The 110247-nt window shown below is 39.3% G+C and overlaps 4 protein-coding genes across 5 annotated transcripts; 3 read left to right on the top strand and 1 right to left on the bottom strand.

Annotated features, from left to right (window-relative positions):
* Positions 1 to 2520: 2520 nt before the first annotated feature.
* On the bottom strand, positions 2521 to 6138 carry tmed3 (transmembrane p24 trafficking protein 3). The gene is made up of 3 exons (XM_047363508.1): positions 5890 to 6138; positions 5022 to 5267; positions 2521 to 3415 (listed from the first exon to the last, which is right to left on the bottom strand). The coding sequence occupies exons 1-3, from the start codon at positions 6031 to 6033 to the stop codon at positions 3182 to 3184; spliced, it is 624 nt and encodes a 207-aa protein (XP_047219464.1). The 5' UTR covers positions 6034 to 6138; the 3' UTR covers positions 2521 to 3181.
* A 2022-nt stretch (positions 6139 to 8160) lies between these two features.
* Positions 8161 to 26822, top strand: si:ch211-107o10.3 (uncharacterized protein LOC407663 homolog). Of its 2 annotated transcripts, XM_047362908.1 has the most exons (8): positions 8161 to 8428; positions 8808 to 8948; positions 13569 to 13760; positions 13878 to 14039; positions 14125 to 14241; positions 14350 to 14554; positions 14749 to 14889; positions 25451 to 26822. In XM_047362908.1, the coding sequence occupies exons 1-7, from the start codon at positions 8353 to 8355 to the stop codon at positions 14843 to 14845; spliced, it is 990 nt and encodes a 329-aa protein (XP_047218864.1). In that variant the 5' UTR covers positions 8161 to 8352; the 3' UTR covers positions 14846 to 14889; positions 25451 to 26822. The 2 variants fall into 2 exon arrangements, with proteins under 2 accessions (XP_047218864.1, XP_047218863.1); XM_047362907.1 differs by lacking the exon at positions 25451 to 26822 and having other exon boundaries at positions 14749 to 17386.
* Positions 26823 to 40732: 13910 nt separating this feature from the next.
* On the top strand, positions 40733 to 91182 carry LOC124867205 (ras-specific guanine nucleotide-releasing factor 1-like). Its single transcript, XM_047363521.1, has 27 exons — positions 40733 to 42753; positions 49864 to 49970; positions 58794 to 58941; positions 59680 to 59772; positions 60126 to 60379; positions 60480 to 60559; positions 60808 to 61001; positions 61501 to 61610; positions 62848 to 62966; positions 63197 to 63357; positions 63599 to 63662; positions 64946 to 65088; positions 65411 to 65493; positions 67627 to 67875; positions 69537 to 69910; positions 70225 to 70341; positions 72149 to 72319; positions 86275 to 86381; positions 86478 to 86590; positions 86920 to 86980; positions 87071 to 87177; positions 87321 to 87405; positions 88541 to 88738; positions 89086 to 89165; positions 89253 to 89370; positions 89553 to 89621; positions 90160 to 91182. Exons 1-27 carry the CDS (start codon positions 42478 to 42480, stop codon positions 90250 to 90252), a joined length of 3774 nt encoding a protein of 1257 aa, XP_047219477.1. The 5' UTR covers positions 40733 to 42477; the 3' UTR covers positions 90253 to 91182.
* Positions 91183 to 93885: 2703 nt separating this feature from the next.
* Positions 93886 to 105540, top strand: wdr76 (WD repeat domain 76). Its single transcript, XM_047362884.1, has 15 exons — positions 93886 to 94061; positions 94145 to 94267; positions 94338 to 94418; positions 94526 to 94618; positions 98645 to 98700; positions 98970 to 99090; positions 99186 to 99287; positions 99524 to 99561; positions 99705 to 99858; positions 102910 to 103068; positions 103459 to 103574; positions 103706 to 103804; positions 103902 to 104054; positions 104469 to 104522; positions 104626 to 105540. The coding sequence occupies exons 1-15, from the start codon at positions 94023 to 94025 to the stop codon at positions 104876 to 104878; spliced, it is 1641 nt and encodes a 546-aa protein (XP_047218840.1). The 5' UTR covers positions 93886 to 94022; the 3' UTR covers positions 104879 to 105540.
* Positions 105541 to 110247: the final 4707 nt, after the last annotated feature.

Here is a 110247-nt window from a genome sequence, read left to right as displayed (position 1 = left end):
CTTTAGTGGTAAAGAAAGAACAACATGCTAGTAGTCCTTCCACAGCAACAGTCCTTAGGGTTGCTGTATTTTTGCTGAAGAATAAGGCTAGATCACACCCTTCAGCTTTACTGATTACTGATTTTATGATGGAACCATTATGGACAACTAATATCCACAGGTCTAAGTATGAACTGGTTACCAGTATCAAGGTATACAGACGTTTGAAAGAGCTAACGTTATAAAATCCATTCATTCATCATACTGTTAATAGGATTTAAAGTATTTTTAATGGGATCCCAGAGACGTTGCCAGAGTGACCAATGTTTTCTCTGGCTGTATGGAGCATATAGTAATACAGCACTCCCCCTTCCCCACTTGTTGCTGCACACTTGTAGACAGCCTTGCTAGGTTGCACGGTCAAGCTGTTTATTTGAATGTCTGACAGTGCAGCCTAGCAAGGTTGTCTACTATACATGTTTTGAGCTGGTTAGGTGGCTGTAGGAAAGCCGCCACATTTTTACCTCATTTATTAAAAACAAATTCAGCTGGTGGAGTAAAACATGAACAGTCCAAGCCCATATACAGGTCCTTCTCAAAAAATTAGCATATTGTAATAAAGTTCATTATTTTCTATAATGTAATGATGAAAATTTAACATTCATATATTTTAGATTCATTGCACACTAACTGAAATATTTCAGGTCTTTTATTGTCTTAATACGGATGATTGTGGCATACAGCTCATGAAAACCCAAAATTCCTATCTCACAAAATTAGCATATTTCATCCGACCAATAAAAGAAAAGTGTTTTTAATACAAAAAACGTCAACCTTCAAATAATCATGTACAGTTATGCACTCAATACTTGGTCGGGAATCCTTTTGCAGAAATGACTGCTTCAATGAGGCGTGGCATGGAGGCAATCAGCCTGTGGCACTGCTGAGGTCTTATGGAGGCCCAGGATGCTTCGATAGCGGGCCTTTAGCTCATCCAGAGTGTTGGGTCTTGAGTCTCTCAACGTTCTCTTCACAAGTATCCCACAGATTCTCTATGGGGTTCAGGTCAGGAGAGTTGGCAGGCCAATTGAGCACAGTGATACCATGGTCAGTAAACCATTTACCAGTGGTTTTGGCACTGTGAGCAGGTGCCAGGTCGTGCTGAAAAATGAAATCTTCATCTCCATAAAGCTTTTCAGCAGATGGAAGCATGAAGTGCTCCAAAATCTCCTGCTGCATTGACCCTGCCCTTGATAAAACACAGTGGACCAACACTGACACGGCACCCCAGACCATCACTGACTGTGGGTACTTGACACTGGACTTCTGGCATTTTGGCATTTCCTTCTCCCCAGTCTTCCTCCAGACTCTGGCACCTTGATTTCCGAATGACATGCAGAATTTGCTTTCATCTGAAAAAAGTACTTTGGACCACTGAGCAACAGTCCAGTGCTGCTTCTCTGTAGCCCAGGACTGGGGAATGCGGCACCTGTAGCCCATTTCCTGCACACGCCTGTGCACGGTGGCTCTGGATGTTTCTACTCCAGACTCAGTCCCTGCTTCCGCAGGTCCCCCAAGGTCTGGAATCGGCCCTTCTCCACAATCTTCCTCAGGGTCCGGTCACCTCTTCTCGTTGTGCAGCGTTTTCTGCCACACTTTTTCCTTCCCACAGACTTCCCACTGAGGTGCCTTGATACAGCACTCTTGGAACAGCCTATTCATTCAGAAATTTCTTTCTGTGTCTTACCCTCTTGCTTGAGGGTGTTAATAGTGACCTTCTGGACAGCAGTCAGGTCAGCAGTCTTACCCATGATTGGGTTTTTGAGTGATGAACCAGGCTGGGAGTTTTAAAGGCCTCAGGAATCTTTTGCAGGTGTTTAGAGTTAACTCGTTGATTCAGATGATTAGGTTCATAGCTCGTTTAGAGACCCTTTTAATGATATGCTAATTTTGTGAGATAGGAATTTTGGGTTTTCATGAGCTGTATGCCAAAATCATCCGTATTAAGACAATAAAAGACCTGAAATATTTCAGTTAGTGTGCAATGAATCTAAAATATATGATGTTAAATTTTCATCATGACATTATGGAAAATAATGAACTTTATCACAATATGCTAATTTTTTGAGAAGGACCTGTAGTTTAATCAATAAAAAACTTCAAATGAAATGTTTTGATACATATCATGGTTTAAGTCAAGGTAAAAACAGAAAAATGTTTTACCAAAAAGAGTCTTAAACTTGTTAACTTCAAAAATTACCTTTTCTATTTCAGAAATTTTAATCAGAGGAAACTGCAAGCCTTCCGTTGTACCAGAATGTGTAAAGATGGGCCTATTTATTTAAATGTGTATTTCAGATACACATTTCACAGACATACAAACAAAATCTTTAATGAAACCATTTCATAAAAAAGGAAGGCACAGATTTAAAGTAGACATCTACAGACATCAGTAGACTGGAGACATAACAATCCTTACGTGATGTGGAATAACAATATTAATCAGTATGAAAGCACTATGAAGTTAAACAAATGCAAAAATTGAAAAGGCTCCATCTGACAGTTTTATTAAGCAGTTTTTGCAGCCGGATTCTGATCTCAAGACAAGTTTGTATTTCCAGCTCATTTTATTGACAAATTACAGACAACAAATCATCATGATTGGTCACTTTCTTAGCTCTTTGTATAACACACAAATATAAAAAAAGTACAAATCAAACAGTTAAAACAAGACAGATATTTAAATAAAATTAACAAGCATTACTACAAAAAAAAAAAAAGAACAATACGTCTAAAAAACAATGTGACATCTAAATGTTAACAATAAATTAGGATAATAGAGTAAAACAATCTAAACTGACATTCATAATCTTTCTTTGGCTTTCATCCATGTTACACATTTGTTAACAACATCTGGCTGTGAAAATGAAACTTTAACAATAATAATCATGTTTTACTTCTATTAAATCATGACATTAAGACAAATATATTTAAAGAAAAACTACTTTGGGAATTCTTTTAAGTTCCACTTGACAAAAAGTTAGTCAAGTTTAAAGGTTGCTATCTGAACAATCAGAAAGAGAAGAATCTATTAAATCCAGCTAACAGGAAAAAACCATAAACAACATACAGTATGTGCTTATGGTCAAATGTGAGCTTGCACTTTGAACACCCTCATGCTTCTGCAAGATCAAGATGAGTACTAAGTGGTGGCCACCACAGAGCCCTTCTTCTCATTGAAGAAGCTCTTTAGAAGCATCACTTGGCCAAAACCGATGACAAATAATAGAACGGTTTCTCCAACTGACCAGTACGTCACCCGTTCAAGGAGGTGCTCTGCTTTTGTGCGGTCGTGGGCTTCCCTTAGCCTGTACCACGTCTGCGACTCAGCCACCACCTTCAAAACCTCATGAATGGCAACACAGGAAGACTCCAACTGTAAGCAGGACATGAAAATAAAGATCAGAAAAAAAGAAATATATTTAATATTAGCAAGTAACCAGACGTTTGCAATGTCAAAGCAAATTTTTAAGTCTAAATCTCTTTTGCTAAACAAATTGCATTGCAAGAAAAACACTGGACAAGACTGGACCCTAACTGAACGGAAGGACAGCAATTCTTACTCTTAAAAATATTTTGAGAATCAGAAATGGCACCTAATCATTTTCAAATTTGATATAGGATATCGTCTTCACAAATAGACAACCTTCAAATGTGGTACAAAAGGAATTCTTATATGTTATACTGTGTTCTTTCGTGCACTTATACTGTTAAATCATGGGGATAAAATCTTCAGGAAACCTGCAATGATTTAAAACCCAAACTTGTGTAAAATTATTGAGTTTCTACTAAAATGTTTGAGTGTTTTGAGGGGTAAGGATAGCAAGCTATACAAAAAATTTGTAACCACTTTAATAGTACAGTTCAATCATATAAACAATAGAAGACTGTTAAAATACTACTTTTAGAAATCCTCTGACTCCACCTAGTGGACTTCATCGACACTGTTCCACTACTGAACCCCATCTAATAACATTGTAACACTGCTGCTGCAGTTGATTTTAGTGCTTTGCACATCATTCATAGTATTTAACATACCCTTCAGCAGATTGCATTATATGAGAACTGCAAACTTCAAATGACTGTATTGGGGTTTCATTTGATAGCCAAAAAAATTGTGCATTAATGCTAAAGAAAAGGATACGTAGGTTTCCCTTTAAAAAAAAAAGAAAAACAACAAAAATTTAAAGTGTGGCTTACACGTGTCTGCAAACCCCTTTTTTTCTAAAACCCCTAAATAAATTCCAATGCAAACCATTGCCTTTATAAGTCTCCTAATCAGTAAATATAGAACACAAGTGTTTAATACAGCAGATATGAAGAAGCTCTAGTCAGATAAGACCAAAATGAAACTTTTTGACTAAACAAAACACTGTCTGGAGGAGAAGTAACACTGCATATCTCCCTAAACGTACCATCCCTGCACTTATTCCTAGTGGTGGCAGCATCATGCTTGGGGGATGCTTTCTCCAACATTTTAAAACTGGTAAGCTGAGCTTGAGCTATTTTGTAAAGAAGACTGGGCAGGACTGCAAAGCTGTTAGAGCAATACACAAAACACTTGCTGTTTTAATTGCAGCAAAAGGTGTTTCTAAAAGGTACTGACTTAGGGGGTCTCAATACAAATGCATGACACTTTTTTTCAAAGTTTTATTTGTGAAAATATTTTAAAACCATGCATCCTTTTCCATCAACTTTAAAATGATGTGATATTATGGTTAGTCAAGCACCTACAATTCCTCTAAAATACACCAAGATTTGTGGGTGTAATGTGACAAAATGTGGAAAGGTTTGAGTGGTAAAAATACTTTATGCAAGGCACTGTTAATTCAATAATGTTCATTCATTTCGTGTGTCTTTAGTTCTCTAATATTACGGTGCCTCACTTTTTTTTAGCCCCAGTTACCTCTGACCCAGCCCTATTAAAAGGTAAAGATTAGTCTTCTGCAGATAGTTTCTGAGCATCAAGTTCCCAGACATACCTGAGTCAGTGATGTACTCCTGCTCATGTTCTCTAGGAGAGGTTGCTCCTCTCCATGCCGGAAGTCCATGTACACAATTTTATGTGTGAAAGTGGAAAACTCATTGCTGAAGCAGACCTTGTAGACTCCCTTCATGGCTGTGGTGTGAGAGAAGCTGTCATACTGCTTCTTCCTTTCATTGTACAGGACGTTGTTTTGGGGATCGGTGACAAAGCAGTCCACGTCATAGTTGCCCCCTGAAATAACCTGAAAATAAATACATTAACATTGTTTACGAAACCTATCAATGATAAGATATGTACAACACTGTCAGAACCAGTTTACTAGGACACATAAACCAGAATAGATCTTCGTTGCCCCATTAAACATTTTTCCCTTCAAATTCCATTAAAAAAGTTGCAGCTGTTGAGTGCCAAAGTAGTGGTGTCCAACCATGGTCCTACAGGGCTGGAGTCTGCAATGTTTTAATTGTATCCCTGCTCCAAAACAGCTGATCCAAATGGCTGAATTATCTCAGCATGTCTTCAAGTTCTGAAGTAGCCTGCTGAAGCAGCTCCTCAGGACTTACTTTGGACACTACGGGCCTAAAGATTGACTTGAAAGGTTCAAAAAGCTCAAAATATATGTCCAAACTTGGAAGATGTACGTTTTATCCTTCTGCAACAGTGGCGTTTCATGTTAGCAACGCCCCATAATGTAACATCTGTCTGCAATACTAAACTATGTTTTATATATATATATATATATATATATATATATATAGTTATGTTGTATACTTTTTATTTATTTTTCTACATATAACGAACAAAACAAATAAATAACCGGTTAAACTTTTTTAAAGAGACTAGACGCTCTGGAGGTAACTTACTTGGAAGTCTAGGTCAAACTTCACATCTTTGTCTAATTCCTCGTAGAAGCACTGCTTATCGTTGTCAGGAAGTTCAAACGTGAGTTCCGTCCCAAACACCACAAATGCATGCAGCAGAAAACACATAAATCCCAGCCGGATCATGGTGAAAAGGAAAATTAAATTAAATTAAAGCGGTGGACTGCGGAAACAAAGCACTGTTTGCAGATGATAATGACAGCTTAGAAGCTCTGACGTGGCGCCACCTCGAAGAACTTCCGGAACAGGTTTGTTTAATTTTTTGTTTAAAGAAATACATTTTGTTAAGTAATCCTTAATAAAACCTTATTGTGGTATATTATGCTAGAATAAACCTTTGGAGAGACAAATTAAATAATGTCTTTAAGACAAACTCCTAAAAAAGTTTGACTGCACTTTGGCGGCCCAGGTTTCAAAATAAGAGCTAGAATACTTAAATCGATCTAACCGAGAAATACTGAAGTAAGACGAGTCCTTAACGAGCACTAAATTCAAGCTTAAAACGGCGTGTGTTTGATATTTTAATCAAAAACCAGTAATAAACAACAACTAAATGAAAAATAGAATACAAAAAACAAAACTGGTTATTTGAGTTTAATTTTAAAGAGCAAAATATTAAATGAAAATGTAAAGCAGTCTATTCTTGTATCATGCCGACAACGCGTTAGCAGCTTTTTCAGTTTAGTTTGATTTTGTTTTTATATTTAAAAACTTAAAATGACTGGCAAAGAGAAACACAAAACTGGCCCTTATTTTCATTTTCTGATGCACTGTACTCGTCTGCTCGCCTCCCCACGACGTTATTGGCCATAAAAAATCGGGGTGGGTTTAAAAAAACAACAACAACAACAATGCTTTATGGCCATGGACCCATCTGCTTCTACATTTTCATCTTTAACCAAGTCAGGACATGTTGGTACTGCCTCCCCCTCCCACCTGCCTGTCTCTAGAAGAGACTGCTGGAGAGACTGCACCGGAACAAGGCTGCAGGTCCAGATGGTGTCAGCCACAGAGTCCGGAAGGCCTGTGCAGAGCAGCTCTGTGGGGTTCTGGAGCACCTCTTTAACTTTAACCAAACCCAGAAGGATCCGGTTTTGTGGACACCCTGCCTTGTAACTGTACCATCAGTCCTCAATGACTACAGACCTGTTGCTATCACATCCCACATTATGGGATACTGGAGTGGATAGACCCGTGTTGGCCCACCTGGGTAAGCAAACAAGCCCATATCAGGACCCCTGCAGTTTACTCATTTGCCGTGGAGTTAAGGCTGAAGATGCCATACACCTGCTTCAACAAATCCACTGTTATCTGGACAATGCAGGCAGCACTGGGAGAGTCAAACTGCTTCACTTGTCACATCAACACTTTTCTTTGAGTTTGGTCTAATCTGTAGATAACAGCTGTGAATATATCAGCTCTGGTTTCTCAGTCCCACTTCTCATGTCAGCTCATGGTCAACTATTGCAACTTTTACACTACTCATGCAAACTAAAAGATTACACGATTCTCATGGCACAAGATGGCCTCCCAGTCACAATATATGCTGGTCGCAGAATTAGGTGCCTGCTAGAATGGTAACAAAATGCTTCATTTTTTGGTTCTCTGAGGCGGAAATTTTCTATTTTTAGTGTCGCAAAAACCATAATCAACAACAAAAACAACAAACTCACTGACATGTACCCCGACAGTTTTTGGCCACTAAAACAAAAAATGGGTCGCAATTGAATTTCACAATAAGTATTTATATATATATATATTTTGCAATTTATATTATGTTATATTTTACACATATATAATAAAAAATGTTTAATCTCTAGTTTCTTATGAGAAAATCCAGCTATCAGAATATGCACGGATTGACAGCATTTTTAGTTTCTCTATGCGGGGACTTTCTTTGTATTATTGTATTTGAAAAATAATAAAATAAATATTTTTTTTCTCAGCCGTTTTTGATCACAAATATAAAACTGGCTGTATTTAATATAATAACGTATCTTATAACTAATAATATAATATGGTTAGAATATGGTTTCTGATGAGAACATCTAATCAACAAAACATGCACCAGTCCTTATAAGTAAAGGAAAAAAAGTTAAAACAATCAAAAAAAAAAATACCTGCAATGTAAATACAGTTTCAAGTGTATAAACGCGGTCATATTTCTGTTTGAGCTGAAACTGGAGTCTTATTCTGAAAAGTTCATCCAGTTTTACTTGCGCTACGATTACGTCAGAAATTGTTACGTAATACCCTAGATATCTGTGAAGTAAGGACACAGGATAAAGGCGGTGAAAACGTTACTTTTTAGGTGTTTTAACATAATGGTTTTATAAGTGAAAGAAAATCAGCAACGGCAGACATAGCAAACGGAAAATTTGATTTAAGTTCAAGTTTGCACTTGTAGTTTTCCAAGAATTTTTGTTTTCTCGAAGTTCTTGAAATATGCAAAACTACGCAGACGTTTTGAAGGACTTTGTAGAGAGGCATGCCACTGGCCTTACAGTCGCTGCTGTTACAGGTAAATCTATTTGATAATTACAATATTGCGTTGTTTAGGACGTCTTTTAAGCATTGGCATTTTCGGGAACATTTTAAAAACAGAAAGAGCAGCAGTGGGGAATGCAGACTAGGAGGTCTAATGTCAAAGTAAAAAAGTAAATTGTACTTTGAACCCACAATAACTCATGCACCTCTATTCTATCATGGCAGATTATCATGAGAATCTTATTATAGTTGTTATCAAAAAAGTGAAATATCTACTAGAATCAGTGCAGTCGAGTATATAGTTGTGGTCAATAAAGAATAATATAACATGGTCTAATTAAAATATAATAAGCCACATGGAACACCTTCTAAGATTATCATTGCTTTTGTTAACATTTCTTTCCCTCTGTCAGGAATAGGGATTCTAGGTTTGCGAAGATGGATGGCAGGAGGAGTGTGTCGGAGCAAGGCCAGGCTGGATGGCAAAACAGTCCTAATTACAGGAGCTAACACTGGCATTGGAAAGGAGACGGCCATGGATATGGCTCAGAGAGGTTAGACCTTCTTCCTGTGCAGAGGCGACACTGTTTTGGGTTTATTTATTTTAGTTAACCACACACACTAAAAAAATAATTTGAAAAATATATTATTTTTGCCAGGCTTTACATAGATAGTTAATATCTTACCTGCAATAGATAACTCTCTTGGCCTTGATTGAGCATAAATTCAGATTAGTGATACGCTCCTTTCTTTCTACTAGTGTACATTTTTCAAGCATGTGCAAAGTGACTGCTGACTGATCTAGTCAAGGTTGTTGCTTGATTTTCTCACATTGTCATTGGTGGATATTACCACAGTCTTGTTTGGTCCATTTAGATTGTTAATTTAAATTGTAGGCTCCTAAGTGTTGAGGTTAAAACCCAGCACTGAGTAAAAAAGACTAAAAAAAGCAATATACATAGGTTATGAAGTTAATATTGATTATATTAAAAGTAGTAGTTTGTTTAGGTCACTTTTGCAGGTCCAAAACCTGGTTGGATTGAATTGAATTTGTAAAGTGCCTTGAGACGACATTTGTTATGAATTGGCGCTATATAAATAAAACTCAATTAAATCAATTAGCTCGGCCCAGACTGAAGATAACAGCAAGTCCAAGAGGGGCAAGGACCAAAGCAGACTTTTGCCATCTTTTAACAACTCCAATCTGAAAAACATCATAGTAAATTATTTAAATGCTATTTTATGAATCTTTAAACCATAGTCACATCACTATTGCATAGTTATTGGCACAGAGGGCCTGTTTTCACAGGAAATGAAGGTTAGATGCGGTCCACCATCATTGAGCTTCCTGTAAAACACATACCAAGAAAATAGCATCTAACAGTCAGAGTTGCTTTCTGATATGAGTAAAGTTGCATAAAATGAAAATATGTTTACATTGTCATACTTTTCTGTTAAATAGAAAAAATGGCACTGCCTCCTTCCTCCATCTACCATGTAATTGATCATTAGCTTCTCTGTAAATGACCATCCAATGCTAATGTAAGGATGGTTTAAAGCAGGGATCTCCAACTCCAGTCCTAGAGAGCCACTGTTCTGCAACTTTGAAATGCATCCCTGCTTCAATTCAATTCATTCAAATTCAAAGATACTTTATTGATCCCCGAGGGGGAAATTAGAATTCCAGTACAACCCATCCAAACATACATCATGACACAAGACAAGGGAGACGGGTCACCGAGGCTTTGCTGCCCACTCACAGGCGCTGCCCTTGCTAGATGAGAAAAGAGGCCACATTAGGTAAGTAGAGGGGAAAAAAAATCATATTTCACACTTTATCCTTAGCAGGATACAGTTTGAGATTGCAAAAATCCTCAGCACAAAGAAGCAACAAATTTACAAAACAACATCATGCCAGGAACGGTGAAGGTGGTGTGAGGGGTGCATATGTTTATCTTGAGCATGTGTGTGTGTGTAAGTGAGTGTGTGCAAGTAAGTCCATGAAGCACTGTCACAGAGGCCATTGTCCTTGATGGTTCGTTGGAATGTTCATCAACCGGCCACAAAGTTCTGAGCAGGTTCACAGGTGTCCTCAGGGAAGGGAGGGGGCAGAGGGAGCAGAGCGTCATGTTTACATAACTTCCAGGAGAGGTTGAAGATAACCAGCCATCAAGGCCGTGCAGGGGAGCCAGGTTCAGAAAAACAATAATTATTTGGGTTAGGCTGACTCTTAATTTTCCGTCAGCCTTGAGAGTCTCGCTGGTGCTTCTCAAAGGCGAATCCAAACAGCCAAATTCCTGGTCTTTCTGCCAGATCCGAGCGAACAACTTTCTCCAAGATTTATCCCATTTCACCCCTGAGTCCAGGAACCGCAACCTGCCTGCGATCCTGTGTAAGGATCACATCCAGTCTGCGATTCAGCTCTCGTAACATCTCAGTCTGAGTGTTGATCGCTCTGAAGATCCCATCACACATGCCAGGCAGCCTCACAATTGGCAGAACAGCTGCTGACATTCTCCGAATTTCTCGATATGCCAGGTAACCGCTGACTCCAAAAAGCAGAAATCCTGATATCAAACATCCAATTATATACACATCTTCCACATCCTCGACTGACATTATCGACAAACACACAATCCTCCACTTCTGCCAGGAATCCATCGTGTATCCAGAGAAAAATGTCCCGTCCGGGCAAGTGGGCTCTCCTTCACCCTGTCTTCTCCTCGAGAAAATTTGATCAATTGCATTGAGAGACCAGCTGACCAAATCCATATTTTGGAAGAATTTGGAAGATGTGCAAAAAGAGGCTCCAAAAAAAAGACAAGACACAGAGCTGAAGCAGGGCAGATATGGGAGGGGTGCGGGAGACAGAGAAAAAGCGTCCACCTCCACCGAGAGCAGGAAAAAGCACCTAAATTAAATGCCTGAATTACCTCCTCAGCATTTCATGAAGGTCTGCAGAGGCCTGGTTATGAGTCATTTACTTGATTCAGTTTCTCAGTTTCAAGAGAGTGTAAGCAAGATGGGTTTATTGCAACTGGGATTATTTCTTAACATAAAAGTCTGTACATCTTTTAAGTGAGGAAAAAGTGTATTAGCCTTTGTTAAGCCAATTGATCAGTAGTGCACAGCAACAAGTGGGGAAGGGGCAGCCCAGCATTACTTTAGGCTCCATTCACACAAAAACCCTGGTCAGTCTTACAATTTCTCTGGCATCTCAATGAAGAGACTTTAAACCACTAACCCATACCTGAAATGTAACAAGTGTAGATTAATGACTAATAATTTCTACAACAATAGTGGCAGTGCAAGTGAATAGAAATATACAGGGGTTGGACAATGAAACTGAAACACCTGGTTTTAGACCACAATAATTTATTAGTATGGTGTAGGGCCTCCTTTTGCAGTTAATACAGCATCAATTCGTCTTGGGAATGACATATACAAGTCCTGCACAGTGGTCAGAGGGATTTTAAGCCATTCTTCTTGCAGGATAGTGGCCAGGTCACTACGTGATACTGGTGGAGGAAAACGTTTCCTGACTCGCTCCTCCAAAACACCCCAAAGTGGCTCAATAATATTTAGATCTGGTGACTGTGCAGGCCATGGGAGATGTTCAACTTCACTTTCATGTTCATCAAACCAATCTTTCACCAGTCTTGCTGTGTGTATTGGTGCTTTGTCATCCTGATACACGGCACCGCCTTCAGGATACAATGTTTGAACCATTGGATGCACATGGTCCTCAAGAATGGTTCGGTAGTCCTTGGCAGTGACGCGCCCATCTAGCACAAGTATTGGGCCAAGGGAATGCCATGATATGGCAGCCCATACCCTCACTGATCCACCCCCATGCTTCACTCTGGGCATGCAACAGTCTGGGTGGTACGCTTCTTTGGGGTTTCTCCACACCGTAACTGTCGAGGACGGACCAAAGTGCAGACAAGAGCTCGTAGCCGCATCATAGTTTATTTCTTAAAGGGTCAAAAACGTAACTAAACACTGCAGGTACCTTGGCAAAATGTAGCATAAGAACAAAGCGAAGCATAAACAAAGCATAGACGTGGTAGGGAACGGGGTAGTAACAGAAGGAACCAGCTAGGAACTAAGCACACAGAACAACTAATATATACAGAGCACATAGAAGGGAACAAAATGCAGGTAATCAAAGAAACAGGGAACAGGTGAAACAAATACAAAGGCTGAAGAAGAGTGAAAGGACTAAACAAACAACAGAAAACACAAACTAAGCAAGAGAATAAATCAGAGGAGGAAATAAAGAACTAGAATAACTATGAACTAAAGTAAACAAAGAAACTAGAGGAGAACATAGAAACAATAACCTAAGAAATAAACAAAGAGCCATAAGGAGAATCTAAATTACAAAATAAACCATCACAAGAACCCACAAAGTCCAAAATGTCACTCCATGACAATAACTCTCCCGGATGTGGGGAAAACAGTAAAGGTGGACTCATCAGAGAACAATACATGTTTCACATTGTCCACAGCCCAAGATTTGTGCTCCTTGCACCATTGAAACCGACGTTTGGCATTGGCATGAGTGACCAAAGGTTTGGCTATAGCAGCCCGGCCGTGTATATTGACCCTGTGGAGCTCCCGACGGACAGTTCTGGTGGAAACACGAGAGTTGAGGTGCACATTTAATTCTGCCGTGATTTGGGCAGCCGTGGTTTTATGTTTTTTGGATACAATCCGGGTTAGCACCCGAACATCCCTTTCAGACAGCTTCTTCTTGCATCCACAGTTAATCCTGTTGGATGTGGTTCGTCCTTCTTGGTGGTATGCTGACATTACCCTGGAGACCGTGGCTCTTGATACATCACAAAGACTTGCTGTCTTGGTCACAGATGCGCCAGCAAGACGTGCACCAACAATTTGTCCTCTTTTGAACTCTGGTATGTCACCCATAATGTTGTGTGCATTTCAATATTTTGAGCAAAACTGTGCTCTTACCCTGCTAATTGAACCTTCACACTCTGCTCTTACTGGTGCAATGTGCAATCAATGAAGACTGGCTACCAGGCTGGTCCAATTTAGCCATGAAACCTCCCACACTAAAATGACAGGTGTTTCAGTTTCATTGTCCAACCCCTGTAGATGTATGTTGTTGTAAAATACATTTTCTAATGTTTTTATGTGTTTTTGCCAAGGTGCCAGGGTGATCATGGCCTGCAGAGACATTCCCAAAGCCTACAGTGCAGCAGATGAGATTCGTCAAAAGACTGGGAACAATAACATTTTGGTAAAGAGACTGGACCTCGCTTCGCTGAAGTCTGTCAGGGACCTGACCAAGTATGTCCAGGAGAATGAGAAACGCCTGGACATCCTTATTAACAATGCAGGTGTGTGGCACTTCTTCTAGGTTTGTTTTCCCTTTGTATACAGACTCTTTAGAAAGCAGAAAAAACTGTTTTACAGGTATTTTTGTTAATATTACTGATACGTTTGTCATTATCAAGGTATCATGATGTGTCCTAAGTGGGTGACTGAAGATGGCTTTGAAATGCAGTTTGGTGTCAACCACTTGGGGCATTTTCTCCTCACAAACTCTCTTCTCGACATGCTGAAAAAGTCAGCTCCAAGTCGTGTTGTTGTTGTTGCAAGCGTTGCACACGTGACAGGTAAAATGTCTGTACTATGTACATTTGGAAAACTATTTTGTGCATATATTATTGTTAATATACCCTAAAAACTGGTGTCTTGCAGGTCGCATACACTTTGATGACATTAACCTAGATAAAAACTATGATAATTTGGTAAGCTATAGGCAAAGCAAGCTGGCAAACATTCTGTTCACCAGGGAACTGGCTGCAAGATTACAAGGTACACATACATCCCTGTTTCATGTAGCACTGCGAAAACACATTAAACATCTCTGTTTTGTTCCACATGCTGTAACTAACATTTTATATGATGGGTCCTTCTTTTCAGGCACCGGTGTGACAGTGTACAGCCTTCACCCTGGATTCATTCGCACAGAGTTAGTTCGCCATTTATTCCCCCACTGGGCTTGGTGGAAGAAGATGATAGCCTCAGTCTTGATGATGATTGTCAAAAGTCCCTGGGAAGGAGCCCAAACCAGCATCTACTGCGCAGTGGAGGAGAGTCTGACAAACGAGACCGGCCTCTACTACAGGCAAGTGGATTTAAAAATGGATTGCGATAACAGCAAGTTCCAAATATGCTGCATTTTTTTTGAAAACAGTTGTTTCTCCTTTAACACTTTTTGTTTCTGTCATTTTGCACCTTAAAAAGATCAACAACGTGCAATAAAATTCTGCTGACATGTTCTAAGATTTCTTTTCTACCTTTATTTGTTCCTCTGTACAGTGACTGTGCTCGCAAAAAGCCTGCAGCTGAAGCTCTGGATGATGCTGCTGCCAAGAGGTTGTGGGACCTTAGTGCCTCCATGGTTGGTCTTGCCTAACATGGCCTCTATGCTTCTATAACCACTTCCTTCCAGTGGTGTTGGTATCCTCGTTTACATGAGTGAACAAAGGGCTTTAATTCATTATAATGTTTTAATCACTGAAGGGTATTTTATTAATTAATATTTTTCACATGCTTATATACTGAAGCACTTTGATGCTTTTAGCACAATTATTTGCACTATTTACTTTTATCCCAATGTAGTCACACTTGTTATAAAGAAGTGCTAAGCTTTTTTTTATATAACACTTTGTACACTTCATGATTGTTTTCTTTAATTGTACCAGGGGTGTAAGAGTACATGTATTTGTCCCAAACTGTCACAATCTGATGTATGCACTCAGAAAAAAAACAAAAAACTTCAGTTACAGGCCATCACAGCTCTTGTACACAAGAGGAAGGACATGTAGGTTTCTATTGTTTAAAACTGCTGCAGAAAATGAGTGAATGGAAATGTTAGTTAAGAAGTTCAAACCAAAGCAATACAAGAAGGACTGGTAATGATGCCGGGCACACTGTAACGTTTGTAAAATCTAGGAAACTAAGTCCTTTGAAAAAGCTATACAACAATAGGTTCAAGCTTTATCTGCTTTCTGCTTGCGATTTTTACAAAGCCCTGGTTTGCATTTATGAGTTAAGTTGTTATTACTTCAAAATCTCAGGGATACTTAGGTTGTTCTCCTAAGTGTTCAGAACTTAAAGTTACAAAGTTAGTTTTACATTTGTGTGTGTGAACAAACGTATGACAAAAACAACTTCACTTGGGAGGATCTGGCACCACAAAATGTATGGTTGCCCTCCTTTTCAAGACAAAATCTGTATTGTTTGTTTCTTTAAATGACAACAAGCAACCTTAAATCTAATATGTTACCAAGAAGCAAAATTATTCTAATTAGTTTAGCATAACTGTCTAAGTAGACAAATTTTACTGTTGAAAATAGAAAATAAGACTCCCACTGACATTTCTGTCCATTTAAACAGGAGGCATTTTCTACTTCAAAACAAAGCCATAAATATTTCTCAACACTATAAAACACTGATTCTCAAACTATGTCATATAAATCTGGCACTCTGTTACAGAGACGTAATAGAATGTTGCTTTAAGGTTCTAAAGATAAGCTCCCTATACTAAAGGTAGACATTTAAAAAACATACTTTTTTATTGTACTTTTATTTAGGGCACCGAAACTAACTGATGTAATTTTGTGCTTTAGATTACACGTGCCTGTATCAAGCATCCCAGCAATTTAGGCTCCTCAAAAGGCTATAATCTACAAATTAGAAAACTGAAGAGTATAAAAAAGCAGCAAACCAAAAATCAACCAGTTAACCACACATTTGAGATGGACAGTGTCATGACCTACTGCTAAGGAGCATTTTTTAGGCTCTAAATTTAAATTGCAAGTTGCCCCCAAGAAACTTGACAAGTGGCACTTGGCATTGAGACTTTGCCACATCAGGTATACAGTGAAGACCTAACATTTTGTTTATCTGGGTTGAAGTTCTTCAGTTCTGTATTATTTATATAAAATAAAGTCAAATTAACTAATCTAATAATCTAATCTAATAATCTCAGTAAACATTTAGTCTGAGTTTTTTCACAGCTTTGAAATTAGGAATGAGTGATAAGATTGAAAAATTTTAACCCACTATTTTAGGGGATTTATTGTGAGGACTCTACAAAGCATTAGAAAACCAACCCCAAACTGAATCATTGGAAAGTTAGACTTGCACAAATAGTGTTCTAGCAAATAGACCACACATGCTATCAAAAAGGCCTTCTTACCCCACTAATTGCATTAAAAATGCACAATATTTGCACATTTTGAAACATAAACATATGATTTAGCGATGCTTCCAAAAGAAAACTGGCATTTTGCATAAAGAAAAGTTACCTTAAAACCAAGGCACCTGTAGCACTGTGATTTATGCGTACCATTACACCCCTAATTATGACTTGGATGTTCTGAATAATTACCATTTGGTTGATTGTCAATAATTTCATAAAGTAATTGTTTAAAATTGTTTTAAAAATTTAAATGCAGGGCAAAAACATATTCATATCTTTTAAAGGAAAACACAAGAGACAATTATGGCTTTAAAACCTTTATTAATGGTATTTAACAATGACAAACATGCATTAAAGACACTTTCTTTTGTTTTCATGTTCAGTTCTGTGTCAGCTTAATAAGTAAAAAAGTAAAAGTGAAGCAAGAGATTTCGTGTAAAGGAAATGGCTCTTGACCTGTACCGACAGCACTTTGAGGATTGTTGCACTTTGGAGGAGATGAGATCCTGGGAATGTAAACGCCTCCGGGGCTCAGAGTAGATAGGAAGAACAAACGCAACCAAGAGGATTAAACAGCTCACCCTCGCATGACATAATGTTGGTGATGCTATGACAAGGCTGTTCTTTTTTCTTTAATATGAAAATTACCTGTGTGATGATGCCAACTGAGCTCACAAGGTGCTAAGTGTATAATATTAAGACACTAGTAGATAGTATATATTCTCACCAATAAAGTCCAAAGAAAATTTGCATTATTGTGTAAGTTTATACATAACAAGACCAAAGGCAGAAACATTCATTTGATTTGAGCTATTATGTTTAAAATGTTGTTTTCAAGCTGAATCCTAAATTACATCATATAGTCAGTTATTTAAAAGAACAAAGATGTGTTAGGTTCAAATGTTGAATAGAAAATGAAATAAATATTTGGAAGAATTTTTAATCAGAGAACCGTCACACTTCATTTTAAAAGTAAAGATTTTTCTGACTCAAATCACAATATTTAGATTGAGCATAATTGCATATTTGAAAGTTTAAAAATGAAAATTTACAGCAAGACTATTTCACATACATTTTTATCTTTATTTATGTATTTGTATTAAATTTCACATATCAGCTTGTTAGTGTGAATGCAACAACACAGTGAAATTACTCACCTCATCATGCATTCCACTTACTGCTTATGTCATCCACAGCAAAGAGTTAGTAGGTTATGTCGGCCATATTGCATCATGTCAAGCTGTTAGATTTCTGGTTTGCAAATTTTATGTTAGAAAAACCTAATCTACCTGCTCAGGCTTACTCAAACTAACACAAGATCATTTTGAAAGTTTACCAAAAACTAATTGAGACATAAAGTGTTTCAGTGTCTACACAATGACCTAACGTTAAAAATTAGGTCAGTGAATTAGATTTTTTTTTACCTATTACCTAGCAGTTTAAAATGTTAGTATTATACAGGTCTTGAAAACGTTCTACCTATTAAAAAGCCCACAAATGGCTCCACAACCTAAGACAGCTCTCCAGAACCGAACTGAAGGGAATGTCAGGCACATGCCCTTATCAGTTCTCCGTCCAACGAATACAGAATCTATAGCTGGGCTGGAAAAGTGATAAGGAGATGTGAGTGACCACAGCACAACAGCAGCATCTGTTTACTCTCTGTCATTGTGGCACGCCTGCCACAATGGGCCTCCTGTCTTTAGGACAAAATGAGTTAAAATTGAGAGTTTTCAAGAGTGCAACCAGAGATTTTTCAAAATCCACCTTCTCTGTCCTCCGAGCCCCAGCCTCAAAAGGGGAATTTCTTCAGAGTAGATGAGAGATGGTGTGTTGCGTCCACAATTTAGCCAATGGAGACAGAAACCGTATCTACAGTCCCTCAGAACCTTGCATGAAAAATGACTGACTTAGTGCTAACCAGTCAAAGTTGGGTCCAACAGCAGCAGACCTTCTCTGTTTGCCTGCTGACAAACCTTGGAGACACACCCCATTGATGAGTTTTATTTCACCGAAACCCCGCCTGCCTCACAGACATCTCTCTGCTGTCATTGGTTCCTAGTCAGAACTCACCATACCTGCCCTCTGGCATTTGAGCACTCAAGCCAAAATGTTCTCACAGCTGTCATTCATTGGGCAGAGCTGCCAGTGGGACGCAGCAGACCAAGTTTAGTGGGTGTGTTTCCCACAGGTGTGGCTGAGAAGCACATTCCTGTATGAACATACCTGTCCACTGGTGTTCAAGCTGCTCCTAAAAAGTAAGGCTCACTGCTAACCATCTGCTCTCCTCTATCCCTCCTCCTGGGGTCTGCACAGAGGGAGGAGGAAATTACTCCCATTTCAACTGCAAAAATAAGTACTTTCTCCCCATGCTGTTTGGCCTTTAGTTCCCTCTCAGTACCTTTTTATTGTCACGCAATACAAGCATGTTGGTTGTTGGCAAGAAAAAAAGAAACCATACAAGAGCTGCTGTCTCATGGTAAAAACAAAGTTTTCCTTGTGCCTAGAAAGTTGCTTAGGAGTTGATAAGAACTTTGATTCCCTTTTACAGGTGTAGCAATATGGTGAGTACAGGGAGCTTAAGGGTTGACTGTTGAATCTGAGCATACACCCTGACATGTGACATGTGGCATCAGTTAGCACAGGTGCAGGCAGTGGCATGTACCCCCCCCCCCCCACCCCCGCATGCTTTCCTGTCTTGGGAGCTCATAAAGCCTTACAGAGAATGTGTATGAAGTGGAGATCTGTGTTGTCTGTCCCTTTGGTATGCAGGCATCTTCCCTAATTTGGCTGACTTTTATTCTCCCTTACTCGCTCCACCTTATCACTCCTCCATGTCTGAGTTTGTCTCTTTTTATTACCGAGTACAGATGTGAACAGTGTATGCCTCAGGCAGGTGTGGGAATGCAGGTCTGCTGCCTTCGTTGAATCTAAAAAGGAACAGAGAGTATAAACCCAATGCCGTGACTACCTCTGAACGAGTCTGTGCCTGTGCTGAGCTGAGTCAGATCAACCACAGTAACGAAGGTGCTCTCGGTCCACAGCCATTTACTCAGGACAGCTGTAGCTTTCATTATTTCTTATAAGTCACACATGAAAAGTACTTTCCAGGCTGTAAATGAGTATTTGATCCCTTACAACTTTTTTCCTTTTTTTTTGTCACACTCAGTTTTTGAAGTTCCCCTCTGATTGACTGAGCATGCTTTCCTGACTTCTCTTTTCGTGAAAATGCATTGGTGCATTAAGCTGCGATCTGACTCCGTAAGAATTAACCAGTATACCCATCAAGAGAGTATTGGTCACTGTGTCATATTCCGATGCAATATATACAGGTCCTTCTCAAAATATTAGCATATTGTGATAAAGTTCATTATTTTCCATAATGTCATGATGAAAATTTAACATTCATATATTTTAGATTCATTGCACACTAACTGAAATATTTCAGGTCTTTTATTGTCTTAATACGGATGATTTTGGCATACAGCTCATGAAAACCCAAAATTCCTATCCCACAAAATTAGCATATTTCATCCGACCAATAAAAGAAAAGTGTTTTTAATACAAAAAAAGTCAACCTTCAAATAATCATGTACAGTTATGCACTCAATACTTGGTCGGGAATCCTTTTGCAGAAATGACTGCTTCAATGCGGCGTGGCATGGAGGCAATCAGCCTGTGGCACTGCTGAGGTCTTATGGAGGCCCAGGATGCTTCGATAGCGGCCTTTAGCTCATCCAGAGTGTTGGGTCTTGAGTCTCTCAACGTTCTCTTCACAATATCCCACAGATTCTCTATGGGGTTCAGGTCAGGAGAGTTGGCAGGCCAATTGAGCACAGTGATACCATGGTCAGTAAACCATTTACCAGTGGTTTTGGCACTGTGAGCAGGTGCCAGGTCGTGCTGAAAAATGAAATCTTCATCTCCATAAAGCTTTTCAGCAGATGGAAGCATGAAGTGCTCCAAAATCTCCTGATAGCTAGCTGCATTGACCCTGCCCTTGATAAAACACAGTGGACCAACACCAGCAGCTGACACGGCACCCCAGACCATCACTGACTGTGGGTACTTGACACTGGACTTCTGGCATTTTGGCATTTCCTTCTCCCCAGTCTTCCTCCAGACTCTGGCACCTTGATTTCCGAATGACATGCAGAATTTGCTTTCATCCGAAAAAAGTACTTTGGACCACTGAGGAACAGTCCAGTGCTGCTTCTCTGTAGCCCAGGTCAGGCGCTTCTGCTGCTGTTTCTGGTTCAAAAGTGGCTTGACCTGGGGAATGCGGCACCTGTAGCCCATTTCCTGCACACGCCTGTGCACGGTGGCTCTGGATGTTTCTACTCCAGACTCAGTCCACTGCTTCCGCAGGTCCCCCAATGTCTGGAATCGGCCCTTCTCCACAATCTTCTTCAGGGTCTGGTCACCTCTTCTCGTTGTGCAGGGTTTTCTGCCACACTTTTTCCTTCCCACAGACTTCCCACTGAGGTGCCTTGATACAGCACTCTGGGAACAGCCTATTTGTTCAGAAATTTCTTTCTGTGTCTTACCCTCTTGCTTGAGGGTGTCAATAGTGGCCTTCTGGACAGCAGTCAGGTCGGCAGTCTTACCCATGATTGGGGTTTTGAGTGATGAACCAGGCTGGGAGTTTTAAAGGCCTCAGGAATCTTTTGCAGGTGTTTAGAGTTAACTCGTTGATTCAGATGATTAGGTTCATAGCTCGTTTAGAGACCCTTTTAATGATATGCTAATTTTGTGAGATTGGAATTTTGGGTTTTCATGAGCTGTATGCCAAAATCATCCGTATTAAGACAATAAAAGACCTGAAATATTTCAGTTAGTGTGCAATGAATCTAAAATATATTAATGTTAAATTTTCATCATGACATTATGAAAAATAATGAACTTCATCACAATATGCTAATATTTTGAGAAGGACCTGTATATTGCATACTTTGCTGCATTCATCAAATTTTCTGTGAGGTCTTTGCAAAATTTTTGTTTTGTTTTTTCCACACACCTTAGTGGACTGCGCCATTGAGCAACTTTCTGTAATAGGATCACCCAGTTCCGATTTCAAAAATGAGGAACCAGAAGACAACCAGCAACCTGGCCCTGATCGGAGACCTGCCAGTCTGCTGGGAAAGATGCAGTAGGAGCAGAAAAGCCTAATGTCCCTCAGGCAGACCGAGAGACAGTAGTGAACACAAATGTACAAGGGTTGGACAATGAAACTGAAACACCTGTCATTTTAGTGTGGGAGGTTTCATGGCTAAATTGGACCAGCCTGGTAGCCAGTCTTCATTGATTGCACATTGCACCAGTAAGAGCACAGTGTGAAGGTTCAATTAGCAGGGTAAGAGCACAGTTTTGCTCAAAATAATGAAATGCACACAACATTATGGGTGACATACCAGAGTTCAAAAGAGGACAAATTGTTGGTGCACGTCTTGCTGGCGCATCTGTGACCAAGACAGCAAGTCTTTGTGATGTATCAAGAGTCACGGTATCCAGGGTAATGTCAGCATACCACCAAGAAGGACGAACCACATCCAACAAGATTAACTGTGGACGCAAGAGGAAGCTGTCTGAAAGGGATGTTCGGGTGCTAACCCGGATTGTATCCAAAAAACATAAAACCACGGCTGCCCAAATCACGGCAGAATTAAATGTGCACCTCAACTCTCCTGTTTCCAACAGAACTGTCCATCGGGAGAGTGAAGCATGGGGGTGGATCAGTGATGGTTTGGGCTGCCATATCATGACATTCCCTTGGCCCAATACTTGTGCTAGATGGGCGCGTCACTGCCAAGGACTACCGAACCATTCTTGAGGACCATGTGCATCCAATGGTTCAAACATTGTATCCTGAAGGCGGTGTCGTGTATCAGGATGACAATGCACCAATACATACAGCAAGACTGGTGAAAGATTGGTTTGATGAACATGAAAGTGAAGTTGAACATCTCCCATGGCCTGCACAGTCACCAGATCTAAATATTATTGAGCCACTTTGGGGTGTTTTGGAGGAGCGAGTCAGGAAACGTTTTCCTCCACCAGTATCATGTAGTGACCTGGCCACTATCCTGCAAGAAGAATGGCTTAAAATCCCTCTGACCACTGTGCAGGACTTGTATATGTCATTCCCAAGACGAATTGACGCTGTATTGGCCGCAAAAGAAGGTCCTACACCATACTAATAAATTATTGTGGTCTAAAACCAGGTGTTTCAGTTTCATTGTCCAACCCCTGTAGTTTGGTTTTGAGAAAATCAACAGACTTGTCTGACCCTGTAAGGTGATTCACAGATGCTGAGCTCATCTTTCCTTTTATTTCCCCCAGTTCTACTCTATGTTGCCCTCTGCTAGACTGGCAAGCTGTGCAGGATGTAACTGCGATTTCACCCAAAGTCACTGGCAATATCCTCCAGCTCCACCTCAACCCTGCAAAGATAAGCAAATACTGACGATTAATGAATAAATGAATGGCCCTTTAGTAATCTTTGAGTAAGCCTGAGCATTTTCCTATCCTGAAAACTTTATATAGAAAAATCATTTAAGTTAGGAATTCAACCCAAGAACTGATTGTGAAATCATGAGGCTGATTGATTTTGGTAGTTTGCGAGACTGATTAATTTCTAACTTTGTTATTTTCTAGTTTAGCTTCCTCACTCTTTGTTCTGTAGAAATTAAATTAGTTGAAATCACATTAATTGTGCTGAACAAATGAAACCAAACACATCACTATTGTCAGCATATAGGGGATATTGGCAGTAGAAAATTAAAGTTTGCTGATATGCAAAATAAATAATAATGGACTCAGAACTGGTCTGTGGGGAACACCTTTGGTTACATTAAGATAACTGTTTTGATGTGCTCCGTTTTCTTGGTAAGTTGTTATTTAAACTGCAGAGCAGCACATTCTTAAGGCCTGATATTGATAAGTGTCTGCTTTTTTTTTCACACAATCTGTGCCAAAAGCCATTTAAAGGTTATTCAAAAGGGTTGAGCCATGCCGCCTGTTATCTAGAGCCTGAATAAAATTCTTTATTACTGTTAAGGTTGATGTAGTTGTACTGTGCCCTGTCCTAAAAGCAATACGACATTTCAATGATAAGTTGCGAAAGGTCTAATACTCATTTGTGGGCTTATTCTATTACAAAAACCCTTATAGCAAAGGCAAGCCTTTACAATTTGAGCCTGTAGTCAAGTCTGCAGGGTCATCTGGTTAAATAAAGGCAGAACAAAAGATTTACATACACAAGTATTTCTCAATATCTAGAGAAAAGTTTAAAAGATGTTAGAGGTGAGCCTTAAACTAGGCTTTCAACTGGCTCCAAGTTTTCTGGGCAAGCAAATTTTGTTGTGTATTTTTAAAATAATTAAAACTGAAGCAGCATGTCACAGAAAAATCATCAAGAATTAGTCTTTATCATATTTAATAAAGAAATGTGTAAACATGAAGCAATACAATTATCTTTAAAGCAACTAAACATCTGAGACACTAAGAAATGTCATTTGTTTTTACAATGCAAAAGATAAAGGTTCTGTTACTATGTATGCTTCATATATTTGTTGCATCATTGCCTAAATAGTTGATTTATTTTTTAGGCTACAGCCCAGAACCAATCAAATGTAAGCCATGAAGTGTTATATTTTGAAAACAAAGTTCAGCAATCAGGCCCTCAGAGCTGGACGTTAGAGCTAAATTATGTCATGTAACTTTAAGCTTCTGACAAGATCATCAACATGTTTTTCATTTCATATTTGATATATTGTCTTTTTGTATCAGTTTATTATAGGAAAGACTTTCAAATAATTGTTTTGTTTTGACTTTTATTTGGAGCTTATTTTTTACTGTACTATATCCTTCCTATTTATTTATTTTATTTTATTTATTTAGAATCAGGTTTGACTGAGTTTAATTATAACCTAAATTATTTTAGGTCACATAATTTGTAATTACAATCCATTAACAGAGCCCACTCCCAAAAACCTGTTTGCAAAAAATATTTATTTATTCATTTATTTCTGGACCCCCACAATCAAACAATCAAAGCACATTGGATCTGTTTTGATTATTATTTTGGTAACTAAACTTTTTCAGTAGTTGTAACTTAATGAAATTGCCTCAGATGTGTGACTATGGTGGATCTGGTTATATTCCTCGAATAATTTCCAATTAGTTGGGAAACAAAATGGGCCTGATAAAATCAGCATCAGGAGTGTCTACAGGAAATTTAAGGCCAGGGTTGGGCAGAGATTTAACGGAAGACCCTGAGGATATAGTCTGCCAGGGACAATAACACCACTGTTGAGTGAGCATGTACACAACAGAGGAGGTGTTAAGTCAGCTGTCTGCCTGGTTTAGCACACGCTGCGGTGCCCTGGACACTTTGACACGCAGCTCCCATGATTGTCCACATTCATAGACGTAAAGAGGCGTTCTTACATTTTTGTAATACAGCTTGAAAACTACAAAGTGAAAGGCTTAACTTATCATATTAAAAGTAAGACAGACTAAAGACAGAAAGCCTAAAACACAAAAGAGTTCAAAATGGGCAAAAATCAAAGGTAAATATTATTTAATTGACTTTTTTGGAACTTAACTTCCCTGCTATTTGAAATCTAAGTGTTTAGTCATAAAACTGAATATGTAAATTATTTTATAGTGGGCTAGGTAATCAAAGTGTTAATACAGTGTAGAATATTTAAAATGTTATGGGGGGGTTTGTGCTTATAAAATTAAACCATTTCAATTTTAATTTGTTACCCCAGCTGGTTTTTCAAATGTATAAAACCTTAAGTATTTCTTCAGCAGTATTCTTCCACTAAGTGAAGTGAATCCCTTTTTCTGCATGGCTTGACACTCTGCCGTTGATACTTTGTGACGTCTTATCATACAATAGGGTGTGGAGAGCCTGAATCCATCTCTGCTGGCATTGTTGTCAATTATTTAGTTGAGTTCCTCTCATCAGTGTGAAAGTCTGGAGCAAAGCAAACAGCCATCGGCTCCTCTTTTTCTAGATCCGGGATTACGTGGGAACATCGGACACTAGAGCTACTCATGTGGACCAGAGGAGATCTGCTAAAACATCTTCCTTTACTAGGATTAGTACGGACTAATCGGACACATTCCTCGCCCCTCTGCTCCGAGGTTCCCACTAGTCAGCACCACGTTGTGCATTCTTCACCTATGTATGAATAACTCATAAATGTAAAATATATTATTCAAAAAATACTATATATATATATATATATATATATAGGGCCAAAATATTTTGGCCCTTGAGACAAAGTAAAACATTGCTTGTATGTTGAGATACATTATCCAGAAAAATGTGAAAGAATAGCAAAAGTCAATATTTTACGAAAGGATTGACAGCACCAGCGACTTTTTATCCCTAATATAATTTTCCTCCATGCTAATGTTTTGTCAATATCAGAGCGAAAAATGTTATACATGGTTCACATGCAATGTTTGTTGTAGCCTGGCAGTGAGGGAGAACATAACCCCCGAAGCTTCAAATCTTCCCCTGGATGGTCTCCAGTGGAATGTCTTCACATACTTCCTTCAGCTGTGTGGAAGTTTTTCTCTTCTGTGAATATTGCTGTGGCACACTGTCTTGATCCTGGAATTTCATTTGCTATCAAACTGTTCTGTAAACCTTGTGTGGGAAGGGATGGCTCAAGTTAATTTATTTAATTGCTGCTGCTTCTTGGAGGAGCACATTGTGCAACCTGATGAATCAGGCCTGGTTTAGTGTCAACACAACTTGTCATACCAAGAATACATAGACTTCCAGTTATTTACACTGTGCATTGTGCATACTGGTTCTCAATTGTGCATAACTTTGGTATGGGAACTCTAAACGTCTGCTGTGAGAATTATATTTCAGGTACTGTTTTTACAACTAAGTTACATTAGGAGCTGAAGTGAAGCACAGCATTTCACATTTTACTACTAATTTGGATTTAAACAAAATTATCTGCCTATAGTACTTTGCAAAAGTAATCATGCCTCTTGAACTTTTGCACAATTTGTCACAGACTTTTACAGACATGAACTTCATGTATTTTATAAATAATTTATACAATAGGCCAGGTATGCATCACAGTAAAGTCAAATTTGACGATACATGGTTTTTACATCTGTTACAAATAAAGATCAAGGTATTGCGTGCATATCAGCCCTCCAGCAGTCTCTAACAGTTTTTCTTTCAGTATTGCCTTTTACTTGACTCTGTTCATCTTGCTATAAACCCTGTTAGCTTCCCTGTTGCTGCAGAAGAAAAAGCATCCCCACAGCATGAGGCTGCCACCACCATGTGTCATCACTGGGATCACTCAGGGTCATGTGCATTGCTAGTTGTACTCTCATTTTACTCTCATCTGACCCAAGCACATTCTGTGTACCTTACATGGCTTGTGCTAATCTTTAAATTGGACATTGTTGTTTTTTCAGCAATATCTTTCTTTTTTTTTGTTGTTGCTACTCTTCCATAGCTGTGGAGCTGTGCAGTTCCTACAGTTACAAAAGCCCTCCTGGCTGCTTCTCTGATTTGTGCTGTCCTTGCTCAGCCTGTCAGTTTAGACAGATGGCCATGTGATGGTAGGTTGGCTGTTATGCCACAATTTTAGAATTTTCAGATCATGGATCGAGCAATGTTCTGTAAGATGTTCAAAGCATAGGATATTGCTTTATAACCTAACCCAGCTTTAAAGTTCTCCAAAATTTCATCAGAGATAAAGTTGTGAAGATGTTTTTCTGGTGGCCACCGTGGTCTTCGTGATGCTATTTGTTCGCTAATGTTTTTAGTACCACATAATCATTTTCTACAGTGTGTTTTCAGTGTTTGCACTGCTGACAAAACAACAATTATTACTAGGAATCAAAAAAGGTTCAGGCATCTAAAATCATCATCGACATGTTAGTACATGTCAGTGTCTGAGAATGTAAACTGCCAGACACATGCAGAAAATAAACATTGATTTTTCATGTACCTGTGCATAAGAAGATTCTTGACATTGATCTCTACTGTTTTCTGCAACAAACAGACAGTGCTTAAAGGCAAATGTACAAGTTCTCCAGCATACAGATACAGAACCCTGACATTTATATGCAAGCAGTTGGCATGATGTTTGTTTTGCCATTTTGATCTTGCTGAAACTTAAAGGCAAACATTTCACATAGTTGAAGTGTGTGTTGAAAGACTTTGACCAAATTGCACTTTTTGAAAGGTGAACCTGAAGTTCACACTACATTCTATGACACTCCCGAAAGCTTGCAATATGTCAAAGGTAGTACAGTATAAACAGTTTCCGTACCTAAGCGACTTTTATGATTTAATTGTATGCAACTTATTTTGTTTTGTATACTGTACACCTGTGTGCCTCTTGGTCAGGTCTTCCTTGAAAAATACATTTTATCTCAAGGAACTTTCTGGTAAAATAAAGGTTAAACTATAGCTTAAACAGCTGATAATTTACATGTAAACTGAAAACATTGACCTTTTTGTCACACTTTTAACACTAAGCTAATATCATATCATATGGTATGATGATCAGGAAAATATCTCATAGTAAAATTAACAAAGATAACTTTAAAATTCTAGAAAATTAAAGTTTGCTGATATGCAAAATAAATAATAATGGACTCAAAACTGGTCCGTGGGGAACACCTTTGGTTACATTAAGATAACTGTTTTGATGTGCTCAGTTTACTTGGTAAGTTGTTATTTAAACTGCAGAGCAGCACATTCTTAAGGCCTGATATTGATAAGTGTCTGCTTTTTTTTTCACACAATCTGTGCCAAAAGCCATTTAAAGGTTATTCAAAAGGGTTGAGCCCTTTAAAGATAACTTTAAAAATAGAAATGTTAAAGTAACCATGTTGTTTCATCTATATAAGAACATCAGATATAGTTGTTTTTCTGTGAGGTATTCTCTATACACTGTAGTTTTAGAAGTGTTCATTTAGTGGTGAAACATTGGTGCATAACAGAATAATGAAGGAGGAAGAAGAAACTCAAACCTCTAAATCATAAAAACATGTCTTAAATCATACCAATAAAACTTCAAACCACATAAGAAATATAGCCATAAAGTAAAAAATAAACAAGAATCAAAAAGGTTCTTTTCTTGCGTTAAGTCTGTTATAAGAACACCATGGAAGTTCAAACTTTCTAAAACAGATGTTGTCATGTTACAACCAAAAACTTCCATGTATGATATTCAGAGTTTAAATGATATACCAAAACAAAGTAGTATGTAATTTTAAGGTGGAAAGAAAGGATGCATGGTTTTCTATTTCTTGTTTTGTTCACAAAGAAAGATCTGAACTATTTTACTCTGATACTCCTACATAAACTCCAGTGCAACCAATTACCTTCAGAGGTTACCTAATTAGTAAAATACAGTTATAATACAGTTCCACTGTGTGTTATTTAACCTAATTATTAATAAAGATGGAATTAAAGAGATAACAGTGGGATTTTGAAAGATGTTTCTATATCAAGGTATTTTGCATTGAGGTTTAGATACTACTGTGTGACTCTGATGAAAGAATCCAGTGACGGACACAGTCGGAAAACACCTGAACCCCCATAAATGGAAGTCAAAGGCTCACAATCAGCAGAGGGCCGGAAAAAGTGAAAATATCGGCTTCTTCCACCACCTTCTTTCACATTCAGAAAAACTCAAAGGGGATCATTTTCAAGAAATGAGAAAAGCTATAAAAAACTATTTACCATCATAACTACCATAATTGCCCTGCGATGGACTGGCGACCTGTCCAGGGTGTACCCCGCCTCTCGCCCATAGACTGCTGGAGATAGGCACCCCGCGACCCACTATGGAATAAGCGGTAGAAAATGACTGACTGACTGACTGACTACCATAATTCTGGTATAAATGGTGAAAAATAACTAGTTTTAATTGAATATCAAGTACAGTTGTCTTCTGGACAGCTGGCCAGTACCTACATATAAACTGCTGGCTTTCAACGACATGAAGGACAACATAAAATAAAAAAAACTGTCAGACTAGACCTGAGCTGCAATTAAACAAGCAGCAACACAAATAAACAGCTTTTTTACCTGATCTGAGATGATACCCTGGAGGATTAGTGAGGATATGTAAATGTTTCATATGAGACTAGGTTAAATAAAACATAATCGTTTAAAGCCAATTGAAAGTTTCATTTTTTCTTTTTTGTGATTCATTGATAATATCCATGGATCTCAGAAGCACAAATTAATTCACGCTTTAAGCATACTTGACTACTTGTGGAATATGTGGCTGCCATAATTAAAAATTAAACTTGCAGCCACTTAACACGTAATGTTTGTGACAGGGTAAGACACCAGAGGCCAGTCTTTAATGTTATTTACATACTGAACACTTACATAACTGTCTAGACTAGATGAGTTGGCTGAATAAACTGTCTGCTGCATTGAAACAGAAGAAGAGAAAGAACTATCACCTACAGTCCCTTGAAAAAAAAAATAACACCCCTTTATTTTTCACACTTTGTCACGAACTTCATTGCATGTTTAGAGAATTTTGAAAATAAAAATGTGGCATGCATAAGCATTTAGTCACTTTGATGCTGCTAGAGCAACTAACATCAGAGGCCACCTAATTGGTAAAAACAGTTCACCTGTGTGTAAATTAACCTCAGTATAAATCCAGCTGTTCACTGAGGGCCTCAGATGTTTATTTGAGAACATTAGTGAACAAACATAATCATGGTGACCAAGGAGCACACAGACAGATCTGGGATAAAGTTATGGAGAAAGCAAAGTTAGGTCATAAATAAGTGCTACAAACTATTCTGTTTATTCCTTCATCTGAAAAAACAAATAGCATGGCACAACTGCATACCTACCAAAATATGGCCAACCACCTAAACTGACATGCCAAGCAAGGAAAGCAACCAGGAGGCCCATGGTAACTCTGGAGGAGTTTAAAAAATCCACAGCTCAGGCAGCAAATTTGTTGACATGACAACTATTAGTTATGCACTCTACAAATCTGTTCTTTTTGGAAAAGCAGGCGAATGAAAGACATTTTGGAAAGCCATTAAAAGAACCGCGTGCAGTTTGCAACAAGGCATGTAGTGGAAACCCCCAAAACATGTGCAAGAGTTTTTGTTATACAAGTAAAACATTATGTGTGGAGGACACCAAACATGCAAAACACCATCTCCATGGTAACACATGGTGAAGCCTGTGACGCCTATGTTCCACAGAGACAAAGAAACTGGGAAGATGGGTACTACAGGGAAATACTGGCTAATAACCTTGTAGAGGCTGCAAAAGGGGGTGAATGTTCACTTTCTAGCTGGGCAACAACCTTAAACACACCACCAGAAGAATAGGCACATTATTTTAGTTTCTAGATGTACTGAGCTGGTAGAGACATCCAAGAGACATGCAGCTGTAACTGCACTGAGAGGCAGTTCTACAAAGTACTGCCTCAGGGTGGCTGAATACAAGTGCCTGCCACACTTGTCAGATTATATTTGTCAAAAAAAGGTAAAAAAAAAAACATGCCATTTCTCGTCCAATTTATAATGATTCAGCACTTTGTATTGGTCTATCCTGATGAATGTTTGTGGTTGTAATGTGACAAAACAATGAAAAAGATGAAAGGTTATGAATACCTTTGCATAGTATGTACAAAAAAATGGTTTTAACCGTTTAGTATATTGTTTCAAACTTTAGGGGAAGATGCACAAAAGTTAAGGATTGGAAATGATGCTTCTACCGAATACTTGATTCAGCTATCCCTCTATCTTTAAAAGCAATGAACTGCAGCATACATTATTTTTGTTTATTGTAAAATGTAGTATGAAAGCTTGTCAACTTTCCCACAGTCTTAACAGACTGGAAGCAACACTGCAAAGCCTTCAGAGCTGTTGTTGATGTTGCTGTGCTGCACCCCTGTTGCTCACTGGGGGGTGAAATGTGATCATGGAGAGCTGCCAGCACACACCAGGAACTGCAATCTCGCTGATGTCACTGTAAAGATTTGAACGCCAGAGGGCGCAATTTGCATTCAGTTGGGTTATAATGTGGCGGGCCTGGCACAAACCTATGGGCAATAAACCATAGAAACACTAAATATATATAGTAAGTATAGTAAACTTTTTTTTAAAGTTGAAGTGTTGTTTCATTCTCAGAAAATGTGTAGACTTCTTTTAAATTGTGTAAACAAATTTGTCGTGTAGCTTATTTCCCAGGAGGAAAAACTTCAGCCACTTAATGTAAACACAGTCATGGTCACCATGCAACAAAGAGAAAATATTCAAAAACAGAAATGATGTGTCCAAACTCACAGTCGGAGCAAAAAGGCAAGTTTACAATTAAACCAAACAAGCCAAAAGGGCTATAAAACAGCTGGTTGTAAGTTTAGCACAGACCCAAACCCAGTTTAACTGCACATTGTATTTGTTGCAAATGCTTGTAAACGACTGACTGATCTGCTGTGGCCGAAATGGTTTTACTATAGAAAAAAACACAAATGCCGTGAATTACAGTGCCATGTTTGATTCTACCTATAGTCAATAATGTGTGCGATAATTAAAGGTTGTCTTATTTAAATTTCTACTTAGCATGGTAAAAGTTAAATTAAAAAAACTTAACGTGTCATATATACTTTTCTACTCTTCAGTCTGCCTTTTTATTCTTTTTTTGTTTTTTCAAACAAAACGTTATGTGTACTCACATTATTTTTGGAGCCCAAATAAAATTTCAACGTTTCACTTTTTTTTATTCCTGATTTTTCTTTTTTTTTTTTTTTAGATATGCTTAGGTCAATTTTTTACTCTTCAACTGGCAAATTTTCCTTCATTTAACGACATGATATAATACTGTAATATAAGAAAGTATAAGTTTGGAGAAAAACGCAACTTATGCGCCATCTGTGCATATGACATGAACCATACAAGACACAAGATCATCTAATAAGGAATCTGTACAGTTAAGAAAAAAAATATTTAGACCCCTGGCAGATTTAAGTTTAAAGGAATCTTTTAATTTGACCAATATGCGTCTTCTGACTTCACGTTGTATAAATGTTTTGGATTGGCCTGACCAGAGTCCTGACTTGAAACCTATAGAGAATCTGTAGAAGGAGCTGAAGATTTGGGTGATGGTAAGGAGGCCCACCAAACATCAAGGGCATGGAGCTCATCACTAACAATGAATGGTCAAAATACCAGTGGAAACTGCTGTTTAGCAATTATGAGCAGGATTTAAATGCTGTAATCCTAATAAATAGTGTTCAATTGATTATTGAGAAGGGTATACATATACTATATGACATTTTAAATTAAAATGTAAACAAATCAGAAATTATTTTGTTTAAATAGATGCTTTTTTTTTTTACGGAAACAGACCTCTTGGTTGAATGAAAATACATCTAAATCTGCCAGGGGTATGAATAATTTTGGGCTTAACTGTATCTATACATTGATGGGAAAAATCTGGACACCCCATTAAGTATTCAATTCTTTAATAAGAAATGCTCATGTATTATTGCTTAATGTTTTTTATTCATCTCTGGAAAAGAAAGTTATTTAATTACAGGACAAAGTAAACACACCATACCCCCTTATATCCCCTTATAACTAGCGTTCCCCTCTTAGAATGACATAAATTGACATAATATGGTTCTCTCAACTAACTTCCAGTCTCTAACTTTGGTGTGAAGAACGTTTGTCTCTGTTAGGAATTTTTTCTGCAATGCTGTATTTGTTTTTTGCCGAATGTGTCCTCTGTTCCGGTGTCCAAATAATTAAAATTTAGACTCAAAAACAATTATTCCAGAAATCCTGGACTTTATATGTTCTCTCTGGCAAATGAGAAAACTTAGAGAGCTAAAGTCTTCTTGCACACATCTAGTCAAAGTTAAACTTGTGTCTTCTTTTTCTATTTATACAGGTATGCACTTTCATATCAGCAGTAGCAAGAGTCTTCTGTAGATCCTGAGATAACATTTTAGGGTCTTTGGAAGGTTATTTTAACATCTTTCAGTCTGCTTTTAAGGTAAACTTATTGGATTCCCAGACCTGGGCATGTTGGCAGTTGTTTTGAATGTCCTCCAGTTGTAGATTGTTTTCTGTATAGTGTGAATGGCTGGTTTAATTAATTTTGAGATCTCTAAGTCTCTTACCAGACTCATGAGCTGTTATAATCTTGTTTCTGAAGGCCTCACCCAGCTCTTTGGCTCTTACCCTGGCATTCAATTACACTTCAACACCCAGGACATCACTAAACTAACTGTCTGAGGTTTAAACAGTGCAAACCTCCTTCAAAATGCTTAGTAATGATGTGATGTGGCATTTTAGCCATGATGGGAACAAATATTGGGGTGTCCTAATTTATATATTTATTCATCACCTGAAACTTTCATGTTTCAGCTAGGAACGACTCAAACCCAGCAAAACTTAATCAGGCGTGCCTACTAAAAGTAGACATTTATATCGTAAATGACCTATCCTAAAGAACAAATTACAACAGTTAATGTTCAGCTAATCCTGCATATTCACCCGTTCAGGTAAATAAGACAGTTCATGTCTTCTTGCTTACTGCACTGACTGCTGTCTTTGCTTCAGTTTTAAAACTTAGGGTTGTTTAATTCCTTGCTGTGACGTACTCTCAGCTTGGCATAATCGCAAAGGCAAACTGCTCAGATCCACTGGGACTCAACATGAAGTGCCTCAGCTAGGGGAACTAAGGGGTGTTTGCCACTTTATATTGGAGTAAATATATTATGAATGTTTAGCTTAGAGATAAACACTTCATAAAAAATAGGTCTACAATCACTCTTGTGATTGAATTATGAAAAAGTACACTGACAATATAAAAATGCTGATAACAATTTTACAGATTTCTGGCAAACAGGTCTCATCAAATGACCTATGAAGCCAATGGTTTGTGCATTATCTACACATTTTGCCTGGAAAATATGAAGGTAAGACCCTCTTTCTGCCGTGTCTTTGAATATTACACTGTTGTAGTGGACCATACTAGCCTCCGGTTGACCCTGTGGTCTGACTTTCACAAGCTTTAGAGCATAAATTATACTTTTAATTGTGTTGACATGTGAACCAACAAGACAGCATAAGAATGAAGGGTCTAGATAAATTTTCCACATATATTAATATGATCCAAAACATGAATATCCACAGATGCTTCCTCACTGAATGCATTATAATAATGAACACATGTCTTCATGAGTCAGCCTCCCTCATCTACAGCCGGGACTGTGCGTGTGCATGTATTAAAGCAATACTGGACAGGGTATCTAAGTGCAAATGGAAGAATGTGGGCTTGTTTAGCACATTCATTCTACATGCATTTGTCCGCAGATCCACATATTAAACCAACATGTTGCCTCTGTTGTGTCTCTGGTGATGTGCTGCTCGCTGACCCCTGCAAACATTTGAGGATGAGGCAGCGAGCCTGTCAAGGACTAAGAGCTCCCCTGTCTGATTATGATGCGATGTCGTTCATTAATATGCCTCACCTTCAGAACTGCAGTATGGCATTTGCATGGCATTAGCATATATCTGTGGAGCAACCACTTTTTGCTGCAGTGTGGTGGGAATCGCCCCTGTTAGAAACCAGGTGCTTCTCTGGTGGGGTTTTGGGTGCAGGGAGAAGCTTAGGGTTTGAGACAGAGGATGGGGAGTCCTTAGCTCAAATAGTCACTTCTTTAGCTGCATTATTGTAGTTAAATGTTTTCAATATTAAGAAAATGAGCCTCACATTATATAGCTCCACCTCAGTTTTTTCACTTTGATGTTTTTGTGTTTTTTTTTTTTAATAATGTCAGTATTTCATTGGTTTGGATGCAGCTTCCATTGACAAATGCTAATTCCGCTGAGTGCTAAATAAATAGTGCAGGATTATGTATAGGTCGATACTCACACAGAACCACCTTTTGCTGCAGTTACATCAGCATGACTGACTGTGTCTAGCAACTTTGCACATCTAGACACAAAAATGTTGTGGTATGTATGTTGCTCATACCAACCAAGCAACCAACAAGAGCATGTTGGTATGCAAGACCCTATCTTTGCACAACTATTATCATTTAACAGAAAAGCAGTAGATGTAAAACGCAAACATAAAAAAAATGAAAGTAAATGTAAAACATTTTGAACTTGAGTTCAGGATATGTCTTAGTCTTATTCCTTATTGTGTGCTTGGCACATATTATATGCTATGCCCAGTTAATGTCTTTGTTGCCAGTCTGGAGGATGGGTTTCTCTCCTGGGGAAAACTTGTGAAGGAAAGGGAGGTAATTTTCTTTGTCCACTGTGTGTCCAGTCAGTTGATTTTTAAGTTTTCTTTAAAAAAGGAACTGCGTCACTTCTATCTGTTCCCAGGAAAATGCAATCCAAAGTCATGCCACTTGTTAGAAGGAAACAGAGAGATTGCTGCCCCTCCAGGCAAGCCTTTGTTAGTGATGACTCTTTAAAAAACTGAAGGCTTGCATTGGCTTCTTAAAAAGGTAGGATGAAACCTGATCCAAGGATGCAGCATTGTTCCTAAATAAAGTAAGGGTTTGTTAATAGAGATTGTTGGAATCTTTAAATCTTTGAAACTTCTTTAACAGCTTAACCCTGATTTAAACTTCTCCACAACGTTATTCCTGACCTGTCTGGTGTTCCTTTTTTCCTTGTTCACTAATATTATTTAACATATGAGGCCTTCACAGAACAACTATACACTGTATCTACTGAGATTAAATTTCACATTAAATCACTCCTGATGATCCTCTCTGCAAATCCAGTTGTTCACTGCAGTTTGGACCTGTCCTGTCTTGTGGATGTGCTAAACCACACAGTGATGGCTGAGCACAAAACAAACTGAATGATGGTTATGTAGAAGATGACCACCAGTTTCTATGAAAGGTTGTACTTCTTGAGTTGCCGTTGGAAGAACAGTTTCTGCTGGGCCTTCTTCCGGACAGTGTCTGTGTGTGAGGTCTCGTGAAAGGGTTGAGGATGGCGAGGGGAGGAAATTTAGGGGTTGTTCTCCAGAAGTCCACTGTTATCTACACTATCTTTAACAGGTTTAGTTCCAGGTGGTTCTGAGCACACCAGTAGACCAGCCGATCCACCTCCTGTCTGCATGCAGACTCATCACTGTCCTGGATCAGACCAATAACACTTGTGTCATCTGCACCACTTCAGCGGTGTCATCTGTGGTGCTGCAGTGCAGTTGTTTGTGTATAGAGAGAAGAGAAGTGGGGAGACAACACGCCCCTGGGGGGCACCACTGCTGATGGGTCATGAGCAGGTGAAGATGCTTCCCAGCCTCACCTGCTGCTGCCGGTCAGTCGGGAAGTTGGTGATGCCCTGACAGGTGGAGGTAGCCACTGTGAGCTCGGTGAGCTTTTGGTGGAGGATGTGTAAGTTGTTGGTGTCAAAGGCTGAGCTGAATATCTACAAACATGATCCTGGAGTATGCCCTGAGACTGGAGCTGTGTGAGGTTGCACTGGAAACACAAATCAATGTGACACTTATTTGTAAAAACTTTGTTGAAAACAACGTATCACTCTCCTTACACTTCACAGTTATGTTCTACCTCTATTCAATTTAATTCAATTCAATTCAAAAATACTTTATTCATCCCAAAGGAAAATTAACATCCCAAAACGACATATGAAGCTTGTGGCTGTATAGTAGAAATGTAAAAACGTTTATGGGGTATAAATACTTTTACAAGGCAATGTATTTCCCTCTTAGTCAAAGCTGTGCTTTTGTTTACAATTTCTATTGGAATGGAGCTGGCAAATATACAAACTTTCCAAAAGATTGTCTTCAGTATTAAATCTGAAAATCTCTACCAAATTGTTACTATGTAATAAATCCCACTCCGTGCTAATAAAACAAACCTACTATATGAATTGCTTATAATGTTCTCTGTGGATATGGCAAAAAGCCTAGTTTTTATCCTTTTACCCAACACAATGTTTCCCAAAACAGGACAGTTGAACTTCTTAACAATGTTAAATGTTACAGATTAACAACAACTGCTGTTGAAGATTATCATATCAATGACTGGTTGATGTATTTTGGCTGTACGGTCTAAGGTTGCATTATTTACTCTGTGTCTAAAATCCATGTTTTTTTCTGTAATGGTGCTGTGAAGCAGGAGGAAGCTGCAGCCAGGTGGTGACTCTGCATGCAGTACCTAGCACTCAGTGTGAGCGTGTAGAGCTGCAGCCAAAGTCCAGAGCTCCCGACAAGAATCAGCTTGCCATCAGGGAGGGCAAGGAGCGAAACAAAATATAAATCACAGGATGTACAGTGTATCAGATCTCACACAGTGAAAAATATTCCGCTTTGTTTTTTTTTTTGTTGTTTTTATTGTTTTTCACACCATATAGACATACTCTACACATAGCCGATACTTCTCACTGTCTGAGATTAAATCCGACTAAAGTTTCCGTCAGGATTACAAAATTATTTCCATTTGCTAGATACCAGAATAATGAAAGGGTTTTTTATTGCCTTCCTCAAAGTCAGAAATTTACCTACATGAAGGTTAGAATGCTTTTAAAGAACTTGGGAAAGCCCAGATGAGGATATTATGGCTTTATAGTCTTCTGGTAGGTTCATTTACAACATGCAAGTTAAATTTAGGCATACTTTGTATGTATTTTTAGTCAACACCTCAAACAGGCACCCTTGCATGAAATCATTGGAAAATCTAAAGAAATCAACAAAGATAACAGAAAGCTAAATGTGGAACATTGGAAATCATAAACAATTTCTAGATGTTTCCAGAAATTGGGTACACCTTCCAGATACCTGAAGGTACCATGTTCATATGCAATTATAAACAGTGGGTGAATGTCCAGTTACTTTAGAAGAAAAACAAAGACTTTGTGAAGACAATTGCACAAGCTGATAACAGTGTGTCATTAATCACAGTAAAACAGTTCTTTATCACGATGGACTGAAAGTCCACTTAGAGAGGAAGAAGCCATCACTCCAAAAGCAACATAAAAATTTTGCAAATGCACACAGGGAGAAATACCTTTACTTTCAAAGTTGTGACTTGTGGTCTGGTAAAATTAAAATGTAAGACTTTATTTCGCCATAATGACCATTGACGCATATGGAGAAAAAAGGGGGGAAGTTTCAAGGAAGCCTGAGGACGCCATCATGTTTTGTAAGTGTTTTGCTTCAGGAGGGACTGGTGCACTTCACAAAATAGATGTCATCATGAGAATGAACAATATTATGCAGAAATATTGAAGAAAAGTCTCAGGACATTAGCCAGAAAGTCAAAGCTTAGCCACAAATAATGACTTAAAGCAATAAAAGGAAATTCTCAAAAAATATCTGCCTCTTTATTATGGCAGTTAGGAAATAGAAATCCATACATTGTCTATACCCACTTTTCCATGCAGGGTCTCAGGGGAGCTGGTGCCTATCTCCAGCGCTTATTGGGCAAGACCAAAGTTCACCCTGGACAGGTCGTCAGGCCATCATAGGCGCAAATAGAAATTACTTTTGTAATCCTACTGATCTTGTTTTATAACTTTCTGATCAGGACTGATTTGATAACAAATTGTCATTGGTTTTAAACCAGGTATTGATTTTCGGCACCCAGATTTGCTGGTCTCAACATATGGATGCTGTAAATGCTATAAACAATAGTTTGTGTTTGCCCACTATTAGATAAGTTGGACTCAGTTACTAAATTGTTCATGAAAAGCTATGGTATCGTCAGCTAAAATATCATTTAAAAGTATACTCTGCAACAGAAACTAAGTATTCTTGCAGTAACAATGACAACGTCCATCTTCATATGTTTTTTTAATCTTTTTGATTGCCAAAGACTCCCCAGTCCAACTTATACCTGATCCAAAAATTTGATTTGCACTGATTAGCACGTCTGTGGCATTTGCAGGGGTTCAGCATCTTGCACAAAGACATTTCATCACATGACGTAAAAAGACCTCCTGATCAGCAGATGGCTGGTCAGATTTGTGCCCAGAGATATGGCTGCAACTGTAGCTGAATGGGGACCCAGACTGCTGGCTTTAGTATGTGCAAGGCCTTTTACACCTTTTAACACCTGTGGGGGGATTCTTAAAATGTTCAGCATCCAAGTGGCTAAAAAGATCATCACCCAGCCTTATAAGCAATTTGATTATCGGCATTCTCCGTTAAATAAATTTTTATCCCTTCTTTGCTGATGAAAAACTCTGGGTCGACATGCTAAAGCAACCCAGAAACCCAAAAAGGTCACCTCGAAATCCTGTTGCACAATACGCCCAAACCCCCCCCCCCCCCCCCCCCCCACCCCTTTCCTTCTGTAGAGCTATTCTCTGATTGGCCACAGTTTCATGGGTTTGAATCCACTTTGTGACCTTTCCCAAAATGTCATCTCTGCGCGTTTCAATCTTGTTCTGCATCATTTTCCATTTTTACATTGTCTATAATAGGTGACCATAAAAATAATCTTTACTATCAGTGCCGGTCATGGAAGAGAATCACCGCCTCATTACCGCTCTTGTCGGAGGGACTGATTATCGGATGAATGGCAAGGAGCTCTGCAACGTAGCTGAGCCTGGGGCATCATGGCAGACTCAGTGCTTTTAATGCCTCTGTGGGCCTAAACTGCAGCCTCAACCTCTTCTTCACATCCCTTGCACTCTTTGCTGCACCTGATACCAAAAGGAAGAAAAACGAGACACTTAAAAGTGGAGGGTCTTCTCTTCTTTTAAATGAAAAGAGCAGCAACGAATGTAGTCGAACCTCACTCAATTATACCCTGTTACCTCCCTGGATCCTTTTAATGATCCCACACAGACACAGCGCTGTGATCCCACCGTGAAACACCCTGTGATGAAACAAACCATTGTGTGTGTCCTCGCCCCAATATGCTAATCCAGGATTAATTATGGACCAACCCTAATGAGTGTCTCTCTGGCCCTCTTAGATATGTAAATGTACCAGCAGTGGACAACGCTGAGAGGCTTTTGTTAACTCTCTGTGCTGTATAAAAAGGGGACGAACAGGACAAGGACAAAGGTTCAGCAATAATAGATTATTTCAAAATATATCAGTGTGGTTCAATACAGTTTATTTTTGTTGCAAGAAATGCCATTAGATTTCATTTTTTAAATCATAAAGTAATCCATTCATGTACAAGAAATTAAACCGAATTCTCTTAAATTCTCTGCAGTTAAATTCAAATAATGAACTTTAATTTTAATACGGTAAGATGTGGCATCTATTTTAAAAAGGTTTAAAAAAGTTGCCTCGGGAATCTAAGTTATTACATTATATCTATTAGCTGTAGTCACATAAGATACTGATCATTCCTGTGAATGATTTTGATGTGATGCTAAGAAATCAGCACAAGCTCATACTAAATATGACTTAAAAGGCTGATGGAAATGTTAGAAAGAGGTCCAGAGATTTTGATTTTGGTTTCATTTGGATGGGTGTTTTTCTTAGTATTAATGTCTCCTGTCTTCCTTCCTTTGTCACTACCCTGCCTTTTCAGTGCCTCATTAAAAATAATCACACCTCTTGAACGTTTCACATTTGTTATGTACAAAAACAAACTTAAGTTTATTTTATTGGTATTTTATGTGATTGACCAATGCAAAGTTGTGCACCTTTGTGAGGTGGGAGTGTAATGATACATGTAATGATTCATATTTTTTTACATTTAAAAATATCAAAAGTGTGACATGCAATTCCACACAGCCCCACCTTTTGGTTAACTTAAAGCTGCAGGCCTTTTATAATATGTCTATAATATAATGTGTTTTTGAACAATCGCTTTCTTCTTACCACTTTAATAAAGGCCAGATTTATGGATTGCACGACTCTAGTTGTCTGTTGATAGATTCTCCCACCTAAGATGTGGATCTCTGGTGCTCTCCTATAGTTGCCAAGGAAGGCAATTGACTGCACTGTACTTTATTTTGAAGTATTAGAATAAATGAGGATGAACACACACACACACACACACACACACACACACACACACACACACACATAACTATTTTCAGATTTGAATTTGTAAAAACAAAAATAAAATCCCTAACTTGACCCACAACGATCTTCATGTCACCTTCATTATGTTTGACTTTTTTTTCATCAGTTGATTACATAAACTCCGCCTAAATGTATGTGGCTGTAATGTGATAAAATTCAAGCGAGAAGGATACTCATGCAAGGCACTATTTGAATTTTGTATACAACCAAAAGAAAAGCTTGATTAAGTATGATTAAGTTGCATGGCAGATTGTCACATCAGTTATTGTCCTCTGATTTGTATCTTATATTGTTGCTTTTTTTTTTTTTCTCTAAAAGCTTATCAGTCTTGAATAATCAAAGGAAGAAAAGTACACAGGGGATGCGTCTCTGTGCGTCTAGTTTCTGTCCAAGGTGCTGAAATCTGCTGCTCCGGGCACAGATCACATGACTGCGCTTCCTTCTGCCTTCTGAGGGCAGGATGCTCGCTGAGTGTGTGCGCGCGCGCTCTCATGCACGCGGGCGGCTCTGTGCCTCATCATGAGCGGTCGGCAGGGCTGATCTGACACGGCGTCGGGTCCTCCGTACTATGCCCGCAGCGTGGTGAGCTTCGAGTGGTCTGGATGCGCCTCTGTGACTGCGCGCATATCAGTTTCTTTCTTGTTCTCCCCCCAGCAACAAAGTCTTTGGAAAAGGGGCGATGAGAGGAACTCAGGAGTGGGCTGAAGGTGCTCACCAAGTCTGACTGTGCTGTGGAGGTGCAGAGCCAGAAGAAAAAATGTAAGAATCCGCAGGCGAGCCTCTCGGATTCCCAGCCACAATGCAGAAAGGGATGAGACTCAACGACGGCCACATCACCTATCTGGCCCTTTTGGCGAAGAAGGACGGGACGAGGCGAGGCTTCTTGAGTAAGAAAAACTCAGACAACACAAAATGGCACTCGAAGTGGTTCGCCCTGTTGCAGAATATGATGTTTTATTTCGAGAATGAGTCCAGCTCACGCCCCTCCGGACTGTACCTGTTGGAGGGATGTGTCTGTGACCGGGCTCCGTCACCGAAACCGTCTCTGTCAGCGAAGGAATGCTTAGAGAAGCAGGTATGAGGCTGATCCAAGGAATGTGAGTTTGGATGCATTTGTTTTGCTACCCTTAAACTTTTCCAGATAACTGCAGCAGTTCCACCGACCAAACCGCCAGCACTGTTGTTGTATTTATTATTAAACATACAGTGTCACGCAAGCAAATGCAATTTTGGCTCACTTGACGTGGGTTTACGTAATTGCGTCATTCAGACATATAGTTTGCCAATTTTGCACTAAAACAATCTGTTCAAGCAGTTTGTTTAAACTCAGCAGCAGTGACGCAAACCTCCACGTTACATATTTTTCAGTTCCAAAGTTATCTCTTGCATAACGTTTTCGACGCATAAGTATTCCGAAACCCACAAATGTTCGGGGAAAGCGGCTCTTATTTGAGAAGAAAACTTCAGCTGCGTCCAAACTTTGCAGGTCTTGCATAGGAGAGCTGCTCACTGTGCTTTGACGTATTGATTTAATTCCTTGTCTTGATATTAATAGCACCCTTCCTTGGCAACTGTGTCTCCCCACTTTATAGAGGCGGTCCTTTTGATAGCTCGCTCATTATAATGATGCTCTAAAGACAGCAGTGAACGATATGTCGCATTAGGTTCCCTGTTTGCGTCTCAGTACATTCACGATTTATTTGACTTGTTTTTGTGCGGGTTTTTGAAAATCAGTTTACAAATACGTTTTTGTTTCATTCAATGAAATCTGTTTGTTGATGGCATTCAAGTAAAGAAGTGGCAAAGTGAGCCATGCAGTCACCTTCTAAAATCTACTTTGCCAGGTGGAGTCTCTTTAGCTTTCACGCAACACAGGAGATAGACCTCAAAATGTATTTTTTTCTCTTTCTTTTTATCTTGTTTGAAGGAAAAAGTGACGCGTCTTCTACATTCCAGCAATATCTGCAGTTTTTTGCTGTCATGTTGTATGTGCGTGCTTAATTTAAGTATTTTAATCACTGTCAGTCTTTATTTATAAAAGCATTATTTTACATTAAAATGAGGGCAGCACAAAGTGCTTTACATGAGGTATAAAAAAAATGCAAAGAAAAACAAATGTAAAAAAACAACTAGCTAAACGAGGCTGAATGTGGGGAAAACAGAAATTTACAGAAATGTGTGATTAACAGAGGGAATGTTGGTTTGAAAGACTATAGCAAACACATTGGTGATTATGTTCAGAGCTGGATTGAGAAAGGCCCATGGGTTATAGTTTAGGTGCCCTACCCACTCTAGTTTTACATCTGCTTCAGAGTTTTCAGCCTTTGTCCACTGAAAGTAGACTTTCTCTGCATTTATTCACTCTAAAAACATCCTTAATCATTATTTTGTTTTTATCAATATATATATATATATAAAAAAACAAACAAAAAAAACAAACAAACAGATTGACACAAACTTTTTCAGTAACTTTACCTGTTATGATCTTTCGATATTTGAGTTTGGGGTTTCTTTTTATGTCTCAGTTGTCTTTATTTTTGTTAATTCCTTTTTATACATATTTATTTGTTTATTGTTGTGTTCTCTGTACTTTTAGATTTTCTCTCTTGGACTTTCCTAGAATTTTACTCATCTCTTTTTTGCTATGTGTTAGTCATTCTCCCTCTCCCTCATCTCCCTACCTTAACTCTCCTCAGCTGTTTCTCATTCTCACACCTCATACCTTCTTGTCATGCCTTTCTCCTCACTTCCTCCTATATATAAGTTTTATGGTTTTCGTTTCTCTTTGCTAGAGTATTAAATTCTCCTCACCAGTTTTCCATCTTTTCCTGTTACATCTCCTGCAACCTCCTCCTTTTTGGAGAAAGCAGTGGCAGCAACATAGTCTATGTGTGACGGTCTGAGGTAGTTTCGGACCAAAATGCACACAGGGACTAGTGCTCGGCATATTGCAAAGTAGATCAGCTTTAATAAGGCTTGTAGTCAGCACTTACAAGTTGGCTTGGAGAAAAAACTCCATAGGCACAAATGCAGGAGAACACGAGGAGCTCGAGGAGAGACAGGACATTACACAAGGAACTAGCGGGGGATGATGAGCACAACCATGTATATAAGGGAGAGCAGTAGATTGGACCAATGAGAGGAAGCTAAGGTAATCAGAGAAGTGGGAACAGGTGTGGGAACTGGCTGTGGGGACTGAGGGAATGAATAGTTACTATGGTGACCGGACTGGGAGACACAGGGACACTAGAGAAATTAAACTATAAAATAAACTAAAGGGAAACTAGATCTAAAGATAAACAAACACTAACTCACAAGGAGGAGCAGGGAAAAGAAACCTAAACATAAGCTAAACATAACTAGTAACTCTAGAAATAACTAAATCTAAGGACATGTAAACAAGCACAAGAATTTAAGCAAATATTAACTAAACCAAGTAAACTACTAATCAAAGGAACAGGGAAAACCTTTAACAGCAAAGTAAACAAAAACAAAGAACAAAATCGCAGATCCTGACACTATGTGTATATTTTGATCATTTCCTTGTTGTTATGCTCCCACTTAGTTAATGTCTCTGTGTTCATTATTGTTAGTAGGTCTTTTCCTTATTAATTTATTATATTGTGTTTTGCTTTCTAGTTTATTCTAGTGTTCTTTGTGTAATTAGTTTATTCCTGTTAGATTTCTGTTAGATACTTCCCTGGGGTTTCTTGTGTTTCTGTTCAGCTCTATTCTGGTTAATTAGTCTCACTCCTTCAGCTGCTCCGCCTTCACTCTGCTTCAGCTGCTCCTCATTCCATCTGATTAGCTCTTCTTGTTCATTGGTCACCTTCCATCCCTGCCTCAGTATACGAGTTCACTGGTTCTCATTGTTCTCTGCTGGTTTCTTCCTTTGCTTCTATTCATTGCCATGTTCTTAATCACTCTGTTTTACTGCTGTTCCATGCCTGGGTCTATTTCATGTGCAATATTCTAATTGCTGACACATTTCTGTGCTTCTCCATTGATATTTTGAAGGATACATCTTTTGTGAAAAGCTCCAAGACTGTGAAGTTGGAAGGTCCATCTGTTTATATGTGAAAAGGATAAAACAAATAAAATTTGCTGCACACTGTTTAGCCTCAATGTGTCAGAGAAAATTCAGTTTTCTGTTTAACCGTTTCTCATATCTCTTTGGACCCCTCTCATAATGTAACTGGTCAACTTTGAGTCATCCCTCAATAACAACTTCCACATCAAAAAGTGTTGTTCTCAGCACAACCTGGCAGTATGGTGCATCACTTAAAACTGTGCACATATATTTATATTATATTGTAGATATGTTTATACTGTTTAATTTGTACTGTATTGCACCGACTACGCCAAAACAAATTTCTTGTATGTCCAAAAACATACTTGGCAATAAAGCTTTTCTGATTCTGATTCTGATTGTCTGACTGAAAAAAACGAAGACTTTTGAACTTCTGACCAGTAGGTCAGAAGCTGGAGAAGCTGAAAATCGCCCTGCTACTGTCAACAGATGATTTCTTGGGTGATCTCTGTTCTTTACACAAACAGTTGTGGAAATTCTGATCATTCATTTTAAATACTCCCCTTTGATGTCATTTTGAACACTAGGCTTAAACTACTGCATGTTTTTTATTTGAGAATATATTTTTACCACCATGTAAGTTCAAATCACATCCAGCCTTTATGCACAAAGGTTTAACCGGGAGCTGATGAGTGAAATAACACACTTTATACATAAAAGAACTACATGTAAAAAAGCAAAACAAACAAAAAAAATCCATAGAAACACTTTACTGTGTTTCCTTAATCTTAAATGTGTCGTATATGTTTTGTATATGGAAGCATCTTTATTATGTTTCACATATGCATGCCATCATTTGCCATCCAACAGAAATAATTAGTATTTTGTCTGAACTGTTATTCAGTTAGTTGTTATTTTGACTTTTCAGGTTTTCACTTTATTAGCTCTTGGATAGATGGTTAAAAATGCAAAGAGATTTTAATCTTATATGCATGACTCCTCCAGTTGTGATATGTGCTTGTTTGTGTTTTTGTCTCTATCCATGGTGAAAATCACATCTTCTTGCTCCTTGCTCATGGTTTGTCGGTTTTAATATCATGATCCAGATGTGCAGTCCGAAGTTAGAAAGCGTTAAATTCTCTAAAGAATCTTAGTAGGATGTTGAGGTTTTAAAAATCTGCAGATAAACACCAGTACTGTCTGTTTATTTATTTGTGCCCAAGCATGGCCTGTCGTGCATGAAATATCTGCTGAGTGACATCTATGACAGCAGCCGTTCATGCAGACTGCTGCAGTAAATTTATTTCAGCATTGGAATTAACTGAATTTGAAAGCCTTCAGTTAGTATTACACAGTCCTCTGTTCAGCATGTGTTCCTTTATGTAACATTCCAGGAATACATTTGCTTGTTTTTCTGTCATGTTTTCATATTTATCCAAATCTACGCATCTTTGACAAATCATCTGATCTGGTGTACACGTCTTGAAGTCTATATTTGCCTCTGTTTAGTACTGTATCCACCAGGGTTGATCTGCAAAACCCAGCAGCTCCACATAACAGGTAAAACAAGGACACAAAAGACTAATCGATGCTCCATGTGTGTTTGGACATACAGATACCCTTTTCCTTTTTCACCTCTCTGATAAAAACAGAGAGTGACAGTGGAGTCGATGAGCTGACTGCAGAGGTCATTAGAGGCGATGCTACTATACCCCTCCTGACATTAAACCTGTTAAAGATTAAAGCAGGTTTTGCAATTTTTTGTAGAACACCTTGTGTGTGTATGTGTGTGTGTGGAAGCTGCAGGAGGGATCGCCAGGAGGGTTGCTGGATCTTATCTGTGTGTGTCAGGGAGAGGGACAATGCAGCGGATAGATGCCAAGCCAACTGCCACTTTTCAGGGCTACGGTGCTTTTTATAGCCCTGCACTCCTCAGAGAAGGCAAAAAGATCTCTCCCTCCCTCCCTTCCTACCCGTCTGTCTCTGCGTTCTCATTGTATTCTTTGGAGTGTTCTACTTTTTAAATGTTCTTATTCCCCATTTAGAAGACGAGCTACGTTTAAGCCCAGTTACCATGGCAACCTGTATTTGCATCTGAAAAAGTGCATTTGAAGGAGGCCAACAAAATGTGCAACAATATGCCTTAGCATTGTGCTCCATTAAGTGAGCACAGAAAACGCTGATTTATATGAAAAATTTCTTGTGGGTCATCTTAGTCGCTCATATGGTGGTTTATGTTTTTTTTAGCTATTACCATGTGTTTACTTTATGCCAAAATCAGTATATTTTCAGTTATGTATCATCACTCTGGTCGACTAAATGTTTAATGTTAAATCAGTCATTTCAATGTTAACAACATGACTGCTGTCACTTAAAAGCCACGTTGACACTTTTCATCAAGGAATATGCTACTGTGTTAGAGGTCCTACTTATGTGCGTATTATATGAACAAGAAGGGGTGCAAACAAACAAAACAGGGAACATTGCTTCCAAAATAGTACAAAAATGTTTTCACACCAAATATGAGGTCTGTATCAATTTTATTATATTTTTTTCTTCCTTACCTATAATATTAAAACTTTCTGGGCATTTCCCATAAATTTCTCCTTCTTAAATTGTTGTCTCATTTTACTACAGCGTATTTATTTAAGCTATACAAATAAACAAACAATAAATAAAGATGTATATTTAAATTTATCAGCCTGAAAGGTTTAATGCTTTAGGTCACAGGACGCAAAAAGGGAAGCACATTGTTGATGACGGCTTGTTTTGCTGCTCATCAGGAAATATGGAACATTACTCCTCTTCACAAATGAGTGCTCTCATATTTTAAAGGGAAAGAAAAAAAACAACAAATCCAATATATTGGATTTGTGGGGGTCTGTTTACGATGCATCACTGTTATATAATTTGATGCGTTTTGACTACAGATAGCCTATTTGTATTATTTGTTCTTTGACCACCACTTTATCCTATGAGCCTTTTAGAGAACGATTCAACATAATGTACATTAAAAAATTGCTGTAATTGAACCTTTGTGGTTGCAAATTGCAGTTAAAGAGAATGAGTGTTTATGTCACTGGCAAATAAATAAAACAAACAAAACAAAACGAAATGGCCTAAGCCTGGAGGCTGTTAATTCAGAGGTGAAGTTACACAAACAGCACACAGATAGGGATTTCTACATACACACAGACGCAGGAAAGTTGGTTGTCAGCCCTAAAAATGTGTAGAAAAGCGTAAAATAAATTTTGTATTTCATTGTAGCCACACAATCTCACACAGCTTCTTTTTTTTTAAATCCAATGTTAGGACTTATTAGTTTTTAACTAAATCATTTGAGGCTTTATTGTTGATACCCATAACAAATTCAAATAAATGTAACTGAAACTTTTTTTATTTGATACTTTTATACCTTTTTGAGTTGATTGGGTTTTAGAGACTTTCATTTCATAATTCATTACTTTCTGGTTCAAAGTGGTAAAGAAATGACATTGCCCAGGGGCTTATTTCTTTTAGCTACTGACCACGAGGCTAGATGAGGACCAATGTTTAGTTTGCCACCATGCATAGTAAGGAAAATGGTAAAGCAGGAGAAAAAAAAAAACAAGTTTAAAAAGGTCACTGTTAGAGAACTGCTGTGAAGAGGTGCATCTTTTAATCACCGTGTCTTCATAAAAACAATTTTATGCCATCTATAGGCCAAGCAGGTGTTTTGGAGGCAGGTTCTAAGAAAAAAACAAGTTTTCTCTCCTAACAAAGGTCTCAAAAATTACAGGATTACAACTGAAACTTTGTGCTTTGGTCAGAAGAGACTAAGAATGAACTTTTCAGAAACAAACCAGGTGCATTTACATGGCACAAAAGAAAGAAAGAATATGTGGAAAATCACATCATACTCGCTGTTAAATATGGTGAAGGATCTGAAATGCTGTGGGCCTGTCTCTCTCCCAAAGAGCCCAGGAACGATGTTGTTTATTTGTTGTTTGTTACCCTACTAAATTAATGTTTCCATATTGAAGGTTGGCTTTGTATAAAAATTCAGTGTGACATTTTGCTACATTTCATTTCAGTATGTCTCACTTCAGAATAGCTAAGTAAATCTTGATTTTTCTCCCTAATGAGTAACTTTCTTAAATCAATTGTGTTTTCCAGTATTACTTCACTGTCACGTTCAGTCATGAGAACCAGAAGCCTTTGGAGCTGCGTACAGAAGAAGTCAAGGACTGCGACGAATGGGTGGCTGCCATCACACAGGCCAGGTAAGTTACACACACACTTCCGCTTGAATAAACAACTTTCAATAATCAAACAAAAAACGCAATTGATATGACACTGACTTTGCAAAGCTATGGCCCATCACTACTCTGAGAGCTGATTGCCAGGGCCAGATATCCAACAGGAACTAAATGACTTAAACGTGACAAGTTTCATCTGCTCAAACCATAACATCATCCATCCATTTTCTGCACCTGCTAAATCTTTACAGGGTCATTGGGGGGATCTGGTGACAGTATCCAGCAGGTCAATGGACAAGGGGCAGACAACCATGCACATACATGCTCATACCTAAGCGCATGAGTGGTCAAATAAACTAATATTCATGTTTTGGGATTATGGGAGGAAGTCATAGTACCCGGAAGGAGCCCAGGGGAGAAAATGCAAACTCCACACAGGATGGCCCTATCCAGGATTTAAACTCTAAACCTTCTTGCTGTAAGGAAATAGTGCTAATACCTGTTCCACCATGCAGCCCACATAACAGTTTTTAACAATGTCCTTCGTACACACAATAATACAGTAGAGATGTTTCAAAGCAGTTCATGTCACCATGTTATTGCGTCCCACACTCACTGTTCAGCGTGGTAAGGATGGGTTATGGGCTGAGGTCTTCCCTTTATAAAGGTCTGGTTAGGATCATGAACATGTGTAAACCATCAGCCCTGTGAAGAACTGGCAACCTCTCAGACTGTGTCTCACCCACTAAACACTGGAAACAGGCATCAGGAACAAAGAAAGGAAAATGAATGGATAGATTGTGGATGTTAACAGTAACCAAATTAAATTGATTACCTGGTACCCTTGTTCTATAAATTCCAAACCTAAAATAGATTTTCAAATAAACTTGTCCACCATTTGTCCTCACTTCTGAACCCCATTACAATTTCCTATCAGGAATCCTGCAGGACGTGTCAGAATTTAGAGGTGTACATAAATTTAGCTGCACTGTGTATGTTATGTGCGTATTGCTGAAGGAACAGTACTATTGATAAAGCAATATAATGAGAGAAACAATTTTAAGGGGATTAGGAACAATTGTGTAATAAAAGCTGTCATTAAATATTTACAGGTAGCATTTGCTGAGCAAAAGGTCAATTGATTGAACTTAGTGAAGATTATATTGAAGAATATAGTGGGCTGTCAATATAGCGGCAATAAGGGAAGGCTGGCCTGTAGTATTATAATAAAAAGCAGAGAGAGTAACACCAGTGTTTATTGTACAAATATATTATTTTTGCTTACGTGTCTTCTTTAAAGGATTAACAGCCTGTGTTGTCCAGTTAAAATGATTAACTTTTTTAGGAAGCTATAAATCCACTTTTATTAATACAATATATAAATTTTAAAGCAGGCGCAAAGTGTCTAATCTACCAAATGTTTCCCCAAATTTTGAGATTTGTATATATATCTGCATAGCACTGCGTGGAAGTAAAGACTGTGGTTCATGTTGTTACACCTAAAACATTGCAGATAGTGCATCCTTCTCTTCACTTTTCAGGTGCTGGAAGCTATATGCTGATCTGGGGTGATCAAACCTCTTAATAGGACTAATCTGAATGCCTTGATATTAAGTAGGTACAGGCTCATACCTAATATTTAATGTTTGGCAAAAATTATTGAAAAAGCAGTTTATGAACAAATTCACAATTTTTTGATGGAAAAAAACAGCTTTCCAATCAGGTTTTTGACCAAATCCCGTTACTCAGAGTACACAGGTAAAAATGTTAACGTCATTGTTTTCTTCACTGATTTGACCCACATGCAGAATGACACTCAGGAGGCAGGAGAAAAGTTTAACAAGTTTATTTTGACAGGTAGTGGAAATTGAACTGGAACCGGGACTGGAGGCACAGCACTGTACGGGAAAGGAGGACACGTAAGTACTCTGGAGACAAATGGGGATTACTGGGAACTGGACCAAGATCTTTGCTTACTGTTTGATGAAAGGTGGTTGGAGTGGAGGAGTGATGCTGAGCCAAAGTACTGGTGAGGACAGGTTTCAACTGGGAGACATGAAAGGTTGGATGAATGCGGAGGTTGGCAGGGAGACGGACTGAGGTGAGACTGACTATGGACTCAATTTTGTAAGGACCAATAAATCTGGGTGACAATTTTCTGGACATGGATTTTAAGGGAATGTCTCTGGAGGATAGCCAAACCTTCTGTCTGGGTAGATACTAAGGAGCTGGTGAACGTTTCCTGTCTGCGTATACCTTGTTTTGCTGGGTGGTGCGGTGGAGTGGTTGATTGCCAGACCTGTTTACAACGGCGGATGTGATGATTTACAGAGGTGACGGCTATGTCCTTTTCATTGGCAGGAAACAGAGGGGGCTGGTAACCTAGAGAAATTTCAAAAGGTGAAAATCCAGTAGCAGAGGAGATGTGAGCATTGTGAGCGTATTCCACCCAAGGTAAATATTTGTTCCAATCTGAAGGGTTAACGGATGTAAGGCATCTGAGGGTTGACTCGAGTTCCTGGTTCATGCGTTCGGTCTGACCGTTGGATTGTGGGTAGTAACCTGACGTGAGAGATACCTTGCCATCCAGCGCTGTACAAAACTGTTTCCATACTTGTGAAATGAACTGTGGACCACGATCTGAGAGGATTTCTTGAGGAATGCCGTGCAGACGAAAGACATGCTTGACCAGCAGCTGGGCTGTCTGGAGCGCAGAGGGAAGTTTCCTGAGAGGAACAAGGTGACAGGATTTGGAAAAACGGTCTACAATGGTTAAGATGGTTGTCATACCTTGAGAACTAGGGAGTCCGGTGACAAAATCCAATGCGATGTGGGACCAAAGTCTTTTTGGGATGCTGAGGGGTTGGATCAACCCTGCTGGGGATTGGTTAGTGGATTTATTACGTGCACAAACAGAACAGGCTTTGACATACTCCTTTACATCCTTATGTACAGATGGCCACCAAAACTTTCATGAGATGAGGGCTATGGTTTGACTAGTGCCTGGATGAGCTGAAAATCTTGATGTATGAAACCAGTGAATGAGTTTAGACTGGACTGCTGAAGCGACATAGGTGCGGTTTGGTGGACCAGTTCCAGGGTCAGGTTCTGATTGTTGGGCTTGGGTGACAATGCTCTCAATCTCCCAAGTTAGGGAACCCACAATGGAACTGGGGGGAAGTATGGTGGTTGGTTGTTTACCTGAGTCATATGGTGAGTACTGGCGAGACAGGGCATCAGGTTCACATTTTTATCTCCAGGTCTGTATGAAATAGAAAGGTTAAACCGGGAGAAGAACATAGACTAGCGAGCCTGATGGGATTTAAACATTTGGCTGATTGATATAAGCAAGATTTTTGTGGTCGGTCCATATCAGCACCGGGTGAACTGCACCCTCCACCCAGTGGCGCCACTCCTCCAAGGCCAGCTTAATGGCTAGGAGTTCACGGTCTCCCACATTGTAGTTTCGCTCCGCATAGGACAATCTACGGGAGAAAAAAGCAGATGGGTGAAGTTTTCCATCCGAATCAGAGCACTGTGACAATACGCTGTGTCTGAGGCGTCCACCTCTAAGATGAACTGTTTTGTGGTATCTGGGTGAACCAGAATGGGTGCCTGGGAAAAGCTTTCCTTAAGAAGGGAAAAAGCTGTGTCGGCTTCTGAAGTCCACTTGAATTGTTGTTTGGTAGAAGTAAGGGCGGTTAGGGGAGCTGCGACCCGGCTGAAGTTTTTTATGAAACGTCGGTAGAAGTTTGCAAATCCGAGAAAACGCTGAAGCTGTTTGCGAGAATCTGGAGTAGGCCATTGGAGAACCTGCCCACCCTCTAATATGAAGCCCAGGAAAGTGACTGATGGCTTGTGAAACTCACATTTCTCTGCTTTAACGAAAAGTCTGTTTCTCAAGGAGGCGTTGGAGGACTAAGCGGACATGACGTTGATGTTCAATGATGTCTTTGGAGTAAATGAGGATATCAAGATATACGAAAACAAAGAGGTTTACAAAAACTCTCAACACGTCGTTAACCAAGGCTTGGAAAACTGCTGGAGCATTGCAGTGACCAAATGGCATTACCAGGTACTCGAAATGGCCAAGGGGGGTCTTGAAAGCTGTCTTCCATTCATCTCCTTGACGTATCCGGACCTGGTGGTAGACGTTGCGGAGATCTAGTTTGGTGAATATTGTGGCGTCTTGGACTGGTTCAAATGCAGAAGATAACAGAGGAAGAGGATATGTATTTTTCACAGTGATCTGATTAAGTCCTCTGTAGTCTATACAGGGACGAAGTGAACCATACTTCTTACCTACAAAGAAGAAACCAGCCCCTAACGGAGAGGAAGACCGATGGATGATTCCAGCAGCTAGTGACTCAGATGTATTTTTCCATGGCTTGTCTTTCTGGGTGTGAAATATTGTATAGGCGACTGGACGGAAGTGCTGCCCTAGGCAGAAGGTCTATTGTGCAGTCATAAGGACGATGGGGTGGAAGTGATATGACTCTTGATTTACTGAATACCGGTCTTAAATCCAGGTATTCCTCGGGAACTTGTGACAAATCTGATGGCTCAGTCTCCACTGAATAGACCGGGGTGGAAATGGGTGAGGCAGCAGACTGTAAACAAACAGATAAACACTTTGTGGACCAGCATTCGATCCGACCTTCTGACCAGTTTAGATGGGGGTTGTGTTTGTGCAGCCAAGGAAATCCTAAACCCAGTGAGCTTTGAGAAATGGGGAAGACAAAACATTTTTTTTTCACGTGGTTTCCAGAGATGATGAGTTCAACAGGCAGAGTGCGATGGGTAACTCGGTGGAGTGTATTCCCATCAAGTGCGAGGACTTGATGGGGTGGATCTAGGGGTTCTGTGGCTATTTCAGCTTGTTGTACTAGGGACTGATCGATTAGGTTTTGTTCACACCCGGAGTCTATGAGCGCAGATAGATTTAACTGATTTTGTTTGGAGTAGGAGGGTTGCTGACAAGGTCAATCTAGGGGTCTTCCTGTTAATTTTTTGGTCCACCATCTCCCCCTTTAAAGGTGGCAGACCCTCTCTTTTAGTCGAACTGGGCAGGCCATCACAAAATGATCTGATGATCCACAATATAAGCATTGGTTAGACTGCCTGCGCCACTGTTTTTCTTCCGGTGATAACCGGGTGCACCCTAACAGCATGGGTTTGGGTTCAGGGGAATTTATACTCATCTGGAGGTGTGGTGATTGCGACGGGACCTATCAACTACTTGTTCTCTTTTAGAAATCTTTCTTTCTCTCATGCAATTATCCATCCGAGTGGCCAGGATGATATATTCATTCAATGTCTTGGGCTCTTCAACCAGAGCTAACTCATCTTTCAAGGACTCATCTAGGGACTGGAAAAAAGCTGACTTAAGGGCACAGGAGTTCCAGCTGGAAGCTGCTGCTAAGGTACGAAACTCAATGGAAAATTCTGACACAGGTCTATTTCCGTGTTTCAGCACCATCAGGCGACGGGTCACAGTCGTTTGGTCTATATCTAACTTGAAAATTTGTTTAAATTCTTGGATAAATTCATCAAATGAACAACCAAATTGACTACAGTCCATAAATCTTGCTTCTGCCCAACGAAGCGCTTTGCCAGTTAATAACCCTAAAATGAATGCTATCTTAGCGTCATCATGGGGGAAAGACTGTGGGGAATGGTTAAACACCAATGAACACTGTGGCCCTGTCCCAATACCCGCACTTCCACCCTTGTGTCCCTGAATTGCGCGTTCCCGTTGATGGGTTTGAGTGCGTAGTGTGTCCCAATTCTCCAGAGTCGTCCTTAGCCCTGCCCCAATTGTGCCCCACATCCGCCCTTCGGCGAAGCCCGCATCTAAGCGGACTTCGCCGAAGTATATTACCCACAATTCACTGCTGCAGATGACGTTCTGAGCAAAAACCAATCACAACCATCAACGTAACCAGCCATCAAATCAGAATAAAAAGAACTGTGTAAACTTTAGACAGCAAGCCGACAAATATTTTCTTTTACTAGTTTTCCAGGCTCAACATTGTAAGAAACCACTGGGTTCAGAGTGAGTCTGGGCAGTCAGTAGCCCATAAAACTGAAGTTACCTTTCAAACAAACACTGGCGCAGCGAGAGTCTGGTGTATAAGCCTCCGTCGCTTCCTGCACTTTCTCCTCAAAACAATTGCTTGTTGAGGTTTTAAATAGTTGTTTTAGCAGCAAGACTGTGAAAACAGCGCCGGTCCCGCCCTTTTGATGTTGCAGTTACGGTGCAGAGGTGCAAGTCGATGACGTAACCCCTACTGTCCCAATTCTCCAATTTTGCACGCTTGTAACCTGTGCACTTCAACCCTTACATGCACTTGTACAAAGTAAACACTTCATAGAGGGGCGTAGGGTGTAGTGTGGGAATTGGGACAGGGCCTGTAACAAAAATCCTCCACAACTACTGATCTCACCGGAGAATTTTTTCCGGGTTTGGGGAGGTGACGTCACGGGGGTACGGAAGTTGTTGTGAGACTGGAGGATAAACTGGTGACTCGGCGGCACCCTCTGGTGTCTGGGATGTTCGGATGTTCAGGGCGTGTTGAAGGAGCGAAGCCATCTGATCTAGCTGTTGACATGAATGTTGTTGTTGTTCCAGGAGGGTATGAAATGTGGATCCGTGACTGTCTCTGCTGGGTCAGATTGGCCTGAGTGTTCTGTCATTGTTTTCTTCACTGATTTGACCCACATGCAGAATGACACTCAGGAGGCAGGAGAAAAGTTTAACAAGTTTATTTTAACAGGTAGTGGATATTGAATTGGAACTGGGACTGGAGGCACAGCACTGTACGGGAAAGGAGGACACGTAAGTACTCTGGAGACAAATGGGGATTACTGGGAACTGGATCAAGATCTTTGCTTACTGTTTGATGAAAGGTGGTTGGAGTGGAGGAATGATGCAGAGCCTGGGATGACTGCTGCTGCAGAAACGGTGAGTTATCCAGGACTTTGGGTGAGTATTTGGCAGTTGAATTATCCAGATCAATATTACTGATTTGAGGTTACCTGGTGAGGATTTGGTGAAGCAATTGGTGGAGGGTGAGCAGGGTTCGCTTGCCTGGAGATGTCGGTATTGAGCTGTCAGCTGGAGCTTGATCCAAAATGGGTTTCTTTTGAGGCTTGAATACTTAGGCTGAGGCAGGATCCAAACCGAGGACTTAGAGCCAGAGCTGAAGGTCGCAGGGACTTGAGACCAGGACTTGAGGCTTTCTAGGATGGAGCACAAGAGAGGTAAGAGACTATGAACTTTAACTTTAAACTGAGATCTCATTGCTTGGCCATTTGGAGTTACCACAGAGGTTAACAGCTCCACCTGCTGACAGCTCCACCTTCTTATACTCCTCCAGGTTGATGGAAATGAGGAACACCTGCTACCCTCCACATCGTAGGATCTTGGTGGCATCTAGTGGTGAGTAAGTGTTAGCAGCACGCAAAAAACAATACATGAACACTCCCAGACTCAAATGAGAACACCTTCACAATAATGCATCCAATAAATATGTTGTGGTGTTTCTGGAGCTTGGTGCTGTGTTTGACATAGCTCATAATATACTTATTGATAGACTGGAAATTGTGGTGGGATTGATGTGCACTGTGCTGTACTGGTTTAGATCTTTCTAGGCAGATTGGGACTACTTTGTGTTGTTTGGCAAATATAAATCTGAGTAAACCTATACCATATATGGGGTTCCTTGAGGCCCTATCTTCGAGTCAGTTTTTTCAATGATAGTATATTCCATTTAGCTCCGATTTTGGAGTACCACAGTGTGTTTCACATGACCACAGTCCCTTAAGGTCAATGAGTACAGTAAATAGTATAAACATACTGTATATAGCGCTTTTTTAAAGTCATACTATCACCAAGCCACACTCACATGTATGCACCAATACACAGATTGGGAGGCAACATGTGGCCAGGAGGTAGCTGGGAACTAACCCACAAATTGTTCGATTGTAAGGCAGCTACTTTTCCCTTTGAACCACAGTCAATCCCAAAAGTATATACAATGGGTCACAATTTCATCGTAGCTTAATATAGAGAACACAGAAGTTAAAGGTTTTGGTTCCAAACATGCAAGGTTTCATATGAAAGCCCTATTCAGTTCCACTCAATTAAATCCAATTTTATTTATATAGCATTTTTAAAATATGAAAGTAACTCACCCAATAAGACAGAAAAGTTAAAATAATCACAGTAAAAACATACTACTAAATTTAATACATAAAACAGAACATGTAACATGTAGGCATGAGTCTACCATCATCAAAACAATATTGCTTGAATAGCAGGTATCTGAAGTCCCTCCACTGGCTGCCTGTTTGTAAAAGCATAGATTCTTAAACTCTTACTAATGTTTTATAATGAATCGTTTTGGGCCTAAAATATTTCAGAGTGGATTGTCAGATCTAAACCATATAGACCCCTGAGTTCATCAGAGACCTATGTACAGCTCTGGACTTCAATTTCCAATCACCTGGGAAATGTAAAAGCATTAACTTCTTTAAATCAGGACCGAAATTATTATTGTTCATTGCATCTTTCTGGTAAAGGACAAATGTGCATTCTACTGTTATATTTTCTATTATTTTGATATATTTATTTACGTTTAATGTTATTTTCTGTAACGTTCCTTCATTTGCCTATAAATCACTTTGAATCATCTTGTGTTTGAATTGTGCTATACAAATAAAATTGTCTTGGCTTCAAACTGATGCTGATCCCATGTCTGCTTTTGTCTTAAGGAATATTTGGAAATCCTCTGAAAAGTTCATTAATGAGGTAGTCACAATGTCTGGATGTGTGTGCTTGTACAGTTACAGAAACCTGGCTACAGAGCATGAGACCCTCATGCAGAAGTATCTTCATCTGCTCCAAATAGTTGAGACAGAGAAAACAGTAGCTAAACAACTTCGACAACAGATAGAGGACGGGGAAATAGAGATAGAAAGGCTAAAATCTGAGGTAAGTTGCCTCCTAATTTAAGTCTTGCCAAACCTATGTTTGTATATTTCTGTGTTTATCTAATTGTATGGTACACAAACAGAAAGGGTGACAGAAACAATGCACCAAACGTAATGAGGCAGAGAGGACAGTGTTCACGGGACTAAGGTCCCGACAGATTTCAAACCATAGTGTCATGAATTCCTGATGAGTGGTAGCTTGCAGTGCCCCCTAGAGACTATTATACTGTTGAATGTTTTGTATCCTCATTATTCAGCCTATACTAGATCAAATGTGTCTCTCTTTAATGTGCTAATGGAGGTTTCAATTGAATCCAGTTCTTTCAATATGGATGAGTCAGCTTTTGTTGTTCATGATACTTCAGGGTGCACTTCAAAATACAAATCAGCTTTCTCCCTTTTCATGGCCACAGTCTTCAACAGTAATGGATGCTGTTTATTATCAGTTCTTTGTTAAAAGTTTTCTTATTCATATTCTGAGTGCTGAAAGTGTGAATATAACAAACCTGAAAACAGATGCCAAATGTCATCTTTTTCTGGCTAATTTAGTTTGTATTTATCATTCATCTAAATCAGCTAATAAACCAAAGCAAAGTTGATCGAAAGGCAGTTTGCATCACAGAAAAATGATAGACTCAATAAAACATGTAGGGATGGTTTGGATATATTGTCATATATACATGCATATACAATGTTTTCCAACCTTTTAAAATTTTTTTTTGTTTCCCTTGAATTTTAGATTGCTGGACTTCTGAGGGATAATGAAAAGATCCAGTCAAATCCAGAGGTACCGCCAAGTGAGGATGACACTGAGATCAAAAAGATCAAGAAGGTGACATGCAGCTCCTCTGCTGCTATGCTTTTTAAACGGTGAAAGAAATTATCAGTTAATCAGAGGGAAAAATATGTGAATTCATACAGAGAGATTGGGAAGGGAAAGGTCAGCAGATTTTTTTTAAATTCTCCTCAACCAACAGAAAGTGCCTTTCATCTTGCCTGTCAAAAGAAGGATGGACTACATAGTAAACATGTTCCATTATGCAATGCTATATTCAATACAAAAGATAATTGAAGTAAATGCTGCTTAAATATTAGGTAATGTTAGACAGCTCATTATGTATTGAAAGATGCATGTTCATAAAAACACTGGCGACACAACCCTTTTGTGATACGTTTTCCCAACAGGTGCAGAGCTTTTTGCGAGGTTGGATTTGCCGCAGGAAGTGGAAAACCATCATCCAGGACTACATCCGTTCCCCCCATGCTGAGAGCATGCGGAAGAGGAACCAGGTGGTGTTCAGCATGCTCGAAGCAGAAGCCGAGTATGTTCAGCAGCTCCACATCTTGGTCAACAACTTCCTGCGGCCGCTCCGCATGGCAGCCAGCTCCAAGAAACCGCCTATCACCCACGACGATGTCAGCAGCATCTTCCTGAACAGGTTGTCTTTAACTGGCAAATGCTTTTATTAAGAGAATGAGAAATTAAAAAAGTGGTTTTCTCAATCAGTATTTTCCATGTTTGCCTGTGTGTTTTATTAGTGAGACCATCATGTTCCTCCACCAGATCTTCTACCAGGGCCTTAAGGCCAGGATAGCCAGCTGGCCAACACTGGTGCTGGGTAAGGCACTCGGAGACTCTGAATTTTGATGCTCTGTCTCTGGATGTATGCAGAACTGTTTCTACTGTTGTTGGTACAGTACCTTGAAAAAGTACTCATACCGCTTAAACTTTTTTAACATTTTGTTATGTTACAACAAATCTCATTGTATTTTACAAGGACTTACACGATAGACCAACACATTTCATTGCATAATTATTAAGTGGAAGGAAAATTTAGAACTACTGCTTCCATGCTTCCATTTTCAGCCGACCTGTTTGACATCCTGCTGCCCATGTTGAACATCTATCAAGAGTTTGTGAGGAACCATCAGTATAGTTTGCAGATCCTGGCCCACTGCAAGCAGAACAGAGACTTTGATAAACTGCTGAAACAGTATGAGGCCAAGCCTGACTGTGAGGAAAGGACACTGGAGACATTCCTCACTTACCCCATGTTCCAGGTAAAATTCACAGTTTACAGTATGAGGAGAAAAATGTAACACAATCCACAAAATTTTAAAACACTAATCCCCCATTCAAACAGTGGTAAATTATATTTACTTGAAAATAATACATTCACTAACCTGAACCAACATTGTGTACCTGTAGGATACCGTGAAAACCCATAAGGTGCATTTTTTTGATATTCCTGATTTCTTTCACAGTTCAATCAACTAATGCTGCAGTGTTACAAAAAGTCACATTTGTTTCTCTTTGACTGTGTATGTCAGTCTGTGTTAAACATGAGTGACAAGATGTTGATTTGTACCAATTCAGGCTGCAGCTTCTCTCATACAATGGCATTACATGAGGTTTTCAAACTTCGTCACAAGCAGATCATTCATTTTCAGACATACTTGTTCATACAGTTGATGGCTGCCTACTTTCTTTTTTTTTACAATTTCAGAAGAAATGGCACATGCCAGACTAATTTAAAACATGTTTCTCTCTTATTTCCAGATCCCTCGCTACATCCTGACGTTGCATGAGTTACTGGCGCATACTCCTCATGAGCACGTGGAAAGAAACAGTTTAGACTATGCCAAGTCAAAACTGGAGGAACTCTCCAGGTAGATTCACTTTTTGTCCATCTCCTTTTAAGGAAATCCACAATTCATATAATGACTGACTCTATCGGCTTATAACTTTCAAATCCCTCTTTAGTTGGGAAATTCATTGAGACAATTCAAAGCTGTACAAGGCGTAAACCAAAGTGCCTATTTTTTCAATACAGCTGTCTTCTGCAATTATGATTATTTGATTATGGATATTTATTACAAATTATAATTTGAAATTATTATTTCTAACCAAAATCATCCACAAAGTTTGAACATTTAAAATATACTGTGAGATTGTGATTGTTGGGCAACAAGCACCTAATAATTAAAATTAATACTTGGAATTATTAATTAATAACTATTAACCAAAATCACCAAAACATAACTGTTTTTCAGAAAGGGATGATACGAGCACAAGCTTTCAGGCACTTTCACAAAAATAAGCACCAAACACTTATCTCTTTATTAACTAAAATATTTCAACTTTACAGTTAAATATGCCATTAATGGCAACCTTAATGGGCAAGTCAAGAAATCCATGCATGGGATGAATCCAAAACTGCAATGAATTCAATTCAATTCACTTGATTTCAAATTCAATTCAGAAATTGAATGCAGGGAGGTGTAGTTGGATTAGTCCTTCTCTCCAGTAGTTGATGCCACAGCTGCATCTTGATAAATGCGATTTTTTCAGTAGTTTAACATATAAGTTTCAGTAGTCAAACTTGTATATTAAATAGATTAATTACACGCACTTATTGTTCAGTTATATGTCTGTCAGTTATGATGATTATGGCTTACAGCTAATGAAAACCCGAACTTCAGTCTCTCAGAACATTAGAATACTGTATAGGACCAGTGAAGTACCATTTTTTAAGATTGAAATGTCAACCTAGCATGTGACCGTGTGCTGTGCAGTATATGCACTTAATATTTGGTCAAAGGACCTTTTGTATGAATTCCTTCATCAGTGTAGCGGGGCATGGAGGCTATGCCATCTGTGTCTGCTGGTGTGTTAAGAAAGCCCAGGTTGCTTTAATAGCGGCCTTGAGCTCTTCTCAATAGGTCTGGTCTCCTTCTCCTGACAATACTCCATGGATTCTCTAGAGGGTTTAGGCATGTTTGCTGAACAACTAAACACAGTGCTACCCTGGTTATAAAACCAGATATTGGTACTTTCTGAAATAAATCAACTTTTTAATGACGTTCTAATTCAATGAGATGCATCTGTATTTGTTATTGCTTTCAGAATCATGCATGATGAGGTGAGTGAAACAGAGAACATCAGGAAGAACCTGGCCATCGAGCGTATGATTGTAGAAGGTTGTGAAGTGCTGCTTGACACCAGCCAAACATTTGTGAGACAAGGTAAAGGAGGTTTGGTTGTTAGCTTGCAGCATTGATCATGATTAATCTAAGAGAAGAAACAAATATACATACTTCACATAATAACCTGAGGATTGAAACACAGAAATGAATTGAAAACCTGTATAAGTCAAAAAATAATAACTCATACATGTTTTATTTTGACTCAAAGAATTTTGAATATTTACATGTTAATGTTACAAAACTGAGTGCATGTGTCTATGTGTCCACAGGTTCTCTAATCCAGGTGCCAATGAGTGAGAAAGGGAAAATCACAAGAGGCCGTCTGGGCTCTCTGTCTCTGAAGAAGGAAGGGGAGAGACAGTGCTTTCTCTTTACCAAGCATCTCATCATTTGTACCAGAGGCTCTGGAGGAAAACTTCACATCACAAAGGTAAAACATGGATTACACTCAGAAAGGGTTAAAACTAACAGATTGTTAATGAAGTAGATCTGGTATTAATTTAAAACAAATTTGGAGTTTCACAGCTTCCATGTGTTTAGAGCACATGTAGTACAGACCCAAATCTGTCAGTCATTAATCCAGTTAAGGTACTTTCTTACTGATCTTCCGACAAAAAGATCAAAGAATTAAAGAAAATAATCTTTTACCTGTCCTCTCAATCCTATCACAGAATGGAGTGGTGTCTCTCATTGACTCTACCCTGATGGAGGAGCCTGAGGGGACAGATGATGAGTGTAAGTTACCATTTCTTTTAATCCCAGCTTATATTTTCCTACCATGGTAGTTAAAAATGTGTATATATGAATAAACATAATGGTGTTTCTTTTGTGGCAGTAGCATAGCAGGATGGAGCATAGATGAACATGATGGCAGCGTATATGTGAGAATTAGGAGCACAGAAGAGGCAGTGCCTTTCCAATGGATTCATATCTCATGAACCTTTTTACATTTTGTCACATTACACCCAGAAACCTAAACACATTTAAGTAGATTTAATGTAATAGACTAACAGAATGTATTGTCTAAATGATAACTAGAAAGAAAAGGATACATGCTTTTTAAACGTTTGAAAAGGAAATATCTGATAAGTGTGGTATGCATTTGTGTTTACCCCCTTTTAATCTAATACCCGTAAATGAAACTCAATGTACACAAATACTTTCAGTTTGCCTGTGTGTAATTTCATCTCAGTGTAAATACAGGTGTTTTGTAAAAGGCTCAGAAATTTGTTCAAGAACATAGGTGAACAAACAACATGCTGAAGGCCAAGGAACACTCCAGACAGGTCAAGGATAAAGTTAAGGAGTACATAGCAGGGTTAGGTCCTAAAACAATATCCTAAATTTTGAACATCTCACAGATCACTTGTCCATCATCTAAAATTAGAAAGAGTATGGCACAACTGCACACTTAATAGATGGCCTCCCACATATACTAACAGGCTGGACAAGGAGAGCATTGATTAGAGAAGCAGCTCAGAGGTCCATGGTAACTCTGGGGGAGCTACAGAGATCCACAGCATATTTAGGAAACCTGAATCAATTTTCTTCCACTTTACAGTTATGCACTACTTTGTGTTGGTTGATCACATATTGTTCCAATAAAATTTATAGATTTTTGTGGCTGTAATGTGACAAAATATGGAAAAGTTCTAAGGTTACGAATTCTTCTACAAGAGCTTGTATATCTGTGGTGGTAGAATTGTGCTTATTGCATGTAACGTAATTCTGACATGGTCTGACAGATGGAGAAAGGTGAGGGTCCACAGGAAATAAACTATTTTATAAATTCTAAAGTATAGGAGCATTAATTTAACTACAACACAGAAGGAGATTTTTCTAGTTTATTGTGATCCAACCAAGTTTTAATAGTTTAAGTAGGTTATAAAAGTACATGTCGCTAATGATCCATTGTGAAGGCAATCTTAGTTCACAAGTGAAACCTGTTGCAGAACATCTGCAATGTTAGGTGCTATTGCAAGGCTTTTGAAAATTTTAATTGAATTGTTAAAATGCAGCCAAAGGGGAGCGAAGCGGCCAGGATGCAGAGCACCTGGACTTTAAAGTCATGGTGGAGCCCAAGGAGGGCCAGCCTTACACTATCATCCTTGTAGCTTCATCTCGACAGGAAAAGTCAGCATGGACAAGTGACATAAGTCAGGTACGTTTTTCCATAAGGTGTATATTCTTTACACAAAGTGAGGGACTGGACGGGGAGAGAGAACACTTTGCATTTTTGAGAGCAGATTTAATAAGCATTGTCAAAACTGTTTACGAAGATTTGAAAGTTGAACATAAGGACGATATTAGGGAAACAAAGGCCATCATAAATCTGACTAGAGTCATTATGGGACAGAGTTGGAACAGAGACCTAGAATGAAGAGGCAGCACTGAAGCCTGCAACATCAAAAAGTCTGTATATCACTGTCCTCACATTTTCCTGCTGACAGAGAGCAATATTCTGTTTACTCCGTGTCTTACAGTGCATCGACAACATTCGCTGCAATGGTCTGATGATGAACGCCTTCGAGGAAAACAGTAAAGTCACAGTACCACAGATGATTAAGTAAGGGTCTGGCCCTGCTTAGCAATACACAGATATAAAACATGCACAAAGTCGGAGACTGGCATTAGTGTTAGATAAAAAAATTCACCAATACAAAAAGAATTATTAAACAAGGAGTATGAAACTGAGCAGTATCAGTGACAGACTGGTAAAAAATGTAGATCACCACATTTTAAAGAAATTCATTAAGCAGTTTTTTTAATTTTTATATTACTTTTGTCTTTTGTAGGAAAAAAAACAAATGATATAAAACTTTTTTTGTCAGATGAACATTCTGACTTTCTAAGGCATGCATATATAAATATACAAAAAATAAAATGTTTTTAATTTCTGAAAAACATTTAGTTTTTAAGGCTGCATTGTGGCACAGTTGGAAGCACTGTTGCCTTGCAGCAAAAAGGTCCTGGGTTCAATTCCTGGCCTGGGGTCTTTCTGCGTGGAGTTTGCATGTTCTCCCCGTGCATGTGTGGGTTCTCACTGGGTACTCTGTCTTCCTCCCACAGTCCAAAGACATGCCTGTTAGGTTAATTGGTAACTCTAAATTGCCCTTAGGTGTATGAATGAGTGTGTGCATGGTTGTTTGTGTGTTGCCCTGCGATGGACTGGCGACTTGTCCAGGGTGTACCCTGCCTCTCACCCATAGACTGCTGGAGATAGGCACCAGCTCCCCCGTGACCCACTATGGAATAAACGGTAGAAAATGACTGACTGAATTTTAGTTTTTAACTTAAAGGAAAAAAACTGCACGGGCTGGATGATGGTGCAATTGGTAGCACTGTTGCCTTGCAGCAAGAAGGTCCTGGGTTCGACTCCTGGCCAGAGGTCTTTCTGCATGGAGTTTGCATGTTCTCCCTGTGCATGCGTGAGTTCTCACCGGGTACTCCGGCTTCCTCCCACAGTCCAAAAACATGACTCTTAGGTTAATTGGTCTCTCTAAATTGCCCTTAGGTGTGGTTGTTTGTCTTGTATGTCTCTGTGTTGCCCTGCGCAGGATTGGCAACCTGTCCAGGGTGTACCCCATCTCTCGCCCGTAGACTGCTGGAGATAGGCATCAGCTCCCCCATGACCCACTATGGAATAAGCAGTATAGAAGATGAATGAATGAATGAATGAATGACAAAAATCTAGGGAGCCACCTCTTGTTCATTTGTAAAACAAACACCTGCACAGATACCCCCTTCTTCCTTCTTGCTGTAATTAGCTGGTGCTTCTAGGTTTTTAACCAAAGTTTTACCAACAATAAGAAATCCTTTAAAAAGATCGTCCAATTCATGGTATTTTAAAAGATGTTGGTCGTTCCCAGTAAGCACAGCCATAAGTCAAAAGTCTGTAACAAGAAGAAATAAGGACATGGACCAAGAGTCATTGCCTGTGATCAAACTGTACAATAACAGCTCACATAAATATGATATCCGGACTATCATTAACATCGAAATCTAGAAACTTTCAGGAGGGTTATAGAGACTGACTGTGGATAACAGAACAAATACAGAACTATAACTACATCTTAGTAAATCAGAATGTCATGTGACAGTTTCTTTATTTCACTAATTCAGTTTAAAAACGTTTACCTTAGAGGTTCATTACCAACATAGTGATTTATTTGAAGTATTTATTTCTGACAATTTTGTTGATTTACATTGAATATGGCCATTAGTAAGGATTAAGAACTTTTGGCCTTTTATATAAATATGGAAAGTTGTATATAGATAAAGTCAGACATCAAATCACATATACACATAACAAGAAAATAAACCTAAATAAAGCATTCCTAATTTATAAGCTATTATAAGCATGTTCCAAAAGCACTGAATGATTAAGGTTGTATTTTTCACCAAATACATTTATAAAATATTGTTAAACCCTGGTGGAACAAACTGGTAAAATATATATTCTTTCTTCTAAAAACTTTGCAGATAATGCTATTTGCTATTAAATTATATACAGCAGTGAAATATCTTGTTTAGTTCATCTTTCCGTTTGGGGAAATTAACAGCTATGAAACAAATGGGAAATTCCTCTGATCCACAAATGATTTTAAAGTTTTGCCTGGAATTGGGTGGCATTAATGCAGGGAACTAAATTCGAAGTGAGTAACATTTTCACCCTATATTAAAATGCAATACTCTACAGGTCAGACACCAGCTTGTACTGCGATGATGTCGACATTCGCTTCAGTAAGATGATGAACTCGTGCAAGGTGCTACAGATCCGCTACGCCAGTGTGGAGCGCCTGTTGGAGAGGCTAATCGACTTACGCTTTCTCTCCATTGACTTTCTCAATACCTTCCTCCACTCATACCGCGTCTTCACCAGCGCAGACATAGTACTGGACAAGCTTATCACCATCTACAAGAAACCAATCAGTGCCATCCCTGCACGGTATGTAGGATTAATTCAAATGGCTTTTTTTTAGTTCCCAGGTATGAGCTTGTATAAAATGCATTTTAGATGCTGACACCCATTCAATATTATTAATATGTTTGTTTGTGTATGTAAATTATCATCTTTAGAGGCAGACTTTAAGTAACTAAAAAAGCGATGGAGAGGCATTGCAACAGAGTGAGACTGCATTGGTTGTGGGTTTACAGAGAAAATCTGTCTCTGGTGGCTGTCTTACAAAGTTTTTGTCAGGTGGTGGAACAGTGGAACTGTAGTTTGCACAGTTCCTTCACAGAGATTTCTGATCTTTTGCTTAGACATTAACAGTTTGTTCTCTTGAATGTTCCACCAATGGCAACGATTATTGTCGCTTGTAAACAAAGTTTGAGATTTCATTATTTTTTCGCGAAAGGATACAGTAGAGATACTGTAAAGGTACAGTGAAGAGGTGGGACTTCCCCAGTGTCTGAAATAGCCTTTGCTCTCATGTGGACTGTCTGTGAGAAACCCCATCATGCTATCTTACCCAGTCTAGGTAAGAAGGGTCTGAGGTGGAGGCAGTGAGAGGTCACACCAGCACACCATCACAGCTAATTGGATCCTGTGTCTTCCTGGTTCTTCCCTTATAACCTCATCTCTTCTTTCTCTCATTCCTCATTTTGCCCTTTGCTGTTCTCTTGCTTTTTATTTTTATTTTCTTGAGTCTGACCATCCCTCTCTTTGCAGCGCTGTCACCATGGCAACCCTATACTCTGCTGCAGGACCCCACCCTCTCCCCCTCTTTCCTGTCTTCCCCATCATCTGCAGCAGCTCCATGGTATTAAATATTGATGTTGGTATTTTGCACCCTGCTTTCTTCTTCTCTTCCTCCTTCTTCCGTTTTGTCATACTTCCCTCCTGTTTTCTGGTCGAAAGTATATAATTTTTGCCTCCTGTAATTGCTTACACTATTGAATTTCTACTTTTACTTTGTCTTCCATTCTATTCACTTCTCTCTCAGCTTTACTATACCCCACTAAGTCTCATCATTTGAATCGTTTGCTCCTCTAAACTCCTTATTTAAGTGTTTTGTGAATTTTGACAAGGAGACACACTATGACTGCAGTTAGCATCATATAAGACTGGAGGCTTCCCATTCGCCCACTCGCAGCCAGTAACCAGCACGTTGGTAGAATCCATATCAACTATGTTGCTCCTCTCTGGTGCCCTCCCTCTCTGTATCACTGTTGTCAGCCTTGCTTGTCTTGTGTTATTACTAAAGCCCAGTCTCTTCCGCCCTCTTTCCCTCTTTGTGTTTATTTGACTCGTCTTTCTCTCTGCTTCTCTATCCCCATGTCTCTGTGGGCCTCCCCTGGGCTGGTTGCTGTTGGCAGCACCCGTGCCTCCCACACTGTCACTTGACATGCTATTTATAGGCCTTCAGAGGGGGTGGCTCTTAGAGCAAGGAGGATGCTGTCTTAAACAAAGTACCTTAAATAAAAGAGGCAGGAGTCCCGAGTAGCCCTGCAGTTTCTTCTCTGCTTTTGACAGTGCAACCCCATTATAGCCATTGTTGATGCTCTCTCATTGAGATCACCTTGTTTTCAAACCAAAGTTTAAAACCTTACAAGTCACCCTTTGGTCTTTAGTCACTTTTCTCTGTCTCTCCCAATTTCATGCAGCTCTTTAGAGCTCTTCTTCGCCAGCAGCCAGAACAACAAACTCCTTTACGGTGAGCCACCCACGTCGCCACGTGTCAGCCGCAAGTTCTCCTCCCCACCTCCTCTTTCCATCACCAAGAATTCCTCTCCGAACCGCCGACGCAAACTTTCGCTCAACATCCCCATCATCACTGGGGGCAAGGCCTTGGATCTCGCTGCACTCAGCTGCTCTCCCAATGGCTATGCAAGCATGCACACAACCATGTCCCCCTTCAGCAAGACCACACTTGACATTAACAAGCTCTACGTGTCTAGCACAATGGCCAGCAAAATCCCTGATGAGGGAGAGCCCAAAGCCGAGGGCAAAGTTGAAGACTTGGTTCCCAGCAAGCAAGGTGAGAACCACTGTCGGAGGAATTTTGTGGTTTGCTGAATGTAGTTCAGACCTCTTAGGGTTACGAATAATTGTTTGTTGGCAAATGTCATCAGAGTAGTTCAAGGTCATTTTACTGTTATTGTTAGCTGTAATATTTGATCACTATCACATCACCATTTGATCACTATCCTACACATCTCAAAAAGTGTATGGGCATATTTTGTTTTCCTCTCTTCCCCATGCTCGTCTCAAGTTACACTCATCAGAATACAGAATCTGTTACATTTTGTGCTCTTCTTTTTATTTTTACTGTCCTTTTAATTCCGGATCCAGATCTGTCTGTCAGAGAGGAATGTGATGAAGAGCCGAGTCAGAGTGATGAGGCAGAATCAGAAATGTCTCCGCCCAAGTCCCCGTCGACACCCAAGAATGTAAAGTCCAAAAATTCAGGTACAGTACAACTTATCCAGAACCTGTAAGCTGTTACCTCTCTTGGGCTTGCTGAGGATCACTTGTGATCTAGTTTGAAGTCATCATTCACCAGTTAATAAAGCAAAAACTGGTTTACAGGAATAAGGGAGCAGGGAAATTGTTGAGGCTTAGGGAATATTGGAAATGACATGCTGTGCTTTCCAGTGGCGTTTGTTGGCAAATGTCTAAAACAGTAATTAAGAACCTCGGATTTGTTTAAAGTAGCAGTATACGACAATAATAAATGGCTATTTGAAAGAACAGTTCAGTCGGAAATATACCGAGCAGAAACCTAATTTTTACACATTTGTCTTGACTGTTTAAAAGTCAAATGTGCTTCAACATTTTATGAAGTGGTTTATTGTGGTTTATGAAGACCACAAACATTATTGTATTTTATTGAGATTTTTGTGATGGACCAACATAGATATAGTGAAAATTTGTGAAGTGGATGAAAATAGATAAATATACTATAAAGACAGAAATCTTTGCACATTCTTCTTTGCAAAATACCTTAATCTTAGTCAGATTGGATCAGCAGCAAGCCCTGCCACAGATTCTCAACTGCATTTAGGTGTGGACTTTGACTATAACTGTACTGTGGACATAGACCACCGTATCAAGTCTTTTGCATGCTCTAGCAAATTTTCTTCCAGGAAAGCCCTAATTTAATCCATCTTCTCATCAACTCCTGCTAAAGAAAGGTATTCCCACAGCATGATGATGCCACCACCCTGTTTCACCATTAGAATAGTATATTTTTGTTCTCATCTATCCAGACCACCTTCTTCCACATTTGCTGTGTCTTACATGGTCATCAGCAATATTCTGAATGGTACTGGTGTGCAAGACTGATAGTTGTCCTGTTTACAGACTGTTTCCTCTGAGCTGTGGTTCTTTGCAGGTCATTGAGAGTTACCATGCCCCTTTTGGTTGCTTCCTTGGTTAATGCTCTTGTTGTACAACTTTATTTTCTTTCCCTTTCATCTATCACATCCCAATATCACAACCTAATAAAAAAATACATTTCAGCTTGAGGTTGCAATGAAATAAAATGTAAAACAAATTCAAGGAAAAACATGAATCAGATGCAACCAATACTTGAAGTTAGAATTTCCTGGTGCGATAAAACTGTAAGACCAAAAAGGCAAACAGAACTTTTTCTAGTTGTTAAAAAGTAAAACAAAAATAAATAAATATCATCAGCAAACTTATAACAAACTTCTTTTTGTTTTCAAAAAAAGAGAAGAACAGGTACAGCCAAATAAGGTCTTGATAAAAACCACCCACGGCATCCTGGCCCTCCCCGTGCCATAGAGTGAGGGAGCATCCACCCCGTAGGTAGTCAAGCACAATCCATCCCCAGTGTGTTCTCTTCCCACATTGCCGGATATAAGGGAAGCCAGTGCCTTGTGTGAGTAGGTGGAAGGAAACCTTGTACCTTAGCAACGATGTGCGTGTTCTTCTATACCGCCCCCGGTCGAACGGAGGAAGGCAGAGGGGGGAAGAGGTGAGTAATGGAGGGAGGCAGAGAGGCAGGCACAGCTGAGCATTCGCCATCACTGCCACAATTTGCAGGACACACTGTTCTGCATCGGTTGTAGCTCTTGGTTGCCCTCCGATGGTCAACAGTTTGATTATACTGTCTTATTCTAAGAAGAAGCATTAAATGGATATTGTTGGAACAAGTCTCACCTTAGAAAAAAAATCTTCTTTTCTATAATGTTTATTTTTTATGTCTAATCATTAAATTAAATGTGTGACATGTTAATGTTTCCCCATTCAGAATTTTCCCTGTTCTCCTTTAACAATGGCATCGTGGTGTCTTCTTGCCGGGAGCTTGAGAATAACCGCAGTGCCCTATCTGCTGCCTCAGCCTTCGCCATTGCCACAGCTGGTGCCAATGAGGGAACGCCAACCAAGGAAAAGTACCGCCGTATGTCCCTCGCTAGCACAGGTCAGTAACATAATTGGCCAGCAGAGAAGCTTATAGAAGATGGCCTATAAGTTTGAAACACTTGAATATTGACAAGAAACAGCCAATCTTTTGTTACAAGAACAGTATCCAAATTGTGTAGTTATATTTGGATTACGGTTAAGGTTAAATGATTACACAACAAATGGCTACAAATGTTTTAAATATCAAGGATTAGATGCACACATTTAAATGTATTTTGGATTTGCTAACCACATAGTTTCAAAATTATATCATGTAAATTGGATTTATTCCAGAAGTTTATTGTGGCCTTCTAAACCAGTTCAGTGAGGTTTACCCATCTGTGTCAAGTTTCAACTTCATGACCCCAGCTGTCAGATAAAATAAAATTGGACAGGATTTTCAGGAACAAGCTTGCTATGAACTGGAAATTGCTGGAACAACAGTGTCATTGTCCACAGTAAAAAAAAAGTTTAAAATCACCATAGACTGGGAGAGTTTTGACCAAGAAAGAAGACCCTTCTTCTCAAGTTTAACCATAGCTTGGCGCTGCTCACATGGGCTGTCCAAATCCTACTGGAACAACGTTGTATGGTCAAATAAGACAAAGACTGAGCTACAATGACTAGAATCATGTTTAGAAAAATATTTTTAAATAATAAAAATTGATCAACTCTCAAGCATAGTTGGGGCTTTTTTGCTGCTAAATTCACTGGTGCATTCCAAAAAGTCAATAGAATAAGGCTGAAGGATGACTGTCTCCAAATTCTTCATCTTCACTCCAAACCAACAACAAAAGGGTTGAAACTTGGAAACAAGTGGCTGTTTCAACAGAAAAGCAGGTTAACGTTAAGATTCTGGAAAGGCCTTCTCAATCCGTGGATGCTCTGGGTAACGTCACTTCCTGTTTTCGCTGTTGGTGAATTGTTTGGCGCGTGAAGGCTCTCTCGTTTGATCTGATTTCTGTTCCAATACATAAGCACATTAAAACACTTACTTTCTGTTGCTACTTTTAACGTTTGGGGACTCTCCATGTTTTACACGTTTTTTCTAGTAGTGGTAAGGGGTCGCTAGCTTAGCATTAGCTTTAGCTCCACCATGGCAACCCGTTCTGTTGTTTCTCTCTCTGAGTCTCCTCCTCTCTCCTGCTCTGTGTCAGATGTTCAGTTACTCCTCTGCCTCCTTTAGTGATAATGGTATGTGTAATAAATGTAGCATTTTTGTAGCTTTGGAGGCAAGGGTGTCGGAATTGGAGGCCCGGCTCCGCGCTGTTGAAAAACCAGCAGATAGCCGAGGCCCCTTAGCCAGCGCAGAGCCACCGAGGGTAGCTCCCTGCAGCAGTCCTCCAGCAGAGCCCGCGCAGCCGGGGCCTCAGGCCGGCTGGGTGACAGTACGTAGAAACCATAGTCCTAGATCCCATCCCACAGGTCACCACCAACCCATCTGTGTTTCTAACAGATTTTCCCCGCTCAGTGACACACCCGCTGAGAAGCCAGCTCTGGTAATTGGCAGCTCCATAGTCAGAAACATGGCACTAGAGACACCAGCGACCATAGTCAAATGTCTGCCAGGGGCCAGAACGGGCGACATCAAATCATACCTGAAACTGCTGGCTAAGGATAAGCGTGAATACAGTAAGATTGTTATTCACGCTGGCGGTAATGACACCCAGTTACGTCAATCAGAGGTCACCAAAGTTAGTGTTGCTTCGGTGTGTAAGTTTGATTAGTCCCAGACATATCAATAGCTACAACTCATTTGAATATTTAATTCTTAGTTTTCCTCATCCAAATTGCAAAGCACTAAAACCACTTCTGTTTGTTGTTTTGTACCGTCCACCAGGCCCTTACTCTCAATTTTTAGATCAGTTTTCAGACTTTTATCCAATTTAGTGTTAAATACAGATAAAGTTATTATAGTGGGGGATTTTAACATTCATGTTGACACTGAAAGTGATAGCCTAAATATAGCGTTTAATGCTATCTTAGACTCAATTGGCTTTGCTCAAAACATTAACAAACCTACCCACCTTTGTCTTCATTCTCTGGACCTTGTGCTGACATATGGCATTGAGTGTAAAGACATAACAATATTCTTTCATAACCCTGTCCTGTCTGACCATTTCTTAATAACCTTTGAGTTTAATTTAACCGAGTACTCCACACCTGAAAGAAAATTTCATTATAGTAGATCATTATCAGGCGATGCTGTAACAACCTTTAAATAATCTGTTCCACTTTTAATTTCCTCATTATCACTGAAAAGCACAATGGAGGGCAATAATTCTGTTTCTGCCCCTTCACAAATTGATTCTTTTGTTCATAGTGTTTCTTCATCATTGCGTGATGCATTAGACAATGCAACCCCCTTGAAAAAGAAGGTAATCATTCATAGGAGGCTAGCTCCTTGGTTTAATTCAGAACTGCATACTTTAAAGCACAATGTTAGAAAATTGGAGAGAAAATGGCGCTCTACACACCTAGAGGATTCCTACTTAATCTGGAAAAATAGCCTACTGTTGTATAAAAAGACACTTCGCCAAGCTAGAACAGCTTATTTGTCATCATTGATAGAAGAGAACAAGAATAATCCTAGGTTTCTCTTTAGTACAGTTGCTAAACTTACACAGAGTCATAGCTCTTTTGAGCCATCCATTCCTTTAGCTCTTAGCAGCCATGACTTTATGGGATTCTTCTTAAATAAAATTGATTCTATTAAAAATAAAATCTTTGACATACTCCCGAAGATGATTACTTCATCCTCAGCAAGTGAGACAACATTAGAAATAACTGCAGAACCTGATTTGTGATTGGACTGTTTTGATCTTGTGAAGCTTCCTGAGTTATCAGAAATATTAGCTTCATCTAAACCTTCAACTTGTATGTTAGACCCAATCCCAACCAAATTATTTAAGGAAGTGTTCCCTCTGATTACCAGCCCCATTTTAGATATGATTAATTTATCCTTAGTAAATGGATATGTACCACAGGCTTTTAAGTTAGCTGTAATTAAACCTTTACTTAAGAAACCTTTGCTTGATCGAGATGACTTGAAAAATTACAGACCTATATCCAATCTTCCATTCTTATCTAACATTTTTGAGAAAATAGTTGTTAATCAAATGTGTGAGCATTTACACAGCAATGACCTGTTTGAAGAGTTTCAGTCAGGCTTCAGAGCTCACCATAGCACTGAAACAGCTCTGCTGAAAGTCACTAATGATATTCTTATGGCCTCAGATAATGGACTTGTATCTGTTCTGGTTCTGTTAGATCTCAGTGCTGCATTTGATACAGTCGACCATAATATTCTCTTAAAAAGGCAGGAATATGCTGTAGGGATCAGGGGAACAGCGCTAGGCTGGTTTAAATTTTATCTGTCTGACAGATTCCAGTTTGTTCATGTAAATGATGAATCATCTTTAAACTCCAGGGTTAATTGTGGAGTACCACAGGGTTCAGTACTTGGGCCAATTCTCTTTACTATATATATATGCTTCCAATAGGTCAAATTATCAGGCAGCATAGGATAAATTTTCACTGTTACGCTGATGATACACAGCTTTACTTATCCATAAATCCTGATGAGCCCAACCAGTTAGATAGACTACAAGCATGTCTTGAAGATATAAAAACTTGGATGACTTTAAATTTTTTGCTTCTAAATTCAGACAAGACAGAAGTTGTCGTCTTTGGACCGGAGTCTTTAAAAAAGAAACTGCTTAGTCAATCACTTAACCTGGATGGCATTAAATTGACCTCCGATAATAAAGTAAAAAACCTTGGTGTTATTTTTGACCAGGACATGTCATTTAAATCCCATATTAAACAGGTTTCTAGGAATTCCTTCTTTCATCTCCGGAACATTGCCAAAATTAGAAATATCATATCCAGGAGGGATGCTGAAAAACTAGTGCATGCATTTGTTACTTCAAGGCTCGATTATTGTAATTTTTTACTATCAGGATGTCCACAAAATGCAGTTAAAAGCCTTCAGCTGATTCAGAATGCTGCAGCAAGAGTTCTGATGAAAATTAAAAAGAGAGATCATATTTCTCCTATTTTAGCTTCCCTTCATTGGCTCCCTGTTAAATTTAGAAAAGAATTTAAAATTCTCCTCCTCACATATAAAGCCCTTAATGATTTAGCTCCGTCATACATCAGAGATCTGATTGTTCCAGATGTTCCTAACAGAGCACTTCGTTCTCAGACTGCAGGTTTACTGGTGGTTTCTAGAGTCTCTAGAAGTAGAATGGGAGGCAGATCCTTTAGTTATCAGGCTCCTCTCCTGTGGAACCAGCTCCCAGTTTTAGTCCGTGAGGCAGACACCCTGTCTACTTTTAAGGCTAGGCTTAAAACTTTCCTTTTTGATAAAGCTTATAGTTCGAGTGGCTTAGTTTATCAGGGAGGGAGCCTTCCTCCCTCCCTGTTGGTTGGAGTAAGGGGGAGTCAGGTTTAGCCTAAACCGGCTCAGTTATGGTGGAGGTGCTGTTGTGGAATTTTCTTATCAAAGTGGGTAGAAGTTGACTCATAACAAAAAGAGAAAATCCGGACTTTGTCTTAATAAGTTTTATTCAAAGGCATTCAGCGTTTGAATGACTCTGTCACCAAGCAAGTCAGTTGAAACAGAGCCCCGATCAACATTTACACACAGTATTTATACCAGAACATGACAGTGTTATCTCAACTGCAAAGAGTTTTAGAAATATGGCCCCTAGACCCTCCCCGGGTCAGAGTTAACAAAGTTATTTATGAGGCCACCCATCTACCTTCCCTTGAAATATACACTTCAGGAAGGGTTAACCATGAAACTCTCCAGCATTTGAATTTAGAGTTCATCTGCTAATCAACAGAACACTAATCAAACACAGAGGTCAGAGGTGAGAGGTAGATGGAAGGTCACCTGTGAGTGATACAACTCAGAAACAAATGAGAGAGGTGAAGGGAATATCAGAGCATTTTAAAAGAATTTTCCATCACACTCCTTTCTTCTGATTACAAGATAATCACAAAACTAAAAGAAAATTCTACAAAACCATCACCCAAGGAAAAATGACCTCCACCAACCGGTTATCTGGAAAGAAAGTAGCTAGAGCATAAGTAGTATCAATAGGAACTGGTACCAAAAATGGTTGATCATTAATAGCACGTGGAATCAAACAACAAACATAGCAACTATCATTTCTTATCTTCCTCACGGTTTGATGCATCAGTTGCCACCAGACATTATCAGCATGATCATAGTAGTCAGAAAAGTGATGGATCTCTCTTCGAATCCGCTGATGAGTATTATTAGCACAATTCCTCAAATTAGCCCTACATTGTCTTTGCTGTACCTTTTCCCAAATGAACACAAGAGTTATAAAAATACTTGAAATACCAATCATTAGCATCAGAACAGACAATCTTCCATTTAACTGCATCGTGACCTTGAAGTGGAATGTCCTTTCTTCTGGTACTGAAAGCAAACAGTTTTTTCTCAAAGAAAACAAATTATAAACAACTTTAAAAAAAATAATAATAATAAAAAAAAATCCTGCTGCCTCTCCTGAGTGGCTTCTGCGCTTCAAGCTGCCCTGTTACCAGTCTGGTACAGGTGGGCGGTCGTAGGAAGCTCCTCTAGAAATATATTTAGAAACAGGAACTCTAACCTGCTTAAGAAATTAAGGAGAATAAGCATCGTGGCGCATATTTGACTGTCTCTCTGTTGCAGGCGTCACCAGTTCATCATCCAGAGAAAGGTTATGTGCAATGTGTAGAAGTCTTCCCTGTATGTTTCCTATGTGTCTCTCACTGTGGTGTGTGTGCAGTGAGGCAAATGACCTTATGACTTCTAACTTTCAGGTAATGCGATGGCCTTAAGTAGATTCTGAAAAACGTGGCACTGCCCAAGGGATTATTGTGCCCTTGTAAGAACAGTGTTCTTCAACCACCTCTTCAATCACTCGCCAGTGATCAGCTTACAGTTCTTTATCTTGTGGTGGTCCGCTGTCCTCACACCTTTCAAGCCGTGGATGATCCAGTTGGAAGATGACTCGTGTCCTGGAAGCCAGATGAAGCTGGAGGAGCTGGAGCTTTCCTGCAGCTTTCCTGGGTATCTAGTAGGATCTGATATGGGCCATTCCAGCCCTGGACTTCCTGTGTTTTCTCCTAGATTCTCTGACCAGAATCCAGTCGCCAGGAATAACGGACTGGAGGGTGGAAGTGGCTGTTTCTGGTAATGCAGCCTTCACCGTCTGTGAAACTTGAGAAAACACAGTGGACAGGTTTTGACAGTAAAACAACATCCTATCTTCACACAAAGATGTGGAAGAAAATTATCTTGGCAATATCCCAAATAGGAGACCTGCCACACAGCACTTCAAAAGGACTGAGATTTGCCTGTGTCCTTTGTCTCAATCTCATATAAGTGAGAACAGGGCCTTCACAACGCTTGGCTAATTTTCAATTCAAAGTCCCATTCTCAAACCTAAGTGCTTAACTACATGAACTTCATCAAAACATCCAACAAAATCCAAAGAATTGATCTTCTGACTTCACCTGATATACTAGCAGTGACCATCAGCTAAATATTCTGAATATCAAAAATGTGACATGATGTTTGAGGTCAACATTTCATAGTTTCAGAAAACCCAAAAAGAATTTCAAAAATGGTCTAATCTGTGGAGATATAAAATTTCACAAACGAATCAACACCATAATTTCAGACAGGTTTTCAGAATGTGGTCTTAGGGAGCTATGCACCATTTATATAAACAAAGTACAACGTCTCTCTCGCATTGTCACTAAGTCCTCACTGGAGGTATGAGCTACCCTTTTTCCCATGAGTGCTAAAACTTTTGGAACCCCATGTTGCTTTATTCTGACATTCCCCTCTTCTGGCGCAGGGTCCAACCCATGCGACAATCCAGCAAAAAGTTTGTACAAAAATGTTTTAGTAACCAAGATCACATTACATAGAACCAAAGAAATGAATTCTGACATAACTATGTGTCACTATGAATTTAAGAAAAGCAACATAAAGAAAATCCAGATGTTTTTAACTGCAACTCAGTTCCATCAACAACTAAACACAAACTTTAGTTATTCACGTCATCAATGTCTCACTTAGAAATTAGTCACACATCATCCTAATTTGTCTTGTACAAAGATGAGTATTAGATTAATGGACATCTAATGAAATTCAGATGCATAAACCCTACAAATTGAATCAAATAAATAATTCCCAAGTATAAAGGCATGACTCTGATTCTTTATCAAAAATATATTCCTTACTTTTGCATATCTTGAACTGTCAGCTAGCTTAATGGCACCAGGGAAACTTTCAATCTAATAAATCACCAATGATTCTGCATGCAAAACTAATTCTTCAAACTAGTTTAAACTATTTTATTAACCTTTTAGTAATAAAACACATAAATCTAAATGTCATGCTACATCCTTAATCATTATACAAAAAAAACATGTTATTAAGGCAACAATCAATACAAGCATTTTGATTCTATTGTCTCTTAAACAGTGTTAAAACTCAGGAAGGGAGGTGCTGAGCGTTACCATGACAACAAAGGCATGAACCAACCTAGTAGGTGGGCGGAGTCAGGCAGAACTAACCTCTGATTGACAGCCTATGGGCGGACCCACAGTTTCTTCATCCCATCCCACATTAGTGTAACTTAAACTGCTTAGCTATTAACATGCACCTACCTGAGAAACAAGCTGCTTCTTAACTCTCCTGAAAACTCAAAGTTTTAATCAATCTGGGATTTAGAAACATTATTCTAAACATGAATTATTGTCATGCAACATATAAACAAACATTAATTCCAACAAAACAAAGACAAAACATCATAGACAGACAAATGGCCAAATTTGAAGCTTCAAGAATTCAAAGAAATTTTTAACAATCTCTTTTCAGAATATGTTTTCTCAGCCATATCTTTTAATGCTATAATTGATCAATTTTGTTATGACAATCGTCAGGATCCTTTTTAAAAATGAGTGCACATAGTCCAAAGAGATCTCAAAGTATTTAGAAGCACAGCAACAGTTTTCTCTTATATGAATCCAAATTTTCTGATGCTGAAACCTTTTGCTAATTCTTTGTACTGTAACTCTGTAATAATAACTACAATCCTGAGAGTTATTGTTATAGTTCTCTTTTTGTTTGGCTCAATTTGATCGCAGCTGCATTGCAGAATTTCAAGTTAAATGCAAAGAAGTATTTTTTATTTAATTCAATTCAAATTCAAAGATACTTTATTGATCCCCGAGGGGAAATTAGAAAAGTCGGCGTTGACATTTTTATGGTATACCCAAACTAAACAAAACTGCAGTGTTTGACTTAATCAGAAATTAAGATAAGAAGCTTGTCTCCAAACTGGACTTTTTCCCACATAGTGTTTAAAAAAGAACAAACATCATTTTCTTTAATTTGGCTATTTAAATTTTGAGAGTTGGGGAAAACTTATTACTAGAACCCCTCTTTAATAATCCAAATGCTGATAAATGTTTCAATATTTTATCTCTTAGTAATCTGAAATTACCTTGTGTATCTTTGTACTCATATGTATTCCTTTAATCTTTAAACCCTAAGAAATCAAACAAGGAGACTGGAGTCTGAGCCGACCATCCTCTTACTGTTAAGAGAGCATTTATTTCTTTTATTTTCCTAAAATGAAGGATTTTACTTGTCTTGATTCTGTTATAAAAATCCTAACCTTGGTTCCAAAACTAAACTCTTCAACCCCAATCTGTGTCCCCAGAGTAGAATTTTTGAGTATTATTGCATTTCAAAGTCACCAAAATGACTGGAACTCATCATTGACTTAGATCTATTCTAATAGGTAATCAGCCTACCTTTAATTAAGTCTTATAATTTCATGGACCCAAAATCTATGGCTTACAGGCTTCAGGAGTCCAGGAACCACAAGTTGAGTACTACTGCATTGAACAATGGTGTTAACTTTCTGCAGAGATTGAAGGATTGGCTAAATATATTATTTCTGCTTGGACAATAATCAGATTTAAAATTATTAGTTCACAGCTCCTAATTTACCTCAGATCATATTTGCTTCTAACCCAGTTCATAAGAAGCTTCAGACAAACATTATGCTAAAAAACCAAAAACAAAACAAAACCCAGATCTGTTTTAAAATAAAGAAAAGGCATGCTTAAAAAAACTTGTTACTGTGGTGGAAAATAACTCCACGGTTCTGAAGGCCTTTTCATGCAGAGTCTTTTAGGAAGCATGAGATTAGTTTAATTTTTGTGTGGTACCACTGTCCAATCAGATTCTTTCTAAATAACCCAATTTTTTCATACTCATTTTAAAGGTTTGTTTTACCCAGGAAAATGTGTTTAACAAAACCAATTACTCTCAAAAGTTTTAAAAGTTTTTAGCTGGTGATATCTTAGAAAACAACAAGTGTTTTAATATTTCTATGCAACACAGAACTGATCAGGTGTCCTTTCCTTCTCCAAAGGGAGAAAAAAGAACCTGCAGAACCAAACCTTTCATAGTTTTTTTGTCAGGACCTGATATAAGGTACAGTGTAAATCAACACGCTGCATGAATCAGAAGAGGGAAGAAAAAAACTAATATAACCTCTTCCCAGCAGCTGCTGTGAAAAACAATGAATTTGTACTTTCCATAAGCGTCAGTTAACACTTGCGGACAAAAACTGCACCAAACTGTAAGTACTGTGTCAGAAACTATATGAAGACCATCTGCAGTAGAACTAAGCCTGTTTTAATGAGGTCTCTACCCATTAGATTTATGGGATACAAAATCTGACAACAGAAAATAATATCTGAAGGAGAAACCCATCAGGTTTTACGCGTGCGCTGGGTTTTAAAAATGCTCCTTCATGAGATCTGTCCTGAGAATAACATAGAAACACTTGGTTACTGCTGAGTTTTGGAGATGTTGTAACTTCCTCTGCTTTTAATAACTTTTAATAACTAGAATAATTGACCCTGAATATTCCACGACGAAAGATAACTTGTTTCTCTAAAAGAATTAACTGGAAAGTATCAAATGAGTTAAGTTATCACCCTTTTAAAGATACTTTTCTAACTCTAAAATAATATTTTAACCCGCTATATCTGTCAACGTCAAGCAAGCGTCACATGAGCAGCGGTTAATAAGCGTTCTTCATTGCAGAAAATAGGAAAAGATTTATGCAAATGTGTGTGTGTTTGTACGTTACCAACATCAGTTTCTAAATCGCTCCAGAGTCAGACTGTCATGGCACACAGTCCTCTATCAGTCCAAAAAACAACCAGGCCCTTCCCAGGTCTGTTGGTGAGACATTCAATCATTCTTTATCCACTTTAACTTCTCCAGGAGGGAGAAAGAAGAAACTTTGCTCCGGTTTCTCTTCTGCCCGCATAAGATGTGCTTTCAATATAAATCCAGTGTATTGCTCTTCTGGCTCTTGCAAACAGCATGGATCGTTGTCCATCTCAGAGAATCCGGATTTTCTTCTGAGTTTAGTCCGGATTTTCTTCTGAGATTCGTTTTTTTTTTTTTTCCTTGTAGAAAGTCACACTGCGATTTTCAACATGCAGGAAGGCAGATCTTTCTCTTTCAGGCCGTGCTGGAGAAGCGTCTCTGGTGTAGTAGCCATGGAGAAGGGCAGGTTTCTAAGGTCCAGACTCAAAAACGCAGATGTTGAACTTAAATCCCATATATGTGTGTATATGTGTGTGAGAGAAGCAAAAGAAAAGTTTAGTATAGGTTCAAATTTTGTACAAATACATATTATCAGTCAGTCAGTCAGTTGTCCCCCTGCCTGTCACTTCCTTCCACAACATGAACTATACTCATTTCTAAAACAACTTTATTTTCGCATCTCTAATGTCCCTTTTCACTTTTACCTTCTTTACCGACTGATCGCAATATTTAAGACAACCGAAACTTCCTTCAGGAAAGTTTTAACTCTTTAACCCCTTAATTGATGCACTCTGTGCTTTTTAATCTTTTCTTGTTTTTTATTTATTTTTCCATCAACTGTTTTACTTGAAACTTTTTAAACTATTTTACTTATTTACACTCAAACTTCCACGCTGTGAAAAACCAAACTTATCTTCCAAATTAAAGCACATTTAACACAATCATCCCCACTTTTTCCTTTCATTATTTTATAAATCAGAGTATGAAGAAGGAGACACCCCTGATGCCTCAAGGTTCCGGAACCATTTTTTTTTACCCGTTCAGCAGCACGTCTGCCCACTGGCTTTTCTCCTTTATGAGGTGTAGAAAATTGCTAAAAACCACCCGCAAAACCCTGTGTTTTGCTTTATCTTATTGTTACCAATAAGAACCTCCCTGCAATTCCTTTTGCAGGGTAACCGGGCCCTCAGCTGATGTCCTCCCTCTCGCAACTCTGGAACCTTATTAATTAATTAGGAGATGATGGTTAATGTGTAATAAAAATAATAATATACATTATATCATACAGAGCAACTTCTCACCCAGATATATTTGAAGACAAATTGTTCGGATCTAATCAGCCAGAAGCCGCAGGCGGACATGAGGACTCCCCTCCGTAAAATGGAAGTGGACTGAGGACAACGTCTCCAGGCTGGCCAGGCGTCCGTGTCCCATCCTGCGGTCTCCTCTGGCACGTTAGATCCTGTTCGTGACGCCAAAATTGTTGTGGAATTTTCTTATCAAAGTGGGTAGAAGTTGACTCATAACAAGAGAAAATCCGGACTTTGTCTTAATAAGTTTTATTCAAAGGCATTCAGCGTTTGAATGACTCTGTCACCAAGCAAGTCAGTTGAAACAGAGCCCCGATCAACATTTACACACAGTATTTATACCAGAACATGACAGTGTTATCTCAACTGCAAAGAGTTTTAGAAATATGGCCCCTAGACCCTCCCCGGGTCAGAGTTAACAAAGTTATTTATGAGGCCACCCATCTACCTTCCCTTGAAATATACACTTCAGGAAGGGTTAACCATGAAACTCTCCAGCATTTGAATTTAGAGTTCATCTGCTAATAAAAACAGAACACTAATCAAACACAGAGGTCAGAGGTGAGAGGTAGATGGAAGGTCACCTGTGAGTGATACAACACAGAAACAAATGAGAGAGGTGAAGGGAATATCAGAGCATTTTAAAAGAATTTTCCATCACAGTGCAAACACACCCTCCATTTCTGCTACCTGTATGACCCCTTCTCTTTTCCAATGGTTATAATCAGTCTGACAGAGAGAGGTATCTCAATCCTTGTGGTTTTTAGTATAACAATGACCATCAGTGGGACTCTTTGTGGGGTGCCTTGAGACGACATTGTTGTAAATAAACGCCGTTTAACTAAATAATCTGAACTGAAACTATCTGTGTAGTTATGCTGCTATAGGCTTAGGCTGCTGGAGGACATAACAGCCACTTTCACCCTCTTCGCTACATTCTCACACTACTCTCCAATTTTGCATTATTTGCTGTTATTTCAGCTTTTATCTTTGTTCTCTCTATTCTCTACCTAGAAGCTACACCTGGCCTGGCTCTGTGTCTACTTGTGACACCTTTCTGGAGAGGGGAATCATCCAAGCTTCTGCTGCCAACAACTTACTGCTCACCCTCTACTGATGATCCACATAGCCCTGTCTTTTAGTGTTTAACCCTTTCTCTCTCCTAGACATGGCGATTGACTGAGCTTAACTGTAACTCTTTGTGCTCTCTTTCAGACTCTAACCTTGAAAACTGGCTCAGAGTTGATCTGTTCTTTCTTTCTAGGTGAAACGACTAAAGGAGCTACATCCATCAACATTTACTTTTCCTTCCCATAGAAAGTACTCCTGGATCAGTGCTTCTTTGTTCTCTTTGTGTTTCTGCTCTGTTCTCTCAAACCCCCAGTCGGTCGTGGCAGATGGCCGCTCACACTGAGCCTGGTTCTGCTGGAGATTTCTTCCTGTTAAAAGGGAGTTTTTCCTCTCCACTGTCACTACATGCATGCTCAGTATGAGGGATTGCTGCAAAGTCAACGCCAGTGACTGTCCACTGTCTCTACATGCTCATCTGGGAGGAGGGAATGCTGCAAGTCAGTGACTGGATGCAATCTGCTGGGTTTCCTTAGATAGAAAAACGTTTTATCCAATTTGAATAAAAAGCTAACTCCGACTGCACTGTTCAATGGTTAGGATTTATTGGAATGTATGTACCTGACTGTTGTGAAGTGCCTTGAGACAACATGTGTTGTGAATTGGCGCTATATAAATAAAACTGAATTGAATTTAATTGAATCCTGTTACAAACTGGGAGCAACTGTGGTTAGTGCCAACCAGTTTAAATAAAATACCACTTCTACAGAGATGAATGATCTCAGATAAGAGCAGAATTATACCAGCAACATGTAGAATAACTGATGACAACTTGTTAAAAGACATTTAACCAAATATTTGTGGAAGGTAACATTGAAACCTGCATGTATAATTTCTAACCTGTGTGGATAAAGCAGAATCCACAGTAAATCCAAATCTTTGCATCTAATTCTTCTTTTGAAAATAAATAGTTGAAATAAGTAATTGAAAGCCTAAAATGAATTTTCCTCTTGTTGTGGGGGCATGTATGTAACAAAACAAGTAAATAAGACTGGATTGTTTTGTAAACATTGTCAAATAAACGTTTTTCAAATAATTTATAAATTTAATTTAATTTAGAGTAATATAATTATATATAATTATAATTCTTATAGAATTTATAGAAAAACATTTTCATCAGTTGCATAGTTGTTTTTTTACACTTTTTTTTACATTTGTGTGACACATTTAAGTTGAAAGAATCGCTGAATTACAATTTTATCTTTTGGAAGGTTGAAAAAGTTTAGACTAAAACTATATTTATATTTCTTGTCTTATGTTTAAGCAGCAGTTCCCCATTTCCCACAGAAGCAAATTAGTGAGGCATTAGTGCAGGAGCAGGCTATTTAAGAAATAGAAATCCAGCTGTATTAACCCGGATTCCAGGTTTTCCTACAGATCAGAGGAACGGAGACAAAGAGTTTGTTATTCGCAGAGCTGCTACAAATAGAGTCCTGAATGTGCTGCGTCACTGGGTGTCCAAACACTCACAGGTGAACTTCACCCCCTTTCTTTACTCCTTCTGTTTCTGAAGCAGTACAATAAGACCTGTGTAACAACACTGTGGCTGGTCCTGTGTATTTCCTCAGGACTTTGAGCTGAACACAGAACTGAAGATGCGGGTAATTGGCTTCCTGGAGGAGGTGATGCATGACCCGGAGCTCCTGACACAGGAAAGAAAAGCAGCTGCCAACATTATCAGGTTGGTTTTCTGTTCTTCATTATATGATCACTTACATAGTCATTTATGACGCATCCCTATTAAAGAATAACAAAATAGACAAATTTGGTCACAGAATGAACTGATGTGCTTGATATTGACAGCATAGGTACAGAAAGCAGATAAAACCCAGACCACAATCTTAAACATGTTGACCAACTAGAGGGATACAACCGGTTTTGTGTGTGGCCTGACCAAATCTCTCAACATACAGGGATGTAAAACAAGCAGTGGCTCTGAAGTTATTGCATAAAAACTGCATCATCTTTAAGGAAAACCCTGAATTACCAGTCACTTCTTTTTGCATGCAGGACTCTCACCCAGGAGGATCCTGGAGATAGCCAGGCCAGCATTGAGGAGATTACACAGATGGTAATAGCAAAAAAACTTCTTGAATCCACCAGGTGGTTGTTAAGTCCTGTTTTAGGATTAGTAATGACTTGGTGATGCGTGTGTACTCAGGCCATGGAAGAAAGTAAGACTGAACCATTTGAGAACCACTCTGCCTTGGAGATTGCTGAGCAGCTCACAATGTTGGACCACTTGGTCTTTAAAGTCATCCCATATGAGTGAGTAGTCTACATGCAAACTTCTGAACAGAAACAAAAGTAAGAACTACATTGAAAAAAGCACAGAACTTACTTGATCCTGGAATGCTTGTGACTGTGGTGTTTTAATATTTTTTTGTAACAGATGTATTTCTAACCCACAGAGAGTTCTTTGGACAAGGATGGATGAAGAACGACAAGAATGAGAGAACACCATACATAATGAAAACAACCAAGCATTTTAATGATGTATGTGATAAATTTCGCATTATAGACACACAGATGGATCTCAATAAATTAGAATATAATAGAAACGTTTATTTATATTATTAATTTAATAAAAAATTGAAACTGATTTTATTTAGATTCTTTTTTTGCTTAAATTACCGCATCACTGCGATGTGGCATGGAGGTGATCAGCCTGTAGCACTGCTGAGGTGTGCAGGAAGCCCAGGTTACTTTAATTGCAGCCTTCAGCTTGTCTGCATTGTTGCACGTGGTTTCTCTTGTCTTCCTCTTAACCCTCTTAACAATAATTCCTAGATTCTCTATGGGGTTTAGGTCAGGAGAGATTGCAAGAAAATCAAGCACAATAATACCATGCTCATTAAAGTAGAATTAGTACTTTTGGCAGTGTGAACAGGTGCCAAGTACTGCTAGAAAATATAAAAGCCTCTTCACAAAGCTTGTAAGCACATGGAAGCATGAAGTGGTCTAAAATTTGGACCTCAAGTAACTCAGATTCTGTGCCTCTCCATACTTCCTTCAGCCTCCGATAAATTGTTTTCCAAATCAAATGCCAAATAATGTTTCAAATGAAAAGAGGATTTTGGACCACTGCAAAACACTATAGCCCTTTTTCTCATTTACCAAACGCTTGTTATGTTGTCTCTTGTTATGGAATGACTTAATACAATGAAGACAACAGCTGTAACCCATGTCCAGGATACGTCTGTGTTCGGTGGCTCTTGAAGCACTGACTCCAGCCACAGTCTAACTTGTGTATCTTTCATACTCTTGTATCATAATCCTCTCAAGGCTTTGCTATCACTGTGGCTTGTGCATCTTTTATATATATTATAACCACACTTTTCCTTTCACTTAACTTTCCATAGAAAACACTTGGATACAGCAGTTTCCTTAAAATGCTTCTTTTGCATTCCTACCCTGTGGAGGTTGTCAATGACTGTCTTCTCGATGACTGCCAAAGTTGACAGTCGTCCCCATGATTGTGTTGGTTATAAAAAGGCATTTTATAAGTCTTATATAATACTGTTTAAAATCTAGAATTTTTTGACAGAAAGAATTTGTGTTTTTGTTTTTTTACCTATAAAACCATAATCAAAATTAATATAGCATATGTTTGTGTTTATTTCTTTGTCAGATCAGTAACAGAATCGCCTCAGAGATCCTTCACTGGGATGATGTCAACATGCGGGTGGCAGTGATCGAGAAGTGGGTGGCCGTAGCGGATATCTGCCGCTGTCTTCACAACTACAATGCCGTGCTGAAGATCACATCCTCGCTCAACCGGAGCTCCGTCTTCCGCCTCAAGAGGACCTGGCTTAAAGTGTCCAAGCAGGTATCAGTCCTCTGTTGTGTGGGAGAAAATCCACCTTCTGACTTTTTTCTCAGAAATAAGGCAATACAACTTTTTTTCGAGATTTTTGATAGACCTCCTAACTCTGATCTTCAAATCATTCAAGCTTAAAAATATATATTGGCAAAAACAATTTTGAATTGGATATTTAGGATATAAGAAAAAATGTGTTCTCTTTGGTTCAGTTGAACCTGTTAAAAACTCAAGTAGGAAAACAGTGTGATATACAGATAATAACATATTAAAATCTTCCTATGAAGCAGTGTTAAAAATGTGAATTTAAAAAGATTATACTAGTGGTTACAGGTTCGCTGTGTTTTATTTTCTAGACGAAAACTGTGATCGACAAGTTGCAAAAGCTGGTGTCATCAGAGGGCCGCTTCAAAAACCTAAGGGAAGCTCTGAAAAAGTAAGCATGTGTCTTATTTTTTTTACTTTGTATGAAAATCTTTTTTTAAACACCTGTTTCTTCCTGTGACATGCATGCTCTCTTCAGCTGTGACCCTCCATGTGTTCCTTATTTGGGAATGTACCTGACTGACTTGGCCTTCATTGAGGAGGGTACACCAAACTACACAGAAGACAACCTGGTCAACTTTTCTAAGATGAGAATGGTAGATAAAATCTTCATATCATTTGCATTTCATGCAGAACCCTTAATATTACTGCATGACTTGAATGTAGCTTGTTTTTTGCAGCTAACTGATTAAATGCAGCATTCCCCTATTTATCAATTTTCTGCAGTTTGTTTTGAAGATGATTGAATATGACACAATAGTGTTCCATTTGTCTCCAGATTTCTCACATTATCAGAGAGATTCGACAATTTCAGCAAACAGCTTACAAGATAGATTTTCAGCCTAAGGTGAGTGAGTGAGTGAGTGAGTGAGTGAGTGAGTGAGTGAGTGAGTGAGTGAGTGAGTGAGTGAGTGAGTGAGTATAGTATATACAGTTGTACTGTGTTATATACTTCTGTATATGAATTGACAAGACAGGTTTATTTCTTCACATGACAACATCTTCTAAGATGTGTTTATTTTTAACACATTTGTCAGGATAGATGAGCAAGTACACCTTATTTGCCTTCATAAAGGAGATAATAAAGAAAGAGCTAGCTGTTTAAAGCTGTTCTAGTTTATTTGACCTTCTGATGCTACTGTTGCAGAGAAAAATGCTTTCTCAACCACAATTTCACAGTTTCATATGAAAGCTTAGGCAGAATGGCATGTGGTTAGTTAAGAAGTACAATCTGCAATTCTTCCTAATTTATCACAAACTAGAAGAAATCTATTGGATAAATGCTAAACAAAGAACATGCATTCATTCTTCTATATGTCCATAACAAAAGCAGATCCTGTAAATAAAAAATCTGTTTACAATGTATTTGCTTTGTGTTGCTGCAGGTGGCAAAATACCTGCTGGACAGCAGCACAGTAATGGACGAGGAGAGCCTGTATGAAGCATCTCTGAGAATTGAGCCCAAAACGTCATCGTAAAGAGGAATTCTGTCATGATTAGATGCAAATGCAGAAGGTTTCAACATGTACATTTATCATTATTTGTATTAGACACAATAGGCTGTACCCTCCTTGTATTTGCTTCCAACTGAACTCTGTGAATTATTGTTATTAGAAACTGAGTAGAAGCCCACAGAGGTTTTATTTCTATAGTTATAGAGTATTTATATGTTCTATATTGTCTTAAATGCTAATTTATGACCTGTTTATTTTGCACTAGAGGGCAGATAGAAAAGAAAGTTTACAGACTTATTTAATTGTATTTAAGTGCAAGTCACTGTAAATCAAAACTCTCATTCATGAGAGAACGGCACTTTGTAGGAAGTCAAGAGTCTGCAGGAACTATTGAAAAGGCTTCATGGAAGTTCCTTTTACAAAATTATTTATCTTGACAAAAATCACACAAATGGTATTTTCAGGTTGCTGTACAATCAGATTCTAAGACAATTTTTAAGATTGCAGTCTACGTTGAGCGTTACTCTGCACATAAAAATCAAAACAGTAGCAAGATAGAGGTTCCTTTCCCAGTTTTCTCCAAATTACTTTCCCAGTTAATTTTCCAAACTTAGAAGATACATTGTCGGAACTTTTATTAGAATTTTTACTGACTTTCCCAGAATTGACCAGATACTGTCCAGGTCCTTAGTATCTACTTAGCCTGAGCTTAGACGTTACTTTCTGGAAAATTACCAGATGCTTTCCTGGAACTAAGATGTTACTTTTTTGGAACTTGCCAAGTATTTGTCCAAACACTACTAGGTACTCTCTCAGAACTCAGAGATTAATTTCCAGAACTTCCCCAGTACTTACTTAAAAATTAGAGACTATTTCCCAGGAAATTACTGGAATTTATATGGAACTTACTAGTTGTTTAGAACTTATCAGGTAACTTTCTAAAACTTACCGGACACCTTTCATAGAACCCGCTGTTTTTTTTTTTTTTTCAGAAGTTACCATGTATTTTCTGGAAATTAGACATTACTTTCCAAAACGTACCCATAACCTCCTGGAACTTACCAGGTACTTTACTGGAGGTTTAATGGAACTTACAAGTTACTTTCCTTGAACTTAGAAAAGTGCTTTCCTGAAAGCTCCATTGAACTGACTGGTAACTTTATGGGTACTTTCCAGAAGTTACTAGTGACATTCTGGAACTTAAAGGTTACTTTCTGGACCTTACCAAGTTCCTTCCTGGTATTTTCATAGAAATTACTGGTTACTTTCCTAGAACTTACCAGGTACTTCTCAAAACTTAGGTTGCCTTACAAAACTTCTGGAGAGTTCCTGGTAGGTTTAGGAAAGTAACCTATAGGTTCTGGGAAAGTAAATTCTAAGTTCTAGGAAAGTATGAGATGTATTATGTAGTCTTAACCTACTAATACATGAATGTTAATTTACATTAATTTTAAAATGTTTTAGAGCTGTTGTTCTCAGCAGATTAGATGGAAAACTGAGATAGTAGCAGCTAAAGATGAATCACAAACCAGTTTTATGTAACCATGGCTGATAAACGTGTTTATAAAGATTGCAGTGAAACGGAAAAGTTTCTTTATATTTTGGGATTTTTGTAATGCTTTGCTTAGTTTATTCCCCTGGTGGGCAGCGTCATGTATATACAGTATAAGCACCAGGCAATGTATGTAGCAAATGTAACAAATTATGAGCCACTTACAGAAGTTTAAACTCTCAGCTTCTATATTCAGACACAGAGAGGGCAGTCTTTCTGGTTAAATCCTCTTTGGTTAGTGCATTATGATTTTGCCTTAATCATGAAATGGATTATATTCCACAAAAGTACGTAAACTATTTTGTTCTACGGATTGCCAATAAACCAGGATAAACTGGCTGTGTACTGTATTATGTACAGACAGGCTGATGCATTTCCTAACATGCAATGTGTTCAAAGACGCATTCTCGGAAATGTGTTATCCTTATGATTGTTAAATCCTATAAGTATTTTCCTGTCTATGACACTTAAAAAAGCAAATGTTAAAGACAACATATAAGTGTAACACATTCTATCCCAACATGTTAGCAGGAGCTACACAGTAGTATTATTGTGCTTCTTGAAATATTTATATGTATTTTTTACAGGCTTTGTATAGAGAGACACCTAAAGCTTGAGTGGCAGGCATGTGCCACTTTTATGTGTTCAGATAAAATCTATATATAGAATGGTATGTGTACTGTATTTAAACCCTACCTTTGCACCCTTAAATCTGTATCCTCCAACAGGAATACCAGATGTTTGCAGTGAGCAATACCCATAAGAATTATCTTTCAGTCTATTTCAACAGCTTGAGTAGTATTTCCAGTTTTGTATAAAAGTGTACTCTTTCCTGATTACCTCTTGTTAATAAATCTGTTCTTTCTCAGGGGGTGAAATGTCTCTGAGCTTCTGTTTGTGCTGTTAAGTTTGACCTCGGCATGTGCACTGAACAAGAATATTTTGGGTTGGAACACTAAGAAGGGGACTCTGGAAATGGTCTACATCCTGGAAGCTGGTTAGAGTCTGCAGTAGGGGTATATGACTTCTATGAGGTTGTTTTATAACACCATATATAACACCATATGTCCAATTAACACATTTAAAGGCAAAAAAGGACAATAAAAACACTTTACTATGCCAACTAGTATATTTAAAAATGACTGCAGCAGAGCAGAACGTACATGCAAAAGTATTCATAATCCTAACTTTTTATTGTGATCATAACAGTATGTCATTCTACACCCACAAGCTCTAATGTATTTTATTACACCAGCATTATATAACTCCCTTTTGTGAAGTGGAAGGATGAGATGCATTATTTTCAGTTTTCCAAAAGAAAACCCGGAAAAACCTGACCGGCTTCCCTAAATAAATATACAGGTTTAAATCTGTCATCAAGAAGTTATCAATGAGGTTAATCGAGAACAGTGTTTTATATATACACTATAGTGTCAAAAGCATTTGTCTGTCTACTTTTACACATACATGAACGTTGATGAAATCCTATTCTTAATCTATAAGGTTCATTTGTTGATGGACGCACCATTGCCAGCAATAGCAACTTTGACTATTCTGTAAAAATCCTCCACAAGGTTTATGAGTGTGTTCATAGTTAGACGAGAAAACCACAATTGCAACCTCTGCTTTAATTTATCCCAAAGGTGTTCAGTTAGGTTAAGGTCAGGATTATGTGCAGGCCAGCCAGGTTTCTCCACATCAAACTTTATACACCTGCAGACATGGAGTTGATTGGATTTGGTGTGACCAAATGCTTTTTTCCATATACATATACATACGTCTGCAACAATAAGTATTTTATACAATCGTGTTGTCAATAAAGGTATGAAAAAGTGGAAAATCTAACTCTTACAGATTTTGTAAGTTACCAATATATTAGAATGATTTTGTATTATATTTTTGAGAATGTTCTGATTATTTGTGGCAACAATTATCAAACAATATTAATTGTTAAAACAAACACAAAAAGCACCAAAATACAAACTAAGGTTGCTGTCACTTATGTTTTCCCGAGTTCTCACGTGTTTCCTGTGGAGGTTCTACCATCGATGATCGTCACCGGAAAACCAATCGTGCGCAACCAATGAGCTGCCTGAATTGTGTTGCACAAGAGAAAGGGGCAGGGTCTTGTTACAAAACCTTTCTTCCGTGTGGCGCCAAACAACTTGCTCCTCTATTAATTGTTACTGTGGAAGTTAGCAGCTTTATTCACCAGCAGATAAAAATAATTTAGTGTAGGGACATGTTTACCAGACAAACCAAACGTGAAGCTGCTGTGAAGGTCCGGAAGCCGTCTGTTGCTCTTTGGTTGTCATTCTTATAATGTGCTGAACATTTGTGTAACAGATTTTTATTTGGCCATAGATTGTTGCCGGTGAACAGTACTTAACTCCCGATGCAACAGTCCGACGGTCTTCTCGGAGGGACGTGGCCCCCAAGCGGCTCCACTTCTCTCCGGACACAACAGCTACAAATGTGACGGAAAAAGTAAGTGAAGTCACAGAAAGGTGTTTAGTCATTTGGATATTGTTTTGGTGACAGCGTTTTGTCTCGATAGAAAACAAAAACCGAAAAAGAAAAGCCAGAGAAAACGAGGATACAGGATGAAGATGCTGAAGGTGGAGTGGACCAGACAGCTGTACGTATAAGACACATTATTTCAGACGTAATATTGTGACGCATGTTCTGTGTGTGAATGTTTGGAGGTTGTATGCATAATGTCAGTGTGGTGTCTTTGTAAAACAGGATGGTCACGGAGGGCTGTCTGAATATGAGCTGAAACGCCTTGAGAACATCAGGAAAAACCAGGCTTTTCTGTCTTCCATCAACTTGCTCCAGGTAGATGGACCGGTTTGCTGCAATCACATGATCCCTTTTCCTCTCTGTTTAAAGCCATCATTTACACAAGCAAGTATTGTCATATTAAAGTTTGAATTCAGACGTATATCAGTAGTTAACTTGCACAAAATCAGAAACATTCTTATTTAAAGATATACAAACACGGGCATTTCTTGCTGGTAAATGTGTGTAAAAAGCCATAAATTCATCAAGTGCAGTAGGGTTAATTCTAAGTAAAACTGTAGAACAATCCATCATATAATCAGATGTAGGTTGAACTGAAAAGAAATGAGCGTAGAAAGGACAACATGACTTCTGGGAGTGTTTACAGACCGTGCTTCCCCCTGGGTTTTACCACGATGGAGATGTTGATCTGCTCCTGAATGATTTTAAAATGGTTTGTGCTCTTATTTTGGATGGTATTGCTCCTTTCAAATCTAAATGCTGTAAAGCAATTATAGACCCATTGCTTAATGATCACACGCCAGCACTTACACCGGCAGCGAAGGTGGAAGGACAAGCTTCACAAGAAACGTATGTTAAAAGTTTTAAGGCTCAGTTTATTTCTAAGTTTGTGTTTGATGATAAAAAATTATGACTTTGTGAGATGTTTTTAAAGTTTTTTTTATTGATGAAGTGTGTGCTGTTTGGTCCTCACCCTCTCATTCTGCCCCTGATCTTTCCATACCCTCCATTTCCCCCGCTGCTATCACCCAGTTGTCGTAGGCAACAGTGTTCCTCCAAAACTACTGAAGGAGGTCGTTAATGCTGTAGGTCCTTACATTGTCAGGCAGGAAGTTTTTCTGTCCATTTAGGTCAGTGTTTCTTGTCTAAGGCCCCTTTGAATTGTGGGATATCTCAATCTTAGGACCTATACTCATAGATACTTATAGATGATTAGCAAGTTTATCTCATGTTGAGAGGAAGTGGAAACCAGTCGGTACAGAATCTGGTAAACTGTTCAAACATTAAAACTTGAATGGAGATAAACTTTTGCATTTGACTAAAAATAAGACAGAGGTGATTGTTTTTGGGAAAACTTACTTGCTATCAGAATGCAGCAGTGCTATTGGTCCTTTCGTTTAATTGTACTGCTCTCAGGAATGTTGGAGTGTTTTTTATAATGGTTTTATATTTGATAAACAGGTAAGTGCGGTAGTCCAGTCTAGCTTTCACCATCTGATGTTAATTAGCTAGATCAAACCCTTTTCATCTGACAGTGGCCTTGAAAGGGCGATATATGCTTTAATTAACTCTAGTGCTGGGTTAGACGACTCTCTTCCACGTCGGCTGCAGCTGTTCCAAACGCTGCTGCCTTACTGCTCATGGGTAGAAAGCGATGTGAGCACTTTACCCCAATATTGTCCTCGCAGTACTAGCTGCCTGTAGGTTTTAGGATTGTTTTTAAGATTCCAGTTTTGATTTTTAAATGTGCAAATGGTCAGGCACCTCGTTAATTAAGAGTTTTTGTACAAGCACGTTCCCAGGAATAGTTTGAGATCAGAACTCCTGTTGCATTACGATGTTCCTTGGACTTGTTTTGTTAAGTGAGGAAACCGAACTATTCTACACTGCTCAAAAAAATAAAGGGAACACTTAAACAACACAATATAACTCCAAGTACATCAAACTTCTGTGAAATCAAACTGTCCACTTAGGAAGCAACACTGATTGACAATCAATTTCACAGCCGCTGTGCAAATGAAATAGACAACAGGGGGAAATCTTTGGTGATTAGCAAGAAACACTCAATGAAGGAGTGGTTCTGCAGGTGGGGACCACAGACCACTTCTCAGTACTTATGCTTTCTGGCTGATGTTTTGGTCACTTTTGAATGTTGGTGGTGCTTTCACACTCGTGGTTCATGAGACGGACTCTACAACCCACACAAGTGGCTCAGGTAGTGCAGCTCATCCAGGATGGCACATCAATGCGAGCTGTGGCAAGAAGGTTTGCTGCGTCTGTCAGCGTAGTGTCCAGAGCCTGGAGGAGCTACCAGGAGACAGACCAGTACACCAGGAGACGTGGAGGAGGCCGTAGGAGGTCAACAACCCAGCAGCAGGACCGCTACCTCCGCCTTTGTGGAAGGAGGAACAGGAGGAGCTCTGCCAGAGCCCTGCAAAATGACCTCCAGCAGGCCACAAATGTGCATGTGTCTGCACAAACGATTAGAAACCGACTCCATGAGGATGGTATGAGGGCCCGACGTCCACAAATGGGGGTTGTGCTCACAGCCCAACACCGTGCAGGACGCTTGGCATTTGCCAGAGAACACCGGGATTGGCAAATTAGCCACTGGCGCCCTGTGCTCTTCACAGATGAAAACAGGTTCACACTGAGCACATGTGACAGACGTGACAGAGTCTGGAGACACCGTGGAGAGCAATCTGCTGCCTGCAACATCCTTCAGCATGACCAGTTTGGCAGTGGGTCAGTAATGGTGTGGGGTGGCATTTCTTTGGAGGGCTGCACTTTGAGCAGTGTATTTATCTATTGGGGTTTTTTTAGGTATCAGTATCTTTTTGGTCATTTTTATGTTTTTTGTTTATGTTTTAAAGGAGACATATCATGCTTTTAAATTCTTCATTTTCCCCCTTAAGTCATTCAGTTGTGGTCTATATGAAGTAGAACTGCAGTGCTTTGGTCTGAACACCTTGTTATTGTAGCTCCATAGGCTCCTCTTTTACCCCTGTTTTGAGGTGCATCTGCAAGCAACTTATTTTGGTGCCGTCTCTTTAAATGCTGTTGAGGCTGAGGCACTTCACACCCTGACCCCCTCCAGGTCAAAGAGCGCTCCACTTTATCCTGTTCAACTATTTTTGGAGTTTGATAACTATTATCTAACGACGCAGAAACAAGACTAAAACGGCAAAAACAATGCTAAAACTGTTTATGTTATAATATTCAAAACGCGAAGTACCGTTCTGTCCTCAAGGAGCTAAAAGCAGCACACAGTTCTAACATAAGCAGAAGGCACCATGCTACTGCTATCAAAACAATGGTCAGGACCTCATATCAACACACAATAAGTTCATGTCTAAAATAAATTTTGTCATTTTAGCGTTATTTGCAGTTTACTGCTTTACTGCATCAGTTGTTTCCATAGACAAAGGAACTGACCGCTTAATCAGATGAAATATTTCAGCAAATCCTTCTTGATACTGGAGGAGGTTGCTGAAGACGCTCGTCCTTGAAGTGGGGGAAACAGGAATTTCTCCACTGATGTGGGGACATTTCTATGAAAAATAATATTTAACCGAGCACTTTGAAGAGGTTCTGATTCTGGGGGACAGTGTAATGAGTTGTGTGGGTTAATACACCCAACAACCGAACCGAACTTATCCTCTTGCAGCGTAGGCATACTTGAGCTTGGACTACAAAATCGCAGCGAGAAATAAATATGGCAGATATGCAAAATTGATCAGTTGGTCCATGATCTTATTTAGCTGCTCAGCAGCAAATACTGTGGCATAACAGTTGAAAAAATGTAACAAATGATAGAGAAAATTGAACAGACAGAAAAATATGACCCAAACAGAATATAAAGATATGTATGCAGCATCTGGAGAGACTAAATTAAACTTTTCTGTACTCCTACACACTGCAAGTACACAACAAAATGTATTTGAAGGCTAAAAAAGTGGATTTTGCATATGTCCCCTTTAAATTTATCAACAGCACTTTGGTCGCTTTGGGTGTGTAAAGTGCTCTAAATAATGATTGGTTGATTGATTGATCACTCTAGATGATCTAGAGAGAGAATGTGCAAAGAATTGGCCCAAGATCCATCCATCTAAACTTGTAAGAATAAAGTGCTGTCCTATAGGCAAATATCGGTTGTGCAGAGTTTTAACAGGAGCGATGCTAATAAATATACATGTGCTTTTTACCCATTTTTAGCAGAGGTGCCAACAAATTTATCTACACCTATATTCCAGATGATTTGTTTTACTGTGACCATTGTAGGGATTGTTCCTTGTGTTCTTTCTGACCAGAAGTAAAACTGCTGTTTTCATTTTTCACAAGGCTAGAGAGGATTTGCATCAAACCACACGGCCAAAGCCATCACAGCGAGGTTTGAGGTATGATCAGCTAAAACTCTGGCTTCTCATTTCAGAGTTCAGCTTTAGGTATTTTCTGACTAAAATAAAATTGAATGTGGGTTATACCTTGCTAGGTTGGTAAAATACAACTTCTGTTAACAGCACAAATTGTCAAAGTTTAATGGCTTTTTAAAGTATTATTTTTAATTTTTATGTCATTAAAAAAACCCTCCTCTGGCTTTTCTGTTACATTTAATCAGTTCTGTTTTTTTTATTTTAACTTTGACATTTATGGTCTTTATTTGCAGGCCCCAGCCTGCCTTGAAGGAAGTACTTCCACCTCGTAAATCTCTGCGCCTTCAAAATAAACCAGCAGAGAAGATGACTCCCCTCAAAGAATTCACAGCTTTGTTTCCCCATGATGATATGGTATTTTATGAAAAATGGTTACTTTCCCTTCAGGGTTATATGTTGCTTTTTGGATTTTCCTCCTTTCTTACTTATTTATGTTTTTTTCACTAAAGCCTAGAGTATTTAAGAAACCTGCCGGACCTCTTCTCATGAATCCCTTAAACCAGGATGATGGTTTCAAGCTGCCACCACAGCTTCTTGAACTGTGCTCTGAGGTAAGAATTACATTGTCCAGATGCTGCTGGTATAACATTTATGGCCCAGATTTAACTTTTTTTTTTTTTTTTTTTCAAACTTTTGAAACTAGAATCATGTGGTTTTTTTTTTTTTACTAAATTGCAAATCTATCTGTTTGTATTCTTAAAAAAATTTTAGAAGCAAAAGATCCCCTATTGAAATTTTGCATCTAGAAAAGTTATGTCAATGTTTTAGTAACTGTTTTTTTCAACAGGACACCAAGGAGAGAAAGAGGAACCTTGATCTGAAAGAGTGAGATTATCTTTTGTATTTGTTCTTATTTTTATTGTTTTGTACGTTTTTGTTTTTTGTTTTTTTTGTCCACTGCTCGGGTAACAAAGATGTTCTGCTGTTGTTGTGAGTGAAATACAGATTACTTTATTGTCTGAATACAGGTACATCTCTGCACTGAAAAGCATGAAGATAACGGAAGACAATGTGGTGAAAGTGGTGAAAGATCGTGTCTTCTCTGCAGCCTTCCACCCCTGCAGCAGCAGCCTGTTGCTGGCTGCTGGAGACAAGTGGGGAAAAGTGGGACTCTGGAATTTGGTAAGCTGTCCTTTGCTCTAGTAAGACAGGGCCTTGCACAAAGTTCAGTTTTCGTCTTTAATGACCTGAACACCTTATCCTGCGTGTTTACTGTATCAACTACATGGATATAGATTTCAAAGGGATGTGCAAACTCCAGCTGGACTTCTTCCGCTTTCCATTGCTAACACCACAAAGGCCAGATTTGTTATATGTAGGACGAATGGTTGTACTACCAACAGACCCTCCCACCTGAGCAGTTGATCTCTGCAGCTCCTCAAGATTTACCATGGGTCTCTCTGCTTTTTTCCAACATTATAATTCATTCACCTCAGTTTAAAAAGTTTAACTGGTGGATAAATCCTTTAATCAAAGTAATATTTAATGGTTTTAAACCATTTAAAACAACCACAAGCCCCCATGGATCAGGAAGAGTTTTTAAAAACTTTGTACCACTCCTTTTGGACACATCACCCAAGCGTCATTTATTAAATATGTGTGAACATTTCAAACTTCCTCTGACCTTGAAGTGATTGTATTTCAGTTTCCGTCTGAATGCTTTGCAGTGATCACAAGTTTATGGCTATTACTCAGACATTTAATCCCGACTGCAGCTGTCTCTGCTCTCATATCCCTCTCGCTTCAAAAGTAGGAGAGCACCGAAGTCTGCGTCTGCAAAACCCTTTAGAATTTGTTTGAATTTACAGGTTTTTAGTGACTATATACGTTATGAAGTGTATTTGCTGTGTTAGAATCATTGGCTACAGTTTTATTAGCGTGGTAAGAGAGACCTTGGTCAAAACTTGGAATATTATTTATAGCTTAACCCTCCTTTAAACGTTTCCACAACTATATCCTTGTATTCCTTGGTCTTAATGATGCTATTGGTTCATAAATGTTCTTCAGCTACCCTTCTAGCCTTCACAGAACAGCTGTGGTTGTCCTGAGATTAAATTACATACCGGTAGGTTCTAGTTAACAAATACAGGTCCTTCTCAAAATATTAGCATATTGTGATAAAGTTCATTATTTTCCATAATGTCATGATGAAAATTTAACATTCATACATTTTAGATTCATTGCACACTAACTGAAATATTTCAGGTCTTTTATTGTCTTAATACGGATGATTTTGGCATAAAGCTCATGAAAACCCAAAATTCCTATCTCACAAAATTAGCATATTATTAAAAGGGTCTCTAAAAGAGCTATGAACCTAATCATCTGAATCAACGAGTTAACTCTAAACACCTGCAAAAGATTCCTGAGGTCTTTAAAACTCCCAGCCTGATTCATCACTCAAAACCCCAATCATGGGTAAGACTGCCGACCTGACTGCTGTCCAGAAGGTCACTATTAACACCCTCAAGCAAGAGGGTAAGACACAGAAAGACATTTCTGAACGAATAGGCTGTTCCCAGAGTGCTGTATCAAGGCACCTCAGTGGGAAGTCAGTGGGAAGGAAAAAGTGTGGCAGAAAACGCTGCACAACAAGAAGAGGTGACCGGACCCTGAGGAAGATTGTGGAGAAGGGCCGATTCCAGACCTTGGGGGACCTGAGGAAGCAGTGGACTGAGTCTGGAGTAGAAACATCCAGAGCCACCGTGCACAGGCGTGTGCAGGAAATGGGCTACAGGTGCCGCATTCCCCGGGTCAAGCCACTTTTGAACCAGAAACAGCAGCAGAAGCGCCTGACCTGGGCTACAGAGAAGCAGCATTGGACTGTTGCTCAGTGGTCCAAAGTACTTTTTTCGGATGAAAGCAAATTCTGCATGTCATTCAGAAATCAAGGAGTCTGGAGGAAGACTGGGGAGAAGGAAATGCCAAAATGCCAGAAGTCCAGTGTCAAGTACCCACAGTCAGTGATGGTCTGGGGTGCCGTGTCAGCTGCTGGTGTTGGTCCACTGTGTTTTATCAAGGGCAGGGTCAATGCAGCTAGCTATCAGGAGATTTTGGAGCACTTCATGCTTCCATCTGCTGAAAAGCTTTATGGAGATGAAGATTTCATTTTTCAGCACGACCTGGCACCTGCTCACAGTGCCACAACCACTGGTAAATGGTTTACTGACCATGGTATCACTGTGCTCAATTGGCCTGCCAACTCTCCTGACCTGAACCCCATAGAGAATCTGTGGGATACTGTGAAGAGAACGTTGAGAGACTCAAGACCCAACACTCTGGATGAGCTAAAGGCCGCTATCGAAGCATCCTGGGCCTCCATAAGACCTCAGCAGTGCCACAGGCTGATTGCCTCCATGCCACGCCGCATTGAAGCAGTCATTTCTGCAAAAGGATTCCCGACCAAGTATTGAGTGCATAACTGTACATGATTATTTGAAGGTTGACTTTTTTTGTATTAAAAACACTTTTCTTTTATTGGTCGGATGAAATATGCTAATTTTGTGAGATAGGAATTTTGGGTTTTCATGAGCTGTATGCCAAAATCATCCGTATTAAGACAATAAAAGACCTGAAATATTTCAGTTAGTGTGCAATGAATCTAAAATATATGAATGTTAAATTTTCATCATGACATTATGGAAAATAATGAACTTTATCACAATATGCTAATATTTTGAGAAGGACCTGTATGGTCTTCTCGGGGCAGTTATTTGCACTGCATTTTATTTTTGGGCATCTTATTTAAAAAGGGCTGAATACATACAATGCCACACTTTTCAGATTGTTATTATAAAAATTTAATACTAAGTGTTATTTTCCTTCCACTTCAAAATCGTGGTAGTAGATTGAGTAAAATCCTTATCAAATACATTGAAATTGTTGTTTAGAATTTGACAAAATATGAAAAGGTTTAAAGATCATTTTGCAAAGGCACAATAGTGACCTTTGATCCTGACGTCACATAGCAGAGGGGATCAACACTAAATCCTGATTAACTATGTTTTCTGAAATGTAACTGTTATAAACATGTCTTGAACATAATCCAATCACTCTGTCTCTATACTCTATCATCCAGGCCAATAACAAAACAGTTTCTTCACACCTTTGTTGTGTAATTATACCAACTTAACATCAAGTACAGTTTTTTTTTTGTTTTTTTTTGTGCATCAGGGTGCTGAATGGGGTGATGATGGTGTTCTGCTTTTTGAGCCCCACTCTCGTCCGGTGGGCTGCATGGCGTTCTCCAGGGTTCATCCCACCCAGCTGTTCAGCGCCAGTTATGACGGATCTTTGCGCTGCATGGATGTAGAGAAGGCCGTATTTGATGATGTACGTACTGTTATCACTGGTCCATTGGTTCAAAAATTATGTTTGTTCCAAAATTGTGTATACCTCTGGCAAATTAGGATTTAGTTGGTTCCTGATTGGAAATGACACAAGTATGCAGACTGTCAGATTTTTAAAGCAGTATGAATAATTGTGTACATGGTTTTGACATAAAGTGTATGTCGGACATAGAATATTTTTTGCTGAAATCTGTGGCACATTGTACTAACACATTTTGATATACATCCTTCTTGTAGTGAGGAGGAACATGTTTAAATTCAAATCTGCCAGGGGTATGAATAATTTTGGGTTTAACCCCCCCCCCCCCGCCCCCCTGTTGATAAGATATGGTTTAGACCAAACCCAAAATGAAAAGTTTTATTTTGGTCCCAGGTGTATGACATTGATAATGGCCTTAAAACGTTTGCCTTCATGTCACATGACTGCTCAACACTTCTGGTTGGGAGCTGGTTTGGAGAGGTTGCCATCGTAGACAGGCGGACTCCAGGGTAAAGTGTTACTTTTCAAAATGATTAGTCATGTTTTTTTCCCGTTTTGATAGTGGTAATCTTAGCATTCTTGAGGACTGTGATGTTTCTCATTAAATCATTTTTATAATGACTATTTATGGTCCTTGAAGAAACTCCCATGAGTCCCTCCACTCACTTAACCCCAAGGCTGTGCGCAGTGTGAGCGTTCACCCTCTCCAGATGCAGTACTTCGCTGCTGCAGAAGGCAGGTAATTACTAAATCATTGGTTTCTACTCTGGTTTCAAGTTCCAGTTTTTCTTTTTCACATTACTAAATGGATTTTGTTTTTTTCATCTTTTGTGCAGGACAGTGAGTATTTATGACAGCAGGTACCTTAAGAAGACTAAAAGCAAGGCGGTGTCTCATCTGCACGGACATGCCTTGGCCATTACCGGTGCTTATTTCTCCCCTTGGACAGGGAACAGAGTTCTCACCTCATGTATGGATAACCACATAAGGTGAAGCAAGCAGATGGTTAAAGCAACTTTCAAAGGCATTCATTTTATGTCTACAAACCTCAATACATTTTATGGCCTTCACAGAACAACTGTATTTAAACTGAGATTATTTAACACACAGTTGAACTTCACTTAGTAATTAAGTGACTTCTGAAGGTTTTTGGTTTCCTCGCTTGTGTGGTTTTATAAAAAAAAACTAAAAGCAACGTATCCTTGTCTTTCCACATAATAATCAGGCACTCTTTGGTTGGCCTGTTGCCAAAAGACTCCACAAACAATGAAATAGACCGAAGTTGTGGGTTGTAACATAGCAGGAATTTGAAAATGTTTAAGGGGTATAAATACTTATTCCAGGCACCCCATCTGATATTTATCATATTCTCAACACATTTTATTTTATTTTTTACTTTGTAGGGTATACGACACGTCTTCATTGACTGCTGAACCCCCATTGTTCAAATCCATCAGGTACGGCTGTGATTTATTTGCAAAATGCTTTAGTTATTATGCAAGATTTCATGTTGAGTCCTGGTCTAACTTTGCATCATGTTTCCCCCTTTTTGGTTTGCAGTCATGACATGCATACAGGCCGTTGGTTGTCGAAGATCTCAGCAGTGTGGGACCCCAAGCAGGAGGACTGCTTTGTCGTGGGAAGTATGAAAAGGCCTCGAAGGGTGGAGGTGTTCCATGAAAGCGGGCGGCTGCTGCACTCCTTCATAGATGAGAACGTCAGCACGGTGCTGTCCGTCACCGCCTTTCATCCCACAAGGAATGCCCTGCTGGGTGGAAATTCATCAGGACGCATGCATGTCTTCTACAGTTGAAATGGGGGGGGCAATGAGTGTGCTGCCATTATCTCTGGGTGAGATGGGCATTGTGGGAGACAGTAGAATGGTCTAGAAATATGTAGATTAAACAAATATTCATATTTATGATGCAGACTGCACGTCAGACTCTATAACATGTATTCTAACTTCAAGATGTGACGCACCTTTTAACACGTTTTTGTTTTTTCTAGACCTCCATAGTCTGACTGCTCAGTTTTTTGTTTTTTTTGTTTTGATAGACAGTGCTTGTGTCCTGCTTAAAGGTGCCTCCTAAAGGATAGCCAGTGTTACTATATGCATTCCTTTTTATTTTTCCTTGCAAGATGTCATTACATTGTATCAGCTATACAAAAGACAACAACGTTCTCATTTTTTGTAACATAGCCTAATGGATTTCAGTTTTTGGGAGGAGTACTGTGTGGTTCACCATGTGCAGACATTCTTAGTTTGACATTAGTTTTCTGAAAAATTGTAAACGTTTTCTATCAGATTGTTAAACTGCGCAAGTTTAAAAATACAATGGGTCTACTGCATTGTTTGTGCAAAATGACAAATCTGCCTGTTAAAAGGTTGATAATATAATTTTTCTTTAATTTTGTTATGTTTATATCTTTGTGACATTTATACACAACAATAAAGTTTTTATGCTTTAAATATGACTGCTGAAAAGATTTTTTAGGGCAATATTTTTGTCACCTGAAGAGGGCAGCAAGATGTAAAGTATGAATATTATTTATTCACAGGTTACACTAGTCTTCAGTCAATAATAGGAAAGAAGCAGTCTTGCTTAGAGGAAAAGATTGCAAAACATTATGCTTACAGAGACATTGGTGTGTGCTGGACTTTGATACAGGAAGAAAGATTACAGTAAGCACATGTTTGATGCCTAAATCCTGCTGACACGTTTCAGTGAGAAGACTACATGTAGCTTAAAAGCTAAACTGATATTGCAGTCACTGTGCCAGTCCAAGTTTGAAACAAACTCAGACAACTTCTTGGACAAATCAAATTGCATTGCACAAGTAGGCACTAAAAGTACAAGAAAATTCTCATTCTATTTGAAAAAAAAAAAAAAAAACACCCTTTTAATCCCACTTTTTACTAAAGCAAGTGAGAATGGGTTCCCCTTTTGAAAATAGACTTTCACAAAAATGTTTTACATTTAATCCAATTTACATAAATTAATCTGATTATTGAGAAGACGAAGAACACCATAACAGGATTTTACAGGAAATGTTTCTTCAAAAACAAGGACCAAAGTCTGTTCCAAGCATGCACCTACAGCATGTTTTGATGCACCATAAATATTTAGCATGCCTTGAAGGCAAAGATTTGCATTTAACGAATCAGACTTTTTCATTACAGAATCTGAAATATTGAGTGTGTTTATTTAGGACAGGGGTGCCCAAGTCCAATCCTACTATACTACAACTTTTTAATGCATCCCTTTCTCCAACACACCTGAATCAAATGAATGACTCGTTGCCCAGCCTCTGCAGAGATGAAATACCTGCTGATGAGGGAATTCAGCCATTTCGTTCAGGACTTGAGGACTAGACTCCTGATTTAGGACATTTTGAGTACACATGAAATTGCAGGCAAAACGGCAAATGTTTTTACTTGATCGGCCATTTTCATAATCTCCACCTGGTACAAACAATTAAAACAACTATAAGTAGATAATCACCTAATCACCTGTTTTCTTCAAAGTCTGAAGAACCCTAGTACTGTTGGCATTGCTTTTAAATTGAATGACATTAGGCATATGTTTTGGGTATCTTTCCCCAAGCTTCTAACAATAGTTTGCTGGAATTTTGACCCATTCTTCCACAAATAATTGGAGTTAATGAGTCAGGTTGGCGAAACAGGTTACCTTTACTCTAAAACATTAACTTAGTGTTGTCTAAGCCACTTTGTAATGTATTTGGGGGCATGCTGTCTCCTGTATTTAACAGTTGGGATGGTGTTCTCAGGCTTGCAAGCTTCCCCCTTTTTCGTCCAAATGTAGTGATGGTCATTATGGTCAAGCACTTGAGTGTCATCAGACCACAGCACTTGTATCAAAAATTAAGGTCAAGAGATATCGATTAGAAATAGTCGGGCTGGCCTCCATGCACAGCGTGGGCTCTGGAACCCATCTCCTTGAGAGGGGATGGATTATTTTCTACTCTGGAGTGGACCATGGGGAGAGGGGCGGGCTGGGGTGGGTTTGCTTGTTGCCCCCCAGCTCAACCGTCTCATGTTGGGGTTTACCCCGGTGGATGAGAGGGTCGCATCCCTGCGCCTTCGGGTTGGGGACAGGTCTCTGACTGTCGTTTCAGCCTACAGGCCGAGCGGTAGTGTGGAGTACCCGGCCTTCTTGGCGTCCCTGTCAGGGGTGCTGGATAGTGCCCCTCCCGGGGACTCCATTATTCTGCTGGGGGACTTCAACGCTCATGTGGGAAACGACAGTGACACCTGGACAGGCATGATCGGGAGGAATGGCCTCCCCGATCTGAATCCGAGTGGTGTTTTGTTACTGGACTTCTGTGCTAGTCACGGATTGTCCATAACCAGGACACCCTAGGCAGGAGGTCAATGATCGACTTTGTTATCGTATCATCAGACCTTCGGCCGCATGTTTTGGACACCCGGGTGAAGAGAGGGGCTGAGCTGTCCACTGATCACCACCTGGTGGTGAGTTGGATTCGCTGCTGGAGGAGAAAGTTGTGAGGGTCTGTTGGGAACGTCCGGCGGAGCCCTTGGCCGGGGATGTATTCAACTCCCACCTCCGGGAGAGCTTTGACCAGATTCCGGGGGATGTTGGAGACATAGAGTCTGAGTGGACCATGTTCTCCGCATCTATTGTCGATGCTGCTGCCCATAGCTGCGGCCGTAAGGTCTGAGGTGCCTGTCGCGGCGGCAATCCCCGAAACCGGTGGTGGACACCGGCAGTAAGGGATGCTGTCAAGTTGAAGAAGGAGTCCTATCGGCTGTGGTTGGCTTGTGGGACTCCTGAGGCGGCTGATGGGTACCGTGAGGCAAAGCGTGCCGCGGCCCGGGCGGTGGCAGAGGCAAAAACCTGGGCCTGGGAGTAGTTCAGTGAGGCCATGGAGAAGGACTACCGGTTGGCCTCGAAGTGATTCTGGCAAACTGTCCACCGCCTCAGGAGGGGGAAGCAGTGCTTTGCCAACACTGTTTACAGAGGGGGTGGGAGACTGCTGACCTCAACTGAGGACATTATCGGGCGGTGGAAGGAGTACTTCGAGGATCTCCTCAATCCTGCCATCACGCATTCCCTGGTGGAAACAGAGGCTGGGGACTCGGGGTTGGACTCTTTCATCACCCAGACTGAAGTCATCGAGGTGGTTAAAAAGCTCCGCAGTGGCAGGGCTTTGGGGGTGGATGAGATCCGCCCTGAGTACCTCAAATCTCTGGATGTTGTGGGGCTGTCATGGTTGACACCCCTCTTCAACATTGCGTGGCAGCCAGGGACAGTGCCTCTGGATTGGCAGACTGGGGTGGTGGTCCCTCTTCATAAGAAGGGTGACCGGAGGGTGTGTTCCAACTACAGGGGGATCACACTCCTCAGCCTCCCTGGTAAGGCCTATGTCTGGGTATTGGAGAGGGGAGTCCGCTTACAGAGACATTGGTGTGTGCTGGACTTCGATACAGGAAGAAAGATTACAGTCAGCGCATGTTTGATGCCTAAATCCAGCTGACACGTTTCAGTGAGAAGACTACATGTAGCTTAAAAGCTAAACTGTGACATCGCAGTCACTGTGCCAGTCCAAGTTTGAAACAAATTCAGACAACTTCTTGGACAAATCAAATTGCATTGCACAAGTAGGCACTAAAAGTACAAGAAAATGCTCTATTATTATTTCTATTTGAAAAAAACAACCTTTTAATCCCAATTTTTACTAAAGCAAGTGAGAATGGGTTCCCCTTTTGAACTTTTGAAAATAGACTTTCACAAAAATGTTTTACATTTAATCCAATTTGCATAAATTAATCTGATTTTTGAGAAGACTAAGAACACCATAACAGGGTTTTACAGGAAATGTTGGCACTAAGTCGGACCTGTTCCCGGTGCATGTTGGTCTCCGGCAGGGCTGCCCTTTGTCACCGATCTTGTTCATAACTTTTATGGACAGGATTTCTAGACGCAGCCAAGGGCCGGAGGGGGTCTGGTTTGGGTCATGACTGAAAGAACGAGATCCTGGATACAAGCGGCTGAAATGAGCTTCCTCCGTAGGGTGGCCAGGCACTCCCTTAGAGATAGGATGAGGAGCTCGGCCATCCGGGAGGGGCTCTATACCGGATGCCTCCTGGACGCCTTCCTTGGGAGGTGTTCCAGGCACGTCCCATCGGGAGGAGGCCCAGGGGACAGCCCAGGACACGCTGGAGGGACTATGTCTCTCGGCTGGCCTGGGAGCGCCTTGGGCTCCCCCCAGAGGAGCTGGAGGAGGTGTCTGGGGAGAGGAACGTCTCCGTGTCTCTGCTGAGTCTGCTGCCCCCGTGACCCGGTCCCGGATAAGCGGAAGACGACGAGTACGAGTAATTAAGTGCATTTGCAAACTGGAATCTGGCCCTTTGTGTTGTTTTTAGAGTAAGGGCTTCATCCTTGCTCATGTACCAAGTGGCCTTTAAGCCCATATTGGTATATGACTTATTTCAATGTGGATCGTAACACTCCTTAGTGTCAGAGAGGATCTTCACAGAGGCTTTTAGTTTTGTTCTGGGGTTGATACGCATATATTGCACCAAAACACGTCTCCATCCTGTAAAGTATGATAGCTGCACATTACCTTGCTGTTTATACTGGCATATAATTGGATGAGGTTGGCAACTTTAAGACATATTAAAATCTGCACCCATGATGATCCAGACTTGTGGAGGTCCGCAATTTTCCTTCTCATATCTTGGTTAATTTCTTTTGATTTTCCCATGATATGACACAGGAAAATAGTGTGTTTGAGGCATCCCTCCATTTAACTTCCTTGCCTTGAATTAACCAGTCAAAAGTCTACATAGTGTTGACATCATTACCTGGGCTTTTAAAAACTGTTTAAAGGTAAGTAATTATATTGCATGAACCTCTGACTTTGAAGATAGTAATGTTGTTCTGGAATTTAGCAAATAAAAATAATTTTGTTAATCCCAACTGTCCTAAAACAGGAAAAGTTTAGTCTGTTTAATGTTAGATATGGACAAAATAAATGGTGCCTTTTTATTCAGGATATGTAAACACATGGTTTCAACTGTCCATATAATATTGTAAGTTTGTCACCGAAATCACCTAGAGCAGGGGTCTCCAACTCCAGTCCTCAAGAGCTACAGTCCAGCAACTTTAACATGCATCCCTGCTCCAACACACCTGAATT

Source organism: Girardinichthys multiradiatus, chromosome 4 (assembly GCF_021462225.1).
Source record: "Girardinichthys multiradiatus isolate DD_20200921_A chromosome 4, DD_fGirMul_XY1, whole genome shotgun sequence".
Taxonomy (NCBI): domain Eukaryota; kingdom Metazoa; phylum Chordata; class Actinopteri; order Cyprinodontiformes; family Goodeidae; genus Girardinichthys; species Girardinichthys multiradiatus.
Note: the sequence above shows the minus strand (reverse complement) of the source record. Positions and strands in the feature narration are given on the sequence as shown.

Excerpts from the sequence above, each read along its gene's own strand:
- tmed3 (XM_047363508.1), bottom strand. The coding sequence starts at position 6,033 with ATGATCCGGCTGGGATTTATGTGTTTTCTGCTGCATGCATTTGTGGTG. Across the intron at positions 5,268-5,889 it reads AGTTTGACCTAGACTTCCAA|GTTATTTCAGGGGGCAACTA; the intron begins GTAAGTTACCTC and ends ATTTATTTTCAG. Across the intron at positions 3,416-5,021 it reads GGAGTACATCACTGACTCAG|TTGGAGTCTTCCTGTGTTGC; the intron begins GTATGTCTGGGA and ends TCCTGCTTACAG.
- LOC124867205 (XM_047363521.1), top strand. The coding sequence starts at position 42,478 with ATGCAGAAAGGGATGAGACTCAACGACGGCCACATCACCTATCTGGCC. Across the intron at positions 63,358-63,598 it reads GAAAACTTCACATCACAAAG|AATGGAGTGGTGTCTCTCAT; the intron begins GTAAAACATGGA and ends ATCCTATCACAG. Across the intron at positions 87,178-87,320 it reads TTTAAAGTCATCCCATATGA|AGAGTTCTTTGGACAAGGAT; the intron begins GTGAGTAGTCTA and ends TCTAACCCACAG.
- wdr76 (XM_047362884.1), top strand. The coding sequence starts at position 94,023 with ATGTTTACCAGACAAACCAAACGTGAAGCTGCTGTGAAG. Across the intron at positions 94,419-94,525 it reads GTGGAGTGGACCAGACAGCT|GATGGTCACGGAGGGCTGTC; the intron begins GTACGTATAAGA and ends TTTGTAAAACAG. Across the intron at positions 104,055-104,468 it reads TGTATGGATAACCACATAAG|GGTATACGACACGTCTTCAT; the intron begins GTGAAGCAAGCA and ends TTTACTTTGTAG.
- si:ch211-107o10.3 (XM_047362908.1), top strand. The coding sequence starts at position 8,353 with ATGCAAAACTACGCAGACGTTTTGAAGGACTTTGTAGAGAGGCATGCC. Across the intron at positions 13,761-13,877 it reads CATCCTTATTAACAATGCAG|GTATCATGATGTGTCCTAAG; the intron begins GTGTGTGGCACT and ends GTCATTATCAAG. Across the intron at positions 14,242-14,349 it reads ACTGGCTGCAAGATTACAAG|GCACCGGTGTGACAGTGTAC; the intron begins GTACACATACAT and ends CCTTCTTTTCAG.